This window comes from Lygodium microphyllum, chromosome 4, assembly GCF_053477565.2.
Source record: "Lygodium microphyllum isolate KBCC chromosome 4, Lygodium_microphyllum_v1.1.10, whole genome shotgun sequence".
NCBI lineage: Eukaryota > Viridiplantae > Streptophyta > Polypodiopsida > Schizaeales > Lygodiaceae > Lygodium > Lygodium microphyllum.
Window position 1 is genome coordinate 62,430,515 of NC_141138.1, and position 144,179 is coordinate 62,574,693.

Below are 144,179 nucleotides of genomic sequence, written 5' to 3' on the forward strand. Positions count from 1 at the left end.
AATTACTCCGTGATTTAACCCCTCACTAGCGGGTTATACATTCTCCTTCCTTCCTTTTTCGATCCACTAAGACCGTTTAAAACCCTCCCGAGGTTTAAGCACCCCCTTTTTTGTGAAATCCCTACTTCAAGGAGGAAGCCTTCTAAAACCGTTTTCGATGGACGGTGCAAGTTATCACAAAGGGAGCTACGGTGGAATTTCAAAAAGGAGTTCGCAAAGCCGCATCCAAGACAGAAAGGCTACATTCGCGATGGCTCCTAAGAAAGCCCAAGGCACAGCCGCAAGAGGATCGTCTCCTAACATCCAAGTGGACATCTCACCCCAAGTCTAGGTTTTCCTTCCTATTTTTATTTGGTATTGTTATAATTCAATTGTGCAAGGATAATTGTTGGAAATATGATGCATTTTTTGTCTTAAATGCTTTAGAAAAATTAGCTCACGACAGAGGAATTTAGTCATTAGTATTTTCAATAAAACGAACAAAAATAAAGCGAGCAGAAAATTGATATGCATTTAGTCCATATTTACAAAAACGGAATTAAGATAGTGCACTCCGTTTAGGCATGGAAGTATTAAATTGCATGTCCGATTATTAGGCCATCTCTTCTTCGCAATGAGTCATTATGGAAAGTGCTAATAATCCATAGGAAATTGCAAGGCATGAAATGATTCCTAAGTTGCATAAATTTATATAAATATCATTTTTTCAACTGTATAATTAATAAAAAAGGCTACATGTTTTAGCCTGAACCTTGTTCGCAAGTTATAGGATGATTGATCGGAATTATGCTATAACCTAATCTATGCTTGATCTTAAACCGAAAAGTTAGGATTTGAAAATTCAACTTATGCGTAGACAATAAGTCAAGTGGTTATGGAAATAATAGCATAATTATCTTTAAGAATAGATAGGTTAAAATTGGCATAAACCTAAACACCTAAAAACCATGGAATACTCGTTTAGAAAAGGGTTAATTAAATACGACATATCCCAAGGAATTGATAAGGGTTAGCTCGGTGGAGACATTTACCTAGTCGCACGCATTGCCAAAAACTGAAACTCCTAAATCCTAAATACTTGCCCACATTCACGGAATGTAGGGATAGTAGGACCTACTTGCGAGAAGTGATCTAGGGCTTTCCTAAGAATATCTTGCTAAAAAGTGGGCTCACATGTCCTACATTTATTGTCATCCGAATAAACTGGTCATTCAAGCAACTGAGTGGCTCCTTTGGCAGAAATAATCATAGCTTTGTACTCATTCGAACCTCCCCTATTTGGGTTTTCACATAAATCAGTGCTACGACCCAAACTAGGTAGAGCTTCAAGCCTAGGCACATCACATGGGTGTATCCCAAGGCAGTGTATATTGTGAGATGTATATCCAATCTTATCCTCTTGGGGGTTTGATAGAATATATCCAGATGGGATCCTTGGCCTTGCATCCGACACTCCTTCCATACTTTTGGAGATTTTGGGTCTCCAAACCCATCTCACATTTCCCTTAATATTCTTGCATTCCCTCGATTTGCTGCACTGGGCTAACGAACTCAATGAAAACTTATCCCTATGGCCAAATGGCCCCACCTCCTTATGACCTTTGTGAAGCACAAATGGACTTTTAGCATTTTGCATCCTCTTTACAAAAGATGTCTTTACTTATTTACGTCCATACTGCAAATTTTTTCCCATAAGAACCATGCTTTCATTGAAGGGAACAACATCGACTCGGAAGCATGATTCCAACACCAAAGGTCTCTCAAGAGCCTTACTAGCAACAAAATTAGAACCACACACATAATGCCTATCAACACTCATAGGTCCATTGGTTCTATCCATATTGCCATCACAACTACCTTTCGTGGAAGTGTTGCAAGCCCTAATGGGACTTACATGGCTTGGAACCTTTTCACTGAAGGGCATGTCATTACTACCCATAGGATGACCATTTTCTACTTTGAAATTTTGGCCACCAAGGTTCCCCTCATAGGCTACCTTGGTATCAACAAGTGAGCTGTCTTCTTGCAGGAATGGTTGGAAGCTAGGATGCACTTGTACTGAGCAGGGAAAAATAAAAAAGTTTTCCCAACATCTCTGAATATGACCCTCATAATCAATGGCATGCATTTTTGCTTCCCTTAACGACTTAGGATTCCACAGTTCCACTTGGATTTGCGTATTAATCTCTAACCCATTCAGAAAGAGCTCACATAGCAAATCATCTGGTAGTGCACTGGCTCTTCTTGGCCAAAGCCTAAGAGTACTATCAAAGGCTCTAGCATACTCTTTAATAGAAAGATAAGACTCCTGTCTAAACTGCATAAGCTGCCCTAAGACTTGAATCATAGGGAGCTGATTTTCATACTCATCTAGAAATCTATCTCAAGACTCCCCAAATGATTTGATCGACCCTCTTGGGAGGCTCCAGTACCATTTCCTTGCCTCTCCCTTTAGGGTACTTGGGAATACGAGCATTCGATGTATATCGTCGAACCCACTTGCAATGCAAGTTAGGTCATATTCTCTTAAATGAATCATCAGATCCTCATCTGGCAACCCATAAAACACTAGGAGATCCCTATAAAGAGGACATTTAGTCCTTCCTTTTGGGATCAACACCAGGTCATTAAAATCTTCATATTCACCATGATCTGGGTCCAGCCTCTTAGGATCTTTAATCTCTTCCATCCCCACCCTTTCCGGTGTCGGGAGGTTAATATCCTCATTGACATCCCTTTCTGCCAACTCACTAAGTCGTCTAGGGAGTCCTACAAGTTTCAACATGTCATTTTGATCCCCTCTTAGAGGGTCTTCCATACCTTTCCCTTTAAAAGGAAAGTCCATAACGGTTTTATATAAGAGCTTTTGGTCCTTATCTAAAGCAGATTTATCATTACCACTTCTTAAAACTTGGAAACCATGCCTTTTAAGCAACGGTTTTCCCTTGATAGCTAGGGCTTCTAACATCCTTGTGATGCCTACTATGTTGTCATGGTGGCCCATTACACGGGATGTTTCAACCACAAGCATATTTCATCGTATATCAGCACTTTCCCATGGCATCATGGCTTTAGCATGATAACTTGTTGATGCCATAACTACCCTAGTTTCCAACATGCTTGTTTCTTGCCCTCTAGGTTGATGGATGGTTAAACATGATTTCTCTTGGATAGAGACCACACTAAGGCGAACCTCGGCCCATGCCATCGTATTAGAGGATGGGGTAACCACTAATGGGCCACTCTTTTCATCACATAAATTATCTTCTGCAGAGGACTCATGCTCTACGTAACTAACTAAGTCCATTAGTAAGTTTTGTATGGGGAAAGCCAAGTTTTTCCATCCTTGAACAAACCCCATTTTATGGATAATTTAGGGTCCCTTGAAACCCTAGATTCAAAAATTGCCACTTATAGGCAGCTCCCAGCAGACGCACCACTCATGGGACCTAAAATGGGCCGGCACTGGCTATAGCACTAGCCGGACCTCATGCTCATGACACACAAACATCCTCACGGCCTCGCGGACCAGGAGCGTCAATCTAATGCTAAAGGACAAACTGCCCTAAAGCTTAATTCATGTGTTTATAGTTTATAGTCCAACGTTTCCCTTAAAATCCTCAGAGGGAGATCCCATAATACATAGGCATAACGCCTCGTCACACACACATAGGAGGCACTCCAATGACTAATAGTAGGAGTCCCACTGCAACTCTCCTACATCGCAAGGATTGGCCCTTTGATGCGCTGCTAAACATATAACACAAATGAGCACAACCTCCTCTCAAGGTACCAATATTTTACATTCCAGGATGTACCATTCCTCACTACACTTTCCCCTTAGGACCCAATGACTAACCTACAGCTTAGGACATCCTCCCACGCTCATCGTTGGTCACAACCTAAGGAAAACACATGCCATGCATCCATGAGGTTTTTCTGATTCCTATTAATTATTATGCTTAATGCAAATCGTGTATGGCTATGTGCTCAGACAAAAGAAAGATCAGCATCGTGCATAGTGCATAAAGCATTCTTTCCATGAATTTTACTAGTGCGTGCTGCATTGAAACGAGGCACCGAGCCATATGCTCATGCTACCATCCTCTTTATTCAAACCGTTTCCTATATGCCAAGTGCAATGCATAAATCAAACTGAGCCTAATGAAATCAGAAACAGATTGTTTCGTAACTCCATTTGATGGGTTGAATAGTCCCATAGTTCGATGCGATATTTGTGCAAAAAGTGCAGAGTCGTATGAGCTTGTGATTGGATCACAAGGGAATAGCCAATTCTCGGAATGAGGTTGACAGATTCTTATGCAAGTTATCTTGCAAGAAGATGAATAATCGTCCTAGTATAGTATCTTTCTGGGGTAACGATAATTGCTTAGAGCAAAGGACAAACCAATAAAGTGGAATAATGTATGAACTTAAGGTATTGACCAAGTCGGGTTAATAGGGTACGACCCTAACACAGGATATAGGCGATCTTGCCAAGACGCAAGTCATCCCGGATTGAGTACTAGATGCATTCGAAAAGAAAGGATTCACTCCTTAGCAGTTGGTCAACAATAAACAACCAATGGAAATGTTTCTGCTTGTTACAAGATTTAAGAGCACTGTTGTGCTTTGTTTCCTCAATGAATTAAAGGATAAATGGATATCTAATACTTCAGGTTGAAGGCCTGAAGGGAGAGGCAGCTTCAGTTATCCCCGACTGCTTGCCTGGCCCTAACCTAGGGGGTTGTTAACAGCGCCGGGAAGGTGGACCGAACCCGCCGTGAGAGGTCTCTCCGTTGAGCGCTACTTGGAGTAGGAGGACGCTTGGGTGCCAGGGGGGCTCTGGCCGTAAATCCCTCGCCTTTTGGGCCCTGCACAAGAGGCTAACGTGACTCGGGATTGGATCTCAAGGCCCCCATACTAGTCTACGGGCAGAATCTTGGATTGGTAATCCCTGTGGATTGCTGGATAGCCTTCGGGTGGATTGTGGATAAGCCTACAGGCTGGACTTTTTGTATTTCAAAGATAAATATGATAACCTGTTAATAAGGAACTTGTTTGACATTGCTTTTCTATGTCAGTAATATGATTACGTGAAGGAACTAGTGCCTAATGGGCTAATTAAGGAAGCTGATTGATACATGTCCAACTAAAATGTGCTAGGTAATTAAATAACTAAAACAACCTGAGAAAAGTGTGGTGGATGCGGCCATAGGTCACCACCCGTCCTACCGATGGGTGGTCCCGGTTGGCCGGGAACTTTTCTCAAATCACGATGGATAGCCAGAAGATCATCAATGAATACGAACAACAAGATTATTGACCTAGAATTATAACTAATCCTGATTTACGCTATTTTAGGGGAACGGAATGGGACTATGCCCTATGGCAGAGAGGTTGAGCTTTGCATCCCTCTCGTTTCCCATCTCCTTGAACCAAGTGCAGCGTGAATCCACTTCAGACTTGGCGTTTCTGCGTAAAGTAGTTCGCTTGGGTTCGATGTTAGTTGCCGTTAGGAAATGACCAATAGGAAAACCCTAATTCAGGTCGGTCCTAAGTGGGAACGGCCGGAATACTTCCCCTACGTGGCAGACGTGGAAATCCCTAGATCCCAAACCCCGTAAAATTCCATGAGAGTGCCAGGCAGAGCTTTCTAGACATCCTTTCTGATGGACTGCCAAGATGTGTCCTGAAGATAACAGATGGACACCTTACATTGGAGGAATCGAGGTCTCCTCATCTCGAGATAAACTGGGGATATTGGTGGTTGAGAGTGCTTTCATCTATCTAAGTGGCATCCTCTTCGGGATAATCTTTCCACTGGACAAGGCATTCTCTCAAGGTTCTGGATCTCAATTGTCTCTCCCTAACATCTAAGATATTGTCAGGCCTTAGTTCAAGGACTCCTTGACTAGGCATTACAACTTGTTGGTCATCAAGTACATGGTTAGGATTAGGTACATACTTCTTCAATAGGCTGATATGGAATACATTGTGAACCTTTAGGTTCTCTGGGAGTTGGAGTTTATAAACATTAGGTCCTAGGCACTTGAGGATCTTGTACAGTCCACAATACCTTGGACTTAGCTTCTTGCAATCTCCCAAGGATAGGGAACTCTTCTTAGGGCGTACGCGAATGAAGACCATGTCTCCTTCTTTGAAGACTCTATCTTGATCCTTCAAATCCGTGTATGCCTTCTGTCTATCCTTGGCAGCTTGGATGCCCTGTCTTATTGACTTTATTTGGTCATCCATCTCTTCCAACATCTGCCTTGAAGCTTCAACCCTTAAGGTTGGATCTGAGAAGTTTAGGGGACTTCGACAGTCATGACCATACAATGCTTGGAAAGGGGTCATCTGAATGCTTTGTTGGTAAGAAGCATTGTAGGCAAGCTCAACCAAAGGCAAGTATTGAATCCACCTTTTTGGCTCACGACAGCAGTATGCCCTAAGCATATCCTCGATGACTTGATTTATTCGCTCTGTTTGGCCATCTGTTTGGGGATGGTAAGCTGTGCTAAAGTAGAGTTGAGTCCCAATGGCTTCAAATATAGCTCTCCAGAAGTGTGATGTGAAGAGAGAATCACGATCACTAATGATTCTTCTGGGTAGCCCATGTATCTTGAATATCTCCTTGATAAACAATCTTGCAATGTCTGAGGCTTTATAGTTTGTCTTTACTGGAATAAGGTGTGTAACCTTACTCAGCATGTCAACCACAACCATGATGGAGTTTTATCCTCCCTGAACTTGAGGTAGGCCAACAACAAAATCCATACCGATGAATTCCCATTTCATTTGGGGAATGTCAAGTGGTTGTAACTTCCCTAGCATTTTGACATGTTCAGCTTTGACACGTTGATAAGACAAACACTCGGTGACATATTTGAGAACGTCACCTTTAAGCCTCTCCCAATGGTAGCTCTTCCTAACTGCATTGAAAGTCTTTGCATAGCCAGGATGACCTGAGAAAGGGGAATCATGAGCTTCCCAGAATATCTTCTGCTTAAGTGACTGGCTTGCCAGTAGGAATAGCCTCGTTCTATAGTACACAAGTCCACTATTGACAGATAATTCATGATACTTTGCCTGCAGCTTTTGATCCTGATCCTTGATAGAGATCTCCCTTAGCATCTTTTGGTAGGCTGGGTCATGGCATGCTTCCTCTCTAGCTAACTCAAGTATTGGATTGTTTGGCATAGATACTTTTGTAGCTAGGGATCTAGTTGTTGATGGATTTTGCAAGATTAGAGAATTAAGGAATGCATTGCGACTGAGTGCATAGGCTACTACATTCTCTTTTCCAGGTCGGTACTTGATCTCAAAGTCATACTCCTCCAGCACTTCAATCCACCGACGTTGCCTCATGTTGAGCTTGTTCTGGGTAAAGATCCACCTGAGACTCTTGTGATCCGTCACTAGAGTAAACTTGCTACCCAACAGGTAGTGTCTCCAAAGCTTTAGAGCATGGATGACAGCTAGCAATTCCAGATCATGCGTAGCATAATTCTTCTCATGACTCTTCAATTTCCTTGAAGAGTATGCTGTAGGATGACCTTCTTGCATGAGCACACATCCTAAGGCAAGTGCGCTAGCATCAATTACTACCTCGAACTCCTTACTGAGGTCTCAAAGTTTCAGGATAGGTGCCGATACCAAACTTTGCTTCAATCTATCAAAGCTGGTTTGTTCGGGAGCTGACCATACAATGGATGTTTGCTTCTTTAGTAAATCTATCAGAGGTGCTGCAATCAAAGTATAGTTTTTGATGAAGACCCTATACCATCCTGTCAATCCAAGAAAGCTGCGTATTTCTTTGACAGATGTTGGTATTGGCCATTCTAGCACATCTTTGTCCTTGGTTGGGTCCAGTGAGTTTCCTTCTGCTGATACTATGAATCCCAGATATTCAATCTGACGTTTGAAGAATGCACACTTCTTCATCTTAGCATACAGCTTATGTGACCTCATCGTCTCAAGGGCAATCCAAAGCTGGGTCTCATGATCTTCCTCCTGTTTGGAATAGATTAAAGTGTCATCAAAGAAGACGAGCATGAAGTCATCAAGATATTGCCTAAAGATATCCTGCATCAACCTGTTGAAGGTGGCGGGCACATTCGTAAGCCCAAATGACATAACTAGGAATTCAAAGTGTCCATATCTTGTATTGAAGGCCATCTTGGGGATATCTTCTTCCTTGATGCTTATCTAATAGTAACCCGACCTGAGATCAATCTTGGAGAAGATCTTTGCACCCTGAAGACAATCAAGAAGCTCTTCGATTCTAGGAATAGGGTACTTATTCTTGACAGTTGATTGATTCAACCCTCTGTAATCAATACATAGTCAAAGTGTTCCATCTTTCTTTTTCTAGAACAGTACTGGAGCTCCCCATGGTGAACTACTAGGGCGGATGTAGCCCTAATCTATCAGCTGCTTGAGTTGTTCCTTCAGCTCAATGTCTTCATCCACACAAGAACAACCCCTTAAGGGAGAGAGAGGGAGGAGAGAAAAATACTAGAATTCGCTCTCTTCATTCAGGCCACCATTGTACGGGTGAAGACAGGTGATAAGATCGGCCAAGAGGGAGAAGATCAACCCCAAGATCGGTTGTATGGGGTACTCATAGCCTGCTATCTCCATCTCCATCCATGGAGGCGCAAAAAATGGGGCGTGAAGATGGCGCCTTCATCCCTCATTCTCTCTCCACGTTTTTTGATCTTGTATGCTTAAAATTTTGAAGGGGAGGGGGGGGGATCCAAACTCAAAAGGCATGCCCAATTTTGGCCTCCCAAGTGTCCACCTTTTCATATCTTGACCATTTTGTGGCCATTTCCCCGTCTGGGCTCGAAATCGAGTGCTGTAAATTTCTGGGTGTCCGGCTTGACATCCCGCATTGGCCGGTAACTCCTGACATCCCGCACGGTAGTTTGAAAAATTATCAAAAATCAATAAGGGTCGCTCGGACACCTTTTAATAGTCGTATTTCACTTGGTGCTTAAAATCGTCCTAACTCGGGCTGCCGCCTTCGATGTTAAATATTTTTTCCCTAAATTTTGGATTTTTTTGACAAATTTTAGACACATCCCAAGCTCAAAACTCTGCTCTCACATATCACTTCTGATTTTTTTATTTTCAGATTATAAACTGTGGAAACTCATAGAAAACAACATCATAATGAATATTCAGCCCATGGGAACAATGTTTCATCAATCAAATTGCATAAAAACTCATTTTTCTTCATAAAAATTTGAATTACCTCTTAGGTTTCGTGTTTCAGGATTTCGGTTTTGCTGTGGGACTGCGGGTCAGCCCACATTCAATGTCCAGCATCTTCACAATCAGCAATCTTCATGTCTACATCAACCCAGAAGCAATCCGGTCCCCACCGGACAATCTTTCATTCACCATTCTTCATTTTCCTCTTGCACACAGGAACAGCCCTTTAGGGGAGAGAGATGGAGGAGAGAGAAAATCTAGAATCAGATTTCTTCATTCAGTCCACCATTGCTCACGCAAAGGGCGGCGATATGCTCAGCCCACAGGGAGGAATCAAGGGCCAATGTCTGCTCCATGGGTTGTGTTCATCAGCCCACAGGGAGGAATCAAGGGCCAATGTCTACTCCATGGGTTGTGTTCAACCCCACATCATGATGAGAGAGGAGCGAGGGCGCAATTTGCGCCAGCGTGCTGCCGCCATGTTTCCTTCATCCTCTCCATGATTTTTTCTTGAAACATTTTATGTGACCTAAAATTTAGGGGGTCCAAGGCTCCCAAAGGGCACCACCCCTTTTGGCCAAACTTTGGTCCACCTTTTCACATCTTGACCGGTTTCTTGGCCATTTTTCCATCCTGGATCCGATTCGAGCTTCGAAAAATCCTGGGCATCCGGCTTAACATCCCGCATTGAGTGGCAACTCTTGACAACCCGCACGGCAGTTGGAAAAATTATCAAAAATCCACAAGTGTCGCTCGGGCGCCTTTTAAAAGTCATATTTCACTTGTTGCTTAAAATCGTCCTAGCTGGAGCCGCCACCTTCGATGTTAAATATTTTTTCCCTGAATTTCGGATTTTTTGGCAAATTAGGCACATCATGGGCTCAAAACTTCGCTCTCAATTTCTCAATATAAGGGTTTTCTCATAATCTTCAAACCAATTATGACCTTTATCCAACAATTGAAATTTGAGAATTTGGAGTTTTAGGGTTGAGTCACTTATTCATTAGATAATAAATCCAAGCTCCAATTTTTCAAGAATCGTTGAGGATCCTCTTCTTTTTTTCCATATAATTTAGGAAAAGTAGTGTCCATCGGAAAAAAATCTTCAAACAAGAAATCAATCCACTAATCACACATAAAGTCAACTTTTTTCGGCACTCCTTAGTGGGGGCACCAAAAAAGAGATGTTACACGAGCAGTGATCGAGAACAAGCCTCACTCACTACTTGATGATGAGACGTTAAAGAGTGCGGGATAAACAACACAAAAATGAAAAAATTGAAGTTTTACAAATATCACACAAGCCACATGCTAAACCAAATGATCAACAATACCTCTCATAGCTCAAAAAACCATCAAAAACACATTCCATGTAGATTATCACACACACCTTGCACAATGTTTGAAAACACAAACTTTGAAAAAATCAATTGTATATATTGTTGTACCTCATAAAACCTTGTTACAACACTTGACACTTTAGCATCCGAGTTCTTGATCACTTCGATCAACTTGATAAGACTCTACTCTCTTACGTGTGAACCTCCACTCTCCTCACACAAAATACAAACTTGAAATCTCAAGGGTACAGCAAGGGCCATTAGAACATCTTCTACCCTCCTTTTCAAGGATTCTTGGATTCTCATATGTTGAGCTTTTGAAAGCTTTTAGATTTTCAATTCATCAAAAGATTTCTTTTTATAAGCTTAAAAGCCCAAACGTCAAAAGCCTAAAGACAATAACTTTAAGCTTTCAAAAAGATTTTAAGTTTTTATCGTTTCATTTGCCACCCTTCGATCATCAATGGTGGTTTTCATGACACTCAAACTCATCCAACCACCTTTCCCACTCAACTAGAGATTCTCAACTCAGTGATGAGAACCCCAACTCTTGTGTGTGCAAATTATAGTGTGTACTCAATGATGAAGGTGCTATCTCAAGTACACATGTAACTAAGATTCACTACATATATAGTGAGTCTCATGCCGTGCTAGTGCTTAACAATGGTGGAAAACATGCTTTAACCCAATCCATATCATGGAAGTATTTGAAAAGATCAAGAGACGGCCCCCCAATGGAGTGCCAGATAAGTGTAATGTGAAGTTTTGATGAACCAAATATTCCCTATGATGTGCAAGAGTAGCAAAAGAAAAAACTTACTGATTCTAGGATGTTCAACAGCTATTGGCAATCTCTAGCTACAACATGTCCAATAAAATACCAAACTTGACCAAGGCTATCAAGTTTCGCACTAATAAAGTCAAACAAAATAACAAAAAAAAAATCTTAAGTTAAAGAAACAAAGAAAATCCAACTACAAAATGACAAAACAAGCAACTATGCAAATAACTAAGCTAGGAAAAAATCAACCTATCTACCTTTTTTCTAGGGGTTTTCAAATTTTGTAAAAACACTTGACAATGTGGTATCAGAGTAGTACCATTGAGGGAGGTTGATTTTGAAGGCCGAAGTGAAGGAGAAGAAACAAGGATTTGAGTAAGCAAGCGATGGGTAAGAAGCTCTCCCATTCTTTCAATCTTTCTCTTAGATAGTGCTTGTGGAGATACTAGAAGTAGGGCAAAGTGAGAATATCAAATTACTATGAGATTTGATGTGTAAGTAGAGCATTGTATATTCTGTTTTTCCATGGTATGTTTAGACATATAAGGTTGTTTTGGGTTCCCTTTTAGACCCACAAGATTTCAGATAGTTGCTTTAGGGTATACTGCAATTTCAATTGTCTTGACCGAGAGTGGGTACATAGGTTATAGATTTCAAATCTATAACTTTTAAGGTGCTTTCTAGAAAGTAAACACAAGTTTTATCTACAATCGGCTTGTAGATTACATGTACTATTGAGCAGTCTATGAAAAAGATTGCTTGGAAGGGTCACTTGTTGTGAAAGGTTATAGAAGACTTGCTTGCTTTTTTGTATTAATTTTGTGATAATGGTAGAGAACAATGGAAACCCCATCATTGAGAAGCTGGAAAAACACCAATTATCTATTATGGAAGTTTCCACTGACGAACTTCCTTATTGGAAAAGGCCTTTACGAGTTTGTTTCAAGTGAAGAAAATGAGCCAGAGCTAAGTAAACCTATGATTCCAAATGAATTAAAGGTGTGGAAAGAATGGAATGCAAATGACAAAAAGGTGATATATTGGCTATCTACAATAATGGATAATACTATGCTGGGGCATATAAACACTACAAGATATAGGCCTTATAACAACGTTAAAAGCGACGAAAATGTAAATAAATTTTTTTTCCCATCTCGTTGCAAAAAGCGTCGTTATTAGTGACGCCATAGAACAGTCGGTATCAGCGTCGCTATCAGCATCGGTATTGGCGTCGGTATCAATACCGATGCTGATACTGATGGTTTGCGGCAAAAATAATGACGCCAATAACAACGTGAGCAGTAAATTTGCGACGCTAATAGCGACGGTAACTGGGAAAAAAAATTTGTGGAAGGGCAGCCACATATAGCACTGTGTGCTTTATTTGAGCCATACAAAATAGTTTCTGCACTGTGTATAATGCTCGTTGTCGAAGGGTTTGTGAAAGCAATGTCGCAACCACAGAAGTCCTTGTGAAATTCCAGAATAGAAGATATCACTCGAGCATCGTCATCTTTTGCCTATCCACATTTGGTCAAAAGTAGTTTTACCAAACATATCAGCTTGCCAACAGAAACTCTGAAATCCTGAAGATGTGCTTCCAACACTCTGTTAATCCACTTCAGTTTGCCACTTAAGCCATAGTGCAAGCAACTAAAGCAATTCAAGCTTCTTCCTCTTAATAACACTTTTCGTTCAAAATCAGATATCATTCCAAGAGTTAAATAAACCTCCTTCCACTGATGAATATTGTCAAGTATTTTCTGAAGTTGAAACATGCGATCAACCAAAGATGAAAGCTCTTGTGAGACTCTCTTTTCTGCATTAAAAATTCAGTTTCTTCCTCTTCTTTGACAACAGCAACATTCTGAATTTTCTGAAAAGGGAACTCAAGCTCTTTCATTCCAAAAGAGTTCAAAACAGAGTTTATGCAATATCTACTTTCAAGAACATTACATGGGAATACATTTCAGACAATTCATCAAAAATAGGAGCCATGAATTTGCAAGGTCTACACCAACTTGCAGTAAAATCAACTACTACTGTTTTTCCATTTCTATTAGCTTCAAAAAGCTTATTATTCCAATTAGAGCGACTCTTGTCAACATAGACATTTCCATGTGGAGCCTTAGCAACTTCTTAACCTTCGAATCGATGCAGAAAACGAAAACGAAGTCGGATGGAGAGGGCCAAAGGACCATCTTCTGGTGGCACAGTTGGATGACGTTGTTTTGTTTTCTCCTTGCTCTAGGCACGATGAACAGAGTATAGCTCTGGTAGTTCTACATCAGCATTTCCTTCGAATTGATGCAGAAGACGAAGACGAAGTCGGTCGGATAGAGCCAAAGGACCTCCAGGCAGGAACAGATCACAATTTTTTATTTTGAGAATTAAAAAAAAAAAAAACTTCTGAGAGCTCTGTTCTTCAATTCGCTTCAAGTTTTGATCTCTGAAGTTGTACTCAGAGCTTTAACTTCTGATGATCAGCGAGCCAGTTCATGTCGTCTTCTTCCCCTTCAGCATTCGATCACGATCTCCTTATTCGTCTACAGGACTTCTTCTTCTATGTATCCTGTTCATCTCGTGGAGGTGGCAGAAACTGGGTAACTGTGATCAAGGAGTTGGCAGGGCATGGCGCATGCGGATTTCTGCAGGGAAGGCTGCATTTTGGATGCTGATTCTCTCGTGAATGCGCGAGATATTCAGCCTCGAGAGTAAGGCGCTCTCTTAATTGGATACTGGTTCTCCCGCGAAGCAAGATCAGCCTCGATGGAAGAGGCAGGTTAGCTTTCGAGCTCTTTGCAAATGCGAAACAAATGCATTTGTCTTCTGGAATAGTGACAGGAATAGGAATGCTAGTGCTTCATAGCTCAGTCGCCTCCATACCCCGGAAGAGAATGGAACCACTCGAACCGGGAATGAAGATAGGACCGGGATGAAGAGAGATGTTGAAAACCTGGCTATCTAGAAATCTCATGACCAATTCGTCCTTGTCTTCGTCCTCAAACAGAGTTGGCCTCCAGTCTTTTGCATCTCCTTCCGCTATAGCATCCTTCATTCCCCTTCTTCCACTGCCTCCTCATGCCTTCGTTTTCCGCCAGGCCTCACTCCCTTCATTCCCTTCAGTCTTCGACGTCTTCAGAGTGCTTCAGTTTCAGCGTCTTCTGCAACCTTTGACGTTGTTATTGCCTCTCTTTCTCTTCGTTGCTGATCTGCAGCATGTTATCCCAAGACCTATTGTGGTTACGATCTTCTTCCATTATTCGATTCCTGTATAAGACTCCGTTCAGAAGATAGTCATCACCATCATCCAGAGAACGTGCTTCTTTCGTTCGATCCTTTTGCCCAGCAGAATCCTCATCAGTCATCACCTCTGTTCCTCTCGTACTTCTTTTCCTCCCCTCATCCCCAGCAGCCTACCACACAGACAGATCCCTCCTTATCGTCCGCTTTTTTTCCTCCAAATTAGGCTCCTTTTCTTCCTAAAGCGCAGCTTCTCCCCAGCTTTCCTCCATCCTCCTCTGTTTTCAATTCGTATCCTATTTTTTTCTTCCGCCCTGATTCGATTGAGGAGCCACTCTTCCCCCCAAAATACCTCCTTCTCAAAATAGCTCCCAAAAGCTTCTCCTTTTTCCCCCCTCTTTAGCCTTTCAAAAATCCCCTCTTTAGCCTTAATAGCTCACATATCATTATTTTTGGTTCAAATTCAAACTATCTATTCTAGAGCTTGTAGAAGTTTTAGCTTCTTTCTTCTCCTCCGATGCGTGTGTAGTCACATATGCATGCACATGTGTGTGCTCATGGCCATGGCCACCGTGCTCCCATGGATGCCACAAACCCAGAAGGACAGGGCCATCCTCTTTCGCTCTGTAGAAAACCCAAAACCACATGATGAAGCAGCCTCAGTCATTAAGCTTAAACCGTGAATCTGTCCAACAGTCAATGGCTCCTCTTTTTGCTGAGTCTACGAGCAATAGTGCTGATGGATTTTGGCAAGCAATGATTCCTAACCTTTTTGCAGCAACATGTATCAACATAGGCTGAAAGCATCTCATCATGTTCACTCATGCGCAGAAAATAAATGTAAACACAACAACTAAATATGTACAAAGTACCAAATCCCATGCACAACTTTTGGGTGGTTTACACACCTCGAATGCGCAGCAATACGACATCGTGCAAACAAAAACAAAGTATATTGAAATCATAACACTGATACATGAAATAAATATATGATCGCATAATAAGCGATTGGTACAATCATGACAAGATATCACTAATACATAGAAAATGTCTACACAGATCAGGTGACCAAAAAATAAAGGTGTGTGAGCTCTAGGGATCCAAGGTCGAGCTACATATCCTCGCCCTCCAAAAGCTTGTCCCACCGCAAAGGAGCATCAAATGGACTTTGTAAAAAAAGAAACAACAACACATCAGTCCACCATATAATAATGCATTCTAATTAAACATGGTAACTACTGACAAGAAAGATAAGTGACTTACAAGGCCGCTGCATCTATATAATTAGTTGATCAATGTAGTGAGACCGTGCCTCTCTACATATTGAGTCTCAAGGCCAGTCAGATCGTGATTTGTAATGGAGTGCTGCAAAAGAAACAAAAAACTAATTGTTAGAAACATGATTATCAATACAAAGGATATTGTAAAAAAATAAGCAAGCAAAATAAAAGAAAAACTTACAAAGTACTCTAGATATATCCTGTGGCCACCACTCCCAAGATGATGGACCACTCGGGCCTCTAGTCATGCCCTCGCCGCCTTGCGCTGCTCACTCCAATGTCTTGGAGAATCTGTAGCCTTCTCTGGCAGTCGGCGCCAGTCATCCGCATCTAGCCACTTGGGCTTTGCAGCCCCACTCTTGAGTACCTTGCGTGTGTCTGATCATCTGTGTGACATATATGCACGTATCCACTCCAACATCCAGCCCATACAAAACCTATCTGTTGTGGCTGGAACCAGAAACTCCTCATGCAAGGATGCTACTATGTAGTCCTTGCTCCCCTCCGGTATGTTCTTCCAATGATCTAAGACGTTGTGCTGAAAAACTTGTTGGCACAACTCTCTCATGCGAGCCATCACTCTCCTCCCCTCATCATTCATGATGATGGCTCTTGACCTATCATCGACTAGATATGCATATCCCCCTGGGGTCTGCCTAAGATGGGCCCTCTCCCATCTACATCCACGCTCTTGGGGATATCTAGGGGAGATCCCTGTGCATCCGGTGTACCGACTAGGGTAATATCTCTCAAAGTGGCACCCATAGGGGTGCCACCTGTTGATGGCTGAGCAAAATTCGGAGTAATTGGAGTAGACGTCCCCATAGGTGTGACAAATCCCGGAGGTGACACAACTCTAGCTGAACGACGAGATGGAGACACCACGTCCGTGCCTCCACAGCATCCACCTGAGCCTGAGCCACGCTCCCTGGAAGCACCATGAGAGCTAGGAGTCCCACTTGTATCCCATGTCAACCGCGGGCTTTCTATCTCCGTATCTCTGTAGCATCCCCCTAACCCTGAAGCACTCCCTCCCTCTGGCCCAAGTCTAGAGCGTCGAGCTCGTCTACTCAAAGCTGAAGCATCCAATCACGCTGAAGTAGATCTAGCAGAGTGCCCTGACAAAGATCGAGATAGCTCTTGGTCTGCCATATCTCTGAATCTCGTGATCTAGTCTGGAGACATGCGTGTGAATATATCCTGTAACTCCTCATTGTTCATCCCTCGACTCATCTTGAAAATGTCACCTACACAAACAAAAAATGATGTTAGAATAATCAATTTAAATCATACAAAGCACAATAATATAAATCCTTAAAAAAAGATCTCACTTAAAATGCATATCTTATGTACCCTTATAAGCGATTGGTCAACAAATTGAGTAAGTGGATGCTCCAAGTATGAAGTATCCTATGGTCCCATGTCAATCTCCTGACATAACTCCGCATACACTGGAAGGTCGATAGAAATGTCACCACAAAAGGATGACTCCACCTCGTTCTCAAAGAATTCTTAGACTCGTATATTTCCATCATTGTTAGCCAATGATGGCTCCAAGCTTTCGGTGGCCTCCACCCCTTGCAATATCGACCCCTCTATTTGCATATTGTCTTCATCTATGCTCGGAACATCGCTTAGATCATATACTCTCGCACTTCAGGGAGTTGAAGGTATAACATACCACCATCGAGGTTGTTGGGGGTTTGGATAGAAGATTACCTGTTCACAAAAACGTACAAGAGAGTTTAAACCATTGTGACATGTACCATGTTGTAATACAATTAACAAACAAATGAGTCCATGCACCTATTGATAATGGGCCGGAAACACAAAGGTCTCGCGCAAATCCATCCTTTTTTTTTGGAATCTATTTTGAGAAATCCAGATGGACCTCGTCGAATTGTTGCTCCAGCTCCTCCAAGTACCACTTTGAACCACTGCACATCAAATAGTATCATGGAACAACTACGGTAATCCACCGTAACAATACTTTGCAAGTTTCCAAAATACTCCATCTCATCTACAACCGTGTTTGGATCCATTTATTGTCACCGGCTCTCTTGCTCGAACCTTGCCATGATACCACAATCCATTGTGGAGCACATTTTGTCAATATGCTCCATGCGAAAATGTCGTCCGCACGACCACGTTGCACTATATATTTTGTACTGTACATTGAAACACTCAAATTAGATATCGCATATAAAATATAGATACGACAAATCCTAAACACCTCATCACCTTTGGACTACAGCCTCTCAAGAATTCCCACTCCTCCATTGAGACCTATGTCCCTTCGCGAGAAGCTGCGGCCAAAGCTCCATGCAACCATTGCATTGACATGAACTGCGGCATCTCCTCCATGCTCTCGGGATATCAAATCAATCGATGGCATGTACTACGTCGGAATTCAGATCGCGCTTCCTCTCGATCTTGCCTAGCGATCTGGTACTTGGCGAGCCACGTCTCCATCGAGGCATGGTGCAACATACAAAAGCGATTCACCTTCTCCTCCATTGAGGCATCCATTCTTTTTTCTACCCCATTTCCAACCACCACATCTCCAGTTAGTCTATCATTGTCCTTCAACAACCATAGCATTTTGTTGTCTGGATCCACCGTTGGTAGCCATTGTGAAATATGCACTAGCGCCTCAGACACCAACCAACCTTGAGCCATGCTACCTCCTAGCTAAGCTCGTTGTCACACAAAGCCTTTCAACGTTTTCATGAAGTGCTCTAAGAAGAACATCCATCGTGTATGGACAGGTCCAGAAATCTCCACTTCATCTACAAGATGCACAAGAAGGTGGATTTGTATCGTGAGCATGCTAGTGGACAGGTATTTCTCAAAGACACAGACCATCTCCACTACTCCCCACCTTGTGGATTCAATAGAGGACGTCTTAATCTCCTTCTGTGAGATCCATTGCACCAAATTCGACAACCTATAAATGGCCCATTGTTTTTTTGGAGTAAGACATCCTGCGATCGTGATCGGTAGTACAAACTGCCACAAATGAGAAAGCATTATGAATAATGGCTACACTCCAAATAGCAAAATGCGCACTCCAATTACAATCCATTCGTAGTACAAACCTGACATATCTTATGCCAGTCATAGGATTTTAGCCTTGATAATTGGTCATATTTACAAAATGCAGACCGGAGAGAACGCATCATACCCATTGGAGTGTGGATAGACTTGACTACTTGCTTCACAATGCGCTCTTCCTTAGTGGACAAAACCCAAGGAGTGCGAGGTAGCTGCACGGGACCATCAGCACTCGACTGCAACCAAAGCGCCTCCATCTTACCTACCTCCTTCAAATCCATTCATGCCCCTATAGTGTTTCTCTTTCCTGTGATGTGGTCCCATAGCAAGTTGCCCACATTCTTGAAAATATGCATGGGATCCAACAAGTGGTTCAACCTGTAAGTGGGTCCAATATGGCAACTCATAGAAAACTAAGAATCGCCGCATTCCATTTGGATGTGACTCCGCGTGGACCATTTTCAGCTCGTACCAACTTGCCGCGTTCATACGTGTTGGAGGTCATCCAAGAAAACCTTCCTTGAGTTCATGATTCTCTAGCAAGAAAGCAAAGTGTCCTTGATATACCATCTTCTTCATGGTTCGTGACCTTCGGGAGTCTAACTGTGGCCCGCACAATGGACATGCATGATAACTTGAGGTAACCATACTTGTTCCAACACCACGACCTAGTGAATACAAGCTTGAACAACATAAAATATAGATGTTACCAACGAGAATGGAGGCCTGTTCACCTGAGCACTCTCCAAATCTGGAAAAGTCATGTATCGTCCACATGAGAATGGCTGGAATATTGGTTGACCGCCGACCATTGTGCCTGCTCATATCTTGCATGGTGACCTCCTCCTCCCACAAAATCTTAAGCTCATCGACTAATGGACGAAGATACACGTCCAATTTTTTGACTTTATAGCGGTTGGGGATGAGTAAGCTAAGGATAAGATGTCCTTTCTTCGTAGAAAGCCATGGAGGGATATTGTAGTTGACAAGGACTATAGGCTACACACTGTAAGAAGTTGAGCGTAGACCGAATGGATTCATGCCCTCCATTGCAAGACTGAGCTGAAGATTCCTTGGCTCTTAGGCAAAGCTTGGGAAGGTAGAGTCAATGTGGCTCCATGTGCATGAATCCGCTGATATTCGTTGAACACCATCCGTGGAACTATTTTGTGCATGCCACATTGTCAAGCTCGCCATGCCTGACATACAAAAAATGTGGTTTATGCGGGGGATAAGCGGAAAGTGTCTGAGAAATTTTTGAGGGATGGTTTGCCCTTGCAAGTCTTGTTGATACCTGTGAGCACCACACTTTGGACATGTCTCCATAGTCTTGTATTCTTCTCGAAATAGTATGCAATCATTGATACATGCATGGATGTTGTTGTAGTCCATGCCAAGCTTTCGTAAAACATGTCGTGCATCATCACGAGACTCAGGCATGGTATTTACAGGTGGTAATATATGATATTTCAATAACCTGAAAAAAATCATAATCACCTTGAAAAAGCACAAATGTTTTTAATAATAGTGCCGGAAAAAAAATCGACGAAGCTTATGTACAAGGTACCTAAACAACTTGGTCACACTCGCATCGCTCCACCCGCATTTTGCTTGCACACTTAAGAGTGCAAGCAGTGTCTTCAGGTGAGAGATACTCGGCACCCATCATATAATGGTATGGATGCTTCCTCTCTAAGAAGATTAGAAGTCTTGATATCCATGGAAATTAATGCATCGATCATTGCCTCCATCTCAAGCTCCAAGTTTGTAGGTAGGTCTAGAAGATTGCCTGTCTCCTTTGGCATTGACGGTATAGATTGGCCTTGCAAGTGGTGGATTGGCTCATGCACTCCATCCATCGCACGCCCACGAACTCTTCTAATTGGCTGCAAAGGGTGTACTCCTCCTTGGGATGAGACATCACCTCCCTGGATAGAAAATTTACTAGCCAGACCCAATCTTATTGTATATGGTATTCAATTAGCTTGCGAGTACAATGCATGATTGATATTAACTTTTCTTAACGTTTGCTAAAAATCCGCAATCGCCTGATCAATGAACTCAGATTGAAACTCGCCAAATCGTCGTACGTGTTCTATAGACAATCAAAATTTTCGTCTAATTGCCAGCTTGCATTGAGAGCAAGGACATGGGACACACTGATTGAGATATGCCTCGCGATCTTGAACAACAGGACCTTCATCGTTTTCCATTTTGTCTACGTTACAACAAACAATTAAATTGTTTTTGTTATCATTCTTTTTTTTTTCTTAAATTGTTATCCTCTCCTTCCATCTCTCTCTTTTTTTTTCTTTCTTAAATTGTTATCCTCTCCTTCCATCTCTCTCTCTTTTTCTACGACCATGACTATGACTACGACCACGACCATGACCACGACCACGACGACGTCAAGTCTACGATTATGACTACGACCACAACCACAACCATGACCAGGACCAGGATGACTATGACCATGACCACGACCATGGCTACGACTACCACCACCACCACCACCACCACCACGACTACGACTACGACTACGACTATGACTACGACTACGACCGTGACTAGGACTACGACCATGGCCACGGCCACGACCATGACCACGACCACGACCATGACCATGACCACGACTACGATGACCACAACCATGACCCACGACCATGACCATGACTACGACGACCACGACCACGACTACGACCATGACCATGACCAGGACCACGACCACAACTACGAATACGACTACAACTATGACCATGACCACGACTACGACTACGACTATGACTATGACGACCACGCCACGACTACGACCACGACCACGACTACGATGACCATGACTATGGGTAGGTTACACTCACTAAGAATAGGATTGGCAATTCACCTCATCTTCTCTCCATCATCAATAGAATTCTCCTTTACCATTTAGAACTCAACCATCTTCTCTTCACACTATTGCACACTACAATCTCTATGAGGGCATGAGATTGGGATCTCCACAGATACCAAAGCATGATCTCTAGCTTGATGGTTGCATATATGCTACTACTACTCATGGAATAAACCTTAAAATAGTTATTATGCTCAAATATATGCTTGTTAGAGCAGAAATTTGTTCCTAAGACTATTCTAAGGAAGAAAGAGGGTTCATGATAAAAGAGTGTCCTTCCTTGCAAGTGATTTTATATTATATTTATTAATTAAAATTGATAGTTGAATATGAGTTTTCTAAGAGATCTTGTGGTGATGCTGTTTTAGTTTTGCGAAGCATATGAATGATGCTGTTTTAGTTTTCCGTATTTGTCTTTTTAAGAAGAGATTGATTTTTATGGAATATCCAAAGTTATTTTTGGGATTACGTTGTGAAAAATGAATGTTTTTCATACTGATAGGCTGATTTTCTTCGTTGTATATTTGCGTGGTGGAGGCAAGTCAAGCCCCATGTATGAGAGGTCTCTTTGCAAGAAGAACATTATACTAGGAGGCACAAGTATGCTAGGGCTCTCTAGCCATATATCCCTTAGGTTTGTTGAGGATCGGCCTAACCCCTATGAGCCTAGGATGAGCTTATTGTAAGGTCCTATTTACTTTTCTCTCTTTCTCTCCCTCTCTCATTTCCTCTCCCTCCCTCACCCTGACCCTCTCTTTCTCTCTTGCCCTATTAGGTTTAATGATTTTTCTCTCTTTTTCTCTCTTCTCTCTCTCTCTCTCATTTATTTTTCTCTCTCCTCTCCATCTCTCATTTCCCTTTCTCTCTTTCTTTCCCTCTCTCATTTCCTCTCCCTCTCTCACCCTGACCCTCTCTTTCTCTCTTTCCCTATTAGGTTTAATGATTTTTCTCTCTTTTTCTCTCTCCTCTCTCTCTCATTTCTTTTTCTCTCTCCTCTCCCTCTCTTATTTTCCTTTCTCTCTTTCTCTCTCTCTCTTATTTCCTCTCCCTCCCTCACCCTAACCCTCTCTTTCTCTCTTTCCCTATTAGGTTTAATGATTTTTCTCTCTTTTTCTCTCTGCTCTCTCTCTCATTTCTTTTTCTCTCTCCTCTCCCTCTCTTATTTCCCTTTCTCTCTTTCTCTATTAGATTTAATGATTTTTCTATTTTTCTCTCTGCTCTCCCTCTCTCATTTTTTCTCTCTCCTCTCCCTCTCTCATTTCCTCTCCCTTCTTCACCCTGACCCTCTCTTTCTCTCTTTCCCAATCAAGTTTAATGATTTTTCTCTCTTTTTCTCTCTCCTCTCCCTCTCTCATTTCCTCTCCCTTCTTCACCCTGACCCTCTCTTTCTCTCTTTCCCAATCAAGTTTAATGATTTTTCTCTCTTTTTCTCTCTCCTCTCTCTCTCATTTCTTTTTCTCTCTCCTCTCCCTCTCTCATTTCCTTTTTTCTCTTCCTCTCCCTCTCTCATTTCCTCTCCCTCCCTCGCCCTCACCCTCACCCACACCCTCTCTTTCTATATTTTCCTATTATATTTAACATCTTCTCTCTTTTTCTCTCTCCTCTCATTCTCTCATTTTTTTCTCTCTCCTCTCCCTCTCTCATTTCCTCTCCCTCTCTCTCTGTCATTTCCCTATTATGTTTACTGTCTCCCTCTCCCTCTCTCATTTCCTCTCCCTCCCCCTTCCTTTCCCATTTCCTCCCCCTCTCCCTCTCCCTCTCCCTCTCCCTCTCTCTCTCTCTCTCTCTCTCTCTCTCTCTCTCTCTCTCTCTCTCTCATTTCCTCCCCCTCCCTCCCTCTCTTTCTCTCTCTCCCTCCCTCTTCCTTTCTCATTTCCTCCCTCTCCCTCTCCCTCTCCCTCTCCCTCTCTCTCATTTCCTCTCCCTCTCTCAATATACACAAATTATACAAAAAAAAAGAGAGAGAATACACTCTCCCTCCCTCTCGTTCTCTCATTTCATCCCCCTCCCTCTTCCATTTCCTCCCTCTCCCTCTCCCTCTCTTTCTCTGTCTCTCCCTCCCTCTCTCTCCCTCCCTCTCCCTCTCTGATTTTCTCCCTCTTCCTCTCTTTCTCTCTCTCTCCCTCCCTTCCCCTCCCTCTCCCTCTCCCTCTCTTTCTCTCTCATTTCCTCTCCCTCTCTCAATATACACAAATTATATTTAAAAAAACTAAAAGAGAGAGAGAATGCACTCTCCCTCCCTCTCCCTCTCTCATTTCCTCCCCCTCCCTCTCCCTCTCCCTCTCCCTCTCTTTCTCTTTCTCTTTCTCTCTCTCCCTCTCCCTCTCTCATTTCCTCCCCCTCCCTCTCCCTCTCTTTCTCTTTCTCTTCCCCTCTCTTTTCTCTTTCTCTCCCTCCCTCTCCCTCTCCCTTTCCTCCCCCTCTAATGGGACCTCAAATGGGCCAGCACTGGCTATGGCACTAGCCGGACCTCATGCTCATGACAGACAAACACACCCTCACGGCCTTGTGGGCCAGGAGTGTCTATTTGCTGCTAAAGGACGAACTGTCCTAAAGCCTAATCTATGCGTTTATAGTTTTGTAGTCGAACGTTTTCCTTTCTATAAACTCCACAAAGGGCGAACCCATACACATTGGCAATAAATGCCATGATAATCACATACATGGGAGGCAACCTCTCGCGTGGAATCACTGTGGCCCCACTGCAGCTCTCCTACATTGCAGGGATTAGCCCCTTAATGCGCTGCTCAACATATAGAACAAACGAACAAACTCCACTCTTTCATCTTGAAAGCATTCCAGGAGATACCATGTGTCCTTACCAAATAATCTCCCAAGAAACGAACGTCTATCCTACGGCTTAGGTTGCCTTTCCACACTCAAACGTGGGTCATCATAATCGAAAGAAAGTGTTGTGCATCTAGTCTTTTATATTCTGATACCATGATCAACATGCACATGCAAAAGTGGATGATCCTAAAGTGCTCAAACATAAATTTAAATCAGAAAAGTGTGGTGCACAACCAAGCTTTCCAATTCTCATTCACTAACTCGTTGCGGCGATGTAAGGATAGCACCGAGACAACACTCGTGCTACTATCCTCTTAATTAAAATACCACGAACTCTATGTCATGATATGCATCAGAAAATCAGCAATAATCAGCACGCAAGTGGCACCATTCAAACATCCCAACCCCCTACGTTTAGGTATTGCTTTCGTTGCATAGGTATAGAGGTTCATTTTATCATGTTTTGATGTATGAAAAGCGGTAAATCACAAACTTTGACAAGGAGATAGAGCAAACTGAGGCTAAACCTCATGCTTTGCCACTACCACACATCTACAAATAATTATTATATTTTTTCTTATTTTTGTGAGACGTATTTCTATTTTTTCTCTTATTTTCCCTATTTTTTTGATTTATTCGGCAATAAAATATGCTATTTTTTGATTTTTCTTGTTCCAATAACTTTACCATACTAAATTTAATTTATCTTCATTTCCCCCCATGGAAACACCTTTTACCCACCCGAAACGGAAAAAGTACAATTTTACCGCTAAAAAACCTCATTTCGGGTTTTTGGGAATTAAATAGCATATGTAAATCATTGCAAAATCAAAAATTTCTGATAAATAGCAATTAATCATAATGCAACCAGCACACAAACAAATTTTCATCCAATAAGAACATAATTACTATCATAAAATTTCAAAAAACTTCATTTGTTCTTCATAAAAATGGTCATACCGTGTTTTTACGTTGTCCCATTAGTGGTGCGTCTACCGAGAGCCGCCAACAAGTGGTGGTTTTCAAATCTAGGGTTTTTAGGGACCAAAAAAGTTGGTTAATGTCCTCTGACAAGGACCGTCAAGCCGAAATACAAAAAGCAGAATGTGCTGAGAGGGCTAGACGGCGGTTGGAGATTGTAAGTTGCTATTCTCCTCAAAGGAGTAGCGCGATACGCGTAAGAGGTAGTGGTCTTAGTAACCCAACTGTTGCACATAGTCCTTTAGGTGCAGAAGGAAGCGCAAGGTCCTCCTCTCTTCCACCAAGTCAACCCACTTCAAGTGGGGGTGTGATCCCATCAGTCCAAACTCCTATTGTCAATCCGATTGTCATCATGGCACAACCCATTGCAATTCCTGTGGGGATGTCAAATCTGCCAGCTTTAGGAGTGCCTTTGCCCATTTTAAATAGGTTAGCTAAAGAAGATGCGGAGTTTCACATTTGTGAATTCCAAAGATTGATGTTTAATTACCGCATCCAAGATGAGGGACATCTTATGATGTTCTTTAACATGACATTAAAAGGAAGGGCTGCAATATGATATCATAGCATAAAGACTGGAACCGTAACCACAATCGACCAATTTTATGCAGCTTTCCGAGGAGAATATGCCCGTGAAAGAGGTGGCCAATACTAGTTGCATGTTTTGAATGTAACATGCCAAGACCCCATGAGAATGTGAAAGCCTATGCCAAGAAGCTTAAGGAAGTGTTTCGTAAGTTACAAACTTACATTCGTATTCCACCAGCTGCCCAATTGCAATACTTCTTGCATGGATTGGATTTCAATATTCAGGTACAATTGAGCAGTGTGCCTTTGGCTTATATATACACCGCCATCACGCGGGCAGAAGGAGTAGAGTCACGATTACAAATTGCCTACTCCTCTCGAATAAATCTTAATGCAGGTCTAGTACCTAGAGGTAATTTACCATTGATGAATGGAAGTCAAGGGATGCCTATGAACAACCCTAATGGGAGAGAAAGCATGGTTCAAAATATACCTTTGCTGCCAGCTCCTCCCAGTGTGACTATGCCTATGGCTAGTAAGTTGGCTCCACCAAATGTTCGAGGCTAAGCTTCGAACCCTAATGTTGTTCCTGTGAGGCAACAACCAATGCCCAATCAAATTGTTAGGCCAATGGAACGACAGATAGACGATCAAGGCTATCAGTCGAGTGCCTCTAATGTCCTTGGCGAAGTTAAGGATATGATGAAACACTACACCGACATGATTTCTGAACAATATCGGCAAATAGCTGTTGACGTCAATTTCTTGAAGAAGCAGTAGAATCTGATAGGGAGTCAACACCTTGAAGAGGGTGGTCCCTCAAGATTCAATTGTAAGTGGTGTGGCGGACAATATTTTCCTAGAAACTGTCCAAATGTTAAATGTGATATTTGTGGGAAGTCGGGCCATTTAGCCGCTACCTGTTGGAGTAATATTAGTTCCCTCCAACAAGGGAGTAAATAGCCAGGTCCAGTTACTCATAGAGCGCAAGGTAATAACCTCCAGTAAAATGATGGACCAAGACAAATACTGCAAAGGGGAAAGACCACTATAGAGGAGTTGCCACAAGGCAATGGAGTCAGCCTTATCAAGGCTGTACGCGTCAATGGCGCTGAAACCTCTAACCTACGAGTCGTGACAAGAGGCCAAAAGGCTAAAGAGGGTGATAAAGATAATGCAAAACCGGTCAAGGAAAACCCTAAGCAAGGGGATAAGGGGACACAAGTCCTGAATCCTGGCATGGAAGGTGGATCTCTAAGGCTTGTTGACAAAAAAGTTGATCCTAAGAAGGATGAGGAAGTGCCAAGAAAGAAGGCAAGAGCTAAAAAAGAAGCACCAAAGCCGGTCTCGAGACCAAAAGAAAGAATGGTTTGGTGAGAAAACAGAGCTTTGGCTACATATCATGATTTTGATTTAGCAAGTTCTCTTGTGAAGTCAAACCAGATGTAAACCTCTTATAGTTGATTAAATTATCTCCAGGAGTACGCAAGGAATTCAAGAAGATCCTGCGTATTGGGTATATTGTAGAACCTTTGGGCATAGCACAAGTAGGGGAAGATTGATTTGATCATGCTGAAAAGAATTGCCCTAGGGTTCCAGCATACGTAGATGGAATATTAGTGAAGCATGCTATCGTAGACACTGGGTCCTCTGTCAATATCATGAGTTCAGAGTTGATGGAGAGGTTGGATCTAGGCATCCAAAAAGATAGCTCCACCCTTCTTAGAATGGTTGATGATAGTCTAAGGCAACCAAAAGGTTGCATCACTAAAGTCCACGTTACATTGGCAAGTGTAGAATGCTTCTTGGAATTTAGGGTGAATATTTGTAGGACGTCTTAGCTATCGAGTTTTGCTAGGCAGGCCTTGGATCTTACAAACAGACTGTCAAGTATACCCGCCGGTCGAGTGGTTCTAGGTAGAGGTGCTAATCAAGTAATAGTCAATGCTTACCCTGAGTCTCCTCAGAGTAAGAGAGCTCCTTTATCCTCTACTGAATTAGAAACAGCAGCAGATGATCCATCTAATAGTGAGACATCATCCAACGATGAATCTAAAGAGGGGTCCACTAACAGAGGATATTTATCAGATAACTCTAAATGAGCCGATAGAGCTGCAAGATAGGATAAGAGACATGGATGTGATTGAGTTGGACCTTGGCACGCCGAATGATTCGCGGCCAATTAAATTAGGTTCCATGCCCAGTTCAGTAGAAAGAGAGGACTATGTGTCCTTGATTCAGGAATTCTGCGACATCTTTGCTTGGAGTTATGATGGAGTTGAGAGGCATTCCTCCCAGCCTAGCTGTTCATACTATTCCTGTAAAAGAAGGCAATAGTCCTGTGCATCAAAAAGTAAGGCGTATGCCTTTTGAATTGAGGGACGGGCTATTTGAGGAGTTACAGAAGCTACGGAAAGCTGGTTTAATCTTCCCTATATAGCACACAGAATGGTGTTCACCAGTTGTTATCAAGAAGAAGAAAAACAACAACATCGGACTATGTGTAGATTTTAGAGAGCTGAATAAGCAGACAGTTAAGGATTACTGTCCGTTGCCATTTACTGATCAGATTTTGGATCAATTAGCGGGTAGGGAAATATACTCGTTTATGGATTGCTTTGCAGGATATAACCAGATGGCAATTGTAGAAGAGGACAAGTTTAAAACGACTTTCATTATTGTCTTTGGTACTTTTGCATACCATGTGATGGTCTTTGGTTTGTGCAATGCACCTGGATCATGGCAAAGTATTTATCGATGACCTGGGGGTAGCCACTATAAGGGAAAGGATGTTGATTATCTTAAGAAAGTGCTTTGAGTGCTGCAAAAAATTTTGTATCGCTCTTAACCCATGGAAGTGTGTCTTCGGAGTGTCTTATGGGCTATTGCTAGGCCATGTGGTTAGTTTAGTAGGGATCGCAACTGACCCTGAAAAGATCAAGGTTATAGTCGCTATGAGTCCACCACGCACTTCGAAAGAGGTACATAGCTTTCTGTCATCGGTAGGGTACTATTGGAGGTTTATAAATGCCTTGGCAGAAAGGACGTTGCCACTAACAAACTTATTATCCTTTAGCTATCTATTTGTATGGAGCGATCCTTGTAAGGTAGCTTTCGAGGATGTGAAACAGGAGCTAGTAAAAGAACCAGTTTTAAAAGCACCTAAAAGAGGTGAGGTATTTTACATATTTTCAGCAGCCACCATGCATAGTATCAGCTGCTCTTTAGCCCAAATCTGGGAGGAAAAGTGGTGTCATTCGATAGCTTTTGCTAGTCAAAAATTGGGCATATAAAAAATTAACTACACCTACATGGAGAAGTTGTGACTTGCGATGGTCTTTGAGACTAAAAAATTCAAGCACTACATCCTCTATGAGAAGGTAGTTTTCTATACGAAGGCGAAAGGCCTTAGATTGCTTATGAACAAGCTACAACCACCTGATCGTCTGGCAAAGTGGTTAATTACTTTGCAGGAGTTTGATTATGAGATTAAGAGTAAGCCACTGAGGTTGTAGGGGATTGTAGAATGCCTTGTGGATTTCGGGGAGCCGAAAGAGATTCTGGCTGAAGGAAGTGATATTGAAGAAATGTTTAAAATTGATACAACTTCTATCCCATCTTGGTATGCTGCTATCACGTATTATCTATCAACAGGAGAGACTAGAACTGGTTTATCAAAATTAGAAAAGAGAAAAATCAGACAAAAGGCTTTGAAGTTTTCCTTGATCGTAGGAACACTATATCGGAAGGATGTTGATGATATCTATTGCTGATGTGTGATGCCTAACGAGGTTCCTTTCATCCTAGAAGAGTGCCATGACTCTGCGTGTGGAGAGCACTTCATTAGACAGTTGACGGCACAGAAAGCTTTAAGAACTGGGTATTGGTGGCCGTCCATCTTCCAAGATTCCTTTGAGTACGTTAAGAGATGTGATACCTATCAAAGACATGACAGTAGAGAGAATAGGAAATGCCCACTTATGCCTATTATGGCTATCCTTCCATTTCAGAAGTCGGGCATTGACTTTGTGGGTCCTATCACCCCATCGTCTACTACTCAGAAGAGGTACATTATAGTAGCAATTGATTATTTTACAAAATGGTCAGAAGTGCAGGTGACGAGGTAGGACAATGTAAAAGAGACTACAAGTTTCCTTTTAGAGCAGATTATCTGCCGTTTCGATCCACTAAAGGAACTAGTGTCGGACCGTGGAACCCACTTTTTGAATAAATTGATCAAAAACCTGACTGAAGCTTGGCAAATCAAGCATAACAAAACGACCCCCTATAATCCACAAGCCAACGGGCAAGTCGAAAGTACTAATAAGCAGCTTGTGGGTATCTTGTCTAAAATAGTCTCTTAGAAGAAACGAGACTGGGACAGGAAGTTGTATGTGGCTGTATGGGCGTACAATACAACGTTTAAGCGAGCTACCGGCCATACTCCATTTAAATTAGTTTATGGGGAAGAGTGTGTGTTACCCCTCGAAATCAAGTTGCCAACCATACGATTTGCAATTAACCACTCTTTGGGAGACGAGGATACACTCTTTGAACGTTTCACGACCATAGCCCACTTGGATGAGCTGAAATTGCAAAGCTTATTACACCAGGAGGTAGTTAAACGTCAAATGAAGCAGTTGCATAACCTTAAAGCAAAGAAGTATACCTTTAAAAAAGGGTAATTATTTTTGTACTATGATGTGCGTAGGGAGTTATTTCGAAGGAAGCTGGAACCTAGATGGGATGGCCCCTACAAGATTGTCAGGATAGGGAAATATAGGTTTACGGCTCTACTAGCTGATCTGTAGGAAGTAGAATTTAAAAATAAGGTTAATCTTAATAAGATTATACCTTATTATTTCTAGGTATACTAATATAGAAAAATGCATTGCAGGTCCATGCTGGGGCTGATTTGAGACATGCAAAAGAGCTTAAAGCTTGTTGATGGGGTGGTTAATTCCTTATTTAGAGCACCCATATCTGGAACAAAGATACCATTAGGGGAAACTTATCTGGTGGAGCAAAGGATACAAAGTGATTGAGCAAGAAGACGGAACCTTTGTGTGGGAGATCAAAGTCTTTTTCCATCACTACTTACGAATGTTGACAAGTATCCCTGTTGAGTTTAATGAAGAAGGTGGGATGGAGCTGTCAGTTTATCCTCTAAACATGCTAAATTTTGACTATCATAATTACGAATAGAGGAGTTCGTGATGGCAGGCTGTGTAAACCCATTGTGGACGTACACATTATATTTTGACAGAGGGTCCATGGGCCCTAATAAAAATGGGAGTGTTGGAGTAGTAATCCAAGATCCCCGACGTAGAGGTACGATGAAGTTAGCTGCTTATCTTGGGGTAGGATTCACTAACAACATGGCGGAGTATAAAGCCTTGATTATGGAACTGCATATTGCCAAGCAAAGTGGTATTCGGAGGTTGTTAGTAAAAGGGGATTCCCAGTTGATCTTGAATCAGCTAGATGGGACATACACAGTGTGGAATCCCATCCTTTGTATGTATCATCGAACTGCTATGACCCTACTTGAGGAATTTGAGAGAGTGTCTCTTCAGCTGATTCCATGTTACTGGAATCAGTTTGCGGATTCACTGGCAAACCTTGCTTATGAAGAAGACCTTTTCTTCAACTGTGGTCCTAGTTTGGATATTGCTATCAATAATGAGACATGACCTGATCGCTTGTGGGGAATGTTATCAGAGCATGCAATATATGGCCGACAATGGTTGATATGGGTGATGCAAAGAGTAGCCGAGACCCATCTACCATTGTTATCCTGGACCCATAGGCTGATTAGACAACATGTTATGCATACGCTTCTTGCTATATATGCAGGAGGGGTGGGTCATAATCTTATGCATTTAGCTTAGGGCTGTGAGCCCTATTTTTCCTCCTTGGAAAGGAGTATATTATTGTATATCTGTACTATTTCGGGGAGAAATGTGTAGGTGCTATTATGTTTGATCTCGTTAGGCGAAGAGGGCCAATCAGTTTTTGTAGTGAAATGCTTTATTTCATTAGGCCAAGAGGGCCAGTTGTCTGTTTAGTACAGGTGCGGTTAATGGTTTCTTATTTTAGTCCTATGCTAGACAAGTTTAAAGAAGAGCTTGGAAGGAGCCTATGTCGGCGGAGACTTCTCGTGGCCCTATCCAGGTGATATCTCTCCTTTACGAGTACCGTGTTTTTATGCTATATGTGTCTGTGTACTTGTAGGAGATTTTCTTTTCTTGTTGGGGACCAACGTCCAAGGCATGAAGTCCTAGGTTTAGGTTAGGTATGTCTGAAGGAGGGCTGAGTAGTCGTTGCCTCTTGTTAAGACATTGCCAGGCATTGAAAGACCTATTTCAGAAGGCAGTTCTAGTGACCATGTTCTGCTAGCCTACTAGGGAGCCATTCTAGGAGTTCTTGTTAGCTGTGAGGTAGTTAGAGAAACCTGCCAAAGAAAAAAATGATGATGATAGAGAGGAAAAAGAAAAACCCTGAATATCTCAAAGAAAATAAATATATACAAAGGTGTGTAAAAAGGGATTCTAACCCCTATGAAAATAGAAAAGGAAAGAAAGGAAAATTTATAAGTAGTTGATCATTGCCTTGCAAAGGCCTGGTAGGTTCCTAGGGACGAGTCAGACCTGGGGCCGATGCCTTGTCTTCCTAGGGGTGGCGTCTCGCTAGAAAAGAAGAAAGTAAGGAAGGTTGGAGCGAAAATAAAAGTGAGCATCAGAAAAGGATTAAGTGTCGCCTCACGAGGGCTTGGTAGGTTCTTGGGTACCGAGACAGGACCTGAGGCCGATGCCCTGTTCTCCTTAGGTCACTACGCTCAGCTCCCTCCTTTTTACATGCCCGAGTATGGGGGAATAAACACTTAAAAGAAGAAATATGCTAAAAGAAAATACTTCTTGATCAGGCTACATGAGTCCTCGCCTAGTAGGAGCTCCTGGTTGTGTTGTCCTTAGTTAGGTAGGTAGTTCAGATCACCACTTAGGGCGACCTCTTAGTTCTTTTTTTAGTTTGGCTGTGTTGGAGCAATCGGTTAGTAACTAGCTTCGGACCTTCTATCAAATTATGCTGGGTCTACTCCTCGTGGATTTCATGCCTTAGTTTTGTCAGGGGGTAGGATAAGCACTGTGTTGTGTTTTAATATGTATCTATTTTGTATCAGCTTGATGCTTCCTTTGGTTGTTTTGTGCAGATCTGTTGTGGGATTCGACGGGCTAAGTTTCCCTATTCTGTGATCTCCAATGAGAGCGGAGTTATGAGCCCGCGATGTGCCTAAAATTTTTCAAAAAATCTAGAATTTAGGGGAAAAATATTCGACATCGAAGGCGGCGACTGCAGCTAGGACGATTTTAAGCACCAAGTGAAAGACAGCTTTTAAAAGGCGCCTAAGCGACACTTGTGGATTTTTGATAATTTTTTCAACTACAATACGGGATGCTATGAGCTACTAGTCAGTGCGCGATGTTGAGACGAACGCGTAGGATTTTTCAGAGGTCGAAACGGAGTCCGGACGAGGAAGATGCCAAAAATTGGCCAAGATTTGAAAGGGTGGACAAAATTTAAGACCAAAGGGGGGGGGTGCCCTTTGGGACTTTAACCCCCCCCCCCCTCAAATTTTTGGGACGATGGCGGCAGCACGTCGTGGCCAAGAATGGCGCTGAAAATTTCGCCCTCCCCCCTCACACATCATGATTCTGGGCTGCAAAGAATCCATGTAACCGATGATACCCGACAACTTCTCCCTCTTTCTTGATTCCTCCTCTCTATGGGCTGTTCATGTGCACCATCTTGAAGGAGGAACCAGAAAGTGGGTTGAAAGAAATGGTGATGGAGATTGATGGAGATACTGAAGATTGATGTACAACATTGAATTGAGAGAAATGGAGGCTTCGTCTGCTGGTTATGCAGTCATTTAAGGCATCTTGAGGAGCGTCTATTTGCTGCTAAAGGACGAACTGTCCTAAAGCCTAATCTATGCATTTATAGTTTTGTAGTCCAACGTTTTCCTTTCTATAAACTCCACAGACGGAGAACCCATACACATTGGCAATAAATGCCATGATAATCATATACATGGGAGGCAACCTCTTGGTGGAATCACCGCGGCCCCACTGCAGCTCTCCTACATTGCAGGGATTAGCCCCTTGATGCGTTGCTCAACATATAGAACAAACGAACAAACTCCACTCTTTCATCTTGAAAGCATTCCAGGAGATACCATGTGTCCTTACCAAACAATCTCCCAACAAATGAATGTCTGTCCTACGACTTAGGTTGCCTTTCCACACTCAAGTGTGGGTCATCATAATTGAAAACAGGTGATGTGCATCCAGTCTTTTATATTCTGATACCATGATTGACATGCACATGCAAAAGTGGATGATCCTAAAGTGCTCAAACAGAATTTTAAATCAGAAAAGTGTGGTGTACAACCAGGCTTTCCAATGCTCATTCACTAACTCGTTGTGGTGATGTAAGGATAGCACCGAGACAAAACTCGTACTACTATCCTCTTAATTAAAACACCATGAACTCTATGTCATGATATGCATAAGAAAATCAACAATAATCAGCATGCAAGTCACACCATTTAAACATCCTAACCCCCTACGTTTAGGTATTGCTTTCGTTGCATAGGTGTAGAGGTTCATTTTGTCATGTTTTGATGTATGAAAAGCGGTAAATCACAAACTTTGACAAGGAGATAGGGAAAACTGAGGCTAAACCTCATGCTTTGCCACTACCATACATTCACAAAAATCATTATATTTTTTCTTATTTTTGTGAGACGTATTTCTATTTTTCCCCTTCTTTTTCCTATTTTCTTGATTTATTTAGCAATAAATATGCTATTTTTTAATTTTTCTTATTTCAATCACTTCAACATACTAACATTTAATTTATCTTCCATTTTTCCCCATGGGAACACCTTTTACCCACCCGAAACGGAAAAACTAAAATTTTACCACTAAAAAACAGCATTTCGAGTTTTCGGGAATTAAATAGCACATGTAAATCATTGCAAAATCAAAATTTTCTGATAAACAACAATTAATCATGATGCAACCAGCACACAAACAAATTTTCATCCAATAAGAACATCATTACTATCATAAAATACCAAAAATCTTCATTTGTTCTTCATAAAAATGGTCATACCATGTTTTTACGTAACCCGAGACGCCTTAAATGACTAGATAACCAGCAGACGGAGCCTCCATTGCTCTCAATCCAATGCTGCACATCAATCTTCAGCATCTCCATCAATCTCCATCACCATTTCCTTCAACCCCCTTCCCGGTTCCTCCTTCAAGATGATGCACATGAACAGCCCATAGAGAGGAGAGAGAGGGAGGAGAGAGAAAGACTAGATTCTGATCTCTTCATCCAGACAACCATATCTCGCGCGAAGACAGGCGATAGAATTAGGAAAGAGGGAGAAGTTGTTGGGTATCATCGGTTACATGGATTCTTTGTAGCCCAGAATCATGATGTGTGAGGGGGGGGCGAAATTTTCGGTGCCATTCTTGGCCACGACGTGCTACCGCCATCATCCCAAAAAATTGAGAGAGGGGGGGGGGGGGGGGGGTAAAGTTCCAAAGGGCACCCCCCCCCCTTTGGTCTTAAATTTTGTCCACCCTTTCAAATCTTGGCCAATTTTTTGCCTCTTCCTCGTCTGGACTCCGTTTTGACCTCTGAAAAATCATGTGCATCCCTCTCGACATCTCGCACGTAGTCAAAAAAATGATTAAAATTTGACAAGTGTGGCTTGGGCACCTTTTAAAAGTTTTCTTTCACTTGGTGCTTAAAATCGTCCTAGCTGCAATCGCTGCCTTCGATGTCGAATATTTTTCCCAACATCATATTGGGGAATATGGGACTTTCCCATAAGTTTGGGACACATGGTCAAATCTTTGCATTTGTCATAACTTGAATACTATAACTCCAAATCAAGTGCTCTATAGCTCAATAGATTCCATTTTCCAGGAGCTATCCAATGATAGGTCACATCATATGGTTTTAGGAAACTTATGGGCATGTTATCGAGGTGCCACCTTTTTAGTATTCAAAAAATGGGAATTGGGAGATTCCCAAACTCACTAATATTGTGTTTCCCCTAGATTCTGGATTTTTTGGCAAATTTTAGGCACATCCCGGGCTCAAAACTCTGCTCTCACCCTCCTTCTCTTTCTCTCTCATTTCCTCTCCCTCTCTTTCTCTCTCATTTCCTCTCCCTCTCTCAATATACACAAATTAAACCCTAAACAAGTAAAAGAGAGAGAGAATGGACTCACCGTAAAGATTTGCAGGAGGGTTTGGCAGCTCCTCTTCACGACGGCGGCTCCTCCTCTCCTTCGCGAACAGTGGCGGCGGTGGCGGCGGCGGTGGTGACAAGCCTTTTTCCTCTCCCTCTCTCACCCTCTATGCAAAACAGTTGCTCTCTCTCTCGCTCTCCTTCTCGAAAAGTTGCATGAATGCACGAAATGAAACATACTCCGGTTTCGGTCCACTTTTTTTCTCTGTGGAGCGTCGCTATTAGCGTCGCATTTGCGACGCTTATAGTGATGCTAACCACCGTCGCTATTGCTTTGTTTCCTTGTAGTGAAAAAACGCAAAAACTTCACATGCAGCTTGGACAAATTTTGAGAATGTGTTTTCAGTAAATATAAAGGCATAGAAGATTCAACTTAAGCAAGAGTTGAACACTTTGAAGAAAGGAAAAATATCTATTAATGAATATATTTTGAAGGTGAGGATCATTGTAGATGCTTTGGCACCAATTGATGCAATGCCTAATAATGATGATTTGGTTTCATCTACTTTGGGTGGCCTTAGTAATAAGAAGGCCTAGAAATCATTTGTCACTTCTCTATATATATGGAATCCATTTTTAAATTTTGACGAGTTGCTATCTCTCATGATTACCAAAGAGATCAATATGTAGGGTGACTCATCTGAAAAAAATAGTTAATAGCTCCAAGAATTTTACTCAAGTTTAGGAAGGGAACATTGCAGATCCTCTTCAAGAGACCATGGTATTAGTAGGCATGGGTAGAGTCACCGATTTGTTGGTACAGGTGGTGGATACTCTTGTGCGAGGGGAAAATCTTAGTCTAGGGGTGGAGGACCTTGGCATACTCACTCTACTCTCTTGCAAATGCTAACAAGGATTAAGATTGCCATTACTATGGCAAGCATGGCCACATTACAAAAGAGTGCTAGAAGAAGTAAGCTAATTAGAAGGGTAGATAACAAGGACACTATGCATATTCTAGTCATGTAAAGCCCGAGACTAGTGAGAGACTATTTGCTATGACTTATGTACGCAACAAAGGCAAGCAATAAGGAAAGTCTGATAATGTATGGTATATAGATTTTGATTCCTCAAACCCCATGACACCACATGGCGAGTAGTTTGATGAGCTGAAAATAAATTCTAATGGCTATGTATGCACTATATATGATTCTCAACATGGCATAATACACATTGGGATTGTTCCTTTGGTTATGCAATTGATGGTAGAAATAATCACTTACATGATGTATTGCATGTTCCATCGATCACTGTCGGAACATAAGGGGCCTCAATGTATCAAGGGAAATGGAAAGAATGCAAAACAAAGTAGTGTGTTTTATCATCATCAAGGCCGTGGAAGCTTATCTAGAGCTAGAGGATCATCTTATGGCCATGGAGAAACCTTTGCATGAGGCTATAATACCTCTGGATATGGTGATTTTATGCCTAGAGGCAAGGGGAGATCCTATTGTAGAGGCAAAGGACTCTCTAGTCCATAGAGAGATGGTGGATATCATTATTATGGGTAGTTTGGTCACTTTGAGAGAGAGTGATTTCATGAGAAAAATGTTATGCTCAAGGGTTGATGAACGACTCAGTTTGGGCACTGTGTAGGTGGATATAGCAGTGGTGGCTATGGTTTTAGAGGTGGCTCATCACCTAAAGGAAACCACTTTGTCATGGAATTTGTACTTGGTAGTATGACACACCCTCCTAGAGAGGATGTCTGATTTTTGGACTTAGGTGCTACAAACCATATGACTCACCATGCAAAATGGTTTGATAGAAAGAAAAAAATGAAAACTAAAGAATATGTGGCTATATGAGATGGCATACTGCATAAGATAACTCATATTGGAAGTGTGCCCTTGGTGACTAGAGATGGGACTAAAATAAAGCTTGGGGATGTCTTATATGTACCCACTATCACAAAGAATCTGGGATCAAGGGTCAAGTGGCTAATCAAGGATTGCAAAGAAAGATTTAACAAGTACGGATGTTTCATTGAGGAGTTCAGGAAAGGAAAACCTAGCAAACTTATTGCTCGTGGTTAAAAGAAAATTAGGTTATTTCCTTTGGATGTAGGACCTCCTATCATTCAAAGATTAGTGTAAGTTGAGACATGGCATAGACAAGATAAAGATGTAAAAATATGGCATAGAAGGATTGGACATGTCAATTTGCAAACTAGATGTAGTCTAGACAAGTGGTTTGTGGGCTTTCATAGTTTGGATATGTAAATTATGCTCATGTATGTGAGGCTTATTAGTTTCGTAAGTAGTCTAGACTCCCATTTACAAAGAGGGGGAGAGTGAGTAGCTATCCTTTGGAAATGACACGTTTTGATATTTGGGGTCCATGTTAGAATGTCTCCTTGAGTGGAAAATGCAGGCACTATATCACTTTCATTGATGAGTTTAGCAGGATGTCATGGGTGTATTTTTGGCAGCACAAAAGTGAAGCATTTAAAAGTTTTTGGAGTTTAAAGAAATGGCTAAAAATAAATTTTGAGGCTATATAAAATACTTTAGATTAGATAATGGTGGAGAATATATGTCAAATGATTTCTCTTACCATTTGAGAGACCATGGGATCAAAAGACAAGTCACTTGCAGGTATACACCATAGCAAAATGGTGTAGCAGAAATGAAGAGTAGGGTTATTGCGGAAGTAGCGATGGCAATGCCGAATAAGATGCACATGCCCTTGACCTATTGGGATGAGGTAATACTATTGCAGTCCATATCATGAATAGGACACCTATAGCTTTGATGCATCATATATCTCCATATGAGAAGATGTATGGCAGGACACCTATAGTTGCATACTTTAGGGTGTTTGGTTGCATATCTTTATGTACATGTTCTTGATGATTTAAGGAAGATGATGGAACAAATAGCCATTAGATGCATTTTCTTTAGGTATCCAGATGAGAAGAAGGGCTACAAATGTTATGACCTTGTCACTAAAAAGGTTCATGTAAACAAGGATGTGAGATTCAGTGAGTATGAGTCTTGGTATCAATTAAAAGTTGTAGTTTGCATGGATGTCTATGAGAGCAGTGAAAATTATATGTATGTAAAGGAAATCATAGAAAATAATAGTCAAAGAAATCATCATGTTGAGGATATGTTTGGACCTCAAGTCCATGAAGAAAGTAGTGGCAGATACATCCATGGAGTGACAGGTTGAGAGGTGCACAAAAGAGATTAGAGATTACACAATGGAAGAAGCCTATAAGTGAGAGTTTTGAGGATGAGTCCATGGATGTTGAGTTTAGCATACCACATGTAAGAACTCTAGGGATTAAGAGTGCAAGAAAGTATGTTCCACCACATGCAAGAAAGGTTGAGACACCGCCTAGTGCACCAGAGTTGAGGAGATTAGATAGAGTGAGGCATCCAGTAGATAGATTGACATATAATGGCTTCATAAAGATGTATTATACATACATGGTATCATATGTTTAGCATGTTGAGCCCACTTTCTTTGAGAAGGTAGTTGAAAACAAAGATTAGAAGAATGTTATAGATGAAAAGATGGATGCATTAACAAAGAACAAGACATAGGACTTGATTGAGTTGCCTTATGGAAAGAAGGAAATTGGCTATAAGTGGGTATACAAAGTCAAGTGAAAATCGGATGGTTAATTGGAGAGATACAATGCAAGTTTAGTTGCAAAAGGTTATGCATAAACATTTGGTTTGGATTAGTAGAGACATTTAATCCAATCGCTAAGATGACTATAGTGAAATTAGTTGGCTTCTATCTATGGCTGGAAATTATATCAGATGGATGTGAAGAATGCCTTCTTAAATTGTACATTGGAGGAAAAGATATACATGGACTAGCTAGAAGAATATATTCATCGTAAATATTTGCATTATGTGTGCAAGTTAAGGAGGGCATTTTCTAGATTGAAGCAAGCACCAGGAACTTGGTGTGAAAATATCAATAAATTCTTATGTAGCATGGGATTTCAGCAAAAACTTGGATGATTTTTCTCTTTATGTCATACATACAAGAGATGGAATGGTTGTTGTGGCCATCGATGTTGATGATCTCATTATTATAGGTACTTTAAAGAGAGACATTATTGAAGTAAAGCATGGGTTACCCAAGGAATTTGACATTAAGGATCTTGGCTTATTGAGGTACTTTCTTGGCATTGAGGTGATTGATACTCCACATGGATTTTGGCTAGTGTAGAGACAAACACTAATTGGAGATGCTATAGAATTATGGAATGATAGGATGCAATCTAGTGGATACACCCTTGAATTAGAACATTAAAATGGTGGATGATGGTTAGTATGTAGAAGATGTTACTATGTTTAGAAAGATTCTTGGTACCCTAATATACTTAACCATTACTAGACCTAACTTGAGTTACTCGGTGGGGGAGTCACTAGTCAGTTTATATAGAAACCTTCAAATCGCATTTGCATGTAGTCAGGAGAGTCTTGAGGTATGTGAAGAAGATATTCAACTTTGGCTTTTTCTATGAGAAAGGAATTAAGCCCACATTATTTAGCTACATAAATGCAGACTGGGCTGGAAGTATCATGGATAGAAGATCCACTAGTGGCTATGCATTCTCATTTGGTTCATCCATGGTAAGTTGGAGAAGAAAAGCAACCTAGTGTTGTTCTTTATAGCATAGAAGCAGAGTATAGAGGTATTACATTGGCAGAATGTGAGCAAACATGGCTCAGATTGTTCCTCTCTGATATGGGGATAGAGATAGATGGTGGATTTATCATGTATTATGATAACATTAATAGTATTATGTTGGCAAAAAATCCACCAATATACCATTCAAGGATGAAGCATATTGAAATGCACTACCATTTTATTAAAGAGAAGGTTATGGATGGAGAGATAGAGTTGGTACATATCAAAACCAACGACCAAGTTGCTGATATCTTTACCAAAGCATTAGGTAAGGATACGTTTGAGTACTTTAGGAGTGCACTTAGGGTATTGTAATTGCAAGCTCATTCTGAGCTTGAGGGGGAGTGTTGAGAAATAAATCATAGGATAAGCTATAACCTATGTATGCACAAATAAAAAAGCTTATGTGTGAAGAAGCGTACAAAATGTCAAAATGTATCTATTTCTTTAGAGGATATTTGGTGTGTAATTAGTAGTGAATTAAGAAATAAGAAGAATGAAGAAGAATAAGAAGAAATACACTTGAGCCTCCATATCTCTTGCTATTGCCCCTTCTTTTGTACATCCTCTTTCATTCTTGTAAAAAAGATGGAGTCCCTAGAGACTCATTGTGAGGTGTCCACCAGTCTCAATTAGTTTGCGCACCTTTTAGTAGTCCATCTATAGGTTTTCCAAAATGATGCCACTGCTCGGCACTCCCTTGGAGTATCATGGGGTTTGTGACTTAGGCCCTACTCAATCTACATCGCAATGGAAGAGTTCCAGCCGAGAACCCACTAAGATTGACTTGAATTTCTACGTTCCTAAAATCAGACAGGTCTCCTAATAGCCAACTAGTGTCAGTAATTTTGAGTGTCCATTTTCTAGAGGATTACTCAAACTAAAGCGGACTTGCCATTGCACTTGGTTCAAAGAGAATGGGAGATGGAGGGGAAGTGAGCATAAGGAAAAATCCCATTCCGACCCCCTAAAACAATGCAAGTCGGTTCTACCTAATGACTAGTTGGCCAATTTATCATCTTCCTATTTCTATCATGGACTAGAAAACTCCTAGCCAACTAGGACCACCCTACTGTTGGGGACGGAACCATCGGGGGTCACGGACACCTATTTTTCTCTGATGACAGTATCATCTTTAGTTTTTTAATTACCTATAACACATTTATTGAAACATATATAACCAAATTTCTTAATTATTCCATTAAATCACAAGTTTCTTCACGTAATTTATTTCATGGCCATGCATACAATTCAAACAACCCTTGGATAAAAAATAAATGTATTTATTGTACTGGAAGTTTATTACAATTTCCATCTCTTCGATCTTGTGGAAGATATATAGAGTTCCATGAGGCTATTCTATCCACCAAGATTCCTCCCTTGTAACTAGTATTAGGGTTCCAAGATCCCATCTCGGGGATCGCAAAGAGTCTCATTAGATCCTAGGAGTTATGAGGAATTTATGGCCAGAGTCCTTCTGCCATCCACATTTCCTATTGCTTGAGACTATCCCTACGGACAGACCCTACTGCTATGGAGTTGTTCTAGTAAGCCTCTCGAAGCAATAATCATGACCCCCTTGGAGTAGGGTCCTACAACTAGCTTGGGGATAGCCTAGCATGATTTTTCCTTTTATCCTATTTGTTAATGTTTTTAATCAAAGATCTAGATTCTAGAAAATACAAACTGTTCTTGCAAATAATAACAATCAAACCATCATGCAGATCACAACTTTACATAGCCAAGGTAGATCCTTAATCCAAGGTAACCTTACATTCTAATGAGGATTCTTATTCCTATAAAGAAGTGTTGAGTACAAATCTTTCAACATTGTTAAGCAAGACATGAATTTTTCATTTAGGGCTAACTTACCCAATATAAGTGAATTTCCTAGAAAAATATAGCGACAATAATTTAACGAAATGATTTATAAGATTCTTTAAATATAATTTCACTTTTTAAGCATTAATCAAATCCTAACCATTGTCACATTTGATAACAAATATATTGAGTTTTTTTACTAATCTCAAGTGCGCATAATGTCCTTTACTCATTTTGTGCAATAACCTCCTACAACTATTTCCATCATAATTCTATGAATTATAATCTCGATTAATCTAGCTACAAATCATAGATAGTAGTTAATCATTTTTATGAGTGTATTAGTACGCTCACTAGATGAAACTGACATCTCGTGTAAGTGTAAATGCAAAAGTTAACATTTTATGTACTTAATTTTGGAAAAAATCTTATTATTTTATGTGGCGATATGAAAATAATAGCCTATTTTTTAGTTGTGAACAACCCGGTTTAGCATGACGTCATTGGGAATTTTTTCTTTGCTTGTGCTTGCGTTTGCCACATCGAATGTTCTGTTTTGGTAGTGGCAATTTTGATAACCTCGGACATTCTCATATATTTGACAATACTTGTTCTTTGACTGGTTGTGGTGGATCTCATGATCTTTCCATCTCATTGCTTTGGAGCCATCGTTCGCAAGCAGGTTCGAGAGATAGAGAAGGTGGAATGAATTTGGGATCGAAGAGCATGTGAGGAGCTTGCCGAGTTGAAGGCTAAGAAAAGGGGAGGTTGAGTTAATTAGTTTCCTCTCTAAACCCCTCTCTAATTCCCTCTCTTGCAGCCTCTCGAGATCTTCTTCCCTCTCTCTCTGTCTCTTTCTAATTCTCCCCCTCTCTAGCTCCCTCTTGTAGCCTCTTGGGGGGGGGGAGGGAGGGGGTATCCTTCTACCTCCCTCTCTTTTCCTCCCTCTTGCTCTATGCTCTTAAGAAGGGCCTCCCCCCTCTTGCTCAAACTTCTCTCAACTGCTCCCCATGCCTCTTATTTATGGCTAAATTAGAAAAGAATGGTTGTGGCTAAGAAGAAGAGCTCTTTATGGAGGGGATCTTGGAAAAATTAGCAATCTAAAGCTTCCAGGATGCAATTGAATGCTCAAATTGTAAATTTGATGGTTCCATTGGCTCCAAAAAGGAGGCAAAACCATAGGACAACTGCTCAAAAATATTTTAGATCACTCATTCTTCTTGTTTCAGAGTGTTGTTTGTTGCCTGTAAACTTCGATTGCGATGTGCATGATTTCACCAATCCTTCTTTTTGCATTAAATCTCCAAAACAAGTTGAAAAAGCCACTTGTTTTTTTTACATGACACCCTATTCTAGAAGTTTTTATAGCTTTTTAGGATATTTACAATAAATAATATCCAAAATATACTAGGTTTGTCCAAAAATCTAATATTTTTGGACCATCCATACTATACACAATGACACTAATTATTAATATGGCTCATAACTCTCATTCATAGTGGTAACCTCCATGACGGGTGCCTATAGTCCTTGTCAATCCATAAAAAATGTCGATTACGATCCTCAGGTTTTTTATAACTCCAGATCTTCTCTATTTAATGATTTTAGAGTTCTTCAAGTCCATTTGGGAGAAGTCGAGAAGATTTTAAATCAAAGATGGGATATCACACTCACCCAAAAGTTGGAAAAGTGAGAAATATGGTCAGACTCCTCTATATATAGTGGATTTTTAAAGGGTCTAAAGCTCACTGGTTATTTTTCATACCTCAACGGATTTGTTGCACTATGAAGGAACCTCGATGGGCCCATTGCAATACTTAAAAATTCCTTGGCATTGACTTTCATAGCAATTTTTACCTAATTATTGGTACTTTTAAAGTTATTAACATAAAATCCTAGAGTTAGTGATGAGATGGAAAAAGTATAATCACATCATTGTTGCAATCCTTGCTATCTACATAAGACAATCCATCATATATGCCAAAAATGCATTCATTTGTAGCCAATAACCCATGTCTTCTCATATATTTTTAATCCTTTAAAGAATATTTCTTTGTAGCCATGTTCATGGTCTCAACTCTTTGAAAGTATATGAAACTCTACGCTAAGAATGAAGGTGATACATTTTTTTCATTTTGCACCATTGTAGTCTTGCTTTAAAATGGTGCTCATTGAAAATTTAACTCTTTGAATTCTTTTACATTTGGTGGCAATGGATAATATCTAATTTTATCTAGATTCTCGCTCATGATTAACACAAACAATCAAAAATTGAATACCCCTCTTACCATCTTGGTTCATGATCTATGCATACACTAATCCATCATCTAAGGCTTTCATCTCCATATGTACAAAAATGATATATGACTATCCAAGAATAATCATGGAATATGAAGAGGAATCTTGCATGAAAAGTGATGCTCATCTTAGACATCACCTCTATAGTACCCTTAGAATTTGGGTGTGCTGCGTATAGATCCTATAAAGAATTGTTAGATGCGCTCACCCTTCATCCATAATCAATATCTACCAATCATCTATGGTTCTCATAGAAGCTATGAACCATGTGATTAATTTATGAACCATGATCAAATTAGCAAAATGCAAGGAGTTTCAAGATCACCAACATTAACGATTGTCTCTCTAGTAGCATGATCCCAATGATTGCACACGTAATGACTCTTAGGTATCATATTTGGAGCCTTGTCAACACTATAGTACACCTTTCTCACTCTTCTTTGTGTATTGCTACAAACTATTTATTTTTTAGCCACATCAAATGGCTTTTCATCATCAACAATGACATTTTTAGTTTTATTCATGTCAATTACAATATCTTTATCACCTTCATGAGCCACCTAAATACCTTATAAACTAGGCCCTTCATCACTCTACATCATAAAATGTGTAGGATCTCCAACAAAATGCCTCTATCTCTTCATAATATCAATGATTTCCTCATGGAACTACCCTAGAGTGATTTCAACTTTTCTATTCATCAAGATGTGCTTCTTAAGAACCTTTTTCAAAAACATTGTAGTCTCATTATTTGATTGCAATTTTTATCTCGATTGTTTTTCCTTTGGATTTGAAAGCTCTTGATTTTTCTCATTTACAACATCTTCCATGGTATGTTTATGTATAGGCCTCAAAGGAGGTGTAGGAGGTGGCTAATCTAACTTAGGCCTATGGCTCACCCTGGTGACATTTTTAGATGTAACAAGGTTGCCATCATCCCTTTTTCTTTTCTCCTTCATAGTCACATTAGTATTTGGCAATCTAGCACAATGCGTGTAGACACAATAGGAGTCTACCAATGTATCCGAGCATGTCATCTCATGAGTACTCTTTTCTACATTGTTTAATTGAACTCTAGGTGTGTTGCCCTTTTATGTTGCATGCATTGCATGAGAGCAAAGTTCAAATTTCTTACTAGAAATTGCAAAATTTTTCAATTTGAAGACCAAAATTAGCATCTTTCGTCGTTGCAATTGCATTCTATACAACCATCTCATCCACTAACTTTTTCATCTCACCCTTTCCAAAGTTTGGAATAACTAGTAGACTAGTCAACACAAGTTGATCTTGCCATCTTTGAAGAAAATAAAGTTATTTGCTAGTGAATCCCTATAATTGTTGCCATTCTTGTGTTCATGTTTTATAATATCACAGCGAATACATCAATGTATGAATATAAACATGCTACTTTCTTGCATGCTATGTTACCTTATCGTGGTTGAAGGCATAGTCCCGACATGAATTTGAGCCCATCTCCTCTATCTCTTTTACTAGCATAAAGATAACATCCTTAACATCCTGCCAGACAGTATTTAGACCCTGCTAAGCAATATCTAGCTATCCAAAATTGTGCTTGAATTCACATAGAAGATCTATGGTTGCAAGACCTTTATTAGGCTTCATAACCCACTCCATAAAGTTCCAGTGGATAACCAAACATAGGTCTTCAAAAAAAAAATCCACCTTTAGACATTTCTTGAGCTCATTCCAACCTGCATCTTTTGCTTAGATTCTTTTTATGCACAGTTTTAGCTCATGCATTGAAAGTCACTTGGCTCATCCTTTATGTAGGAACTCCATAGAGTCCCATGTTTTTGGCATAAACCTGTAGAAAATTAGAAATATAATTGTCATTAAACAATATTACTTGTCTTTAAAGAACGTGCAAATCTTTAGTGATAATAAATTCATGCTTGGAAACAAAATCCAATTGTTGATGTTGTTGTTTCTATTGCTAAAAGGAGATACACTACAAGGATTTGAGCTAGTAGCGACACCGATTAGTGACGGCAGATAGCGGCGTCGCTATTGGTGTCGCTATTGGCATCGCTAATAGCGTTGCTATTTACGTCGCTATTTGCGTCACAAATAGTGACGCTGCACAGGGAAAAAAAGTGGCCGAAACCGAGCGCGGTTTTCATTTCGTGTTTGCGGCTTGTGAGTTTTGAGAGCGAGAGCGAGGGAGAGAGCGACCGTCATGAGAGAAGGAGAGGAAGAAGATTTGCCGCCGCCGCCGCCACCGTTGTTCACGAAGGAGAGGAGGAGCCGTCATCGCAAAGAGGAGCGGCCCCACGCTCGCCATATCTCATCGGTGAGTCTCCCTCTCTCTTTCTTTTGCTTGTTTAAGATTTAAATCACTCTCTTTTGCTTGTTTAGGAGAGGAAATGAGAGAGAAAGAAAGGGAGAGGGAGAGAGAGGGAGAGAAAGAGAGGGAGAGGGAGAGGGAGAGGGAGAGGGAGAGGGAGGGGGAGGAAATGAGAGAGGGAGAGAAAGAGAAAGAGAGGGAGAGGGAGGGAGAGGGAGAGTGCATTCTCTCTCTCCCTCTCCCTTTTGCTTATTTAATGTTTAAATCACTTTCTTTTTTGCTTGTTTAGGAGAGGAAACGAGAGAGTAAGAGAGAAAGAGAGGGAGAGGGAGAGGGAGAGGGAGAGAGAGGGAGAGAAAGAGAAAGAGAAAGAGAAAGAGAGGGAGAGGGAGAGGGAGAGGGAGGGGGAGGAAATGAGAGCGGGAGAGAAAGAGAAAGAGAGGGAGAGGGAGGGAGAGTGCATTCTCTCTCTCCCTCTCCCTTTTGCTTGTTAAATGTTTAAATCACTTTATTTTTTGCTTGTTTAGGAGAGGAAATAAGAGAGAAAGAGAGGGAGAGAAAGAGAGGGAGAGGGAGAGGGAGAGGGAGGGGAAGGAAATGAGAGAGGGAGAGAAAGAGAAAGAGAGGGAGAGTGCATTGTCTCTCTCCCTCTCCCTTTTGCTTGTTTAATGTTTAAATCACTTTTTTTTTGCTTGTTTAGGAAATGAGAGAGAAAGAGAGAAAGAGAGGGAGAGAAAGAGAGGGAGGGGAAGGAAATGAGAGAGGGAGAGAAAGAGAAAGAGAGGGAAAGGGAGAGGGAGAGGGAGGGAGAGTGCATTCTCTCTCTCACTCTCCCTCTTGCTTGTTTAATGTTTGAATCACTTTCTTTTTTGCTTGTTTAGGAGAGGAAATGAGAGAGAAAGAGAGTGAGAGGGAGAGAGAGGGAGAGAAAGAGAGGGAGAGGGAGGGGAAGGAAATGAGAGAGGGAGAGAAAGAGAAAGAGAGGGAGAGGGAGAGGGAGGGAGAGTGCATTCTCTCTCTCCCTCTCCCTTTTGCTTTTGGAGAGTGTTAAGATATATTGTGAGAGGGAGAGGAAATACGAGAGAAAGAGAAAGAGAGGGAGGGAGAGGGAGAGAAAGAGAAAGATAACATATATTGGAATGATAGCATATCCATGATTATGGTAATGGTATCCACTTTACTTTTTTTATGGGTACCATTACATCGACTCGTTAAGGGGGCTAAAAATTAGTCATACCATTTATAAAGTCTAATTAGGAGATTTAAGATGCATGACAATAGACTTATTGATAATGGTATGCAATGTGCTTTGTCATGGGCCACGTACATTGGTGACTCTTTAAGATGGCTTAAAATTGGTCATGTCCTTCATAATGTCCATGTAGGGGATCTAATTGTGATATGCATAATTCATTGTTTTTGTATTAACTTTATAGGCATAACAAATTAGAAATCATGCCAACTAGTCAATGGAAGGACTAAAAGAAAATGTTACCCTAGCTAATGGTCATTACGGTACTTCGATGCATGACTTTCCGGGATTGGGAGAGTGCTCAGGTGAGCAGACCTCCGTTCTCGCTGGTAATATCTATATTTTATTTCATTCAATCAAGTATTCACTAGGTCGTGGCTCGCCTTACAGGTCTGGTTACCTCAGGTTATCATGCATGTCCATTGTGTGGGCCACAGTTAGACTCCCGAAGGTCACGAACCATGAAGAAGATGGTATATCAAGGACACGTTGCTTTCTTGCCAAAGGATCATGAACTCAGGGAAGGTTTTCTTGGACGACCTCCAACACGTATGAACGCTGCAAGCTGGTATGAGCTGAAAATGGTAAACCCAGAATCACATCCAAATGGAATGCGGCGGTTCTTAGTTTTCTACGAGTTGCCATATTGGACCCACTTACAGGTCAACCACTTGTTGGATCCCATGCATATTTTCAAGAATGTGTACAGCTTGCTATGGGACCACATCACATGAAAGAGAGACACTATAGGGTCACGAATGGATTTGAAGGAGGTAGGTAAGATGGAGGCGCTTTGGCCGCAGTCGAGTGCTGAAGGGGGAGTGCAGCTTCCTCGCGCTCCTTGGGTTTTGTCCACCAAAGAAGAGCGCATTGTGAAGCAAGTAATCAAGTCTATCCGCACTCCGACGGGTATGATGCGTTCTCTCAGGTCCGTATTTTCTAAAGATGACCAATTGTTGGGGCTAAAATCCCATGATTGGCATAAGATATGTCAGGTTTGTGAACAGAATGGATTGTAATTAGAGTGGGCATTTTGCAATTTGAAAAGTGGCCATTATTCATAATGCTTTCTCATTTGTGGCAGTTTGTCCTACCGATCGCGATCGCATGATGCCTTACTCCAGAAATTCGCGGGGCCATTTACAAGTTGTCGACTTTGGTGCAATGGATCTCACAGAAAGAGATTAAGACGTCCTCTATTGAATCCGCGAGGCGGGGAGCAGTGGAGACGGTCTGTGTCTTTGAGAAATACCTGCCCACTAGCATGCTCACGATACAAGTTCACCTTCTTGTGCATCTTGTGGACGAAGTGGAGATTGCTGGACCTGTCCATACACGATGGATGTTCTTCCTGGAGCGCTTCATGAAAACCCTGAAAGGCTTTGTGCGACAACGAGCTCGTCCAGAAGGTAGCATGGCGGAAGGTTGGTTGGTGTCAGAGGCATTAGTGCATATCTCACAATGGCTACCAACGGTGGAACCAGACAATGAAATGCTATGGACGCTGAAGGACGATGATAGACTGACTGGAGATGTGGTGGTTGGAAATGGGGTGGAAAAAAGAATGGATGCCTCAATGGAAGAGAAGGTAAATCGCTTTTGTATGTTGCACCATGCCTCCATGGAGACGTGGCTCGCCAAGTACCAGATTGCAAGGCAAGATCGAGAGGAAGAGCGAGCTGAATTCTGACACAGTACGCATCATCGACCGATTCGATATCCCGAAAGCATGGAGGAGATGCCGCGGTTTATGTCAACACGATGGTTGCATGGAGCCTTGACCGCAGCATCCAGCGAAGGGACAGAGGTCTCAATGGAGGAGTGGGAGTTCTCAAGGGGATGTAGTCCAAAGGTGATGAGGGGTTTAGAATATGTCGTATCTAAATTTTATATGCGACATCTAATTTGAGTGTTTCAATGTACAGTACAAAATATATAGTGCAGTGTGGTCGCGCGGACGACATTTACAAAATGCGCTCCACAATGGACTATGGTATCATGGCAAGGTTTGAGTGAGAGAGCCAACGACGAGCAATGGATCCGAACACGGTTGTGGATGAGATGGAGTATTTTGGGAACTTGCAAAGTATTATTATGGTGGATTACCGTAGCTTCTCCATGATACTATTCGATGTGCAGTGGTTCAAAGTGGTCTTGGAGGAGCTGGAGCAAGAGTTCGACGAGGTCCATCTGGATTTCTCGAAATAGATTCCGAAAAAAAATGGACGGATTTGCGTGACACCTTTGTGTTGCCGGCCCATTGTGAACAGGTGCATAGAGTAATTTGCTTGCTAATTGTAATACGACATGGTTTATGTCACAATGGTTTGAACTCGCTTTGTACGTGTTTTTGAACAGGTAATCTTCTATCCAAACCCCCGACAACCTCGATGGTGGTATATTATACCTTCAACTCCTCGAAGTGCGAGAGTATATGATCAAAGCGATGTTCCGGGCATAGATGAAGATAATATGCAAATAGAGGGGTCGATATTACAAGGGGTGAGGCCACCGCAAGCTTGGAGCCCGCATTGGCTAACAATGATGGAAATACAGTAGTCCAAGAATTTTTTGAGAATGAGGCAGACTCGTTCTTTTGTGGTGACATGTCTATCGACCTTCCAGTGTATGCAGAGTTGTGTTAGGAGATTAACATGGGACCATAGAATACTTCATTCTTGGAGAATTGTATTACTCAATTCGTTGTTTAGATCTTCCATAAAGGTACATAAGATATGCATTTTAAGAGGGATTTTTCAAAAATGATTTATATTACTATGCTTTGTATAGTTTAAATTGATTATTCTAACACCATTTTTCATCTGTGTAGGTGACATTTTCAGGATGAGTCGAGGGATGAGCAATGAGGAGTTTCAGGACATGATGGCACGCATGTCTCCAGACCAGCTCGTGAGATTCAGAAAGATGGCAAACCAGGAGCTGTCTCATTCTTTGTCAGGGCGCTCTGCTAGATCTACTTCAGCTCGATCAGATGCTTCAGCTTCGAGCAGACGATCTTGACGCTCACGACTTGGGCCAGAGGGAGGGACTGCATCGGGATCAGGGAGTGCTGATGTGGAGACACGGATGTGGTTTCTCCATCTCGTCGTTCAGCTGGAGCTGCATCACCTCCAGGATTTGTCACACTTGTGGGGACATCTACTCCAGTTACTCCGGCTTTTGCGCAGCCGTCAGCAGGTGGCACCCCTTTGAGTGCCACTCCAAGAGAGGTTACCCCCGTCGGTACACCGGATGTAGAGGGGTCTCCTGGATATGCCCAGGAGCGTGGACAAAGATGGGAGAGGACCCATCTTAGATAGACTCCTAGGGGTTATGGATACCTGGTTGATAGTAGGTCAGGAGCCATCATCATGAATGATGAGGGGAGGAGGGTGATGGCTCGCATGAGAGAGTTGTGCCAACAAGTTTTTCGGCACAACGTCCTGGATCATTGGAAGAACATACAGGAGGGGAGCAAGGACTACATAGTAGCATCCTTGCACGAGGAGTTTCCGGTGCCAGCCGCAGTAGATAGATTCTCTACGGGCTGGATGATGGATTGCATGCGTGCATACATGTCACATAGACGATTCGACGCATGCAAGGCAATCAAGAGTGGGGCTGCAAAGCCCGAGTAATTAGATGTAGACGACTGGCGCCGACTCAGGGAGGAGACTACAGATTCGCCAGGACGTTGGAGTCAGCCAGGCGGGAGGCTGCGAGGGCACGACTCGAGTCCGAAGTGGTCTATCATCTTGGGAGTGGCGGCCACAGGACATATTTGGAGGACTTTGTAAGTTTCTCTTATGTTTTGCTTGTTTGTTTTTTTGAAATATTCTTTGTACTGACAATCATGTTTCTAACAGTTAGCATTTTGTTTTCTTTGCAGCACTCCATTACAAATCGCGATCCGCAAGGCCTTGAGACTCGATATGCAGAGAGGCACGGTCTCAATGCATTGATCGACCGATTGTATAGACGGGGCAGCCCTGTAAGTCACTCATCTTTCTTGTCCGTAGTTACCATGAGATATTTGAATGCATTAGTGTATGGTGGATTGATATGTTGTTTCTTTTTCTACAGAATCCGTTCGATGCTCCTTTGTGACGGGACGAGCTTTCGGGGGACGAGGATTTATAGCTCGCCCTTGGATCCTTGGAGCTCACACACCTTTAGTTTTTACTCGCCTGATCTATGTAGACATTTTCTATGTATTAGTGATATCCTTTCATGATTGTACCAATCGCATTTTATGCGATCATGTATTTATTTCATGTATCAGTTTTATGATTTCAGTATACATTCTTTTTGTTTGCAAGTGCTTTGTATGCAGTAGTGCAGAAACTATTTTGTATGGCTCTCATACAGCACACAGTGCTAGCTGCCCTACCACAAATTTTTTTTTCCCTATTACCATCGCTATTTGCATCGCAAACTTACTACTCGCGTCGCTATTGGCCTCACTATGCGCATCGCAAATTCACTGGTTGCGTCGCTATATGCGTCGCAAATGCGACGCATATAGCGATGCAAATAGCGACGTTTCTATGGCGTCGTCAATAACGACGCTTTTTGCGACGACGGGGGCAAATTTTTTTGTTTGTATTTTCGTTGCTTTAAACGTCAGAATAAGGTCTATATCTTGTAGTGATAGTAAAAGCTTGCAATAGTTGCGTTACATCATTTGTGGAATTTATAGCATCCCTCATCATGCTAAACTCTTCTGTAGGCCTTTCATATAGGATTCACCACAGATGTTAAGAAAGTTGTTGTGTCTAGCCTAAATTATTGACGTTCTAGCAAGAAAATCTTACAAAAGTAAAGCAAGAGAACCTAATTGTTGTTGTATTTATCATATTCAAGCTTTGGCTCAAATTCAATACAACACATTCATCCCTATCAAAAAATTAATTTGAGATGATAGCTTAGAGAAAATCCAATTCAATTCAACACAAAATATTTTAGCATGCCACAATCAATCCAAGCTCAAAACATATACTTCTAACCCAAAATAAGGATTCATGTATGCATAAATCAGACTGGGACCCAAGCACCTCATATCCTTCAAAATACCATGTTTTTCTTTTCTTGTTCATGTCCTTTGACAATCATCCCGGTGTTCCTCAAGATTTTTAGAAAAGTTCCCGGCCAACCGGGACCACCCAACCGTAGGATGGACCCATGGCCCACCCTCCGCACTTTCCGCGGTTTGTTTTAGTTATGTAATTATCTAACACATTAGTTGGACATATAACAACCAGCTTCTTTAATTAATCCGTTAAGCACTAGTTCCTTCACGTAATCTTATCATGTGACATAGAAAAACAATATCAGACAAGTTCTTTATTAACATGTCATCATATTTATCTTTGAATTACAAGGAGTTCCGCCTGTAGGCTTGTCCACAATCAACCCGAAGGCTATCCAGCAATCCATAGGGATCACTATTCCAAGTTTTCGCCCATAGACTAGTATGCGGGCCTCGAGATCCAATCCTGAGTCACGTTAGCCTCTTGCACAGGACCGAAAGGCAAGGGATTTACGGCCAGAGCCCCCTGGCACCCAAGCGTCCCCCTGCTCCAAGTAGTGCTCAACGGAGAGACCTCTCGCGGCGGGTTCGGTCCACGTTCCCGGCATGGTCAACAACCCCCTTGGTTAGGGTCAGGCAGGCAGTCGGGGGTAATTGAAGCTGCCTCTCCCTTCAGGCCTTCAACCTGAAGTATAGATATTCATTTAATTTGTAATTCATAAATCAAACAGTACTCTAAAATCTCTAGCAAGCACAAACATTTCCATTAATCAATCTTGTTGTTGGCAAACTGCTAAGGAAGGAATCTTTCCTTTTGAATGCATCTAGCACTCGATCCGGGGTACCTTGCAACTTGGCGAGATCCTTTATATTCTGGGTTAGGGCGTACCCTATTAACCCAACTTGGTCAATCCTAAAGTTCATTGGATACTTTAGTTTCTGATTTTTTAACCTTCCTTACCTAGAAGGATATCAAAGAATACATCCTTTTGCAAGATAACTTGTGTAAGCATCCGCCATCCTTGTTGACGGTATTTAATCTTTCTTCTTGTGAATCAATCACAAGACCATATGACTTCATACTTGCTGCACAAGTCTTGCATCGTAATATACGATGAAACAATCCATTTGAGTTTCTTTAAGCTCAGACCTAGGGTATCCTTTTATTATTTTCTTTTAAGAACCTCAGGGACAAACCCTAGTTCTTTTACATTTACGATTTATTGACCCTACAATCAGGGAAGGTGGGCAAGTATTTAAGGTATAAATGTTTCTTGGATTTTAAATCATTCCCAATGCATATTTCGCAGCATAGGTATTTCTAAGTTTATATTAATTCGGTTAACTTTTAGAAGGTAATATCGAGATCACCTCGGCATGATTTGTTATCTATGTGACAATTGATTTTTCAGTCCTAAACTTTATTGCTTTGAGGTTAGGTAAATTCAATTAATCTTCCTTTTTTCCTTGCGAACAAAACTCATGCCAAATAAACAACCTTTTCCTTGCTAAGATATGCAATTAGCAATGATAACTTCCTAGAGTTTATGCAAAGTAAGAAACCTTTCATGAGTTTCACCTTCTATGATGATTCGTTGTTAAAAGAATACAGGTTAATGGTGCAAGATGCAGTTTTTATACCTTCACGATTTAACCAAAATATACTACTATAGTGGGTAGATAATCTTGCTCGTAATTCGTTCCAATGCATAATGCTATTTGAAGGAAAACTATATTTTATACTTTATCCATTTTGCATGTTCAACTAAACTAAATTCCTTCATCATCAATAACGAGGACAAAATATATCTTATCCCTAACAATTCATCTTGCATGATTGAATTAAAACCGATATAAAACCAAGAAGGAAAAACTTGGTTTTGGGGTGAGATATCCACATGGATACCGGGAGATGACCCTCTTGCAGCCACTCCTTGGACTTTCTTAGGCGGCATCGTAGTTGTAATCCTTCGAATGTGAAGGCAGCTTTACACTCCTTTTCGGAATTCCACCGTCGCTTTAATACTCTTCTTCCTTCTTTCGAGGCAAGGAGTTGTTAAGGGATTGACCACGAGAAGGGGGTAATAAGACCTTTAAGGTCTTAGCTTCTTCGGGAGGGAAAAGTTTACAAAGCCTAAAAAAAAGCCCTATAGGGGTATATACACGATAAAAAGGGTGTGTGTGAGTGTGGTTTTGCAAACATATGAAGGGCCTTGAAATGGTTTTTTTTTAATTTAAAAAGGGATCTTGAAGGGCTTTCTGGACACACGGGGGTAAGTTCCAACCCAAGGGGAAAGGGGAAGGCTGAAAGGGGGTAAAAAGCACAAGAAGAGGGTAATAAGTTAAACACGGGGGTTAAGGTGGATAAGACTTTTCAAGCCTTAGTTCTTTGGGGGGTTCCATCCAAGGGAAGGGGCTTAAGGGAGAAAGGCCTTAAGGCTTATAAAGCACGGAGGGGGGTGAAACACGCGTTTTTAAAAAAAACACAAGAAGGTCTTATTAATTTAAGCATGGGGGGTTTAATGGCCCCACGAGAAGGGGTTAAGGGTTTAAAAACCGGGGGGGTGAAAGGGTAAATGAAGGTATAGGAAGGGGGGCTTAAGGAGCCCCCCCCTTAGAAGTTTCAAGAAGCTTGTTGAAGCTTCTGTGCGCTCGAAGGCCCACGTGGGGAGAGAGGATTGAGTCACTTCAAGACGGCAGATGTTTGATGGCGGCAATGGCAGCAGCTGGTGGTTGGCGGTAGGGCGGCTCCTCCTCAGCACCGGTTCAGTGGCGGCGTTTTGGCATCAGGCGGCACACGGCAAATGATGTTGTTCTCTCTCCCTCCCTCACGGCAAATAGACGGCATTCTGGCATCCCTTTTCTTTCTTTTTTCTTCCATTACTCCCCTCCCATAGGATCTTTTATAGGTGAAGGGAGGGGACCTCCCCACCCCCACGTGGCCCGAGTGCATGGCCGAGAAGCCAAGCAAGCTCCAGCGAGGAGCTTTCTGGCTCTTCTATTCCCTTCCTCCCTTCCAACTCAACTATTGCGGACAGGAGAATAAGGGAAAAAAAAAGTTTCCTTTTTACCTTAATTTGATATATTACATTCTCTCCCCCTTAGAGGAATTGAGATGTCCTCATCTCGAGATAAACTGGGGATATTGATGGTTGAGAGTGTCTTCTTCTATCCAAGTGGCATCCTCTTCGGGATAATCTTTCCAATGGACGAGGCATTCTCTCAAGGTTCTGGATCTTAATTGTCTCTCCCTAACATCTAAGATCCTATCAGGCCTTAGCTCAAGGACTCCTTCACTAGGCATTACAACTTGTTGGTCATTAAGTACATGGTTAGGATTGGGTACATATTTTTTCAATAGGCTGATATGGAATACATTGTGAACCTTTAGGTTCTCAGGGAGTTGCAATCTATAAGCATTGGGTCCTACGCATTTGAGGATTTTGTACGGCCCACAATACCTTGGACTTAGCTTCTTGCAATCTCCTAAGGATAGAGAACTCTTTTTGGGGTGTACGCGAATGAAGACCATGTCTCCTTCTTCGAAGAATCTTTCTTGATGCTTCAAATCCGCGTATGCTTTTTGTCTATCCTTGGCCGCTTGTATGTCTTGTGTTATTGACTTTATTTGATCATCCATGTCCTCCAACATCTGTCTTGAAGCTTCAACCCTTAAGGTTGGATCTGAAATGTTTAGGGGGCTTCTACAATCATGAACATATAATGCTTGAAAAGGGGTCATCTGAATGCTCTGCTAGTAAGAAGCATTGTATGCAAATTCTACCAAAGGTAAGTACTAAATCCACCTCTTTGGCTCTCGATAGCAGTATGCCCTAAGCATATCCTTGATGACTTGATTTACTCGCTTTGTTTGACCATCCATTTGGGGATGGTAGGTAGTGCCAAAACAGAGTTGAGTCCCAATAGCTTCAAAGATAGCTCTCCAGAAGTGTGATGTGAAGAGAGAATCACGATCACTAATGATTCTTCTGGGTAAACCATGTAGCTTGAATATCTCTTTAATAAATAATATTGCAATGTCAGAGGCTTTATAGTTTGTCTTTATTGGAATAAGGTGTGCAACTTTAGTAAGCATGCCAACTACAACCATGATGGAGTTATATCCTCCCTGGACTTGGGGTAGGCCTACAACAAAATCCATACTGATGAATTCCCATTTCATCTGGGGGATGTCAAGCGGTTGCAGTTTCCCTGGCATCATGACATGTTCGGCTTTGATACGTTGGCAAGACAAACACTCAGTGACATATTTGAGAATGTCACCTTTGAGCCTCTCCCAATGGTAGCTCTTCCTAACTGCATTAAGAGTCTTAGCATAGCCAGGATGTCCTGCAAAAGGGGAATCATAAGCTTCCCACATTATCTTCTGCTTAAGTGACTGGCTTGCTGGTATACACAGCCTTGTTCTATAGTAGACAAGTCCATTATCAATGGAAAATTCCTAATACTTAGCTTGCAACTTTTGATTCTGATCCTTGATAGAGATCTCCTTTAGCATTAATTGGTAGGCCAAATCATGGCATGCTTCTTCTCTAGCTAACTCAAGTATAGGGTTGTTTGGCATGGATACCTTTGTAGCTAGAGATTTGGCCATTGATGGATTCTGCAAGATTAGGGAATTTAGGAATGCCTTGCGACTAAGTGCATCGGAAAATACATTCTCTTTCCTTGGTCGGTACTTGATTTCAAAATCATATTCCTCCAACACTTCAATCCACTGACATTGCCTCATGTTGAGCTCGTTCTGGGTAAAGATCCATTTGAGACTCTTATGGTCGGTTACTAGAGTAAACTTGTTACCCAACAAGTAGTGTCTCCAAAGCTTTAGAGCATGGATGACAGCTAGTAATTCCAGATCATGCGTAGCATAATTCTTTTCATGACTCTTCAATTTCCTTGAAGAGTATGCTACTGGATGACCTTCCTGCATAAGTACACATCCCAAGGCAAGAATGCTAGCATCAGTTACTACCTGAACTCTTTATTTAGGTCTGGAAGTTTTAAAATAGGTGCTGATACCAAACTTTGCTTCAATTTGTCGAAGCTATTCTGTTCGGGAGTTGACCATGTAATGGAAGTTTGCTTCTTCAGTAAGTCCGTCAGAGGTGCTGCAATCAAAGCATAGTTTTTTATGAAGACCCTATACCATCCTGTCAATCCAAGAAAGCTACATATCTCTTTGATGGATACTGGTATTGGCCACTCAAGCACATTTCTGATCTTGGCTGGGTCCATTGATATTCCTTCTGATGATATTATGAATCCCAGATATTCAATCTGATGCTTGAAGAATGCACACTTCTTCATTTTTGCATACAACTTATGTGACCTCATTGTCTCAAGGACAATCCGAAGTTGAGGTTCATGATCTTCTTCCTATTTAGAATAGACTAAAGTGTCATCGAAGAAGACAAGCACGAAATCATCAAGATATTGCCTAAAGATATCCTGTATTAACCTATTGAAGGTGGCAGGTGCATTCTAAGCCCGAATGACATAACTAGGAACTCAAAGTGCCCATATCTTGTATTGAAGGCCATCTTTGGGATATCTTCTTCCTTGATCCTTATCTTATAGTAACCTGACCTGAGATCAATCTTGGAGAAGATCTTCGCACCCTGAAGACGATCAAGAAGCTCATCTATTCTAGGAATAGGATACTTGTTCTTGACTGTTGATTGATTCAACCCTCAGTAATCAATCATAGTCAAAGTGTCCCATCTTTCTTTTTCTGGAATAATACTGGAGCTCCCCACGGTGAATTGCTAGGCCGGATGTAGCCCTGATCTAAAAGTTGCTTGAGTTGTTCCTTTAGCTCAATTGCTTCTGGTATGGACATTCTATAAGGTCTCTTTGCAATTGGCGCAGCTCCAGGTACTAACCTAATCTCATGATCTACTTCTCTTTGAGGAAAAAGTTCGGTCAACTCTTCAGAGAATACGTCCGCGTATTCCTTTAGCCAAGAAGGTCCTTCATGAGACTCTTGCGTTTGATCTAATTTGTTGAGTTTGATCAAGTAAACAGGTAATCCTTTTCTGACTCCTTTTATGATCCGAGATACTTTGGCCAATTGGATTCTTGGCACTCCTACCTCACCTTGAGTTGTGACTAATTCCCTTTCAGAGTTTCAAAAGGAAACTTGACCCTTTCCACAGTGAATGTGGGCGTAGTTGGGCAATCCATTCAGAGTAGACACTCATGGATACCTAGATTCATGACTCTGAATTTAACCGAAGTCTTCTTTCCTCCCAGAAAGAATTCCACCTTAGTAGTTTGCCTGGTACAAGTAACCTCACGACCATTTGCCAATTCCATAAGCAGGGTAGGTGCTTCTACTGTGGCTATTCCTAATCTTTTTGCAAATGCTGGTGAGATAAAGGAATGTGTACTGCCACAATCCATCAAGGCCTTGAAACTTTTACATTGATAGTCTGACGGTGTCTGAATCACCGAAAATTGGCGATTCGACCCTTTTTTGTGTAAAGCGGCATGGATTCTCGCTCTTTCGAATTCCGCTTCCATGGTCGGATCTTCTTCTTCTCCTTCTTCGCACATTTGCCTATTGGCAATGCAGGCGGTTCTTCCTCTTCCTCGGGTAGCGGCTCCTTGACCACAGCCTGTTCCTTGGAAAGGCGCTTGGCGATGTCCTCTGCTGAGCTTGGGACATTGCCTTTTGAAGTGACCGGGTTCGTTGCAGTGGAAACAATGGAGATTTCGGCCATTACTTTGAGTAGGAACAAAGTTGTTGACATTATTCATCCTTGCTTTCTTTCTTTGTCCCTGATTATGATCTTGAACTCTCTTCATTTGAGGTCTGAATGCTCCTCTGTTCGGGTCATTATAAGACCAAGTTTTGTTACCCCTTGGTCTAGCTTGTACCTCCTGAATTATAGGTGCCGCTCGAATGAGTGCATCCTAAAGATCTGATGGACGCAAAGATTCGAGACTGGTATTTACTAGTGGATTTAAGCCCGCACAAAATTTGGACACCTGCTATGTCATGTCCATCTGTGGCGCATACTTTAAAAGTGAGATGAATTTAGAGTAGTATGTGTCAAGAGTGAGTCCTAGCTGTTTTAGCTCGTAGAACTCGTTCATTTTCTGCGTGCGATATGCAGGTGGTAAGTATCTACCCTGCACGGCTTTCTTTAGCTTCTCCTAGGTAACGGATCCCTCTGCGATCCCTTGATCCCTGCACCATTGCTTCCACCAAAGTCTGGCTTCGCCGGTGAGTTTTAACTTGGCGAGCATAGCTTGATTGGCGAGTGCAGTACCGGCTACTTCGAAGTAATCCTCCATGGATTCAATCCAAATTTCAGCATCAGCCAAAACGAATCTGCCTCTCCCGTCAAACTCGGGTGGCTGAATCTGCTTGAAAAGGAACTTCTTCTCCTGGATCACAGCAGTACTTGATGTAGGAGGTGAATTAAGAACCTGTACCTGGGGTTGTGCCTGAATAAAGGTTTTCTTAATGTTATTATACGATAATCGACGTTAGCTTATATTACATCTTTAATTCAGCTATCTCGTAAACAATGTAGCTACTTAACTTTTTATCAACTCTTATGCACAGCCAGACATTGATAAAAAGAAGTCTTTATTTGTATTTATATGGGCATAGCCCTTTCGAATACAACATTTCATGCGATGATAAGCCTATTTTTACATTTAGTTTGGGGAGAACAACATTGTATTGCATTTATCTACAGGAACTGTGTAATAGTAGGGTTTTGGGTCATGGATCTTCAGGAATCGATAAGTCATTGGAAGTTCAGGATATCCTTTCCGTTGGAATCCATACTTCTGATGGCAGCCCAACACTTTAATCCTGTCGGCGGGGATTACACGAGTTACTTCCTCATATACATATGAGTTCATCTCAACCATCTGACCTCGAATATGTAAAGTTGAATTTACGTGAGCTTCCACAAAAATGAATAGCTTCACGACTTTCAAGTCTTCCAACCACTTGATCCTTTTTAGGTTGGTCTGTAGATAGGCAAATCGGTGGGCGGCTATATAGTAGATTCCTGAAGCACCCATCCATCTTCGTTCCATGTACAAAGGTGATGGATTATAGATCTGCTCTAGGATGTTCATCATCCTAATTCTTTGTCTATAAAGAGGAGAATGCATTGCAGTCATAAACATGACTCGAAATACCAAAAACTTGTTCCACGCTTCGTAATTCTGCAAGACAGCATCGAAGGAAAGGAAATGTTTGGACAGCAACAATTTCTTTACTTCATTTCATTGAGATTTCATAAAAACAATTTGGTTGTTGGTCGGCTCTGATACCAACTGTAACGTGTCCACTAGTATCATCCAGGACACTCTTAGTAGTCCATCGGAAAGGATGTCTAGAAAGCTCTGCCCGGCACTCCCATGGAATGTTACGGGGTTTGCGATCTAGGGCTTTCCACGTCTGCCACGTAGCGGAAGTATTCAGGCCGTTCCCACTTAGGATCGACCGGAATTAGGGTTTTCCTGATTGGTCGTTCCCTAACAGCAACTAGCGTCGAACCCAAGAGAACTACTTTACGCAGAAACGCCAGGTCTGAAGTGGATTTATGCTGCACTTAGTTCAAGGAGAATGGGAAACGAGAGGGATGCAAAGCTCAACCTCTCTGCCATAAGGCATAGTCCCATTCTGTTCCCCTAAAACATCATAAATCGGTTAAGACATAACTCTAGGTCAACGCTTTTGTTGTTCTTGTCCTTTGACAATCATCCCGCTATTCCTCAAGATTTTGAGAAAAGTTCTCGGCCAACCGGGACCACCCAGTCGTAGGACGGACCCATGGCCCATCCTCTGCACTTTCTTCGGTTTGTTTTAGTTATGTAATTATCTAACACATTAGTTGGACATATAACAACCAGCTTCTTTAATTAATTCGTTAAGCACTGGTTCCTTCACGTAATCTTATCATGTGACATAGAAAAACAATATCAGACAATTTTTTTATTAACATGTCATCATATTTATCTTTGAATTACAAGGAGTTCCGCCCGTAGGCTTGTCCACAATCAACCCGAAGGCTATCCAGCAATCCACAGGGATCACTATTGCAAGTTTCCGCCTGTAGACTAGTATGCGGGCCTCGAGATCCAATCCCGAGTCACGTTAGCCTCTTGCACAGGACCCGGAAGGCAAGGGATTTACGCTAGAGCCCCCCTGGCTGATGCCAGGAGGCATATTTCACGGTGGATTCCGTGAGGTTTTACGGTGGATTCCGTAAACTTTGATGACCGGGGCTCATACACAAAGTGGATTCTTTGTGCGAGAAGTTGATAGGGACGCCTATCCTTTTCAGGCGTTTCATTAATTTAGTGTGTACATGGGTGATTCCATAGCGGGTGATTCCGCAAAATGCATATCAAATTAATAAACGTTTATGAGTTTAGAGTGCGCACTCGTAATAAATTAAGGTTAGGATTTATTTCTAACCAGTTGATTTATTTATGTAGTTGAAGACTGATAGGTATTCACTTTTGTCGATTTAATTGTATTATTTTACTAACGATTGTGAATGCTTCAGTTGATGTGTAGAGATAGCAGCAGTGGTGGTGGAGGAAAGCATTGGAGGATAGCGAGTATTCGATTTATGGATTATATTTTCATGGGCGCATACCTTAGGCATGGAGCCTATATTTTGTCACGCCTATTTATTAAGGCGTCAGATATTTATTATTATTTTTTATGCGCATGGGCACACGATTATGTTATTTCTATTTGGACATTGTATTGGGTGTGCCAAACTCTTTGGGCACCGTCCATTAGCTTTATTCCTATTTTTGTGTTAAAGCAAACTCAAAAGCTAAAAGCTTGCTATTTTCTAATTTGGGCTATTATTTGAGCTTGAAGATGAATAATACATAAAATACATGCTTTGTGGAGCACTCACACAAGGCAGGGGAGGGAGATTGCATCCAATTGGTCTCTTGCTCTTGTCGTTCATGATTTTTACCTTGTAATTTGTGCAAAAAGTAGAGTTCTATTGTTCTTGGGGACATTCCGGCAATCACTACACGAGTGTTCAGCATCCGATCTGTGCACCAGTGGTATCAGAGCGAAGCTGAGATCAAGAGGTTCCAATAGTTACCCATCTCGTGCGAAGGCGAATCTCCTGGAACGATCGGGCTCTACGGTCAATCTCGTCGCGAACCGTCGATACAGGCAAATTTCTGACGATCAAGAACCCCTGTTTCCATCATCGGATCGTGAAGGACCGGTCTGCAAAGGTGGAGGACCACTCCTACATCTTCTTCATCAAGTCGTGAAGAATAGAGAGATAAGTTACCATTTTCATACCTTCCAAGCTTTAAACTTTAAAGCTTAGAAAGCTTAAAGAAGCTTTAAGCTTCAATTCGTCATCACGAGGTATCCAGGTATCTCCGATTTTTGCGCCGCTGGCTGAAAAATGCCCCCCCGTTCCCCCCCCCCCCCCCCCCGATTTTTGCCATTGGCTGTCCATTAAGCCCCAAGCTTAATCACTTAAGCTCCTTAATCAATCAAGTCATCACAAACTTCAAGTCACCCACAACCAGTCAAGTTCAGCAAGTTCTAACAAGTCAAAGTTCTGCAAGTCCGACAAAGCAAGCAAGTTTTGCAAGTCAACAAACTCTGCAAGTCACATTAGTCTGGTACTCTGCAAGTCAGACAAGTCAACTGGAGTCAAAACTGACTTCTGTCTAAAACTCATAGAAGAGCTGTTCCTGCGTAGAAACTCCGAATTGCAAAGTTGTTCATTGGAAGGTGCTCTACCCATATGCAAGTTTGCTGAAGCATTTTCAACATATGAAGAAGGATAAAATGCAGATTTTTCAAAGATTGTGAAAGCCACACCCAAAAACACATAAGCCTTGTATTCCCGAACTTGAGCTACACTCATCCCGCTAACTTGATTTTGAGTGAGAAAGGTCTTTTGAGTTTTGGAGGATGACGGAACCACATATGGATGATCTTATGGCTGAAAGAAACCTACATGAACCTACGATGGAGCAAAAGCTAGACTTAATCATGATTCAATTGGAAGAAGAATGAAGGGCTAGGCAAGCATTGCAAGTTCAACTGGCAAATTTACAAAGATCGTCTACCGAAAAGAAGAACCTCAATCCGAAGATCTTATCCGACGTACCATTGACACAACTCTTGAAGTTCAAACCATCCGCAAGGAATCAAAGATAAGTAAAAGAAGTTTCAAATTCCGTACTTTCAATGGCATACGAGAAGGAAAAACTATTCTTGCATTCATTAGTCAGTTTGACGACTATTTCCATGAGGAAACCTATGCAGAAAAAGATAAAATCAAGTGTGTCACTAATCATTTAGTGGACAGAGCATCTCTTTGGTGGAGTATAGTACACAAGAGTATAGATTGTCCCGCTACCTAGGAGAATTTCAAGAAGAAGTTCATGCAGAATTTCCTTCCTCCACAATTTCATGAGAAAGCCATTAAGCAATGGGATCTTCTTCAGCAACGGGATTGTGAGCCTATTCCTCAGTACACAGAGCATTTTTGGAATGCATTACTCCAGCTACGCATGCTTGAAGACGTACCCGAAACGACACACAAGCACAAGTATATGTCTGGACTCCTTGGGCATTACTACGCTGAAGTTAACATGTTCAAGCCTGCTACTCTTGAAGACGCCATTTCACTAGCTCACGACACTGAAGACAAGCTGCGAGGTAGAGACAGACGTCCACAGCAATTCCAAGCCAATGGTAACTATGGATCTAAACAAGTCAATTCCAATTTTATAAGATTTAATCCAGGTCATTTCTCTTCATCATCTTTCCGTAAAAATTGGGCAAAATCACCTGCATTACCATCCAATGTCAATCAAAATTCAAACCTATTCCACAGCCAAATCCTAATGTACCTAGACTTCCTGCCATTGCAAACAATGTAACCAAAGCCAAGCCAATAGTATGCTATAAATGCCACCAGCCTGGACATCTAGCAGCAAATTGCCATTCAAGAAGCCACCTGCCCATATCAACTACCTTGGAGCAATGGACGATGAAGAACATGAAGATATGCCTGATTTTACAGAAGATGAGGACGACACTACTACTCCTTCGGATACTTTACCAGGTATGCCAACTTCACATTCTTTATTAACTATGAAATGTTTGGTGCATGGAAAGGAAAAGATTATTTTGCATGATAACGGTAGTACTCATGATTTTATTTCAACAAAGCTAGTAAAAGAATTGAAGTTACAGACTGTACCTACGCATTATCGCATCAAAGCAGCATTCTTAGGCACTAGGTATAATGGTACACAGGAAGTGCATGACTTAGAGATTCAAATTGGTCAATACACTGAAAGAAGAAATTTTCTAGTTGTTCCATTACAGTCGAGTGACATTATTTTAGGTATGCCTTGGTGTCACCAGCATAACCCAGATATAGATTATTCCACACATTCAATGAATATTACTTTTCAAGGAAAACCTATTACATTGTATGGTATGCATGCATCTAATGTTTTTCCACTACTTTCGCATACTCAAGCTAAACGTGCATTACACAAGAGTAGTAAATCTTATCTCATTTGGGTGAATGAACTGCAAGTAAAAGAAAATCATATGCACCCTAGGCATAAAGAATTTCTTGCACATTTTAAAGACTGTTTTGCGGAAGACCTACCACCTGGTTTACCTCCTTCACGTCGTCGAGAAGACCATAAGATAGATTTGATTCCTGGCACACAACCACCTTGCAAAGCACCATATAGGCATAACTAGATAGAGCAAAAAGAAATTCAGAGTCAAGTTGAGGAATTACTAAATAGAGGATTGATTAGACCTAGTAGTTCTCCATTTGGTGCACCTGTTCTATTAGTCAAGAAAAAGAATAATACCTATCGTATGTGCATTGACTATCGAGCTTTAAATAAGATCACTATAAAGAATAGGTATCCCATCCCTAGAGTTGATGACCTTATGGACAAACTACAAGGATCTGCTATATTTAGTAAAATAGACCTTAAGTCTGGTTATCATCAGGTGAGACTAGATAAGTCAGACATATTCAAGACTGCATTTAGGACACAGTTTGGTCATTACAAATTTTTAGTGATGCCATTTGGATTGACTAATGCACCTGCTATGTTTAGTAGAATGATGAATCGTATCTTTTTAAAATATCAATATTGTGTAATTGTCTTCTTTGATGATATTTTGGTGTTTAGTCAAAATGAGCAAGAACATTATGAGTATTTGTCATTGGTTTTTCAGTTACTAAAAGATAATCAACTGTATGCAAATCCTGAAAAGAGTGAATTCTTTAAAACAGAAATTGAGTATTTAGGTCATATTGTATCATCTGATGGAATTAAAGTTGATCCTAAGAAAATAGATGCAATATTGAATTAGCCTGTACCTAAAAACGTGCATGAGTTACGCTCATTCCTTGGTCTTGCTAGTTTCTATAGGAAGTTTGTGCGTAATTTTTCCTTACTTGCCTTACCATTAACCAAACTTCTGAAGAAAGGTATTGTCTATCATTGGTCCGAAAATCAACAGAAATCCTTTGACTTATTGAAACATGCCTTAACCCATGCCCCTGTCCTACAGTTGCCTGACTTTAATAGACCATTTTTTCTAGTAGTGAACGATGCTAGTGGATCAGGAATAGGAGCCGTACTTATGCAGGATAATCATCCTATAGCCTATTCTAGTTGTAAGCTAAAACCCTCTGAACTGAAATATTCCACATATGACAAAGAACTATTAGCAGTTGTACAAGCATTAAGACAGTGGAAACACTACTTAATGGGTTCAGAATTTATGTTAAGACCAATCAACAAAGTATTAGACATTTACTTAGCCAACCCCAAATCTCTGACTGACATATCAAATGGGCATCTTTTATCCAGATTTTTCATCCTATCATTCAATATCAACCCGGTAAAGAAAATGTAGTGGCTGATGCATTAAGTAGAAGACCTGCCATTCATAATATTTATGTTATATCTTTTGATTCTTTGATTGCTATGAAAGATACTTATCATCAGGATATTACTTTTCATGCTGATTGGAATAAATTAGTTCAAAATAACTTGATTCCTATTGATTCATTGTCATATAATGATGGATTTTGTGTGTTACAATTCCATTCCGATCTTTTGTTTTGAATGAGATTCATTGTCCCCCATATCAAGGTCATAGAGGTATCATATCTACTTTACGTACATTAACTGAAGATTTTTATTGGCCGCATATGGACACTGATGTATCTAACTTTGTTTCTGAATGTTTGATTTGTCAAAGAGTTAAGAGACATCATGGTAAACAGTATGGATTACTTATGCCTTTGTCTATTCCATCTAAACCATGGGAACAAATTTCTATGGATTTTATTACTGGTTTACCTAATACTAAATCTAACCATGATATGATTTGGACAGTCGTAGATAGATTTAGTAAACAAGCATATTTCATTCCATTTAAGAAAACTTTAATAGCATCACAAGCAGCACAATTGTTTTTGAAAACTGTTTTCACTAACCATGGATTGCCAAAAGTTATTATTTCAGATCGTGATTCTAGATTTTGTAACAACTTTTGGATTACTCTGTTTGCTAACCTAGGCACAAAGATTGATTTCTCATCTGCATTTCATCCTGAAACTAATGGACAAACAGAAGCTACTAATAGCACTATTCTAGATCTCTTACGTGCATATACTATTTCTAAACCTCAGACATGGGACACACATTTACATTTATTACAGTTTGCATATAACAATACACCACACACATCTACAAAGAAAGCACCGTTTGAAGTGATTTATGGTTATAGATTATCGACACCTGTTGCATCTTTGTCAAATAGAATTCAGAGTGCTGATGATATTGCTAGTATGCATAATACTATTTTTGATGAGGTTAAAGACATGATTGCCAAAGCCTAGCAATCATATACCAAACAAGTGAATAAGAAAAGACAAGCAATGAATTTCAAAGTTGATGACTATGTTTGGTTGAGAATAGAAAAACGTAGACTACAAAGTGTAGATAGACACCCAGTTGTGAAATTAGCCCCTAGATTCTATGGACCATTTAGGATCATTCATAAAATAAATGACAATGCATTCAAGTTAGAATTACCACCTCACTGAAAAATTCACAGCACACTTCACATTAGTTTATTAAGACCATTTAGAGGCCAATTACCTGTACACCCTGTTTATGAAAACCCACCTTTGTTAGAGGAAGAGACTGAAATACTTGAACCAAAAGCTATCATAGACACTGACTTTATGACCACTAGAGCTGGCCAAAGATATTCTAGATATCTAGTTAAATTTAAGAACCATCATGTAGAGGAAGCACAATGGATGCATGCTAGAGACTTAAATGCTTTCCCCACTCTGTTAGCTCCACATTGAGCTAATAGCAATTGAGGTCAATTGCTATCCCACCCCGGGAATATGATGCCAGGAGGCATATTTCACGGTGGATTCCGTGACACGGTGGATTCCGTGAGGTTTTACGGTGGATTCCGTACACTTTGATGACTGGGGCTCATACACAAAGTGGATTCTTTGTGCGAGAAGTTGATGGGGACGCCTGTCCTTTTCGGGCGTTTCATTAATTTAGTGTGTACATGGGTGATTCCATAGCGGGTGATTCTACAAAATGCATATCAAATTAATAAACATTTATGAGTTTAGAGTGCGCACTCGTAATAAATTAAGGTTAGGATTTATTTCTAACCAGTTGATTTTTTTAACCTTCCTTACTTAGAAGGATATCAAAGAATACATCCTTTTGCAAGATAACTTGCGTAAGGATCCGCCATCCTTGTTAAGGGTATTTAACCTTTCTTCTTGTGAATCAATCACAAGACCATATGACTTCCTACTTGCTGCGCAAGTCCTACATCGTAATATACGATGAAACAATCCGTTTCAGTTTCTTTAAGCTGACGTTTGTCAGACCTAGGGTCTCCTTTTATTATTTTCTTTTAAGAACCTCAGGAACAAACCCTAGTTCTTTTATGTTTACGATTTATTGACCCTACAATCAGGGAAGGTGGGCAAGTATTTAAGATATAAACATTTCTTGGATTTTAAATCATTCCCAATGCATATTTTGCAGCATAGGTATTTCTAAGTTTATATTAATTCGGTTAACTTTTAGAAGGAAATATCGAGATCATCTCGGCACGATTTGTTATCTATGTGACAATTGATTTTTTAGTCCTAAACTTTATTGCTTTGAGGTTAGGTAAATTCAATTAATCTTCCTTTTTCCTTGCGAACAAAACTCATGCCAAATAAACAACCTTTTCCTTGCTAAGATATGCAGTTAGCAATGATAACTTCCTAGAGTTTAAGCAACGTAAGAAACCTTTCATGAATTTCACCTTCTATGATGATTCGTTCTAAAAAGAATACGGGTTAATGGTGCAAGATGCAGTTTTTATACCTTCATGATTTAACCGAAATATACTACTATAGTGGGTAGATAATCTTGCTCGTAATTCATTCCAATGCATAATGCTATGTGAAGGAAAACTATGTTTTATACTTTATCCATTTTGCATATTCAACTAAACTAAATTCCTTCATCGTAAATAACTAGGACAAAATATATCTTATCCCTAACAATTCATCTTGCATGATTGAATTAAAACTAATATAAAACCAAGAAGGAAAAACCTGGTTTTGGGGTGAGATATCCACATGGATACCCGGAGATGACCCTCCCGTAGCTACTCCTTGGACTTTCTTAGGCGGCATCACAGTTGTAATCCTTCGAACGTGAAGGCAGCTTTACACTCCTTTTCGGAATTCCACCATCGCTTCAATACTCTTCTTCTCTCTTTCGAGGAAGGAGCCGTTAAGGGATTGACCACGAGAAGGGGGTAATAAGACCTTTAGGGTCTTAGCTTCTTCGGGAGAGAAAAGTTTACAAAGCCTAAAAAAACCCTATAGGGGTATATACACGGTAAAAAGGGTGTGTGTGAGTGTGGTTTCGCAAACATATGAAGGGCCTTGAAAGGGTTTTTTTATAAAAAAGAAGGGATCTTGAAGGGCTTTCTGGACACACCGGGGTAAGTTCCAACCCAAGGGAAAAGGGGAAGGGTGAAAGGGGGTAAAAAGCACAAGAAGGGGGTAATCAGTTAAACACGAGGGCTAAGGTGGATAAGACTTTTCAAGCCTTAGTTCTTTAGGGGGTTCCATCCAAGGGAAGGGGCTTAAGGGAGAAAGGCCTTAAGGCTTATAAAGCATGGAGGGGGGTGAAACACGGGTTTTTAAAAAAAACACAAGAAGGGCTTATTAATCTAAGCACGGGGGGTTTAATGGCCCCACGAGAAGGGGTTAAGGGTTTAAAAATCGGGGGGGTGAAAGGGTAAATGAAGGTATAGGAAGGGGGGCTTAAGGAGCCCCCCCCTTAGAAGCTTCTTGAAGCTTCTATGGGCTCGAAGGCCCACGTGGGGAGAGAGGATGGAGTCACTTCAAGACGGCGGATGTTTGATGGCAGCAGCTGGCGGTTGGCGGCAGGGCGGCTCCTCCTCAACAGCGGTTTAGTGGCGGCATTTTGGCATCAGGCGGCACACGACGAATGATGTCGTTCTCTCTCCCTCCCTCACAGCAGATAGACGGCATTCTGGCATCCCTTTTCTTTCTTTTTGCTTCCATTACTCCCCTCCCATAGGATCGTTTATAGGTGAAGGGAGGGGACCTCGCCACCCCCACGTGGCCCGAGTGCATGGCCGAGAAGCCAAGTAAGCTCCAACGAGGAGCTTGTTGGCTCTTCTATTCCCTTCCCCCCTTCCAGCTCAACATGGCAGACAGGAGGATAAGGGAAAAAAAATTTCCCTTTTTACCTTAATTTGATATATTACAGTATGCTAAAGGAAAAGAAATGGTTGCAGACATTGAAATATAGCATAAACATATTGGACATGCAAATGTGCAAAGGTTGAAATTAATTCAATCCACAGGATTGGTTACAAGGTTTCCTTCCTTTAGAGTTACATAATTTCATAAAGTCTATGAAGCATGCCAATTTGGTAAGCACACAAGACAACCCTTCTTGCATGATAGAGAAGTGACCAGAAATATACTTGATGTAGTGCATACAGATGTTTGGGGGCCTACACAGAATGTATCTCTTGGTGGTAGCAAATACTTTGTCACATTTATTGATGACTGTTCAAGGAAGCTATGGGTATATTTCATGAAGGAAAAGAGTGATGTATTTGAGCACTTCAAATCTTTCAAGGTAGCTATTGAAACAAAAATATGCTTGAAAGTGAAGTGCTTGAGATTAGATGGAGGGGGAGAGTACTTCTCTAATGAGTTTAGTGGCTTCTTATGAACTCATGGGATAAAGAGACAATTTACTTGTAGGTATATCCCATAGCAAAATTGGGTTGCAAAAAGAAAAAATAGGCATATTGTAGAAGTTGCATGGGCATTAATGGCTAAGAAGAATATGCCAGAACATTTTTGTCTAAAGCTTTCCATAATACTATCTATATTATGAAAAGAACTCCCACAGCTGCAATTCATGGGATAACTCTCGAAGAATGCTTTACTAGCAAGAAGCCCAATGTATCACACTTGAAGGTATTTGGCTGTGTTGCATATGTTCATGTGTGCCAGATGAGCTATAGAAGAAGCTTGATCCAAAGACTGAAAAATATACTTTTATTGGGTACTCTTTAGAGCAGAAAGGGTATCTTTTTATCACCCTTTCACAGGTGAGCTCAGAGTGAGCATGGATGTTATTTTTTATGAGATGAGTACTTGGTATGCACCTGCTAGTGATGTATTAGATGATGATAGTGATCATGATAGCTATGTGTAGAAAGAAAAGCAAGAATCACACATTCTTAGTGGACCAGAAACATCATCTGGTATTATATCTACAGTTAGCCCTTGGTTGGGAGACTAAGGAGTAGCCCCACATCCTCATGTGGATCTATAAGTATTGCAGGCAAAGACAAAGGAAAGAAGAAAGTGTTGGATGGTAATGATGCATCTACTAGTCATTTGGGATTTGATGGGGATTGTAGTGGTTTAGAGAGTTTGGATGATGAGCTTGGTATTCCTTCAGTAAGGGCACCATGTGTACAGAGAGCTCATAGTAATGTAAAGGTGTAACGTGTCCACCTGTTATCTTCACCTTATTCAAAAAGTGGGTTCCACGGCTCGACACTAATTCCTTCGGTGGACCAAAACAACAGATAATCTGCTCTAAAAGGAAACTTGGAGTCTCTTTTGCATTGTCTTGCCTCCTCGCCTGCGCTTCTGACCATTTTGTAAAATAATCAGTTGCTACTATAATGTACCTCTTCTGGGTAGTAGACGACAGGGTGATAGGACTCACAAAGTCAATGCCCCACTTCTCAAATGGAAGGATAGCCATGATAGGCGTAAGTGGGCATTTCCTATTCTCTCTGCTGTCATGTCTTTGACAGATATCACATCTCTTAATATACTCAAAGGAATCTTGGAAGATGGACAACCACCAATATCCAGCTCTTAAAGCTTTCTGCGTCGTCAACCGTCCCGCAAAGTGCCCCCCACATGCAGAGTCATGGTACTCTTCCAAAATGAAAGGAACCTCATCAGGCATCACACATCGGCGATAGATATCATCAACACCCTACCAATATAGTATTCCTGCGATCAAGGAAAACTTTAAAGCCTGCTGCTTGATTTTCCTCTTTTCAGATTTTGATAAACCAACTCCAGTCTCTCCTGTTGATAGATAATGCATGATAGCAGCATACCAAGATGGGATAGAAGCTGTATCAATTTTAAACATTTCTTCAAGATCTCTTCCTTCAGCCAAAGTCTCTTTCGGCTCCCCGAAATCCACAAGGCATTCCACAATTCCTTGCAACCTTAGTGGCTTACTCTTAATCTCATAATCGAACTCCTGCAAAGTGATTAACCACTTTGCCAAATGATCAGGCGACTGTAGCTTGTTCATAAGCAATCTAAGCCCTTCTGCCTTCGTATAGAAAACTACCTTCTCATAGAGGATGTAGTGCTTGAATTTTTTAGTCGCAAAGACCATTGCAAGACACAACTTCTCCATGTAGGTATAGTTGATCTTTGAAATGCCCAATTTTTGACTAGCAAAAGCTATCGGATGATACCACTTTTCCTCCCAAATTTGGGCTACTATGCATGGTGGCTACTGAAAATATGTAAAATACCTCGCCTCTTTTAGGTGCTTTTAAAAGGGGTGCTTTTACTAACTCCTGTTTCACATCCTCGAAAGCTACCTTACAAGGGTCGCTCCATTCAAATAGATAGCTGAAGGATAATAAATTCGTTAATGGCAATGTCCTTTCTGCCAAGGCATTTATAAACCTCCGATAGTACCCTATCGATGACAAAAAGCTATGTACCTCTTTCGGAGTGCGTGGTGGACTCATGGCGACTATAACCTTGATCTTTTTAGGGTTAGTTGCTATTCCGCGACTGAGCTGACCACATGGCCCAGCAAGAACCTATAAGGTACTCCAAAGACACACTTCCGTGGATTAAGAGTGATACAAAATTGTCTACAGCGCTCAAAGCACTTTCTTAAAATAATCAACATCCTTTTCCTTACAGTGGCTGCCCCCAGGTCATTGATAAATACTTTCAACTCATCTGGGGAGATGTCACCAAAGGTCTTGTCTACTGTTCGTTGCCATGATCCAGGTGCATTGCACAAACCAAAGGCCATCACATGGTACGCAAAAGTACCAAAGATAGTAATAAAAGTTGTTTTCAACTTGTCCTCTTCTACAATTGCCATCTGGTTGTATCCCGCAAAGCAATCCATGAACGAATATATTTTCCTACCTGCTAATTGATCCAAAATCTAGTCAATAAATGGAAACGGGTAGTAATCCTTAACCATATGCTTATTTAGCTCTCTAAAATCTATGCATAATCGGTTCTGGTTATTTTTCTTCTTCCTGATGACAACTGGTGAACACCATTCTGTATGTTGTACAAGGAAGATTAAACCAGCTTTTCGTAACTTCTGTAACTCCTCAAATAGACCGTCCCTCAATTCAAAAGGCATACGCCTTACTTTCTGATGCACAGGACGACTGCCTTCTTTTACAGGAATAGTATGAACAGCCAGGCTGGGAGGAATGCCTCTCAGCTCGTCATAACTCCAAGCAAAGATGTCGCGGAATTCTTGAATCAAGGACACATAGTCCTCCCTTTCTGCTGAACTGAGCATGGAACCTAATTTAATTGGCCACGAATCATTCAGCGTGCCAAGGTCCAACTCAATCACATCCGCATCTCTTATCCTATCTTGCGGCTCTATCGGCTCATTTAGAGTTATCTGATAAATATCCTCTGTAGTGGAACCCTCTTTAGACTCGTCACTGGATGATGTCTCACTACCAAATGGATCGTCTGCTGTTTCTAATTCAGTAGAGGATAAAGGAGCTCTCTCACTCTGAGGAGACTCAGGGTAAGCATCGACTATTACTCGATTAGCACCTCTACCTAGAACCACTCGACCGGCGAGTATATCGACTTGAGAGTCTATTCATAAGATCCAAGGTCTCCCTAGCAAAACTCGATAGCTAGGACGTCCTACAAATCTTATCACCCTAAAGTCCAAGAAGCATTCTACACTTGCAACTGTAACATGGACTCTAGTAACGCAACCTTCTGGTTGTCTTAGACTATCATCAGCCATTCTAAGAAGGGTGGAGTTGTCCTTTTGGATGCCTAGATCCAACCTCTCCATCAACTGTGAACTCATGATATTGACAAAGGATCCAGTGTCTATGATAGCATGTTCCACTAATATTCCATCCATGTATGCTGGAACCCTAGGGCAATTCTTTTCAACATGCTCAAACTAATCTTCTCCTACTCGTGCTATGCCCAAAGGTTCTACAATATACCCAATACGTAGAATCTTCTTAAATTCCTTGCATACTCCTGGAGATAATTTGATCAACTGTAGAAGGTTTACGTCTGGTTTGACTTCACAAAGAGAACTTGCTAAATCAAAATCATGATTGGTAGCCAAAGCTCTCTTTTCTCGCCAAACCATCATTTCTTTTGGTCTCAAGATCGGTTTTGGTGCTTCTTTTTTAGCTTGTGCCTTCTTTTTTGGCACTTCCTCATCCTTCTTAGGATCAACTTTCTTGTCAACGGACCTTAGAGGTCCACCTTCCATGCCAGGATTCTGGACTTGCGTCCCCTTATCCCCTTGCTTAGGGCTTCCCTCAACCGGTTTTGCATTATCATTGTCAATCTCTTTAGCCTTTTGGCCTCTTTAGCCTTTTGGCCTATTGTCAACCTCTTTAGCCTTTTGGCCTCTTGTCACGGCTCTTAGGTTAGAGGTTTCAGTGTCATTGACTTGTACAGCCTCAATGAGGCTGACTCCATTGCCTTGTGGCAACTCTTCTATAGTGGTCTTACCCCTTTGCAATATTTGTCTTGGTACATCATTTTGCTGTAGGTTATTACCTTGCGCTCTATGATTAACAGGACCTGGCTTGTTGGAGGGCACTAATCTTACTCCAACAGGTAGCGGCTAAATGGCCCAACTTCCCACAAATATCACATTTAACATTTGGATAGTTTCTAGGGAAATGTTGTCCGCCACACCACTTACAGCTGAATCTTAAGGGCCCACCCTCTTCAAGGCGTGGACTCCCTATCAGATTCTACTGCTTCTTCAAGAAATTGATGTCAACAACTATTTGCCGATATTGTTTGGAAATCATGTCGGTATAATGCTTCATCATATCCTTAACTTTGCCAAGGACATTAGATGCACTCAACTCGTAGCCTCGATTGTCGACCCGTCGTTCCATTAGCCTAACAATTTGATTGGGCATTGATTGTTGGCCCACACGAACAATATTAGGGTTCAAAACTTGGCCTCCAACATTTGGTGGAGCCAACTGACTAGCCGTAGGCATAGTCACACTGGGAGGAGCTGGCAATAAAGGTACACTTTGAACCATGCTTCCTCTCCCATCAGGGTTAGTCATAGGCATCCCTTGACTTCCATTTGTCAATGGTAGATTGCCTCCAGGTACTAAACCTGCATTAACATTCATTCGAGAGGAGTAGGCCATTTGCAATCGTGCTTCTACTCCCTCTACCCACGTAATAGTGGTGTCTATATCAGCCAAAGACACACTGCTCAATTGCACTTGAATATTGAAATCCAATCCATGCAAGAAGTATTGCAATTGGGCAGCCGACGGAATGGAAATGTAAGTTTGTAACTTACAAAACACTTTCGCTTTCACATTCTCATGGGGGTCTTGGCGTGTTACATTCAAGACACGCAACCAATATTGGCCACCCCTTTCAGGGGCATATTCTCCTCGGAAACCTGCATAGAATTGATCGATTGTGGTTATGGTTCTAGACTCTATGCTGTGATACCATACCGCAGCCCTTCCTTTTAACGTCATGTTAAAGAACATCATAAGATGTCCCTCATCTCAGATGCGGTAATTGAACATTAGTCTTTGAATTTCACAAATGGGAAACTCCGCTTCTTCTTTGGCTAACCCATTCAAAATGGGCAAAGGAACTCCTAAAGCTGACAAATCCGGTGTCCCTGCAGGAATTGCAATGGGTTGTGCCATGGCGACAATTGGGTTAGCAATGGGAGTTTGAACTGATGGAATCACACCCCCACTTGAAGTGGTTGACTTGGTGGAAGAGAGGAAGAACTTACGCCTCTTATGCATATCCGGCTACTCCTTTGATGAGAATAACGACTTACAATCTCTAACCGCCATCTAGCCCTCTCAGCACATTCTGCTTTTTGTATTTCGGCTCGACGGTCCTTGTCAGAGGACATGAAACAACTTTCTTTTGGTCCCTAAAAACCCTAGATTCAAGAACCACCACTTGTTGGCAACTCCCGGCAAATGCACCACTCATGGGACCTTAAATGGGCTGGCAGTGGCTATGGCACTAGCCGGACCTCATGCTCATGACACACAAACACCTTCACGGCCTCGTGAACCAGGAGCGTCAATCTAATGCTAAAGGACAAACTTCCCTAAAGCTTAATCTATGCGTTTATACTTTATAGTCCAACGTTTCCCTTTTCCATAAGCTCCTCAGAGGGAGAACCCATACATATTGGCAATGCCATGATCACACATATATGGAGGCAACCTCTCGGTAGAAACACCGTGGCCCCATTGCAGCTCTCCTACATCACAGGTATTGGCCCCTTGATGCGCTACTCAACATATAACACAAAGGAACACAAACTCCTCTCTTTTATATTTTGAATCCAGGAGATATACCATGTGTCCTTACTTAACAGTCCCTTAGGAAACCAACCCTCTATCCTATGGCAAGGGATAACCTCACACTCTCAATCGTGGGTCAAAGTCCTAAGAAAACAATTGCTATGCAGTCCAAGAGCTTTTCCTTTGATACCATGAACCATGCATAGTGCATAATGTGAATGGTTTAGTGCACAAACAGAAGAAAATAAGCATTGTGCATCGTGCAAAACCAATCTTTTCATGATTTCCATACTAACGTTTATGTATTGAAACGAGGAGAGACACCGAGCCTTACGCTCATGCTGCCTTTTCCTTTATTTTAAAACGACGTCCTATAGGTATGATGCAACACATAAATCAGATTTAAGATTATACTTTGACGCTCAACCTCCCTTCTCACCCTACCGTTTAATGTTTTGCATCCGTTGATAGTTGAAAGAGTCATTTTATGTGTATTTCTTTATAGAGAAAACGATAAATACGAACGAAAACATAGAAACAAGAGTAAACCAAGGCCAACCTCATATTCTACCTTCATTATACATTGCACAAACACACATGTAATTTTCTGGAATTTTTCTTTTACCATTTCCTAATTTTCTCCCATTTAAAACCCATTTTCCACCATTTTTTGGTTTTTTTCTCTATTTTCTTCACTAAAAAATGACTAGAAATTGAGATTGATTGTGGGCTGTGGCCCTTATGTTTCTTGACATCAAAATTTCAGGTTTCATAGGTGTTATGTCTCATATTTCCCATTTATTTTGCAAAAAACCTGATTTTTACCCCTTAAACGCGTGTTTTATGGGTTTTATACCATTAATTTCATCCATCTCACTTGTGATTTTCTTATTTTTAGAGCATAAATTGATCAAACTCATAGCAAACAACACCATAATGCATAATTAGCCCATGAGAACAATATTTCATCAACCAAATAGCATAAAAACTCATTTTTTCTTCATAAAAATTGAATTACCGCTTAGGCTTTGTGTCTCGGGATCTCGGTTTTGGTACGGGACTGCAGGTCAGCCCACATTCAATTTCGATCATCTTCACAATCAGCAATCTTCATGTCTACATCGATCCGGAAGCAATCCAGTCTCATCCGGACAAGCTTTCCTTCACCATTCTTCATTTTCCTCTTGCACACAAGAACAATCCCTTAAGGGAGAGAGAGGGAGGAGAGAGAAAGACTAGAATCAGAATTCTCCATTCAAGCCACCATTGGACAGGCAAAGCACGGTGATATGATCAGCAGGGAGAGGGAAGATCGGGGGTATGATCAATTCCATGGGGTGTTTGTAACCTGCAAATCACCCACATCAAAATGGAGCGAAAATTGCGCCAGGATGCTACCGTCGTTTTTCATGCCATCCTCTCTTCTTCATCCCACATTTTTTGTCAAATAGCTCAATCAAATTCAAGCATCAAGTTCATTATTGCATCATGTATTCGATGGTGAGATATGAAGCCGTACTGTCTCTCATGCACAACCTTAGTCAGTGATCCTGATAGAGCCAAAGCTTTAGCTAGTAGCATCGTTAGGGGTTGCCATTGTGACATCTTCATTCTCTCTGGGCCTTTGGGTATTAACTTGATCAAACCTAGATTGATTGAAGAGGGTAAAGCACCCTCTTTGCACCATTGACTAACTGTTGCAGCATAATCCTTGTCATAAGTGTCCCATATATACATTTTTATAGCTCTGCTAGCAAGCCATCTATTCCAAGTGACTTGCCATTCTTCATGCTCTTGAGGGCACATTCTAACTCATCCATAGTGAAAGGGGACTCCAACTTTGCTTCCTGATCCTTGGTTATTTTTCTTCCATACCCTTGGAAGAAGGTCTACAACTTCAAATCATAATCCCAAGCCTTCTCATGCCTTCACCCCACTATGGACGCCAAGTTGCTGCTGAATGCATCCAAAATCTCCTCTTTAGCTCTTAGTTTGTTGCCATCTTGTGTTTTTATGCAGCTGATCCATTCCCTTTTTCCTTTCTTCTTTAAAGCATCAAAGTAGAAGCTTGTAGGAGCATCTTCCTCAACCACCCATTTTTCCTTCACCTCGACTTTTACTACTTGAACCTTATAGGCTTCTTGAGTCCTAATGTACATCTCAATCTGCTGCAATAGATTTCCCAAAATAGAGTCCTTAGGCAAACTGGAAATTGTAGCAAGAAGGGCAAGTCTAACTCAAGAGGTGCAAGCCATAGCAACTCTTCTCTTATGAGCTAGAGCTCTGCCATTTTTTTTAGAGACATCAATGGCAACACTATTACTTGCCATCCATGCCTCTTCAAGAGTTGGGCATGCCTTTCTCGCATCATCCCACACTTGCTTGATCTTTGTGACAAAAGAAGAATCATCTAAGAACGATGTATTGAAATGAAAAATTGGCGGCCCCTCTCTTGTGCCATCCCCAAATCACAAGGTTGAAAGTCACCTAAATTGGACTATGATCTGATGCAAAGACCTCAGAAAGCACTGCAAACTTGCAATTTGGAGTGATCCACCATGCACAATAATTGAAGTATGCTCTGTCTAGGCATGCTGGCATCCAACAGTTCCCCTTTTGCTGGTTGTGCCAAATGTAAACAGCTTCTATCTTTTGAAATGTGGGCGCCACATCCATGAGGCTGTGCCTTGCTTGGAGTTCATACCAGCTAGTTGTTTGCTTCATGTTCACCTACCTTTATTTCTTGTAGCATCAATATATCTGGCTTACGCCTCCTTATGAGGCCATACGTAACTTCTTTTCTACGATCCAAGCACAACCCTTGGACATTTCAAGCTATGGAAAATTAACTTGTTGGATAGTCCTATCATGTTAACCATATGGGGCCTCCATTAATTCAACCTCCTCCCCTAGAGCAACGTAATAGTTACGATCCATGAGGGACATTCTTGTCAATATCTTAATGGAAACTTTTCCCTCCTTGTAAGTCTTGCTTCTATCTCCCTTTGTTGTGAGGTCAACATTCTCCTTTTCTTTGTCCTTCGTGACTTGGATGTCATCATTGGTCTTCTTATTAGGCTTTGACTGCAACTTGATAGTTTGCGGGGCCTCCCTACTCTTGCTCTCTCCTTTGGAGCCCAAGGGCAAAGAAGGTCATGGACACAAACTTTTACAACACTATAGAAGGTTGTGGAGAAGAAGGAGAAGAAGAAGGTCTCCTTCGTACTAGATGTTGTGGAGCCCAAGGGCAGAGAAGCTCGGAGGAACGCAGAGTGTAGAGGGCAGAGATCGTTGTCATCTCTGTAGCATAGATTTCTCTAGCCTAGCATGCAAGGTCTCCTCTTCCCTTTGTATGTATGTAGTGCACAACGGTAGGCAAATGTCTTGGAGGCATCAATGTTGATGAGAATCAGCCTGGGAGGAAGTAAGCATGCATGAATGAAAGAATAACTGAGATGGATTATGCTGATGTGGCTAGGCAGGGTGGCACAGACATGGCTGAGATGGAGCGCATAGTTAGACAAGAGGAAAGAGTTATCAATCAGAGAAGGAGAGTAGAAGCTACTGAGGTAGGTAAATCGTGCTTCAAAGAATCTATGGCTTGGTTGCTATAGTAGTGTATCGGACAGAGATATGTAGATTATGGTTCTACTGGGGTGTTTTTCTATTTTATGGGCAGGTCACCTTCTGAAGAAGAGTTCAATCGATGGTTCACTACTACATATCATAGGAGAGTTTTCATGCCTCAATTCAGGTTTGCGAAAAGAGGGTTTTTCATGGCTCTACTGAGCTCTTAAGTAGAGAAAAACTGGGTCTTGGGCTGTGCAATTGGTTACAAAGGGAATCTTGTGCTTGCAATGCCCTCGACACCTTCCTTTTCCTCAGACACAGTCTTGCAATATGAGTGCCATGTGTGGGTCACTCTTGTTGACCTACCTATCTGGTTGGATGAGGAAATCGCAACCATTGCTGGAGCTCTTGGCCAAGTACTATATGTTCTTTCCAATTCATCAGATTATGGTGCTCTCAAGCCGCAACGAAAGGTTTGTATCCTCTTGGACAGAAGGAAGGAGCCGCTAGAGTATTTGGAGCTTAAAGATCAACAAGGCTTCAAGGTTGTCATCCAAGTTTGCTTTGGCAACTTCCCAGACTCATGCTACATCTTTACACAATGTGGTCACTATGCTAAGGACTGTCCCAAAAAGCATGCAGAGAGCAATAACAAAGCTTCAGCAACAACTCTTGCAAAGATTGTGACTAAATAAAGCACACCTGAACCTCTTGCAATGCAAGTTTATAAGGCAGGCCCTAGTCCATGTGTGTTGTCACTAATGCTAATGGGACATAGAGGCAAGCTTGTTGACTCTCTTGAATGAAATATAGTGTATTGTTTTGTAGTTAACAAGGATGTGCTGGATTTGTCCTATTGTAAGGATGATCTTTTCTATTTGCTTGTTTGCTTTGTTGTAATGTTGCTTGTGTGTTTGTTTGAGGGTATTTGACATACGTGTGTATTTTGCACTGTAGGAATTCTAGATAGGCTATCTGCTATGATATTTGATTGAACTTTCATGTATTTGATGATGAAAGTATACTCTTGCAATGATAGAATCCATCATAGGAATCTTCATAGTGGATGTGACTTAAAATATGAATCCTAGGAATTCCAAACATGTTGGTCCCCATTTGCACTTTCATGATTGTAGTTGAAGCTTATATTTATTTATCATGTTCAAAACTTTCTTGATGATTTCTCTATGTTGTTCCTAGCTTTATGTATGTATCAAGATGTCATCAAGGTATATATGTAGCACTTTCTTCTCTATGAGGTCTCCAAGGATCCTATTGACTATGTGTTGGAATGTACTACCATCATCAATGTGTCTGAATGGCATGCATGTGAATTGGTATAAGCTAGTTGTGGTGTGGAAACCTACTTTATCTATATTAGCTATGTTGACAATGGTTGCTACCATTATCTAGATGCTAAGTCAAGGGATGTAGAGTACTTGGATCGACCTAATGTGTCAAGTACATCATCTAGCCATATGAAAGGTATACAACATGTTGTGTTACTTTGTTGATAGACCTAGAATCTATGCAAAATCTCTATGTTCCATCATCTTTTTTTACCAAATGTGGTTCTAATATCCAATCACTAGACAATGATATACTTATTCCTTTTGTAAGAATTTCTTTGATTGCTTCTTTTGAATATATTGATTTTCCTTTGTCGATCTTCCTTTAATGGCTATCTTTTTTGGTGAGGTTTCTCCTATTTGTATTTCATGAAAAATAAGGAGATTGATTGTGCCAATTGTGTCTTTGTATACAAATACTGTTTAATATTCATGGATGATTTCTCAAATTTCTTTCATGTGTGTTATGCATGGGTGTTTTTGAGAGCACTTGTATGTATCCTATTGTGTCATTAGTTCCTAATTCAATTAGTGGGATTGTGGATTGGTTTCCTAATTTTAATTCTCTTTTACTAAAGTCTATTGTGGATCATGTCTCAAGGAGCCTATTGATCCCTAGTATTAGTTAGAATGCTTGTTTTGATAGAATATACGATGCATGCTTATGCATAATGTCTCCTATCTCTATTTATGGACTCATGGTGTGTTTGCGTGATATAAATTTTTATTGTTTCCAAAAAGAATGATTCACTCTTTGTGTTTTTCTTATTGGTGTTTTTAGTTGGTTTATCAAAATTTTTCCAATTGTGGATATAGTGCTACATGTGTCTATTAATGTCTCTACATCTAGTCCTTTTAGCTTGACTAGTATTATGTGTATTTTACATGTTGAAGGCTCTCTTGTTTTATGTCTTTGTGAATGTTTGACCTTCATCATTCATTTTCTCAAGGGTTTCTCGATGATTGCTAGTGTCGTTGGTTCTATGTTATGTATTTATAGATTTTGCACTTGCGTCCTTTGTAATTTTCTATAGCATTTCCTCACATGCCCATAATTGTTGTAATATAAGCATTTTGGCCTGCCTTGATCACCAATTGGAAGTAACATTCTTCTTATTTGATGGGTATGGTTGTCTCTTGTGTGCCATTATGGGCATTTTGTACATCAATATCCATTATCATACAGTTTTTTTGTTGATGTTGCAATGTTGGCAACACAATTGTTTCTCTTTAGCTATTAGCTTCTATCCTTTAAGTGACTTGTATCACTTGGTGAAAAGTGGTTGGTTTTTGGTCATGTACACAACATGGAATATCATGTATTAATCTAGGTGATTTAAAAAACAATTTCATTTCCTCTAGCATTGTAGGATGTGCTCAGAGCAATAGTTGATTCAATTTTACTATGAAATGGGTCATTGGATCATTTGGTTTTTGTTTCAAGTTGTCTAATTGTTGCTTCTAGATGTGGGTTGAAAGGCTTGCAATTTTCAGTTCTCTATTTTAATTCTTGTTGAGATGACAAGCTCAACACATGTGGACATTAATTATGGACCGCCTGGTTAGATGGGTCCACACATCTACACTTAGCACGTCGGTGGTCATTATGACTCACACATGGCCATTGACTCATTACTTATTATATTCAGGTTGTTACACCTATTTACAGCTGGCATAGTTATAGTGCCAGTCGACTAGTGTAGTCGGTTATGCATTGTTTGACTTAGTAGGCCACTTTCCTTTATGTTGCATCGTATCTATACTTTGTGTACATTGTAAAGAGTGTGAAAGAAGAAGAAGAAACCAGCAAGAAAACGTTTTGGCCTCCATCTCTCTTCTTGTCTCTTGAGTGAGCTTCTCCTTGTGCATTCTGTGTGTTCGGCGCAGCATCTTTAGCAACTCCCCCCACCACACCATTCTTGACATGGTATCAGAGCCGCGCCACTGAGAGGGGCTGATTTAGAAGGCTGAAGTTAAGGAGAAGAAGCAAGGTTTGAGCAAGCAAGCCAAGGGTAAGAATCTCTCCCATTCTTCCACTCCTTCTCTTGGATAGTGCCTGTGGAGGCACTGGAAGTAGGGCAGAGCAAAAATCTCAGATTGTAGTGAGATTTGGTGTGCCCAAAGAGCGCTGTGTATTCTGTGAATGAGCCATTTAGGGCTTTCTCCCAGTTATTTTGGGCATCTGAGGCCATTTCAGGGCCCGTTTTAGAGCCGCAAGGTTGCGGACAGCAGTTTCAAGGTACACTGTGACTTCGATTGTATTGACCGAACGTGGGTGCGCAGGTTACAAATTTCAGATCTGTAAGTTCAAAGGTGTTTACCAGTGAGTAAACACAAGGTTTATCTACAAACAGGTTGCAGATTGCATGTATTGTTGAGTAGACAGTGAAAAAGGTTGTCTGGTGTATCGTTTGTGCACTACAGGTCGAGGGTTGCAGAAGATTTACTTGCTGTTGGTATTAATTTTGTGATAATGGCAGAGAACAGTGGAAGCCCCATCATTGAGAAGCTCGACAAGAACAACTACCCATCATGGAAATTTCGTGTCACGAACTTCCTTATTGGAAAAGGCCTCTACGAGCTTGTTTCAGGTGAAGAAAAGGAGCCGGAGGTGAGTGATCCTCCAACTGCAGAAGAGACAAAGGCATGAAAGGAATGGAATGCAAAAGACAAGAAGGTCATGTATTGGTTGTCTGCAGTAATTGACAATAATATGCTGGGACACATTAGAAATGCAGAGAATGCATATGCAGCTTAGACCATACTTGAAAGTATGTTTTCTGTAAATACAAAGGCACGAAAGATTCAACTCAAGCAAGAGTTGAATACATTGAAGAAAGGGAAGACGTCTATCAATGAGTATGCATTGAAGGTAAGGAGCATTGCAGATGCATTGGCACCGATTGATGCAATGCTTAATGATGATGATTTGGTGTCATCAACCTTGGGTGGACTTAACAATGAAAAGGCTTGGAAGTCTTTTGTAACTTTCATATATGTTAGAAAGACATTTCCAGATTTCGATGAGTTGGTCTCTCTAATGATCACTGAAGAAATCAACATGCAGAGTGAGACATCTAAAAGAAGTGGTGAATAGGTCCAGGCTTTCTACTCCAGTTCAGGAAGGGGATGTGGCAGGTTCTCTTCAAGAGGCCGTGGTACAGGACATGGTAGTGACAACCAGCAAAACATATTGAATCAACAATTTGGCGATATGTAGGTTTCAAGAGGTCATGGTAACTTTAGAGGCAGGGGGAGCTTTAGAGGAAGAGGTGGATAACAAAATAGAGGTTCTAACAACTCTAGTATTGTGTGCTACTATTGTGGCAAAACAGGTCATATTGCAGCCCAACATTATGCTAAGAAAGATGATATCCGCAGTGGTAAGTTGCAGTAAGGAAACTATGCATCGTCTTCACGACAGAATGAAGACAAAAATGAACGTTTGTTCGTTATGCAGCATATGCTAAATGTTGTTACAGGAAAGAGAACACATGAAGATGTTTGGTATGTTGATTCAGGTGCATCCAATCATATGACCAGCCATGCAGAATGGTTTGGAGAGATGCAGGATTTGTAGAATGCAGGTTATGTGCAGATGGGTGATGACTCATGCCACCCAATTTCACACATTAGAAAAGTTCCCTTGTCCTTGCATGATGGTAAGACAAAGAGCCTATCAGATGTATTACATGTGCCATCTATTACAAAGAACTTGGTGTCAGTCGGTCAAATGGTAGAGCAAGGGCTGCATGTCAGATTTAATGCAAAGGGCTGCTTTGTAGAAGACTTCAATGACAAGTACAGGTTGGTAGCAAAGGGAAGTAGAGTTGGACGTATGTTTACTCTGGATGTTGGAATTCCTACTATGAATGCTGCTATGTATGCCAAAGGAAAAGGTGTTGTTGCAGACATTGAAATTTGGCACAAATGCATTGGACATGCAAATGTACAAAGGCTGAAATTAATGCAGTCCAAAGGGTTGGTTACCCTTTTCACATGATAGAGATGTAAGCTGAAATATCCTTGACGTTGTGCATACGGACATTTGGGGGCCTACACAAAATGTATCTCTTGGAGGCAGTTCATACTTTGTCACATTCATTGATGATTGTTCTAGAAAGCTGTGGGTATATTTTATGAAGGAAAAGAGTGAAGCGTTTGAGCACTTTAGAACCTTCAAGGCTGAAGTTGAAAGAGAAACAATCTTAAAAGTAAAGTGCTTGAGATCAGATGGAGGGGGAGAGTACCTCTCAAATGAGTTCAGTGATTTTTTGAGGTTTCATGGGATAAAGAGACAGTTCACATGCACGTATACCCCACAACAAAATGGGGTTACAGAAAGGAAAAATAGGCATATTGCAGAAGTTGCACGTGCCTTGATGGCTGAAAAGAATATGCCTAAGCATTTTTGGTCTCAGGCTGTTCATACTACTGTTTATATTATGAACAGAACTCCCATAGCTGCAGTTCATGGTATGACCCTCGAAGAATGTTTTACAGGTAAGAAGCCTGATATTTCACACTTGAAAGTGTTTGGCTGCATTGCGTATGTTCATGTGCCAGATGAGTTGCGAAAGAAACTGGATCCAAAGGCTGAAAAGTGTGTCTTTATTGGATACTCTTTAGAGCAGAAAGGGTATCGCTGTTATAACCCGGCCACATGTAAGTTCAGAGTGAGTAGGGATGTCATCTTTGATGAAATGAGCAGTTGGTATGCATCTAGTGGTGATGCATTGGATGATGATGATGATCATGACGCTCATGTGCAGGGTAGCAAGAATCACGGACTCTTAGTGGACTAGAGACATCATCTAGTAGTCCTTGGTCTGGGAGAGTAAGGAGTACCTCTACATCTTTGGGTGCATCTAGTAGCACTACAGGTAAAGATAAAGAAAAGAATAAAAATTCAGGAGGAACTTCAAAAGAAATTGTCTTCTACACAAATGCTGGAAGAGGTAGAGGCAGAGGTAGAGGAGGCCGATTTGGAGGCCGTGGTAGAAATCAGAATATGCAGCAAACTCAAGAAAACTAGTCCTATGGAGGAGGACATGGTAACGCTAGAGGCAGGGGGAGCCAAAGAGGTCGTGGTGGATGGCAAAGAGGCCAAAATGCAAACAGTAATGTTGAATGCTACTACTGTGGTAAAATGGATCATATGGCTAAAGACTGCTATAAAAAGCAGAATGACATCATGAATGGAAAACTGCAATAAGGAAATTATGCATCTTCTAGTAGACAGGGTGATGACAGAAATGAGCATTTGTTTATGGTGTAGCACATGAACAATTCTGTGACAAGTGCAGAAGAAAGAAACGATGTATAGTATGTTGACTCAGGTGCATCAAACCACATGACAGGTCATGCAGAATGGATGGAGGATGCAAGGAAAATGGAAAAACCAGGATTTGTGGAGATTGGTGATGATACTGCACATCCTATTGTGCAGATTGGAAAATTTCCTTTGTCTATGCAGGATGGGAAAAAGAAATACCTGTCCGATGTATTTCATGTCCCGAATATCACCAAGAATCTGGTTTCTGTTGGTCAAATGGTTGAGCAGGGCTTGCAGGTCAGATTTAATCCTCATGGATGCTTTGTTGAGGATATGAAAAATAAAGGTCGCTTGATAGCAAAAGGAAATAAGAAAGGCAAAATGTTTACATTGGATGCAGACATGCCTGAATTGAGTGCAGCAACGTTTGCACATGGGACCGGTGTAGTTGCAGATATTGATATCTGGCATAAACGCATCGGTCATGTTAATGTACAGTCACTTAAATCAATGCAGGCCCAAAACATTGTTGCAGGATTGTCTAAATTCAAGGTTGCAGAAATGCATAAGGTATGTGAAGCCTGTCACTTTGGAAAACAAGCAAGGAAACCATTTCCTAGACATGTTCAAGAGAGTAAGAAGCCATTGGAATTAATCCACGCTGATGTGTGGACTACTAAAGATGCATCTCTTGGAGGCTATCACTATTTTGTTACTTTTATTGATGACTATAGCAGAAAAGTTTGGGTGTATTTTATGAAAAAGAAAAGTGAAGTTTTTGGGCATTTCAAAACTCTTAAAGCTATGGTTGAAAAAGAAATAGGCCTGCAAATAAAATGCCTAAGGTGAGATGGAGGGGGAGAGTACCTCTCAAATGAGTTTGCAAGGTTCTTGCAGGAGCATGGCATAAAGCAGCAATATTCATGCAGCCATACCCCACAACAAAATGGAATTGCAGAAAGGAAAAACAGGCATATTGGAGAGGTATCTCGTGCCATGCTCAATGAAAAAGACCTGCCAGATTTTTATTGGGCTGAAGCAGTTGCTACATCAGCCTATATAATGAACATGACTCCCACTACAGCAATACATGGGATGACTCCAGAGGAGAGGTATACTGGTAGGAAACCAGATATTTCTCATTTGAAAATTTTTGGTTGCATTGCCTATGTACATGTGCCAGATGAGTTGAGATCCAAGTTGGATCCAAAAGCTGAGAAGTGCATCTTTATTGGTTACTCTCTGCAGCAAAAAGGGTATAGATGCTATACCCCTTCTACTCGTAAGTTTACAGTGAGCAGAGAGGATGAGATGAGTAGCTGGTATAAACCAGTAAATGTGATTGATGATGTAGATGCACAAAATGGTAATGTTGCACAGAATTCACAGCAGCAGTCACAAAATATTAGTGGACCTGGAGCGTCCTCTAGCAGTGGTTCACATTCTTCGCCATGGACAGGCAGATTGAGATCAAGAGAATCTTCTCAAAGCAATGCAGATAGTGGTATGCAGGTATCATGAAAAGGAAAAGAGAAGGTTGATCAGCCCATGTTTGATGTGAATGCAGGTCACTCTTATGTGGATGGTGAATCCAGTGGCTCAGAACAGAGCATTGATGATGAGTTGGGTATTCCTTATATTGTTACACCTGGAGTAAGGAAGACCAGGGATGTTTTGAGAGCACCTGGGAGTGAACCTACTTTGCGCAGGTCTACGAGAGCTAGATATCCTGTGGATAGGCTGAAATATGATGGATTTACAGTCGTTCACTATACATATATGGTCAAAGTGATAGAGGAACCAGAACCTACTTCTTTTGAGCAAGCCATGGGAAAAGAAAAATGGGAGAAAGCCATGGATGAAGAAATGGATGCCTTGGAAGCAAATGCTACATGGGAATTGGTACCTTTGCCTAAAGATAAGAATGCAATTGGCTGTAAGTGGGTTTATAAGGTGAAGCACAATGCAGATGGTTCTGTGAACAGATACAAGGCAAGATTAGTAGTCAAGGGGTATGCACAAACATATGGCATTGACTATGAAGAAACATTCAGTCTGGTTGCAAGGATGGCAACCGTAAGAGCAGTCATTGCTATAGCTACATCAAAGGGATGGTCTTTACATCAGATGGATGTAAAGAATGCCTTCTTGCATGGTGATTTGCAAGAAGAGGTCTACATGGAGCAGCCACCAAGTTATGTGCATGCTGTTCATCCTGAGTTTGTTTGCAGGTTGAAGAAAGCCTTGTATGGCTTGAAGCAAGCACCTAGAGCATGGTCTGACAAGATAGGGCAGTATCTTGTCACTATTGGCTTTTAGATTTCCAAGGCAGATTTCTCACTTTATGTGAGAAAAATAGAGAAAAGTATTATGCTACTTGTCATTTATGTTGATGATTTGATTATGACAGGTGACAGTGATGAAGATATCCTTCATGTGAAAATGCTATTGAAGCAAAAGTTTGAGATGAAGGATTTGGGAGAGCTACGGTATTTCTTGGGCATTGAGGTGATTAGATCACCAAGTGGGATACAGCTCTTGCAGAGGCAGTATGGATTGGACATGCTGTCCAAATATGGGATGACAGGCTGTAAGCCTATTTCAGTTCCTTTGGAGCAGAATGTGAAGCTGAGCGCAGATGTAGGTGAGCTTCTGGAAGATCCTACTATGTACAGACACATAGTAGGAAGCTTGATTTATATGACTATTACCAGGCCAAATTTGAACTATGCTGTTGGACTGGTAAGTCAATTTATGCAGGCTCCAAGGAAACCGCATTTGGATGCGGCTAGATGCATACTCAGGTATGTGAAGTCCACATTGCAGTATGGACTATTTTATGAGACTGGGGTTCAGATACAGCTGCATGGATACACTAATACTGATTGGGCTGGTAGTATTTCTGATAGACGATCTACCAGTGGATATGTGTTCTCTTTTGGGAGTGCTGCAGTCACTTGGAGTAGCAAGAAACAGCCTACAGTTGCCTTGTCGAGCACAGAGGCCGAGTAGAGGGGTGCAGCAATGGCTGCATGTGAGGTAGCTTGGTTGCATAAGCTACTTTATGATATGCATCAGCCTACAGATGGGCCAGTTGTCATTTATTGTGACAACATGAGCAGTATACACTTGGCAAATAACCCAGTCTATCATGCTAGAACAAAGCACCTTGAGGTGCATTATCACTATGTGCGGGAGAGAGTTTTACTAGGTCTTATTGATCTAGTTTATGTCAGCACAGAGGATCAAGTAGCTGACATATTTACGAAGGCATTGGGCGCAGAGAAGCTGCGCAAGTTCAGAGACCTGCTTGGTGTGCAAGAATTGGGATTGAGCTTGAGGGGGAGTGTTGAGATATCGAGCTCCACTCGTGATATGCCAAGGTGACCGTTGTGCATTTATGTCACCGACTTGTCAGTTGTAGATGCAGTTGGTACACCGCCCATGAATAATAGCTACATGATAGCTATCCTTATCTACTCTAGTTCGTGGCTCAGTTAGTATGCCACCTTAGTTAGTTGAGTTTGGTTTGAGACCCATATATAGGGTTCTTCTATTTCTTTGTATAAGACTTCTTTTTGGCTTACACAACTAAAGAGAGAAAAACTATTTTTAGCCTCCACCCTTGTGTGTATTCCCCCATTGTGCAAGCAAGAAAGCTACAAGTGAGACTCCTTCCTTCTCTCCCACAATCTTGACAGGGATGAGATAGAAGACCCTACTATGTTCAGGAGGATAGTGGGGAGTTTGATCTACATGACCATTACAAGGCCAGACTTGAGCTACACTGTTGGTCTTGTGAGTCAGTTTATGCAAGTACCTAGAAAGCCACATTTGGATGTAGTCAGACGCATATTGAGATATATGAAGTCCACATTACATTATGGACTTTTCTATGAGGGAGGTACAGATGTACAGGTGTTTGGATACACAGATGCAGATTAGCTGGTAGTATATCTGATAGAAGATCTACCAGCAGATACATGTTCTCTCTTGGTAGTGCAGCAGTTGCTTGAAGCAGCAAAAAGCAATCTACAGTTGCTTTTTCGAGTACAGAGGCTAAGTATAGAGGTGCTGCTATTGCAGCATGTGAGGTAGTATGGCTGCAAAAGTTATTGGCTGATTTGGATGTGCAGGTGGAAGGTCCAATTGTCATTTATTGTGACAACATTAGCAGTATACAGTTGGCTAGAAACCCTGTGTTCCATGCCAGGACAAAACATATTGAGGTACACTACCACTTTGTGAGAGAGAAGGTACTAGCAGGTGAGATTGACTTGGTGCATATCAGCATACAAGATCAGATAGCTGACATCTTCACGAAGGCATTAGGTACAGAGAAGCTTCAAAAGTTTCGAAGCTTACTTGGAGTTGCAGAGATGCAATTGAGCTTGAGGGGGAGTGTTGAGATGACAAGCTCAACACATGCGGACATTGATGATGGACCGCCTGGTTAGATGGGTCCACACGTCTACACTTAGCACGTCGGTGGTCATTATGACTCACACATGGCCACTGACTCATTACTTATTATATTCAGGTTGTTACACCTATTTACAGCTGGCATAGTTATAGCGCCAGTCGACTAGTGTAGTCGATTATGCATTGTTTGACTTAGTAGGCCACTTTCCTTTATGTTGCATCTTATCTATACTTTGTGTACATTGTAAAGAGTGTGAAAGAAGAAGAAGAAACCAGCAAGAAAGCGTTTTGGCCTCCATATCTCTTCTTGTCTCTTGAGTGAGCTTCTCCTTGTGCATTCTGTGTGTGTTCGGCGTAGCATCTTGAGCAACTCCCCCCACCACACGATTCTTGACAATTCTCACCAAGTAGAAAACATTTTTATGATTTTTAAATTTCTTTTAAAAGTGCCCAAGGATTTGTATTTGTAACTTCCTTAGCTCTCAAAATATGAGAATAGAATATATTAAGAACATCTAAGAAGCAAGACCATGGATATTTCTTGGGATGGTTAACATGCACTCTATACAAATATACAAAGTATTTCATAAAATTGAAAAGTAAGAATCCAATCCAATCTTGCACTAATATACCAGTATAGAAAATACTTCATAAAATTGAAAAGTAAGAAGATGATGATGAGTTTCTAGTTTTTTTGGTGCCATCTCACTACTAAGCCTTTTTTTTTAAAATCTAATCTTGCAAACAAAGGGTCATTTTAAAAAACAAACACAACTTTTAAAGATAAAAATATATATATATATTTGTCACTTCTTCATGGTGAGTAATAGAGAAATACAACTTGAAAGCAACCCATTGTTTATATTTCTTACAAATGCTCCATCCAAATATCGTGATTTATAGGAGGATGATTGATAGCTCACTAGAGGGGTGCAAGGTGAGGGCAAGATTTTGCCATATGAGATGTTCATCTCTCAAGCCTTGCATTTGTATTTTCTAGCCTATCTATAGCCATGTACATCTTCCAAACCCATGCTAGCTAAAACTCAACACCCAAAGAACACAATCATTGTGGGTTCATCCTTTTGACTCATTTGATATGATACTTAGTATGATCTATGGGTCATGGGTGTGTGGTAGCTTCAATAGATTTATGGCGGAGAAAGAGTATAAGAGCCTGCCAGTTATGTAATGTCACACTACCACAAATCAACACACCCACGACATGAGGTTGGTTTAGATGTGTTTTAATCAATACATATGAAAAGAAACCAAGGGCTTACTCTTAAGATTGAGCCTTTAGGCCTCTATATGTCATGACCCATCAAATTTTAAATTGACAATCAGATGTGACATCTAGTCATCAATGTCCGATCAAATTCAAAAAACTTCATTAGTTCATCATTAATGTCCCATGGTTAATTTTTGCATCCTTGATTCCATGCTATGAGGCTTCATCTTTAGCATCACAAGCTTTGATTAGACCATCAAGGAGGAGATTCATGTTGAAGAACGTGCATAAGGACTTCCTCTTGATGGCAAGCCCATCAATGTTGTCACATGGGATGCTAGAATTGATAGCAATGGCCTAGTGCCAGGTCATAGAGCTCCTCGATAGCGACAACACTGAGGAGAAACAACTTAGCTAGGATGGTCAAGATTGGCAAAGGCCATGTAGTGAAGGGTGGTGGTAGACAAGACCTTAATGACAAAGTTTACCTCCTTCTTCTCGTCCATATACCATTAGCCCCTTATGCTCAGTGTTAGCCTCTGTCACCACTAGCACTTGCATCCAAACATCATGCCTCCTTTACCACCACTTCCAATGTTCTTGCTATATCAACAAAGGTTACTCTTAGTGATGGCACTATAGTAGATGAAGATTCCATCCCTCCCTCCCTCTCTCTCTCTCTCTCTCTCTCTCTCCCTCCCTCCCTCCCTCCCTCCCTCCCTCCCTCCCTCCCTCCCTCCCTCCCTCCCTCTCTCTCTCTCTCTCTCTCTCTCTCTCTCTCTCTCTCTCTCTCTCTCTCTCTCTCTCTCTCTCTCTCTCTCTCTCTCTCTCTCTCTCTCTCTCTCTCTCTCTGTTTAAACCTCCACTGCTTACTTAGCATAAACAGAAGGTCAAAGAACTTACTAAGTTTCAATTTTTGTGTTGTAAGAACCACTATAAGGGGTCTCAAGATTTTATGTACGATATGCTCAAATCAGGTTTTGAAAAGACTATTCAATTAAGTGGTACCTGTGATAATGAGAAGAAACCACACACGAGCAAAATGGAGGTTCTTTATTTTGCCAATGGATGTCACTTTCTTTCCTACCTATTAGTGTCAAACACCTTGAAGAAAATGGTTTGTTGCATCAACAAATTAAAATTTTAATTCTTAAAATCCTAGTTCTTTTTCATGTTCAACCCTAATGCTCATGATTTTGGAGTGATCCACTTTCACTCATGAACCAAAGTTCCAATATCTTAATAAACATGAGGCTCAATTTTGAAATTGAACCCTATTAGCTCAACTAAATCTTCACTATTGTAGTAGACATGGGTTTGAGTTTTTAGATTAAGTCTCATGAATACTATTGAATAGAGCTTACAAGAGACTGCATTCTAACTAGAGATACTAACTTTATGGTGGACATCAACTAGAGATTCACTATCATAAAATTCATGAGGTTTAATTATAATATTGAGCCTCAAATCACTAAGATTGAGCTAAGTGTTGCATAAGGCTATATTTTAAGATTGAGCCTCATGCAATAGTATTATGTCAACTAGAGTTCCAATATGTTAGTAGACATGAGGCTCGACTTTCAAACTAAGCCTCATGAACACTTTTGGCTCACTTATAGCTTCACTATTGTAATGTAGATGATGCTTATTTTTCAAATTAAGTTTCATGAACAATATAGAGTTAATCTTAACAAACTTGAAACTTTGTTTTGACTAGAGATGCTACCTTAATGGACACTAATTAGAGCTTCACTATAATGAAAGACATGAGGCTTAATTTTAAAATTGAGGCTCATGCGATACTCAGCTCAATCTTAGTAACATGAGGCTCAATTTTAAGATTGGGCCTCATGCAATAGTATTGTTTCATTCTTAATGGATCCAAGACTCAATTTTAAGATTTAGCCTCACACAAGAGTATTGTTTCAATATTAATGGACACAAGGCTCAATTTTAGAATTGAGCATGATGGAAAACCTAGCTCAAACTTAAGATCTATTCTCACAAAATATATTTTGTGTATCTCTATTTGTTAATATGAGGTTCAAAGAATAACTTTTCCTTCTTTATGCATATTTTTTTCCACAAGCTTAAGCCATATTTTGAAGTAATTTAGCTATGAGCTTTAACATCTAGCATAAGAGGTCCAAGATAGATCTCAATAGGAAGTATTTGGGTGTCCTCTCTCTAGGTCTCACCATGGAGGACCAATCATCATCCATTAACTAGCCACAACTTTGAGATCAATTTTAAGCTTGAGCCTCAAAAACCTCTATTGGTTAGAAATTAAGATTAAGACTCATGCAACATTGTTACATATATTTGAGACTTACTAAAAGGTCCTAAGTGTAATTTTGAGTGTTTATTCATTTCTCTTGTAGAGTCTCAAGTACAGTTTCAAGGAATTAGGCTCTTTGTAAGAGATTCATGGTTTGTCTTTGCCCTTTCTAAATCAAAATAAAGCCTAACTTGAGCCAATTACTTTTGCTAGAGAATTTGATGATTTGTTGTGTGTAACTATCAAATGTTGTGTAGCTACCAATTGTTGTTACAATTTCTAAGTTGACATTAAAAATGGCACTAGAATGAGTGTCAAAATTATTAAATGTGTTTTGAATCATATATAGTTGTCGAAATGATATAAGAATAAAATTTACATGTGAGTCTATGTTTCTTAATTTTTATTGCACTTAATATTTTTATTGAAGATTAAGAATTTAAATGATTGATTATGCCATGAATTTTTGTATAGTTCATTTGTCTTTTTTTTGTTCTTTGGATTGTTTCATGTATTACTTGCTCATTTTTTTTGTTGTATTGTGCGGATTTGTTATGAACTTATAGCTAATAACATTGTAGAGCAATGCTCATTGATCACTTACTTGTTACCTCCATGTGCATTGTAGTATCCAAGAATTTAAAGGCACAAATTCCCAAGTTTTCAAAGACAATCAATACTTATTCCTCTAACTAGCCTAATGCAAAGTCTAGTTCTAGCTACAAAAAACTTCATCGAGGATTTCGCAATTTTCAAAAAATCTTCTAGTTGGATATATGCATTGGAAGTGTACTTTTTGTCATATCATAAAATTTGGTAGTGCACCTTGCATTAGGGACCATTTTCTTGGTAGTGTGAAGAAGTGTATGCGTGTGTGGCACCCCTACCAAAGAAGTAGCCAAAGCCATTCACAAGCACTATGAAAGAAAGAGAGCTTCCATTGCAAGAGTGCCATGTGTTGAAGTTGAGATGTTTGACTCACATAGTGACATTATCAATCAATCGAATGCCTCTCAATCTTAGATACTCCATGCTCCTAACTTTGGAGAGCTTCAAGTATGACATGACAAGGAAAGCTCTCAGTTCAAGAATAAAGAGATTGTCTATCAAGCCTCTCTCCATGAGAGTTTTTGTGTTTGATAAATGACCTTCAAACATGAAAGAGGAAGTTGAAAGGGTTGTTCTATGAGACTTGGGCTTGACTAAATGTACCATTATATTCGATGGTTGGTCTAAAATTCAACAATGACCATTGATAAATATTATGTTGGTTTCACCAAGGGGGAGACATTCTTAAAAGCCATAGATAGCACATGGAAAATTAAGTTAGGGAGCATGTTTTAGAGATTTCATGCAAGACTATTGAAGAGATGCCCTTACAAGACTATTGAAAAGATAGGGCATCCTCATGTGGTGCAAGTTGTTTGATAATGCAATGAATTGTAAAAATGTAGCTAGATTTGTGCATGAGCAATACCCAAATATTAAATGTAGTGATTGCAACATCACTCACTTAATTTAATACTGAAAGAATAGTCTAAAGGAGGATATAGCATGTCTTTCTAGCATCATTGATGATTGCAAGAGAGTGGTTAAGTTTTTCCTCAAGAGAAATCAAGCGCTTGACATTTCGTGAGCTCATATGTCATACATGTTAGAGTTTCCTATAAAGATATGGTTCTGCACCCAATTTTATACTTTGGAGTCCTTACTCCAAAACAATGGTGTTATGATAAAAACATTATCTTGCATGGATATGCATAATTGGGTGGCTCAACAAAGTGTGTGAGTGGAGGGGTAAGGCTGCCAAGTTGCAATCTCATTGTTTGAACAAGGATAAGAGATGGTGATCTATGATTATTGCATATCATGTAATGATGCATGTCATGTATGCCACATATAGCACGGGTGAAGGAGTAGCAAACATGGGAAAGGTATGGATGACATGGTGGACTATGCAATAAAGTTTAGAGTCTCCTGAAGAGATCAAAGAATCCATTTCAAAGCCTTGGCAAAAGCTTTTAAGGAATCTAAGAAAGATGCTGTTAAAATATATTCAGTGGAGATGGGGTGCAACCCATACCCTATTGCATAGAGTTTCGTAAGTGTTGGATCCTAAGTATTGGGGCCTAGCTTATGGAGCAATGATGAGGTAGTTACAAACTTCTATGCTATGATCACCACATTCTTTAGGGACGACCAAATAGCATGTAAAGAATGTGTAAAGAAGATATTTAGATTCAAGCTATGAGAGGGTTTATTCTCCAATCCCTTTGTGCACGAGATGGCTAAGGAGCAATTGGTGAATCATGAGTGCATGGGATACGTATCAACATTTGAGACCCTTTGCTACGCACGTGCTAGCACAATGTGCTCGGAACTCCAACTCGAAGCAAAAATGGAGCACATATGAATGTGTGCACATTACTATTTGAAATGAATCATTGGCAGATAAGATTGAGAAGTTTTCTAGAATTTATGAGAATTTTTAGTAATTTTTGAAGGACTTTATGGAATTTTTATGAAATTTTATGGTGTAATGAGATTTGTTTATGTTTTCTCTTTTTTTTAATGGCATTATCAACTGTTGGAAACTATACCTTTTTTTTAAAAAAAATGGATTTTCAGCTTTTTTTAGAAATTTTCTCATTTATATTTGATTTTAAAATTTTTTGTTAATTTTCTATATGTTTGAAATGGTTTAAAAAATGAAGAAATTTGCGTTTAAATTGTTTTAAAATGGTTTTTTTTATTTTTAAGCATGTTATCAATTTTTAAATCTATTTTACCAAAATTTAAATGAATTTTATAGGTTTTTTAAATTTATGGGAATAAAAAATCAAACTTGGGACAGCAAGGTACCTGATAGCAACTATACGCGAACGACAACTCCGTGACTTGGATGAAACCAAACGTACATCCTCGCGTGTGAATGGGCACTTCCAGCACGCAAAAAATTCAAGACCTGCACCAACACGCAAACAGCCTGCGATGGGGTAAGGTGTGGTTGCATGCTGTGTTCCGGCGTCGGTATTATGGTCCAAGTAAGAAAGAAGAAGAAGAAGAAGAAGAAAAAGAAAAAGAAGGGCGGAGAGAAGAAGGAGGAGGGAGAAGGAGGGAGGAGTTGTAGGTGGAGGTGGGGAAGGAGGGAGGGGAGAGAAAAAGAGAGGAGTCGGGGATAGGGGAAGAGAGAGAGAGAGAGAGAGAGAGAGAGAGAGAGAGAGAGAGAGAGAGAGAGAGAGAGAGGGAAGAGGGAGAGGGGTTGAGGGGATGTAGTAGGGGTAGTTGGGGGAAATTATTTAAATAAAATAATTAAAAAATAAGAAAAATAAGAATAAGAAGAGAAGAGAAATGTCCCCTCGATCCCGTGCGCTAGTGCAGGCATGGGGTAAAAAAATTTGCAGTGCCAAGAGTGGGGAGTGGATGCGGGTAGGCATAGGAATGGTGGATGACAAATGAATGTGACACGCTCGTCCAAAAATGGAAATGAGGGCGTTCGCACGCAAACGTGCACAACGTCAGGATGTAAAAGTAGATGAAAATTAATTCCAAAAAATCCATTCACCGGAACGAAGTATGGAAAAAAGGAAAAATATACGAAACAACTTGCCAAATAGGCCTATCACATCAAAATGCCATTCTGATAAAGATAGGACCCGTTCACGTGGAAAAAACCAGTAAAACATATTCGAAATAGGAGGAAAAATTTAATACAAAAATATCTGGTGGTTGAAACTCAACAAACTGAACATAGAAAATGTCTGCATGAATAGGGCAGAGAGGATGGGAAAGGTTGAATGCGGTTTTGGGGATGGGAAGGTGTGTGTTCGCATGGGAAAAACAGTAAAAACACAAATAAAATGGAGTCAAAAATTAATACGGAGAAATCCATGCATCGGAATGGAGGGCAACAAAAAGGAAAAATGTCAGAAAAGTGAGGGAAATAGATTCATCTGGTCAAAATGTAGTTCCAATGGCGTTAGGGGGCATTCACATGGAAAAAAGAACATAAAAATGCACAAAAAATTAATAAAATAAAATCAGTACACCAGATTAGGAGAGGGGGGAAAAGGAGACCAAGCTCGACATGGCTATTCAATCAAAATTAAATGTAGAGGTGATTAAGGCAGGTTCACATGGAAAAACAATCAAACAAAGCACACAAGAATACCCAAAATTACAGAAAAAGTAAAAACGGACAAACCGTACATTAGAATGATTGGTAGTAAAAATAAAAAATGCCCAAGGGAAGGTATATGTTAGGGCTCTCACATCAGATTGTGGTTCCGATGCAAAAAAGGTGTGTTTGCATGGAAACACATGAAATGGGTAGAAAATTCTTCAAAAATTAATAACTCAAGATCCGTGGCTTAAAACATGGGGTTGTAAAAAGGAAAAGTGGCCAAGTCAAAGGAAAAAATAGGGCTATGAGGTTGGATGGGAGTTTTGGTGAAGGGAGGATGTGTTCACATGGAAAAACATCAAAACAAGGGATAAAGGGAAACATAGAAGGAATTGCCACGCAGGAAGGGGGTAAAGGATGAGTGGGTGGGAAAGGGACCCCATAAGAGTAAAATCAAGACATGGCATACATGCATGAGATAATCATGGTAGATACACAAGGTTATGCAACATACACCCCCACACGTAAGACCTTACCGGGGGAAGGGGAACCGATGAGCAACAAGGAACTAAGACCACACATTAGACCACAACTGCAGACGTCCCCACACTTAAAACATGACTATCACTCAAAAATAGAAGGTGTAGGGTTAGAAAAACTTGGCACATGTTGCTGAGAATTGAAGTTAATTGTCGATGTCACGTGTTGTGTCGTCGTTAGCTGTGCGGCAGGAGGTACCAAAGTATCTTCACAACACATGTTTAGTGTAGCAAGGACCACATAGTAGCACCTAGGGAGGCAGCTATGTTGATGAGATCATGGAAAATTGTTGGTGGCGAAGGATATTGCACTCAGCTCAAGGTCACTCAAATGGAATGAAAGAACAGTCACTTATCCCACAACGGATATCACTTGATTGAAAAATAATGGAAACCCAATCTCACACCCGATTTAGAAATCGATAAGAGAGATGGTTCAGAGGGAGTATGCCAATGTGCAGAGTTGATTGTGCATTAGTGCGTCCAACCCCATCCAGCATAGGTGCAAGTAGGAAGGCTCGGGAGCCTCATAATGCAGTGTACAAAATAGGGTGACATGTCTTGGGTGATGGCAAGGACCCATCCCATATGTGCATAGGGAAACAAGAACATACCTAATGTCAAGTGTCGTAACGTCCCTCAATCTGCACCTCTCAATAATTTTTTGAGGAAACATCAGTCACGCTCAGCCCCCCTCTATCTCACTCTCTATTAATAGATGCATGAGGGCAATCTATTCCTGAAATCCATTGATGTTATCCCCACTGTCATTTGTGTAGAGGGTGTATGCCTTGTGCGCAATTGATGGTGCAACTGTGCATCTCATCATGTGCTAGCATACGATGTAAGCAAAAAGGCCATGGAGCCTTATAGCACCATGTACAGGAATAAGTTTGTGCTTTGTGTATTAAGAGGACCATCCCATGCATGCAACTCTCCATTCACACATCTCACCTCTCTGTTAGATAAAAGGGCAATGATTGGTCACTCAACCCACACTCTGTCTCGTGCTCTATTGAAGAATACATAGGGAAGCCCATACTCACATCCCCATCCAGTTAGGATGAAAACTCACAACACTCTAGTTTTGTCTATGAGGATTAGCTTCATCTGGTTGATGTTGTCAACGTGGTTTGGTTGATGAAGAGGCATATCCAAGGAGGTAGCCAACAAATTCTTTGCTTGGATTGCATATCGGAAACTTAGTCTATTGTAGGAATCAAAAGCGCTGATGAGGTTACAGGATTCAGCACACCAAGGGAGGTGGCTTGAAAACTTCTTCTACAAGATTTCAACTAGAGATTTGGCAATCCTGGACTTCGGGGTGTTACCACCTTTTCCATAGCCAGTTTCCCGTCCAAGGGTGTGTGCCACCTTTTCTTGAAAGGAGGTATGTTATGACAAGGAATTTCGTCATTTTCTCCCATAAAATTTTTATTTTTATGTTTTTTTTCTCTTTTGTTATTTTCTTTTTCCCTAATCCCGAGGGTGTTTCCACCTTTTTATCGAAGAATAGGTCGGCATGACAAAGACCGAAGTCCTTTTCTCCCATGACCGATATTTGTTTTTGTTTTTGTTTTTTTTTTTGAAGAGTCGAATGGCAGGAATGCCATGTATCAAAACCATCCTCGCCACCTGTGATGCATCTGATGGAAAGGAGGACAAGGAGGAGGGGAAGGGGGTGGTGAGGGCCTATCAGAACAAAACCACATCATTAGGATTATCAAGAGGGTTATTAGGCACATTAGTTACATTCATCTTGACCATCGTGCAAGGAATGAGGAAGCTATCGATGGTGATGGTCAAGATCCCTACAAAAGGTAATACATCTTGAGGCTATAGCCATCAATTAGAAAGGGATCATCTGAAGTGTTGATTGTCTCAACTTGCAGAGAGCCATTAGGATTGATGGCAAGTACCTTATAAGGGCCCATCCAATGTTGTTGAAGCTTGCTTGGAAACTTGCCAAATCGCAAATCATAGGCTAGGACTAAGTTGCCTTCCTTGAACTCCTTTTGCTTGATGAAGCTATCATGATAGGCCTTTCTACAAGCTTGCATGGCTTCCATGCACTGTAGGGCCATTTTGCAAGTCTTATCAAGATATTCCAGATGTAGGAGATGGATTTGCAAAGACTTGTCATCTCCCAAGAATCATTTGATAGCCACACATAGAGAGGGTAGCTCGAGTTCAACAGGAAAGACGGCTTTTGTTCTATACATGAGCTGGAAAGTGGTTTGTTCTGTAGCCACCTTATGGGAGGTTCTGTATGCCTAGACAGCCTCTATAAGTCAATCGTTCCAATTGCCACAATATGTAGCAATCGTTCTTGTTAGAATCGAGTAGAGGATGTGATTGGTAACTTCGACTTGGACATTGGCTCTAGGGTAATAGGGTGTGGACTTATGATGACGGATCTTGTACAATTCTGTCAACTCTTCCATGATCTTGTTAAGGAAGTGAGTACCTTAGTCACTGATGAGCTCTAGGGGACTACCAAAATGGGTGATGATGTTCTAGTATAAGAACAAGGCCACACTATTACCATCGTCTCGCTTCACAGCTTTAGCTTCACACCACTTGGTTACGTAGTCTATATAGACCAAGATGTATCTATTCTGCTTCCTTCTGGTTGGCAGATCAATGGGGCCTAGGAAATCAATTCCCTACTTCTCGAAAGGCTTCAGGGGAAGGATTAGTTGTAGGGGCATGCCACTAGATTTGGTAGGCTTTCCCATTTGTTGGCAAGCATCACACCGTTTGTAGTAATCATAGGCATCCTTGTGGAGGGTCGATCACCAATATCCTACAAGTAACGCCTTTCTGGCTATTGCCTCTCCTGCGAAGTGTCCACCACACGGCTCGTCATGGCATGTTTTTAATATAATTCCAACTTCATCTCCTAAAACACAACTTTAGAAGACCTCGTCTTTTCCTTTCTTGTAGAGAGCACCACCTAATAGGGTGTAGGGGGTTGATTCCAATTGAATCTTCTTCTTCTCACGGCTCGAGATGCCGAAGGGAATTTGTTGGATTGCCAGGAGGTTGGCTATGTCTGCATACCATGGGGTAACAATTTTGACTAGAAATAGGGAAGCATCAGGAAGGTTTGGATCATCGTGCGCTTCTTCATCCTCGCTCTGAGGGATCCACGAAAGATGATTAGCCAGGACATGAGAGTGATCGGGTTTGGTAACCACTTCAAACTCAAACTATTGAAACAGAAGGATCCATCTCATCATTATTCCCTTCACATTGACCTTGATCATAAGGAAGGACAAGGCTTCATGGTCCACGTAGAATTTGAAGTGCATCAAGAGTAGATAGTGTCGGAACTTCTCCAATGGAAACACCATTGTGTAGTTTCGTTCTCTGTCGGTTACTTTTTCACTTGCATAATAGATAGGTTTATCTAACTTTGAGGGGCCCTTTTGGCATAATACTGCACTTAGGCCTTCAATTGATACATCAATGTGCACATGGAATTGCTTCGTCCAATCAGAAGGCTGCAAGATGGGTGCTTCAATCAAGCACTACTTCATGGTGTTGAATGCCTCATCACAATCAGTGGTCCATGCAAACTCTACATATTTTCTTAGGAGTTTATGCAAATGGACTACCTTTGTCGCAAAATGCGCAATGAATCTTCTGTAATAGCCTATAAAGTGAAGGAATTTCCTCATTTATTTGAGGTTGGTTGGGGCTCTTAAGACACCAATCTTCTCAATCTTGGCAAAAACTATTGCTATACCCTATGCAGAGACAATGTAGCCTAGAAAAACTTGTGATGAGACATCAAAGACACATTTTTCAAGGTTGAGAGAAATCCCATACTCTCACAAAGCAGTGCTTTAGGTGTCCCCAATGCTCAAGGATTAGTCTATAGACATAGAAGTCATCAAGATACACCTCAATGATGTCATGCAGATGGTTCTGGAAGGTAGCCATCATCACTTGTTATTAGAAAATAGCAGGGGAGTTACTAAAAATTCCAAATGACATTACTCTATAAGCATAGGTTCCCCATTCTATTGTGAAGGTCATTTTGTATTGATCCTCTTCTGCGATTTGGACTTGATTGTTTCCGCTAAATCCATCCAAGAGGGAATAAAGTTCATGGCCTTCCATTGTGTCCAACAATTGATCTGTGAAAGGGATAGGGAAATGATCCTTCTTCATCTTGGAATTCATCTTTTGAAAGTCCGCACATATTTGCAGTTTTTCGTTCTTCTTGGGTACTACCACAATGGGTGAAACTCATTCACTATTGGCCATTGGATAGATAAACTCAGTTTTAAGGAGCTTCAGTAATTTGGCCTTCACTAGGATAGAGTAATTTGGATTCATACGCCTCTGTCTTTGCCTGACAGGTTTGGTATCAAGCTCTAGGTCAATGTGATGTTGGCATATTGTGGGATCAATCCCCTTCAGATCTTTGTACAACCATGCAAACACGTCCAAGTTCTCCTTTAGTAGGTCATCCAAGACCAATAGTTCTTTTGGACGATTTAGACCCACATTCAAGTGACGTTCAATACCTTCAGTATCCACGAACGTCAATTGCTTTTCACCTTCCGCTTCACGAAAGAATGTCTCACACACAAACTGCTTTTGGGTAGAGATCCTAGGTAGAGATCCAACTCCTTCAAAGGAGTGGTCTCCTCTTCTGATGATTCACTAGAACTAATGTTCTCTTTTAATGGAGGCTTAGCTCACTCTTTGGGAAGTTGAAAGGGTATCATTGCGGTTTCGGATTTGGGTTGGGGATGAGTCACTTTTTTGCTCAAGGACTCATCTTCTGAGGATGCATCCAAGAACATCACATAATGAGAGCAGTGTTTTGAGCCCGAGATGTGCCTAAAATTTGCCAAAAAATCCAGAATTTAGGGTAAAAATATTTAACATCGAAGGCGGCGGCTCCAGCTAGGACCATTTTAAGCACCAAGTGAAAGACGGCTTTTAAAAGGCGCCTGAGTGACACTTGTGGATTTTTGATAATTTTTCAGACTGCCATGCATGATGTCAGGAGTTGCCAGTCAATGCAAGATGTCAAGCCGGACGCCCAGGATTTTTCAGAGCTCGAATCGGATGCCGGATGAAGAAGGACCCAACAAATGGTCAAGATTCGAAGAGGTGGACATTTGAGAGGCCAAAAGGGGTGGTGCCTTTTGGAGTTTGGACCCCCCAATTTTATGCCACATGAAAGATCAAAATGTGGAGAGAGAGGAGGCATGAAATCGTGAAGGAAGGCGCCATCAGGCAGCGCCGATTTTTTTGCTCCATGGATGGAGATGGAGATGGCAGGCTACAAGCAACCCATAGAACTTATCATGGGGCTGATCTTCTCCTTCTTGGCTGGTCTTATCGCTGCCCTTCACTCATAGAATGATGGACTGAATGAAGAGAACCAGATCTAGTCTTTCTCTCTCCTCCCTCTCTCTCTCCTAAAGGGTTGTTCCTGCGTGCAAGAGGAAATGAAGAACGGTGAAGGAAAGATTGTCCGGTTGGGACCGATTTGCTTCCGGGTCGATGTAGACATGAAGATTGCTGATTGTGAAGATGTTGGACATTGAATGTGGGCTGATCCACAGTCTCGCAGCAAAACCGGAATCCAGAAACATGAAACCTAAGCGGTAATTCAAAATTTTATGAAGAAAAATGAGTTTGTATGGCATTTGATTGATGAAACATTATTCCCATGGGCTGAATATTCATTGTGATGTTGTTTTCTATGAGTTTCAACTATAATCTGAAAATCAAAAAATCATAAGCGATATGGCTGCAATTAATGTTATAAAACCCGAAAAACAAAAGTTTAAGGGGTAAAAATGTAGTTTTTGCAAGATAAATGGGAAATATGAGACATAACACCTACAAAACTGAAATTTTGCTGTCAAGGAACCTAAGGCCATAGCCCACAATCAATATTAATTTTTAGTCATTTTTTTATTGAAGAAAATAGAGGAAAAATACCAAAAAATTGTGAAAAATGGGTTTTAAATGGGAGAAAATTAGGAAACGGTAAAAGGAAAACTCCAAAAAATTACATGTGTGTTTGTGGAGCATATAATAAAGGTAAAGCATGAGTTTGGCCTCGGTTTACCCTCGTTTCTATGTTTCCGTTCATGTTTATCACTTTCTTTATAAGGAAACACATATAAAACGACCCTTTCACCTATCAACGAATGCAAAACATTAAATGATAGGGTGAGAGGGGAGGTTGAGCGTCAAAACATAAACTAAAATCTGGTTTATGTATCGCATCATGCCTATAGGATGTTGTTTTAAAATAAAGGGAAAGGCAGCACGAGCGTAAGGCTCGGTGTCTTTTCTCATTGCAGTACATAAACGCTAGCATGGAAATCATGAAAAGAATGGTTTCGCACGATGCACAATGCTGATTTTCTTCTATTTGTGCATTTAACCACTCACATTATGCACTATGCATAGTTCATGGTATCAACAGAAAAGCTCCTGGACTGCATAGCAATTGTTTTCTTAGGACTTTGACCCACGATTGAGAGCGTAAGGTTATCCCTTGCCGAAGGATAGAGGGTCAGTTTCCTAAGGGAGTGTTAAGTGAGGACACATGGTATCTCCTGGAAATACGAGAAATATAAAAGAGTAGAGTGTGTTCATTTGTTTTATATGTTTAGGAGTGCATTAAGGGGCTAATCACTGCGATGTAGGAGAGCTGCAGTGGGGCCGTGGTGTTTCTACCGAGAGATTGCTCCCATGTATGTGATTATCGTGGTATTTATTGCCAATGTGTAAGGGTTCTCCCGCTATGGAGTTTATAGAAAGGGAAACGTTGGACTACAAAACTATAAAACTATAAAGGAGATTGATGCTCTTGGTCCGTGAGGCTGTGAGGGTGTGTTTGTCTGTTATGAGCATGAGGTCCGTCAAGTGCCATAGCCAGTGCCGGCCCATTTCAGGTCCCATCAGTGGTGCGTCTGCCAGGAGCTGCCTATAAGTGGTGGTTTTCGAATCTAGGGTTTCAAGGGACCCTAAATTATCCATAAAATGGGGTTTGTTCAAGGATGGAAAAGCTTGGCTTTCCCCATACAAAACCTACTAATGGACTTAGTTAGTTATGTAGAGCATGAGTCCTCTGCAGAAGATAATTTATGTGATGAAAAGAGTAGCCAATTAGTGGTTACCCCATCCTCTAATACGATGGCATGGGCCGAGGTTCGCCTTGGTGTGGTCTCTACCCAAGAGAAATCATGTTTAACCATCCATCAACTTAGAGGGCATGAAACAAGCATGTTGGAAACTATGGTAGTCATGGCATCAAAAAGTCATCATGCTAAAGCCATAATGCCATGGGAAAGTGCTGATATACGATGGAATATGCTTGTGGTTGAAACATCCTGTGTAATGGGCCACCATGACGACATAGTAGGCATCACAAGGATGTTAGAAGCCCTAGGTGTCAAGGGAAAACCATTGCTTAAAAGGCACGGTTCCCAAGTTTTAAGAAGTGGTAATGATAAATCTGCTTTGGATAAGGACCAAAAGCTCCTATATAAACCGGTTATGCCTATGCAACGATTGCCAAAGGCATTTTTCTTGCAATGGTGGTTTGACAATAAGAATCCAGCTATGTGCTGACAGCGGCAGGAATCGTCGGATGCCTAATAACCATGTCTTCTTATTAGATGCGACGACGCCTTCGAATACCTTCCTTGTAGTAGCTGTAGGTGAATGGTATGACATGAGTTCCGACCTCGAGGAGCCGCTTATGCAGGACAAAGAGTGCAAGGGGTGTGTCACGGCAAGCTCTGTGTGGAGGAAGTTTTAGAACACATCCATGACGAGTCGGTTGAAGACGGAGGAGCCCGAGGCCACGTGGACGTTGTCATGGCCCAGCATGAACGTAACTCCCGCGTGGACGTTGTCATGGGTGTATGAAGTCGATTAGATTGATGCTCGCCTGGATATCGACTGAGCATGGGTCCCTAATTCACACAGAGATAGCCTCCAGTTCTTTTCGGCCTCCTTCTATTCGCTGTCCTTCTATGTCGAAGAGCTCCTCAGCTACCTCTCTTCGTTCGTCTTCCTGTCCGTTTTTGATACTGCAGGTCCCAGTACTCCCCGTTGCTCTGTTCTTTTTGCTTTTTCTCTCCTTTTTCCCCTTCCACAATAGCTTCCTCCTTTCCCCAAAACAGGATTCGCCTCATCTCTGAATGGAACGGCCCTGCCTACTTGCTTTTCCCCATTTTAATAGCATACCACCTAACTTTTGCATATCAAAAAGCGGCCTTCTCCTAATTGACTGACTTCAGCAGAATTGTAGAAAGCTACAACTGCTCTTTTCTCCATGGTTTTATCCTGTGGGTCTGAAACTCGTTCAGAAAACATCCGCAGATTGAGGTATGGTGCTAAGTTGACAATTGTCTCAACTGCATTGGTGACTAATTCTACAAACTGTATGGTGATCTTCCATACATTGGATTAAGGCTTCTAAACAATGGCGATGCTGAGCCATGAGAATCTCATTTTGAGGCATGAACGAAAAATTCCGGAGAACATTCGAAGCAGCAACAGCACATAGCTGCCTCTCAGCACGGCCCTTTTTATCCAAGTTAAAAAACTCTTCTTCATCAAGCCAAACTTCAAATCCTTTTCTTGGAATTTCCTTATCTACAGTCGCATCATCTGCACCAAGGCTCTCATGCAGAGACCATCGTTCATTAGCGAGTCGCAAACGATAATCCATATTGACTTCCAGATCTTTTGTGCCCATACTACTGCCATTTCACACATAGAACATCCAGTTGTAGATGTTAGAAACATCCTCACAAAGCCCATAATCGACATATCTTGAAATAAGTGTAGCCCATGAGATTGCATCTCGAGTTTCCAGTCTCCCAAAACTCCTTGTTCTTCTTCATCTTCAGCATAGAATAAAAGAGCAAACATAACATCTAAATATGTACAAAGTATTAAATCACACACACAACTTTTGGGTGGTTTTCACACCTCGAATGCGCAGCAATACGACATCCACCCCCTCTAATCCTGCGCATCCTCCGGATGGGCCAACTACCCATGATCGTTATCATCAAGATCCACAAACATATCAATCTCTTCATTATGCATTTCCGGTACATCAACAAGATTATATGTCATTTCATCTGTCTCTTCCATTGGAGTTTCTTCTCGTTGCTCTTCTCTTGCAAATTCTTCCAATGCATAATCTTCATCATCTCTTTTCTTGAAAATTTTGATTCTTTTCCCAGCAATAGGCACTCTAAGCACTGTTCCATCCAATTCTGTCAGCTCATATGTTGCATTATCAAAGACATGTCTGACTATGTACGGCCCAAACCATCTTTTCACCATCTTCCGAAGTGCAGTATGCTGATTTTCAAGGCTGCTATCAAAGACCAATACCCAATCTCCCTCTTCTATTGCTCTAGGCCGCAAGCGATACCTGCTGTCAAAACCTGTCCTTATTCCTTAGTCTAGCAACCTTCAACCTGTCAATAGCTAGCTGAATATCCTCTGGTCTCCTCTCCAACTGTCGAATCCGAAGAGCTAAGAGCTCTTCTCTCGTCAAATCCTCCTGCCAAGGTAAAACTGACCAAGTCAAAGCACAAGTCTCAATCGGCATAATAGGTTTCTGACCATACATCAACTCTGCAGGCATATATCCTGTGGTAACACTATGAGTCGTACGATCAGCCCATAAAGCAAATGGTAAAAGTCTTGGCCATTCTCCAATCCGTCCTCTGCATGCTTTGGCTAATGCTTTCACTATCGGAGGATGCCCTCTTTCACTCTTTCCATTTCCCTCTGGATTGTATGCTGTGGTTAGAGCCAACTTGATTCCTAGCTGAGAGAAAAACTCCCTAGCTTCATCTGCATCCAATTCACCACGATCCGCAGTGATCTTACCCACACAACCATACCTACAGAAAATTTCCTCCAATAAGAACTTACACACTGCACTAGTGGTCTTCGTTCTCAAAGATCTGCCCTCAACATGATTGGTAAGATCCTCTCTAGCCAAAACAATGTATCTCATCTGCCATAGACCCATAGGCATGGTAACCAAATCAACTACCCACTTATAATGAATGCATAGCTGATAGGTCGAATGAAGCTCATCTCTATGATGCACTACTGAATACATCTGGCAGTCTCTGCAAGTCTCAACAAAGTTAGAAACATCTCTATACATGCCTTTCCACCAATATTTCTCCTTGATTTTCTCATAAGTAGCCCACACTCCTCTATGACCAGCCCAAGGACTCTCATGAAACTCCCTCATCACCTGTAAATGTGTCTCTCTATCGCAGACAACCCGCAAAGGTAATCCGCCTCTTTTCTTCGGATGCTTCCAAAGAATTCCGTCCTTGAGAAAATAACCATAGGCTTTCCTTCTGATCTTCTTGAACTCTTCATCTGTCCATTTATCTCTTTTGCTTAATGTACTAAGGTACCTGCCAATATGCAACCAATCTCCAACATAGAGTTCTTCTATGAAAGCCACAATATCATAGACATGACAAACATGATCAACCATAGTGGCTGAAATTTCTGCATCATCCTCTTCTGCAAGTAGAGTCTCCTCATCATCATATCTGGCTCTAGACAACATATCTACCACTGGATTATCTTTCCCTGCTATGTGTTTAAATTCCGGATTTAATGACTTGATATATGCAATCCATCTCAACATAGCTATATCCGGAGTAGAGCAACTCGTGATCATGCCAATCAATGGCAAGCAATCTGTCTCTACCACAACTGAAGCTCCAATAAAGTACTCCTTGTCACATTTGAGAGCCGTGACAATCCCCAATAACTCCCTCTTGATTTGCGGATATCTCCTCTGTCTCTCGTTTAGGACTTTCGCCCCAAACCGAATAGCATACCTATTTCCATCTGCATCATCTTGACCCACAGCCCAACCTATGCCAATTGGACTAGTGTCAACTGTCAATACAATAGGCCTATCACAATTATAATCCACTTTCCTGAGAGTAGGAGCATTCTGCAATAACTTCTTCAATTTGCGCATGGCTTTAGTGTGGCTCTCATCCCAATAGAATTTCTGCCCCTTTCGAAGCAGCTGATACAAACAATCTGCTATGTGTGCAAAATGAGGTATCCAAATCATATAAAACACACAAGCACCAATGAATCTCCGTACCTCTGAAGTAGTAGAACAATACTCTGCAATCTTGCCTATAGCATTCACCTTATCAGGTGAGGGTCTTCTGCCATAATATCCACACATATGCCCAACAATGACAACCTCATTCACTCCAAAAACAGATTTTTTCCCTGAAAGTGTCAAGCTCACTTCTTCTAACCTGGCCAAAATCTTCTCACATGCTGAAATATGATCAGCCACAAAGTATCTGCATCCCTGCTCATTTAGGCTCTCATTCTTCTCTTCTTCTGCACACCCCTTAATGGGCACATCATCCAAGAAAGGCATAGTAAGCTAAGGTATGTAATCATGAAGGACCTTATGCATGGCATTCATCATATGCGCAACAGAATTAGTGGCACCTTGAGGCAAGGTACACATCCTGACAAGCCCAATTGGAGTTCTCATGGTGGTTATGTCCCGGCTTTCCAAAGCCAGCTGAAACTGATCATATCCTGAATACAAATCACCCAAAGAATAGATGGCACGTCCAGCAAATGCTTCTGCAAACTCATCCACAACTGGACCTATACCAACATTCCTGATAGTAACTCTGTTCACTGGCTGCATGTCCTGAATAAATCGGAGAGTACCATTTTTCTTTGGAACTGTAAACCACCTGTTTGAGTATGGTGCAGATGAAGGCTCAAGGATTCCCATCCTGATTTTCTCATTCAATAAATCAATCAGCTTTGACAAGTGTGCTTTAGGCACTGGAATAGGTCGGAGATTCCATGGGATATGAGGAATAGTAAAAATGACCATAGGAGCAACAATATCAGGATTCACACATCCAATCTCATGTGGGAAAAAAGTAAATCCCCTTTCATGACGCTCAAGCATATCCTGAAAGCATTGCTTCTCTATGGGTAGCAAGAAATCACCATTTCCAATTTTCAATTCAGCAAGAGTCTCTGCTGAAAATTTATGACCAATATGCTCCGGATTCCTCAAAATTTGCTGTTTAGCAGCCCTCTCTATTTGCTGATCACTGTCAGGTGGAAGCGGTACAGCAACCGGCTTCACCTTCTTATCCACAGTTTTGTATTTCGTGTCAACGCTGGCTTCATTATGCTCTTCTGCATTACATAAACCTTGCTGTAAATCAGCAATTCTACACTCCAATGGCTGAATATTCTCAGCCCTCTGCTCTATGGACTGCATAGAAACAGCCCCAAACTCTGAATGCTGAAATATTTCAGCAGTAAACTCTATTGGCTGAAAATTTTCAGCCCTCTGTCTTTCTAAAAGCTGATCATAACCAGCTGGAAACTCCGTTTGCTGAATTTCTTCAGCACTCAACACTCTTTGTTGAGTTACCTCAGCCTCTGACTCAATCTGTGACATAAAATCTGCAATTTCATGAAACATGTCCAGGGATTGCACTAATACATTACCATGACAATTCAACATATCAGTTTTCAGCATATCTCCCATCTCTGTCATCGTATCTGCACAAATCACACTGTCATACATCCCATCTATGTGCTCATCATCCTCCAAAATTCCTGCATTTTTCAAATTTTTCTCCTTCCTGCATATATACTGCCTGGCAGCTCTAGACAACCTAGAAGTCTTGATAACTCATCGAACTGTTTGCTGAAATCCCAACAAACCCGGAGGAGAAAACACTGCTGCCAGGAGGCGAGAACTCCAATCTCCTCTGCTCTGTACCACCGTCGTCTCGCGAAATGGCGGTACCTAATGAAAACCCGAATCCCTCACAGTGGGTAAGGGTGCATCTCTGAGAGTATCCCTGTTTCTAACATGGTTCACACATACAGTCATAAACTGAACTGCTCTCATACCATCTTTACTGCGAATCCGTGCATAAGCAGATCCATCATCCATGACCTTTGTTTCCATGCGCATCTCTGTAATGAAAGGCTGACCAAGAATTATGGGATAAGAGCATGAATCCTACACAAAGAAATGAAAATCCTCCTCTACATCACCAATAGAAACCCTGACACTAGGACAAGCAGCATATAAATCACCTGCAGTGTTATTGGCGGCTCTCATACGCCACCCATGCTCTACATCCATAGGCCATCTGTTACTCTCATAAACTCCACGAACTATGAGATTAATCTCTGAACCATGATCAACCAATGCAACATAAGGCACCTGTTTCTCTCCAACCTTTACCATCGTCTCTGTAGTTGCCCTAGCCCAATGGCTCCGCGAAAAGTGACTACGCGGTATCATGACAGGCTCATCAATTTCAGCATAATGCATAGGCTGAACCCTCTTCTCTACCTGCGGAAAAACAGAAGCATTATCAACCATAACCTCATCCTCATCCTCATCCAACTCTCCAATCAAAACTCCCTGTGTATCAGTGGTAGCCAATGCATGTCTTTTCCTCTTCAGGACCTCCTGAAACTGATCCTGAAACTCTCTTTTTGAGATGCCCAAAATCTCAGAAATAGTGAAAGTCACCTCACTGCCAAGTATCTTATCATTAAAGATTTTCTTCATGTCTGTAGATGTCTCAATATCGGACATCAATCTGAATCCTGGCTGCTTTCTCTCTCTAGGCTCTTGCCTCTTTTCTCTCTTTTGAGCATCCTCCATCTGTCGATCTAGCCCTGGTCTTGAAGACGGTCCTACAGTACGTGGAGTAACAAACTCACCCCCTCTAGTCTTCTTAGCTGCACTTGGATTTTCTTCATCCCTCTTACGCTTCTCCTCAACAAATACATCTGCACCATGAGATTTAGCCAAATAAGCATAAATAGAGTACATGTCAACAGGCGAGTCCCAACCTGTCTCTGATCTGATGCTAGAGCCTGCACTAGTCAAAACAGTTTGCTGAATTTTCCCCTTGTTTGGAGTCTCCATAGCATAAGTCCATAACGCTGACTGAGTCTCTGATCCCTTCTCAATCTGTACTCCATATGCAGAAGCATCACCTCTAGCTGTCACATAAGAAGTACGCGCAGCCATGTCCTCCACTAACTTCTTCATTCCACCTTTACCAAAGTTGGTAGCAAGTGGAGCTCCTGTCTCAGTCAACCAAATCTTACCATCTTGCCCCCAATATACCAAATTCTGCCTCCTTGCATCTTGGAAAGACTCACAATCCCTGCAATGCTGATGATCCATACTATCGCACCAAATACATCTCCGATCTCTCCTAGGTGCACTAGGAGCACTCCTAGGTGCAGTAGGAGCGCTAGAAGAAGCAGTAGGTGCAGTCGAAGCAAACTGCTCCTTCAACTTTCCCACCAACTCCGCTTTGACTGACTCTAGTGTCAAATCTGTGATGCCTTTGATTATGTCATCAAGAGAGGTAGGCACCGATGGAGCGGATGGTTTTGGAGCAGAAGGTGTAGGCATCGATCGTGGAACAGGAGGAATAGGTGGAGTGGCAACAGTAGGCACTGGCATAGGCCAAGAAACTGGCTGAGAAGGAGAAGAAATAACAGGGATAGAAGTAGGCATAGGAGTAGATGATGGTGTAGGTGTCATGGAACCATTATGTAGGCGAGTCTTCCATATCCTCCTCTTGGTCAAAGTCGAGACTGCATCCTGAGCATCCTGCCAATCAGTTTTAAGACCCATAGGCTTCGTGCGATCTTCAAGAAGCTCACCCAATTCTTCTTGAAGAGCAGGATCTGCAGCTTGCAAGAAAAGCTCAACTTTTTCAACATCCAATGCTCTTTGTTCAATAGCATCAAGCTGACTATACCTCTCTTCGAATTCTCGAATCAACTCCGAAGCAGCGAGACCTTTGTTTGGCATGTAGACCCACTCTCGGAATGACCGCCGAGTAGCCATACCAAAGTCCTCAAGGAAGTATTCTTCTTTCAAGGCCTTCTTAAAATCTTGCCAATGTGTATTTTGAATAAAAAGATCAGTCACTTTTGTCCTCAAAGCAGGTGTGACAAGACGAAGGCAGTACTTACTCATAAGTCCAGCTGGAACTCCAAAAAACCCCATCTTGATCTCATATGTCTTCAAATATGCTGAAACATTGCGCCCGTCAAATAGCTTCTTCTCATTTTCAACTGCTTCAATAGCCTTAGTCGCGCTGTTTGCATTCTCCTGCTCCGAATAGAGTTGCCTTTGCTGAGACAACTGCTGTTGATGCAATTGTTGTTGCTACTGCATATACAATTGTGTTTGCTGATTTTGGAGCTGCATATACATGGACATATTCTGCAAAATCTGCTTTAAATCCTCCGTTGAAGTACTTGAGGCAGCAGTCATTGATGGAGCTGAAGTAGACGCAGCTGGAATTGTAGAAGAAGCTGAAATAGAGGCTGAAGTATCTCCCATCCTGAAATTTCTGCGACGCTTTCACGTCGGGTTCACCAAAGATGTCGAAGGGTTTTCGAAAGCAAAGTCGCAACCACAGAGGATCTTGACAAATTTCAGGATAGAAGTTCAATCACGAGAAAATGATACCAAGTAATAATTATATTACTGCTATGAAGTTGGCAAAACACAAGATGACTTCAAATCTGATCAGTCCACTGATTTTAGGTCTCCTAATTTAATTCTGCTGCATTTGTAGATCCTTGACCTCAAACACTATGTGCAAAAATCTTGAATTCAAAGATACAACACTATCGTGATCTTCTTAGATTCAGGCTGTTTAGTAAGACCATTAAAAAAAACTTCTTGTGGAGGAAGTAAAAAAATTCTGTTATGATGGAGGTACAACATAGGAAATCTTAGTTTTATAAATATCCAGCTGAGTTCATTCAAGACAAGGAGAAGTCGTGAAACTTTGCTCTCCGCCTCCTAGGAAAAGCTTCAGAGGACAAAATTGTACATCTACTTCTTGCATATCTGGACCTTTCTCGGTACGTAGCTCTTGACATGGAACTGCCTATGCAACGATTGCCAAAGGCATTTTTTTTGCAATGGTGGTTTGACAATAAGAATCCAGCTATGTGGTGACAGCGGCAAGAATCGTCGGATGCCTGATAACCATGTCTTCTTATTAGATGCGACGACGCCTTCGAATACCTTCCTTGTAGTAGTTGCAGGTGAATGGTATGACATGAGTTCCGACCTCGAGGAGCCGCTTATGCAGGACAAAGAGTGCAAGGGATGCGTCACGGTAAGCTCTGTGTGGAGGAAGTTTTAGAACACATCCATGACGAGTCGGTTGAAGACGGAGGAGCCTGAGGCCGCGTGGACGTTGTCATGGCCCAGCATGAACGTAACTCCCGCGTGGACATTGTCATGGGTGTATGAAGTCGATTAGATTGACGCTCGCCTGGATATCGACTGAGCATGGGTCCCTAATTCACACAGAGATAGCCTCCAGTTCTTTTCGGCCTCCTTCTATTCGCTGTCCTTCTATGTCGAAGAGCTCCTCAGCTACCTCTCTTCGTTCGTCTTCCTGTCCGTTTTTTATACTGCAGGTCCCATTACTCCCCGTTGCTCTGTTCTTTTTGCTTTTTCTCTCCTTTTTCCCCTTCCACAATAGCTTCCTCCTTTCCCCAAAACAGGATTCGCCTCATCTCTGAATGGAACGGCCCTGCCTACTTGCTTTTCCCCATTTTAATAGCATACCACGTAACTTTTGCATATCAAAAAGCGGCCTTCTCCTAATTGACCGACTTCAGCAGAATTGTAGAAAGCTACAACTGCTCTTTTCTCCATGGTTCTATCCTGTGGGTCTGAAACTCGTTCAGAAAACATCCGCAGATTGAGGTATGGTGCTAAGTTGACAATTGTCTCAACTACATTGGTGACTAATTCTTCATCTTCTGTATGGTGATCTTCCATACATTGGACTAAGGTTTCTAAACAATGGCGATGCTGAGCCATGAAAATCTCATTTTCAGGCATGAACGAAAAATTCCGGAGAACATTCGAAGCAGCAACAGCACATAGCTGCCTCTCAGCACGGCCCTTTTTATCCAAGTTAAAAAACTCTTCTTCATCAAGCCAAACTTCAAATCCTTTTCTTGGAATTTCCTTATCTACAGTCGCATCATCTGCACCAAGGCTCTCATGCAGAGACCATCGTTCATTAGCGAGTCGCAGACGATAATCCATATTGACTTCCAGATCTTTTGTGCCCATACTACTACCATTTCACACATAGAACATCCAGTTGTAGATGTTAGAAACATCCTCACGAAGCCCATAATCGACATATCTTGAAATAAGTGTAGCCCATGAGATTGCATCTCGAGTTTCCAGTCTCCCAAAACTCCTTGTTCTTCTTCGTCTTCAGCATAGAATAAAAGAGCAAACATAACATCTAAATATGTACAAAGTATCAAATCACACACACAACTTTTGGGTGGTTTTCACACCTCGAATGCGCAGCAATACGACAGCGGACCAGGAGCATCAATCTAATGCTAAGGGACACACTGCCCTAAAGCTTAATTCTTGCGTTTATAGGTTATAGTCCAACATTTCCCTTAAACTCCTCAGACGGAGAACCCTTATACATTGGCAATGCCACTATCACACACATATAGGAGGCACTCCACTGACTAATAGTCGGAGCCCCATTGGAGCTCTCCTACATCTCAGGGATTGGCCCTTTGATGCGCTGCTAAACATATAACACAAAAGAACACAAACTCCTCTCTTTTATATTTCTCATATTTCCAGGAGATATACCATGCTTCCTCACTTCACAGTCCCTTAGGAATCTGACCCTCTACGCTACGGCAAGGGATAACCTCACACTCTCAATCATGGGTCAAACTCCTAAGAAAACAATTGCTATGCAGTCCAAGAGATGTTCCTTCGATACCATGAACCATGCATAGTGCATAATGTGAATGGTTTAGTGCACAACCAATAGAAATTCAACAAAACAACGTCCTATAGCCATGATGCAACACATAAATCAGATTTAAGATTGTACTTTGATGCTCAAACTCCCCTCTCACCCTACCGTTTAATGTTTTGCAATCGTTGATAGGTGTAAGAGTCATTTTATGTGTATTTCTTTGTAGAGAAAGCAATAAATACGGACAAAACATAGAAATGAGGGTAAACTGAGGCTAACCTCGTGCTTTACCTTCATTATACACTGCACAAACACTTATGTAATTTTCCTTTTATCGTTTCCTAATTTTCTTCCATTTAAAACTCATTTTTCACCATTTTTTGGTATTTTTCCTCTATTATTTTCAATAAAAAATAACTAGAAATTGAGATTCATTATGGGTTGTGGCCCTTAGGTTCTTTGACAGCAAAATTTCAGGTTTTATTAATGTTATATCTCATGTTTCCCCTTTATTTTGCAAAAAAATCCCATTTTGCCTCTTAAACGCGTGTTTTACGAGTTTTATACCATTAATTTCAGTCACAACACTTATGATTTTCTGATTTTCTGAGCATAAACTGATCAAACTCATAGCAAACAACAACATAATGCATAATCAGCCCATGGGAACAAATATTCATGAAGCAAATTGCATAAAACATCAATTCCCTTTGTAAAAATAAAATTACAATTCTTTGTGGGTTGCGGGTTTTTATTTGCCATATCTCGAGATTGATTTCCAGCCACCATTAATGCTCATGACAGTCCACAATCAGCAATCTTCATTCCTCTTGAACCACGGAGCAATCCGGTCTCGGTTGGACAAGCATCCGTCATCCATTCTTCTTCCCACATGAATTTGCCTCTAGAGGAGAGAGAGGGAGGAGAGAGAAAGACTGATTTCTGTTCTCTTCATTCAGGCCACCATTGTACGGGTGAAGACAGGTGATAAGACCAGCAAGAAAGGAGAAGATCAGCTCCATGATCGGTTGTATGGGTTGCTTTCAGCCTGCATACTCCATCTCCATCATGAGAGGGCGCAAAAAACGACCGCCATGTTGCTCCACGTTTTTTCTTCATCCCTCATTCTCTCTCCACGTTTTTTGCTTCATAAGGTGCATAAAATTTTAGAGGGGGGTCCAAACTCAAAAGGCATGCCCAATTTTGGCCTCCTAAGTGTCCACCTTTTCATATCTTGACCATTTTGTAGCCATCTCTTCGTCCGGACTCCGAATTGAGCTCTGAAAAATCCTGGGCATCCAGCTCGACATCCCACATTGGCCGGTAACTCTTGTCAACCCGCACAATAGTTTGAAAAATTATGAAAAATCAACAAGTGTCGCTCGGGCGCCTTTAAAGCACTTTGACGCTTAAGATCGTCCTAGGTCGAGCCGCCGCCTTTGACATTGCATATTTTTTCCTTGATATTTGTAATTTTTAGCTATTTTTAAGCACTTCTCGGCATCAAATGTCTGCTCTCAGCAATTGCAGGTCCCTTTTCTCATCGCTCTGAACTCTTCTTCCTCCTGAAGAGATCACATCATCGCCTCTGCACCAATACTTTTATGGTCAAATATAAGAACTCTTTCACATGTTGCTATGGCATGTAAGGATCCCAGTTTCAACAAAATAGCTTGATCTCATATAAGTAAAGCAAGTGCTGAGTTGATAATCCACAACGAAGGATCAATACTTCGAATATCTCTAAGTCTCAAGCTGCTAATCTTTAGAAGCTGCCATCGGCTAATAGTTTTTGTAACTATAGTACCACCAGCATTCACCTCCAATACCTCATGGATTGGCTCCTTGACAAGACTTGATAAAGACTCAGCTAACGCAGTTGGATCAAAACTTGAATTATGACAAGACTGACCTTTAATATCTAGCCTCTCTAACTCAGATGCTTTCTCACGTGCAAGTGACTAGGGGCCACAATTTGTGCTCTCCTACAAGATAAATTCCTTTACAAAGGACTTGTCATATACTCCACTATCTGATCCAACTTCATCGCTTCCATTCAACTTCTTGCCACAATTTACAAGCTCCAAATTGCGTGAGGAGCTTAATATCTCTATGCCATGTGCAAAACTGGGCATGATAAGACTTGATGATGTTGCATTAGGATCAAAGACAGTGCTCTCTTGAATAGCATCATGGTTAGACACTTTTTTGCAATTTGAGGCCATTTTTTATTCTTCTTCTCCTTCTCCTTATTCTCTCTATATTGCTAGATATCATAGCTGCATCAAGCACTCCCAACAAAGAAGTGGCTGCTGTAAAGCCACCGCATCCATCCTTATCACCATCACAGAAATCTAAGAGTTGGAGAGCGAGGCAAAAAATTTGCAGGTGATAGTAGCCATGCTGCTCGAAATGATTGATAATGAGGTGAGCTCTAATACCATATTAGAGTTCAAAGAGAAAGAGATGAAAGGCGCAGGCACGAAGAGTAACAGACATGATCCCTTCTTAGTTCATTCCATCAACACAGTCAGAATTTGTAATATTCCCACCCGTGAATATTGACTTCCCGCACACTGCGTAAACCTCGTGCAAAGGTTATCTTTCATATTGAAATTGCCGGCAGTGTAACCTGTGACCTGCACGCGAGAAATCGGGACCTCCGCATTGGCAAAGCAAACCCGAGAGTTCAAACCCGCAAATCACACGTAAACACCCTCTTGGGAGGGGCAAATTGAATATTATCAAGGCAATTTATTTTTTTTTAATCCCTTTTCCCCAGCCGATGCACGGCTGGAGGAGAGGGAGTGTGGGGGGATGGGCTTGGTGGAGTCGTGGGCTGCATGGGGGGGGGGGGGGGGGGGGGGGCGGAACCCATGCAGGGGGCCACGTGGTGGAGCTCTTCTCTCCCCCCCCTTGTCCTATAAATACACCTCTAAGGTGTGAAGGAAGGGATGCTGCCATATTGAGGATGAAGGAGGCAACATCACCTTATCGTAGGGGCAATTGGCATACTGTCGTGAAGCCTTGGTGCTTCTCACAAAGAAGCTCAATGCCTTCGTTGGGCGTCGGTGCCTAGCGGAGCTTATCAGGGGGCTTCCTCAGAGGATCAGACGATTCTTCCGCTGCCGTCCTCATCTCACACGTGACCCCCCTGTGGCACGAGTTGGGGAGAGGGAAGAAGGGAACGACTCTGCTGCTGCCGTTGCCTGTCCACCTACCCCGTGCTGAGGATAGAAGAGGGAGAGTAGGGACTAAAAGGAAAGGAGGCTGCCATGTTGAAGGATCGAAGGGAGAGGAACGATCAGAGAGGGAGATCCACCGGGCTGAGGGAGGCCGCCACCTACAGCGCCTCCTGCTGCTACCGCCATAATCACCCCCTGCCATCGTCATAATCACCCATCCCCATCAGCAATCTTTTCCTCTTCCCAATCATTAGGACCCTTCCACGTCGACTCTGTTCAAAAAAAAAGTTAGAAGCTTCTTTAAAGGATAAGGCCCATAAGCCTTGTTTCTACATGCCTCCCTTGGTTTTAAAACCGGGTTCGTAAAGCCCCAATTCCTCCGCAAGGGAGAAAGCAGGCGGGCTTGGAGGCCGCTTTGCCAAAGTGGAGGAAATTCGGAGATCGAGTAAGAGATCGTGGGGTTCAAATCATCAATGATGGCTCCCAAGAAGTCGCAAGGCGCGCCTGCGGGAGGTTCTTCTCCTAGCATTCACGTGGACATCTCCCCGAGCCCACAGACTCAGGTTTTTACTATTGTGATTTCATACTAAAGTAATGCATTAAGCATGACAACTCCATGGATTAGGAAGTACCCGTACATGTTCAAATTCACCTAGCCTAGTTAAATGCAATTGGGAAAAATTGGTATTTTCAATATAAACGCAAATTGTCCATCCATCTTACGACCTTAATAGTAAATTGCCTTGTCGTGCATTTTCAAAGGAAAGCCACATATCGCCTAGGGTTAAAGAGGAAATTGTTAAGTGCATTGGTCATGAAGGAAAGGAGTATTTTTGCAATAACTCCCTTCGTTATGATTCGCATGAGGGAATTGTTAACTTCTGTTGCACGGCATGAAAAAGAACCCCGATCTTATAAGTTGCATGGGAAAAGATGCTTGGAAATGGATTAAATCGACACTTGCCTTAGTATTGCATGAACTTCATTCACGATGTTGTTGTATCTAAGGGTCGCACTTATACTTTCGCAAATTTCATTTCATCAAGTTGCATTTAGGAATGATTGCATGGTTTATAAAAGCATGAAATTCAAATACTTAGACAAAAGGTTGTAGGCGTTATTCCTTGATGTAAATCCTAGTAGGTCCTATGTAAGTTATTCTTCAAATTATCATGCCTTTTGACTTTAGCAAAAAGGGATAGGGCTATTGCGGATCTTATGGTGCGTAGAAGTAACGAATTACATGTTTACATGTATTGTAACATTTTGCAACTATTTTTCTACTTAGATCAAGTTTATCATCTCTAGGAAAGAATTGTCCTTGTCATAAGACAAGTAGGTCAATTTATCCAAGTCATTTGTGGTATCATGACTGTTATGGTTTCGTATAGGCATAACTAGCCGATTCAATGAAAACCTCAAGTACTGGCTAGGGCTTGGCACGTTAGAAATGCAGCCAAGTATCGTACTTGGACGCCAAGTCGAAGCCCTCAAACCCAAAGGTCCTACCCACCTTCCCGGAATGTTGAGTCAATTGGATGCTCACGCAAATAATGATCTAGGGTTTCTACCCTAAGGATCATTCGACCTAATGCCAGAACTTGGATTGAGTTGGAATCCCTAGGACCGAACGTTGTCGGCCTAGTGCGATTAGGATTGCGTTGAGTAAGAAGACACCCTAAACCCTACTTCTAGTCTAGTCATAATTCCTTGACTAGAAAACACCGTTCAATGGGTGAAATGATCCCTTGGAATAGAGGCGACACCTGTGCAAACAAGTTGCAACGTCGCATAGACTTGGGGTTAAGTTCACAAGAGAGTTTTGCCATTTCTTGATATGAGGTTGGCAAGTTCTTGCGCAAGTTTATCTTGCAAGAGGATGAGTAGCCATCCTGTTACATCACCCTTATTGGGAAAATTTGCCAAGTTAAGGGAAGTTAGGTATTTGCTTGGAAGCAGATGATCAATCAATAAATTAACGCGACATGGTCGCTAGGATTTACTATTAATAAAACCTAAGGTATTGGTTAAGTTGGGTTAACAGGGTATGGCCCTAACCCAAGGACAATAGGAATCTTGCCAAGTTGCAATTGATTCCGGATCGAATGCTGGATGCATTCGGAGAGAAGGATTCACTCCTTAACAGTTTGCCAAATAAACGACCACTGGAATTGATTGTGCTTGTAACAGTTTAGAAAGCACTGTTTGCATTGTTTGCTCAAGGAACTAAAGGATGAAAAGATATATAAATGCTTCAGGTTGAAGGCCTGAAGGGAGAGGCAGCTTCAGTTACCCCCGACTGCCTGCCTGACCCTAACCAAGGGGGTTGTTGACCGCGCCGGGAACGTGGACCGAACCCGCCGCGAGAGGTCTTTCCGTTGAGCTCTACTTGGAGCAGGAGGACGCTTGGGTGCCAGGGGGGCTCTGGCTGTAAATCCCTCGCCTCCGGGTCCTGCACAAGAGGCTAACGCGACTCGGGATTGGATCTCGAGGCCCGCATACTAGTCTACGGGCAGAAGCTTGGAATAGTGATCCCTAGAGGATTACTGGATAAGCCTTCGGGCGGATTATGGACAAGCCTACGGGTGGAACTCCTTGTATTTCAAAGATAAAATGATGAAATGATAATAAAGAAGTTGTTTGATATTGTTTTTCTATGTCACGTGATAAGATTACGTGAAGGAACCAGTGCTTAACAGGGTTAATTAAAGAAGCTGTTTGTTATATGTCAAATTAATGTGTTAGATAATTACATAACTAAAACAAACCGAGGAAAGTGCGGAGGATGGGCCATGGGTCCGTCCTACGGCTGGGTGGTCCCGGTTAGCCGGGAACTTTTCTCAAAAATCTCGTGGAACAGCGGGATGATCATCATCATCAAAACGAATAACGAGAACGATGACCTAGAGTTACATCTTACCCAAATTTACGTTGTTTTAGGGGAACGGAATGGGACTATGCCTTATGGCAGAGAGGTTGAGCCTTGCATCCCTCTCGTTTTCCATTCTCTTTGAACCAAGTGCAGCGTGAATCCGCTTCGGACCTGGCGTTTCTGCGTAAAGTAGTTCGCTCGGGTCTGATGCTAGTTGCTGCTAGCTAATGACCAAAAAGGAAAACCCAAATTCAGGTCGATCCTAAGTGGGAACGGCCAGGATACTTCCGCTACGTGGCAGACACGGGAAGACCTAGATTGCAAAACCCGTAACATTCCATGGGAGTGCCGGGCGGAGTTTTCTAGACATCCTTTCCGATGGACTGCTAAGACGTGTCCTGGATGATTCTAGTGGACACGTTACAGAATTCAATTGTGTACCACACACATACACAAAGCAAGTAACCTAGTACTAACCATGGCTAAGTCAGTATGAGTGAACCTTATTCAACTAAGGTAGGACTATGAACTCGAATCTCAACAAGTATCTGGGTCACTACATCAAGGTCATGGAGGTTAGATGTCCCCTGCTCAATTGGTCCTTCTACCCACTACTTCAACTCCTGCCATAGTGTTGGATGATGTCTAAGTAGGTCCTCTAAGCACACACTCACAAGGTTTGACACTAGCATCGTAAGAAGGTTGCTAGCTGCCCACTTCCCTCCTAGCTCCAAGCTTCTTGGCCAATGGTCTTGGCTAGTTTGCTATCCCATGGAATCTAGGCTTTGTGTATACAGTACTACTTGTGGTGCAAATGTGTCTCTTAACTTCAGTCGAAGTGGGCAATAGAACCGATGTACTCACACTAGAGAGATCATCCATTTCATCTTCCACTATGAGCTCTACATCCTTTAAGTATTCTTGGGCCTCACCCACTCCTTGACCTTATCTATGGCTTCAAGTTGGTGCCTCGAGTTAGGGTACTCCCCAACCTTAGCACTCCCTTTTTATGTCTCTTTGGAGCAGATGTTTCTACCTTGACATCAGTGACTCTTTTTCCTTTGGGTAGTGTTGTGGCACTCCCCATCTTGAGCGTGACCTTTACCTTAGTTCTCTTCTTCCTTCGCCTACAACTCTTTTTTCCTATTGAGATTGCATCTAGGTTACTAGGGCTTGGTAGTGATATGCTAGCTTGCCTCGTCTATGCTCAGGTCAAAACATGCAATGGGATGGACATAGCCTCATTTTCAAGTGTTTCAACTCGGAACAACCCCAATCACACTGATGGCACGATTTCCAAACTAGAGGATGATTTCCTTCTAGGGAAATCAACGAACAAATGGGTGATTCCAAACTCTGGACATTTGAGGTTAGTCTTCTCTCTATTGGCTTGCACCCCCTTGGGGGGGCAGTGCAAAGAAATGTGTCATGGTGGGTGACTGCAAGTCGGTTGGCTCTTGGTTTTGCCCTCCTAAGCCTCTACCTCTACCTCTACCTAATCCCATCACCAACACATGTCAATAGTCCATGAGAATGGGGTTTCCCTATTTGTCATATGAGACATAAGGATTTACATATGCCTCCTCATCATTTGGTTCCTCCACGTGAATGGACTAGAGCATTACTACCTAGATGGGTTACAAAAGGTCCAAGTGACCTAGGGATGCCTATGGGATTAATCTCCATTCTAGGGATGGCCAATTTCATGTCATTAGGTTCTCAAAGAGCCAACGAGGCTCCCCTTCCAAGGAAGTTTGGTGGCCTATTCCCTAGGTATGGTTGGTTGTATGGTTGTGAGTATGTAAGCCTCCTTGGTAACCTACAATGCATGGTGTCATGGCCGAACCTATCGCAATCACCACAAGTTAGGGACCTAGGGTCCTGACATTCTACTGGTAGATGACTTTCGCTACAATCCATGCACTGGATATGTGCGTGCATATGTCTCCTCACTATCTATTGTAGCCTTGTTAGCTCCATTTTCATCTCTACTAGTTTTGACTTTGGTCAATGCTTTTCCCTTTATCTTGGATGCCCAAAGCTGAGCATTTGCCAAATGTTTTGGTTCTCTTTGAGAATCTAGAGTTAGTGTCACCTCCGTTTGAGTTCCTAGAGCTTCTCTCTTTGAGCTCATCATCCACTCATATGGCCTCTTTGAAGACCCTAGCTAGTGTGTCTCTCGGCAAGCTTGAGTTTCCTACCTTTGCCTTGTAGAGTTTCTCACTACAAATTCTTTTCACAAAGACTGTGGAGACCACTCTCTCAATGGGTCACTCATTGGTTAGGATTCTCTTAAAAAGACTCCGCACTACGTGAGTAATGCAATCCATGATGTCCTTCTTGTCCTTCTACTTGACATTCATCAACCTAGCTATGAGATTGTTAGAATAATAGGCCTCAGATAACCTCTTGATGAAGAGATTCTTGAGGTTGTTGAAGTTGTGCTCTACCTCGCCTAAGCTAGTGTACCATTTCCTACCCTTATCACCTTGGCAAAGGCCAAAATATTGCAAGTCTTGGACAAGGTCCCTGAGGCCGTTAGCCTCGTAGACTTTCTCAAACTACTCTATGAAGCTATATGGATCATTGCCCAACTGGTATTTGTCTAGCTGCTCCATGATCGTAGGGATTTTTGAGTGGCTCTTGGAGCCCTAAGTGACTCCTAACCCTACGAGCAACAAGGTTGCTAAGGATGATGCACTTTACTCTACAGATGTATTATCTATGAGCTGCTTCATGAAAATCTTTCTCAGCATCAACTCTACCTCTAGCGCTCTCTCCCTTTTCATGTTAGGTTCCATACGATTCCCATTGGTTGGCTAGAGCTAAAACATGTTGGACTCCCTGCATCTCAATGTCTTGCTACAACGTCCTAGTTCACTGCTCCTAGTTGTAAGCTGCTATCTTCTACAGTGCTAATGTTAAAGGCATGACCTAGGAGTTCCTTATTTAGTCTTGTCCGGGTAACTTATGGCCAAGAGTGTTTGGAGGCTCTATACTACTCTAAATAAGTCATGTGTTTGTATCAATTTATATTCCAATAGTTTTTCCCATCTCAACTTCAACAGAGGGAGTAACCAAACATATAAGTGATCAACACCCCGACTCGTATACACAAAGAGCTCCCCCTAGTAGAGTGCTGTAGCTCCTACAAATCTCCTACACCTCGGGGATTGGCCTCAGGATGCGTTGTCTCCAACATAAAATAGAAGCATGACAAAGTCCTCTCATAATATAGATGTAACGATCCAAGAGACTATATATATTCCTCACTTAATTTGTTTCCCAAGTTATTGCACTATTCTATAACGAAGGAAAATCTTTTACTCTCAACATTGATCATCACCTAGATATACAATTACAATGTATCTAGGAATTCAACTTCAAATACCATATATAGATTGCATATGCAAAGTGTATAACACTTTGTGCTCAAACAACTTAACTAAAAACTAGCCAATGTGAAGTGTACAAATAATATTTTTATGATTTCTTTCTACTAATGTCGTGTTGCATTGTTAAGACATAATATTGGGCTAACTCGTGTTACTAAAACCCTTAAACTTATATAAACTATGATATATATGCTGAGATATGCAAAGAAATCAACAACTTAATCAAATATCTTTCCATTTTAGCCCCACATTTAGCCCCACACCACTTACTATTTACATTTTACTTGGTTGCACAAATGTATGGAGATTTCGTGATAAATTTTTATAGAAACAAGCCCTAAACACACACTTTAACATACAAATGGAGGTAAATTGAGGCAAACCCTCATGCTTTACCTTCATTACATAATCACAAATATTTTTCTAAATTTTTATCATTTTTAATTCATACTATCAAGCTTTTTTCTTTATTTGACTATTTTTCATGATTTTTTTATTTATTTAAACATAAATGATTGATTTTTTTGAGTTTTCTGATTTGTATGACTTATGTGAAGTGTGATCCATCAGGATACTCATTTTCATACCATGTGAACATCATTCAGTTTTCCAAAACCCAAGAACAACACCATTTTTCATTAGATTCCATGTTTTAGATTTTGCAATTTTATTGCTTTTGATATGTGTGAAGGAAAATGATTTAATTTTTGAAATTGCTGACATCAATAAGCATACGTAAACAAATTTCAATTATATTTCCATCATATGCACAAAAAATTCATCATAAAAATTGAATAAAAGTAACTTACTCTAAAATCTGCATACATATGCCTCGTATTTCGAAAAATTGGAGCTACTGACACTATTCTTCAGCCATCGCTAATCCATTCAAATCACTTGATCTATGTGTCATTATGCTTCTGAATCATTGTGCATCCCCAATTTATTGAATCAACTCTCCCTCTCTCTCTCTCATATACAACTATATGAACAAGGAACAAAGAGGAGAGAGAAATATTTAAATTGGATCTTTCCTTTCACTGTGTCATTTATTACGAGGTTTGAAGCATTAGAGAGTTAAGAAATTTGAGAGCTTATGCCTCAAAGATAGATGAAGATGACAATAGCCAACCAAAAACTTGTTTTAATGAGAAAGAGGCACTGAAAAAAATACCCCCTTCCTCCCTTTGATTGATTTTTGAGAGCTTTGACTTTCTTAACTATGATTAAGCACTAACTACCAAACTATCTAGTTCAAATTTCCATATTTACACATGCCCACAAGTAGTTTTGGTTTGGATAGAGGGACAAACGACCTTAGAATAGTGATCCAACTAGATGGATGGCTTTCTAGTATCAAAATCTATCATCGTGGTCTTTGTCACATACTTTTTGACTTTTGCATCTAGTAGCTACTTTATAATTCCAAATCTTGTGGCGATTAAATGGGGGGTCAAACATACTTCAAATTACAAATGGGTACTTGCATTGGATTCTTGGCATTGAAATGTATCTAGGAAAACTTCAGCTCCTTGATCCATGATTGTTCCATTTTTTACCAAAACCACCTCTTTTATAGGTCTCAGGCCATCTTTGTGCTTGAAGTTGTCCAATGCATGAGGAGAACACTATACCAAAAAAGATAACATTACAAATTGTGTTCATTCCATTGGAACGAATGCATTCTTCACTGCTTGAAGATTTCTTACAAGTTGGAAGTCCTTGGGAGTTACAATGATGTGTTTTGCATGTATTGCACAACACTGAGCATTAGTCATCAAGTCAACTAGAAAGCCCTTTGTTGCACACTACAGAGCATGAAGACATTGTTTTGTGAAGCAATCAAGTCTATCCTAACCTTATGCCAAAAACCACCTCCTACTTTGTGTGCGGTAGAGGTCTTGCACAATCTCACGAACAAGTCTTGAGATGCTCGCCTTTAGAATGATGAGATCAAAAGAGCACTGATACCTCTTGATTTCTCTCATGGACATTGTACTTGGCTTCTACTTGTGTTTCTTTTGGGGATACTGAGGAGGACCCTTATGAGGGTGGCTTTACAGTGATACGCTTAACATGTATTGCACAATGTTGAGCATCAATCATCAAGTCAATTAAAAAGGCCTTTGTAGCACACTATAGAGCATGCAAACATTGTTTTGTGATGCCACACCCAAAAACACATAAGCCTTGTATTCCCGAACTTGAGCTACGCTCATCCCGCTAACTTGATTTTGAGTGAGAAAGGTCTTTTGAGTTTTGCAGGATGACGGAACCACATATGAATGATCTTATGGCTGAAGGCGACCTATCTGAACCTACGATGGAGCAAAAGCTGGACTTAATCATGATGCAATTGGAAGAAGAATGAAGCGCTAGGCAAGCATTGCAAGTTCAACTGGCAAATTTACAAAGATCCTCTACCGACAAAGAAGAACCTCAATCTGAAGATCTTATCCGACGTACCATTGACGCAACTCTCAAAGTTCAAACCATCCACAAGGAATCAAAGATAAGCAAAACAAGTTTCAAATTCCATACTTTCAATGGCATATGAGAAGGAAAAACTGTTCTTGCATTCATTAGTCAGTTTGACGACTATTTCCATGAGGAAACCTATGCAAAAAAAGATAAAATCAAGTGTGTCACTAATCATTTAGTGGACAGAGCATCTCTTTGGTGGACTGTAGTACGCAAGAGTATAGATTGTCCTGCTACCTGGGAGAATTTCAAGAAGAAGTTCATGCAGAATTTTCTTCCTCCACAATTTCATGAGAAAGCCATTAAGCAATGGGATCTTCTTCAGCAATGGGATCCTGAGCCTATTCCTCAGTACACAGAACGTTTTTGGAATGCATTACTCCAACTACGCATGCTTGAAGACGTACCTGAAATGACACACAAGCGCAAGTTTATGTCTGGACTCCTTGGGCATTACTACGCTGAAGTTAACATGTTCAAGCCTGCTACTCTTGAAGATGCCATTTCACTAGCTCACGACACTGAAGATAAGCTGTGAGGTAGAGACAAATGTCCACAGCAATTCCAAGCCAATGGTAACTATGGATCTAAACAAGTCAATTCCAATTTTAGAAGATTTAATCCAAGTCGTTTCTCTTCATCATCTTTCCGTAAAAATTGGGCAAAACCACCTGCATTACCATCCAATGTCAATCAAAATTCCAAGCCTATTCCACAGCCAAATCCTAATGTACCTAGACTTCCTGCCATTGCAAACAATGTAACCAAAGCCAAGCCAATAGTATACTATAAATGCCACCAACCTGGACATCTAGCACCAAATTGCCATTTGAAGAACCCACCTGCCCATATCAACTACCTTGGAGCAATGGACGATGAAGAACATGAAGATATGCTTGATTTTACAGAAGATGAGGATGACACTACTACTCCTTCGGATACTTTACCAGGTATGCCAACTCCACATTCTTTATTAACTATGAAATGTTTGGTGCATGGAAAGGAAAAGATTATTTTGCATGATGACGGTAGTACTCATGATTTTATTTCAACAAAGCTAGTAAAAGAATTGAAGTTACACACTGTACCTACGCATTATCACATCAAAGCAGCATTCTTAGGCACTAGGTATAATGGTACACAGGAAGTGCATGACTTAGAGATTCAAATTGATCAATACACTGAAAGAAGAAATTTTCTAGTTGTTCCATTACAGTCGAGTGACATTATTTTAGGTATGCCTTGGCGTCACCAGCATAACCCAGATATAGATTATTCCACACATTCAATGAATATTACTTTTCAAGGAAAACCTATTATATTGTATGGTATGCATGCATCTAATGTTTTTCCACTGCTTTCGCATACTTAAGCTAAACGTGCATTACGCAAGAGTAGTAAATCTTATCTCATTTGGATGAATGAACTGCAAGTAAAAGAAAATCATATGCACCCTAGGCATAAAGAATTTCTTGCACATTTTAAAGACTGTTTTACCGAAGATCTACCACCTGGTTTACCTCCTTCACGTCCAGAAGACCATAAGATAGATTTGATTCCTGGCACACAACCACCTTGCAAAGCACCATATAGGCATAACCAGATAGAGCAAAAAGAAATTCAGAGTCAAGTTGAGGAATTACTAAATAGAGGATTGATTAGACCTAGTAGTTCTCCATTTGGTGCACCTGTTCTGTTAGTCAAGAAAAAGAATAATACCTATCATATGTGCATTGACTATCGAGCTTTAAATAAGATCACTGTAAAGAATAGGTATCCCATCCCTAGAGTTGATGACCTTATGGACAAACTACAAGGATCTGCTATATTTAGTAAAATAGACCTTAAGTCTGGTTATCATCAGGTGAGACTAGATAAGTCAGACATATTCAAGACTGCATTTAGGACACAGTTTGGTCATTAGGAATTTTTAGTGATGCCATTTGGATTGACTAATGCATCTGCTACGTTTAGTAGAATGATGAATCGTATATTTTTAAAATATCAATATTGTATAATTGTCTTCTTTGATGATATTTTGGTGTTTAGTCAAAATGAGCAAGAACATTATGAGCATTTGTCATTGGTTTTCCAGTTACTAAAAGATAATCAACTGTATGCAAATCCTGAAAAGAGTGAATTCTTTAAAATAGAAATTGAGTATTTAGTTCATATTGTATCATCTGATGGAATTAAAGTTGATCCTAAGAAAATAGATGCAATATTGAATTGGCATGTACCTAAAAACGTGCATGAGTTACGCTCCTTCCTTGGTCTTGCTAGTTTCTATAAGAAGTTTGTGCGTAATTTTTCCTTACTTGCCTTACCATTAACCAAACTTCTGAAGAAAGCTATTGTCTATCATTGGTCCGAAAATCAACAGAAATCCTTTGACTTATTGAAACATGCCTTAACCCATGCCCCTGTCCTACAGTTGCCTGACTTTAATAGACCATTCTTTCTAGTAGTGACCGATGCTAGTGGATCAGGAATAGGAGCCGTAATTATGCAAGATAATCATCCTATAGCCTATTCTAGTTGTAAGCTGAAACCCTCTGAACTAAAATATTCCACATATGACAAAGAACTATTAGCAGTTGTACAAGCATTAAGATAGTGGAAACACTACTTAATGGGTTCAGAATTTATGATTAAGACCGATCAGCAAAGTATTAGACTTTTACTTAGCCAACCCCAAATCTCTGACCGACATATCAAATGGGCATCTTTTATCCAGAGTTTTCATCCTATCATTCAATATCAACCCGGTAAAGAAAATGTAGTGGCTGATGCATTAAGTAGAAGACCTGCCATTCATAATATTTCTGTTATATCTTTTGATTCTTTGATTGCTATGAAAGATACTTATCATGAGGATATTACTTTTCATGCTGATTGGAATAAATTATTTCAAACTAACTTGATTCCTATTTATTCATTGTCATATAATGATGGATTTATGTTTTATGAAAAGAGATTGTGTGTTACAATTCCATTCCAATCTTTTGTTTTGAATGAGATTCATTGTCCCCCATATCAAGGTCATAGAGGTATCATATCTACTTTACGTACATTAACTGAAGATTTTTATTGGCCGCGTATGGACACTGATGTATCTAACTTTGTTTCTGAATGTTTGATTTGTCAAAGAGTTAAGAGACATCATGGTAAACAGTATGGATTACTTATGCCTTTGTCTATTCCATCTAAACCATGGGAACAAATTTCTATGGATTTTATTACTGGTTTACCTAATACTAAATCTAACCATGATATGATTTGGACAGTCGTAGATAGATTTAGTAAACAAGAATATTTCATTCCATGTAAGAAAACTTTAATAGCATCACAAGCAGCACAATTGTTTTTGAAAACTGTTTTCACTAACCATGGATTGCCAAAAGTTATTATTTCAGATAGTGATTCTAGATTTTGTAACAACTTTTGGATTACTCTGTTTGCTAACCTAGGCACAAAGATTGATTTCTCATCTGCATTTCATCCTGAAACTAATGGACAAACAGAAGCTACTAATAGCACTATTCTAGATCTCTTACATGCATATACTATTTCTAAACCTCAGACATGGGACACACATTTGCATTTATTACAGTTTGCATATAACAATACACCACACACATCTACAAAGAAAGCACCGTTTGAAGTGATTTATGGTTATAGATTATCTACACCTGTTGCATCTTTGTCAAATAGAATTCAGAGTGCTGATGATATTGCTAGTATGCATAGTACTATTTTTGATGAGGTTAAAGACATGATTGCCAAAGCCCAGCAATCATATACCAAACAAGCGAATAAGAAAAGACAAGCAATGAATTTCAAAGTTGATGACTATGTTTGGTTGAGAATAGAAAAACGTAGACTACAAAGTGTAGATAGACACCCAGTTGTGAAATTAGCCCCTAGATTCTATGGACCATTTAGGATCATTCATAAAATAAATGACAATGCATTCAAGTTAGAATTACCACCTCACTAGAAAATTCACAGCACATTTCACATTAGTTTATTAAGACCATTTAGAGGCCAATTACCTGTACACCCTGTTTATGAAAACCCACCTTTGTTAGAGGAAGAGACTGAAATACTTGAATCAGAAGCTATCATAGACACTGACTTTATGACCACTAGAACTGGCCCAAGATATTCTAGATATCTAGTTAAATTTAAGAACCCTCCTGTAGAGGAAGCACAATGGATGCACGCTAGAGACTTAAATGCTTTCCCCACTCTGTTAGCTCCACATTGAGCTAATAGCAATTGAGGTCAATTGCTATCCCACCCCGGGGGTATGATGCCAGGAGGCATATTTCACGGTGGATTCCATGCCACAGTGGATTCCCTGAGGTTTTACGGTGGATTCCGTAAACTTTGATGACCGGGTCTCATACACAAAGTGGATTCTTTGTGCGAGAAGTTGATGGGGACGCCTGTCCTTTTCAGGCGTTTCATTAATTTAGTGTGTATATGGGTGATTCCATAGCGGGTGATTCCGCAAAATGCATATCAAATTAATAAACATTTATGAGTTTAGAGTGCGCACTCGTAATAAATTAAGGTTAGGATTTATTTCTAACCAGTTGATTTATTTATGTAGCTGAAGACTGCTAGGTATTCACTTTTGTCGGTTTAATTGTATTATTTTACTAACGATTGTGAATGCTTCAGTTGATGTGTAGAGATAGCAGCAGTGGCGGAGGAAAGCATTGGAGGATAGCGAGTATTCAATTTATGGATTATGTTTTGATGGGCGCATACCTTAGGCATGGCGCCTATATTTTGTCACGCCTATTTATTAAGGTGTCGGATATTTATTATTATTTTGTATATGCATGGGCGCACGATTATGTTATTTCTATTTGGACATTGTATTGGGCGTGCCAGACTCTTTGGGCACCATCCATTAGCTTTATTTCTATTTTTGTGTTAAAGCAAACTCAAAAGCTAAAAGCTTGCTATTTTGTAATTTGGGCTATTATTTGAGCTTGAAGATGAATAATACATAAAATACATGCTTTGTGGAGCGCTCACACAAGGCATGGGGGGAGATTGCATCCAATTGGTCTCTTGCTCTTGTCGTTCATGCTTTTTACCTTGTAATTTGTGCAAAAAGTAGAGTTCTATTGTTCTTGGGGACCTTCCGGCATTCACTACGCGAGCGTTCAGCATCCGATCTGCGCACCACTGGCACTCAAGTGTCCTCCTGCTCCAAGTAGTGCTCAATGGAGAGACCTCTCGCGGTAGGTTCAGTCCACGTTCCCGGCACGGTCAACAATCCCCTTGGTTAGGGTCAGGCAGGCAGTCGAGGGTAATTGAAGTTGCCTCTCCCTTCAGGCCTTAAACCTGAAGTATAGATATTCATTTAATTTGTAATTCATAAATCATACAGTGCTCTAAAATCTCTAGCAAGCACAAACATTTCCATTAATCGATCTTGTTGTTGGCAAACTGCTAAGGAAGGAATCTTTCCTTTTGAATGCATCTAGCACTCGATCCGAGGTACCTTGCAACTTTGCAAGATCCTTTATATTCTGGGTTAGGGTGTACTCTATTAACCCAACTTGGTCAACCCTAAAGTTCATTGGATACTTTAATTTCTGGTTTTTTAACCTTCCTTACTTAGAAGGATATCAAAGAATACATCCTTTTGCAAGGTAACTTGCGTAAGGATCCGCCATCCTTGTTGAGGGTATTTAACCTTTCTTCTTGTGAATCAATCACAAGACCATATGACTTCGTACTTGTTGCGCAAGTCCTGCATCGTAATATACGATGAAACAATCCATTTCAGTTTCTTTAAGCTGAGGTTTGTTAGACCTAGGGTCTCCTTTTATTATTTTCTTTTAAGAACCTCAGGGACAAACCCTAGTTCTTTTACGTTTACGATTTATTGACCCTACAATCAGGGAAGGTGGGCAAGTACTTAAGATATAAACATTTCTTGGATTTTAAATCATTCCCAATGCATATATTTTGCAGCATAGGTATTTCTAAGTTTATATTAATTCGGTTAACTTTTAGAAGGAAATATCGAGATCATCTCGGCACGATTTGTTATCTATGTGACAATTGATTTTTCAGTCCTAAACTTTATTGCTTTGAGGTTAGGTAAATTCAATTAATCTTCCTTTTTCCTTGCGAATAAAACTCATGCTAAATAAACAATCTTTTCCTTGCTAAGATATACAGTTAGCAATGATAACTTCCTAGAGTTTAAGCAACGTAAGAAACCTTTCATGAATTTCACCTTCTATGATGATTCGTTGTAAAAAGAATAGGGGTTAATGGTGCAAGATGCAGTTTTTATACCTTCACGATTTAACCAAAATATACTACTATAGTGGGTAGATAATCTTGCTCGTAATTCGTTCCAATGCATAATGCTATTTGAAGGAAAACTATGTTTTATACTTTATCCATTTTGCATATTCAACTAAACTAAATTCCTTCATCGTAAATAACTAGGACAAAATATATCTTATCCCTAACAATTCATCTTGCATGATTGAATTAAAACTAATATAAAACCAAGAAGGAAAAACCTGGTTTTGGGGTGAGATATCCACATGGATACCCGGAGATGACCCTCCCGCAACTACTCCTTGGACTTTCTTAGGCGGCATCGCAGTTGTAATCCTTCGAACATGAAGGTAGCTTTACACTCCTTTTCAGAATTCCACCGTCGCTTCAATACTCTTCTTCTCTCTTTCGAGGCAAGGAGTCGTTAAGGGATTGACCACACAAGAAGGGGGTAATAAGACCTTTAAGGTCTTAGCTTCTTCGGGAGAGAAAAGTTTACAAAGCCTTAAAAAAAGCCCTATAGGGATATATACACGGTAAAAAGGGTGTGTGTGAGTGTGGTTTCGCAAACATATGAAGGGCCTTGAAAGGGTTTTTTTATTAAAAAAAAGGGATCTTGAAGGGCTTTCTGGACACACAGGGGTAAGTTCCAACCCAAGGGGAAAGGGGAAGGGTGAAAGGGGGTAAAAATCACAAGAAGGGGGTAATCAGTTAAACACGAGGGCTAAGGTGGATAAGACTTTTCAAGCCTTAATTCTTTGGGGGGTTCCATCCAAGGGAAGGGGCTTAAGGGAGGAAGGCCTTAAGGCTTATAAAGCACGGAGGGGGGTGAAACACGGGTTTTGAAAAAAAACACAAGAAGGGCTTATTAATTTAAGCACGGGGGGTTTAATGGCCCCACGGGAAGGGGTTAAGGGTTTAAAAACTGGGGGGGGTGAAAGGGTAAATGAAGGTATAGGAAGAGGGGCTTAAGGAGCCCCCCCCTTAGAAGCTTCTTGAAGCTTATGTGGGCTCGAAGGCCCACGTGGGGAGAGAAGATGGAGTCACTTCAAGACGACGGATGTTTGATGGCAGCAGCTGGCGGTTGGCCGCAGGGCGGCTCCTCCTCAGCAGCGGTTTAGTGGTGGCATTTTGGCATCAGGCGGCACACGGCGAATGATGTCATTCTCTCTCCCTCCCTCACAGTAGATAGACGGCGTTCTGGCGTCCCTTTTCTTTCTTTTTGCTTCCATTACTCCCCTCCCATAGGATCTTTTATAGGTGAAGGGAGGGGACCTCGCCACCCCCACGCGGCCTGAGTGCATGGCCGAGAAGCCAAGCAAGCTCCAACGAGGAGCTTGCTGGTTCTTCTATTCCCTTCCCCCCTTCCAGCTCAACCGGGCGGATAGGAGGATAAGGGAAAAAAAATTTCCCTTTTTACCTTAATTTGATATATTACAGTATGCTAAAGGAAAAGAAGTGGTTGAAGACATTGAAATATAGCATAAACATATTGGACATGCAAATGTGCAAAGGTTGAAATTAATTCAATCCACAGGATTGGTTACAAGGTTTCCTTTCTTTAGAGTTACATAATTTCATAAAGTCTGTGAAGCATGCCAATTTTGTAAGCACACAAGATAACCCTTCTTGCATGATAGAGAAGTGACCAGAAATATACTTGATGTAGTGCATACAGATGTTTGGGGGCCTACATAGAATGTTTCTCTTGGTGGTAGCAAATACTTTGTCACATTTATTGATGACTGTTCAAGGAAGCTATGGGTATATTTCATGAAGGAAAAGAGTGATGTATTTAAGCACTTCAAATCTTTCAAGGTAGCTATTGAAACAAAAATATGCTTGAAAGTGAAGTGCTTGAGATTAGATGGAGGGGGAGAGTACTTCTCTAATGAGTTTAGTGGCTTCTTATGAACTCATGGGATAAAGAGACAATTTACTTGTAGGTATACCCCACAACAAAATTGGGTTGCAAAAAGAAAAAATAGGCATATTATAGAAGTTGCATGGGCATTAATGGCTAAGAAGAATATGCCAGAACATTTTTGTCTAAAGCTTTCCATAATACTGTCTATATTATGAAAGAACTCCCACAGCTGCAACTCACGGGATAACTCTCGAAGAATGCTTTACTAGCAAGAAGCCCAATGTATCACACTTGAAGGTATTTGGCTGTGTTGCATATGTTCATGTGCCAGATAAGCTATAGAAGAAGCTTGATCCAAAGACTAAAAAATGTACCTTTATTGGGTACTCTTTAGAGCAGAAAGGGTATCTTTTTATCGCCCTTTCACAGGTGAGCTCAGAGTGAGCATGGATGTTATTTTTTATGAGATGAGTACTTGGTATGCACCTGCTAGTGATGTATTAGATGATGATAGTGATCGTGATAGCTATGTGTAGAAAGAAAATCAAGAATCACACAGTCTTAGTGGACCAGAAACATCATCTTGTATTATATCTACAGTTAGCCCTTGGTTGGGAGACTAAGGAGTAGCCCCACATCCTCAGGTGGATCTATAAGTATTGCAGGCAAAGACAAAGGAAAGAAGAAAGTGTTGGATGGTAATGATGCATCTACTAGTCATTTGGGATTTGATGGGGATCGTAGTGGTTTAGAGAGTTTGGATGATGAGCTTGGTATTCCTTCAGTAAGGGCACCATGTGTACAGAGAGCTCATAGTAATGTAAAGGTGTAACGTGTCCACCTGTTATCTTCACCTTATTCAAAAAGTGGGTTTCACGACTCGACACTAATTCCTTCGGTGGACCAAAACGGCAGATAATCTGCTCTAAAAGGAAACTTGCAGTCTCTTTTTCATTGTCTTGCCTCCTCGCCCACGCTTCTGACCATTTTGTAAAATAATCAGTTGCTACTATATTGTACCTCTTCTGGGTAGTAGAGGACGGGGTGATAGGACTCACAAAGTCAATGCCCCACTTCTCAAATGGAAGGATAGCCATGATATGCATAAGTGGGCGTTTCCTATTCTCTCTGCTGCCATGTCTTTGACAGGTATCACATCTCTTAATATACTCAAAGGAATCTTGGAAGATGGATGGCCACCAATATCCAGCTCTTAAAGCTTTCTGCGTCGTCAACCGTCCCGCAAAGTGCCCCCCACATGCAGAGTCATGGTACTCTTCCAAAATGAAAGGAACCTCGTCAGGCATCACACATCGGCAATAGATATCATCAACACCCTGCCGATATAGTATTCCTGCGATCAAGGAAAACTTTAAAGCCTGCTGCTTGATTTTCCTCTTTTCAGACTTTGATAAACCAGCTCTAGTCTCTCCTGTTGATAGATAATGCATGATAGCAGCATACCAAGATGGGATAGAAGCTGTATCAATTTTAAACATTTCTTCAAGATCTCTTCCTTTAGCCAAAGTCTCTTTCGGCTCCCCGAAATCCACAAGGCATTCCACAATTCCTTGCAACCTTAGTGGCTTACTCTTAATCTCATAATCGAACTCCTGCAAAGTTATTAACCACTTTGCCAAATGATCAGGCGGCTGTAGCTTGTTCATAAGCAATCTAAGCCCTTCTCCCTTCGTATAGAAAACTACCTTCTCATAGAGGATGTAGTGCCTGAATTTTTTAGTTGCAAAGACCATTGCAAGACACAACTTCTCCATGTAGATATAGTTGATCTCTGAAATGCCCAATTTTTGACTAGCAAAAGCTATCGGATGATACCACTTTTCCTCCCAAATTTGGGCTAAACAGCAGCTGATACTATCCATGGTGGCTGCTGAAAATATGTAAAATACCTCGCCTCTTTTAGGTGCTTTTGAAATGGGTGCTTTTACTAACTCCTGTTTTACATCCTCGAAAGCTACCTTACAAGGGTCGCTCCATTCAAATAGATAGCTGAAGGATAATAAATTCGTTAATGGCAACGTCCTTTCTACCAAGGCATTTATAAACCTCCAATAGTATCCTATCCATGACAGAAAGCTATGTATCTCTTTCGGAGTGCGTGGTGGACTCATGGCGACCATAACCTTGATCTTTTCAGGGTTAGTTGCTATTTTGCGACTGAGCTAACCACATGGCCCAGCAAGAACCTATAAGGTACTCCAAAGACACACTTCCATGGATTAAGAGCAATATAAAATTGTCTATAGTGCTCAAAGCACTTTCTTAAAATAATCAACATCCTTTCCCTTATAGTGGCTGCCCCCAGGTCATTGATAAATACTTTCAACTCATCTGGGGAGATGTCACCAAAGGTCTTGTCTACTGTTCGTTGCCATGATCCAGGTGCATTGCACAAACCAAAGGCCATCACATGGTACGCAAAAGTACCAAAGATAGTAATAAAAGTTGTTTTCAACTTGTCCTCTTCTACAATTGCCATCTGGTTGTATCCCGCAAAGCAATCCATGAACGAATATATTTTCCTACCTGCTAATTGATCCAAAATCTAGTCAATAAATGGCAACGGGTAGTAATCCTTAAGCGTCTGCTTATTTAGCTCTCTAGAATCTATGCATAATCGGATCTGGTTATTTTTCTTCTTCCTGATGACAACTGGTGAACACCATTCTCTATGTTGTACAAGGAAGATTAAACCAGCTTTTCGTAACTTCTGTAACTCCTCAAATAGACCGTCCCTCAATTCAAAAGGCATACACCTTACTTTCTGACGCACAGGACGACTGCCTTCTTTTACAGGAATAGTATGAATGGCCAAGCTGGGAGAAATGCCTCTCAGCTCGTCATATCTCCAAGCAAAGATGTCGCAGAATTCTTGAATCAAGGACACATAGTCCTCCCTTTCTGCTGAACTGAGCATGGAACCTAATTTAATTGGCCGCGAATCATTCAGCGTTCCAAGGTCCAACTCAATCACATCCGCATCTCTTATCCTATCTTGCGGCTCTATCGGCTCATTTAGAGTTATCTGATAAATATCCTTTGTAGTGGAACCCTCTTTAGACTCGTCACTGGATGATGTCTCACTACCAAATGGATCATCTGCTATTTCTAATTCAGTAGAGGATAAAGGAGCTCTCTCACTCTGAGGAGACTCAGGGTAAGCATCGACTATTACTCGATTAGCACCTCCACCTAGAACCACTTGACCAGCGAGTATATCGACTTGAGAGTCTATTCATAAGATCCAAGGTCTCCCTTGCAAAACTCGATAGCTAGGACGTCCTACAAATCTTATCACCCTAAAGTCGAAGAAGCATTCTACACTTGCAACTGTAACATGGACTCTAGTAACGCAACCTTCTGGTTGTCTTAGACTATCATCTGCCATTCTAAGAAGGGTGGAGTTGTTCTTTTGGATGCTTAGATCCAACCTCTCCATCAACTCTGAACTCATGATATTGACAGAGGATCCAGTGTCTACGATAGCATGTTCCACTAATATTCCATCCATGTATGGTGGAACCCTAGGGCAATTCTTTTCAGCATGCTCAAACCAATCTTCTCCTACTCGTGCTATGCCCAAAGGTTCTACAATATACCCAATACGTAGGATCTTCTTAAATTCCTTGCATACTCCTGGAGATAATTTGATCAACTGTAGAAGGTTTACGTCTGGTTTGACTTCGCAAAGAGAACTTGCTAAATCAAAATCATGATAGGTAGCCAAAGCTCTCTTTTCTCGCCAAACCATCATTTCTTTTGGTCTCGAGACCGGTTTTGGTGCTTCTTTTTTAGCTTGTGCCTTCTTTTTTGGCACTTCCTCATCCTTCTTAGGATCAAGTTTCTTGTCAACGGGCCTTAGAGGTCCACCTTCCATGCCAGGATTCTGGACTTGCATCCCCTTATCCCCTTGCTTAGGGCTTCCCTCAACCGGTTTTGCATTATCGTTGTCAATCTCTTTAGCCTTTTGGCCTCTTGTCAACCTCTTTAGCCTTTTGGCCTCTTGTCACGGCTCTTAGGTTAGAGGTTTCAGCGTCATTGACTTGTACAGCCTCAATAAGGCTGACTCCATTGCCTTGTGGCAACTCTTCTATAGTGGTCTTACCCCTTTGCAATATTTGTCTTGGTACATCATTTTGCTGCAGGTTATTACCTTGCGCTCTATGATTAACAGGACCTAGCTTGTTGGAGGGAACTAATCTTACTCCAACAGGTAGTGGCTAAATGGCCCAACTTCCCACAAATATCACATTTAACATTTGGACAGTTTCTAGGGAAATGTTGTCCGCCATACCACTTACAGCTGAATCTTGAGGGCCCACCCTCTTCAGGGCGTCGACTCCCTATCAGATTCTACTGCTTCTTCAAGAAATTGATGTCAACAACTATTTTCCGATATTGTTTGGAAATCGTGTCGGTATAATGCTTCATCATATCCTTAACTTTGCCAAGGACATTAGATGCACTCGACTCGTAGCCTCGATTGTCGACCCGTCGTTCCATTAGCCTAAAATTTTGATTGGGCATTGATTGTTGGCCCATAGGAACAATATTAGGGTTTGAAACTTGGCCTCCAACATTTGGTGGAGTCAACTGACTAGCCATAGGCATAGTCACATTGGGAGGAGCTGGCAATAAAGGTACACTTTGAACCATGCTTCCTCTCCCATTAGGGTTAGTCATAGGCATCCCTTGACTTCCATTTGTCAATGGTAGATTGCCTCCAAGTACTAAACCTGCATTAACATTCATTCGAGAGGAGTAGGCCATTTGCAATCGTGCTTCTACTCCCTCTGCCCGCGTAATAGTGGTGTCTATATCAGCCAAAGACACACTGCTCAATTGCACTTGAATATTGAAATCCAATCCATGCAAGAAGTATTGCAATTGGGCAGCCGACGGAATGGAAATGTAAGTTTGTAACTTACAAAACACTTTCTTAAGCTTCTTGGCATATGCTTTCACATTCTCATGGGGGTCTTGGCGTGTTACATTCAAGACATGCAACCAATATTGGCCACCTCTTTCAGGGGCATATTCTCCTCGGAAAGCTGCATAGAATTGATCGATTGTGGTTATGGTTCCAGACTCTATGCTGTGATACCATACCGCAACCCTTCCTTTTAATGTCATGTTAAAGAACATCATAAAATGTCCCTCATCTCGGATGCGGTAATTAAACATTAGTCTTTGAATTTCACAAATGTGAAACTCCGCATCTTCTTCGGCTAACCCATTCAAAATGGGCAAAGGAACTCCTAAAGCTGACAAATCCGGTGTCCCTGCAGGAATTGCAATGGGTTGTG